General features: G+C 45.1%; 1 protein-coding gene across 1 annotated transcript; it reads left to right on the forward strand.

The window, feature by feature from the left end:
• Nucleotides 1-26,413: 26,413 nt before the first annotated feature.
• Nucleotides 26,414-86,471, forward strand: LOC134610520 (uncharacterized). Its single transcript, XM_063453487.1, has 8 exons — nucleotides 26,414-26,771; nucleotides 38,982-39,047; nucleotides 53,366-53,476; nucleotides 58,790-58,900; nucleotides 66,181-66,285; nucleotides 78,864-78,917; nucleotides 86,212-86,366; nucleotides 86,451-86,471. The coding sequence occupies exons 1-8, from the start codon at nucleotides 26,414-26,416 to the stop codon at nucleotides 86,469-86,471; spliced, it is 981 nt and encodes a 326-aa protein (XP_063309557.1).
• Nucleotides 86,472-144,179: the final 57,708 nt, after the last annotated feature.

Consider the following 144,179-nt stretch of genomic DNA (forward strand, 5'->3'; position numbering starts at 1 on the left):
TACTGCAGGACCTCAACCTTTTGCATAAATGTTGTAGTTTTGTTATATTTACGTTTTTTTGTTTTTTTTAACTGTTATGTTTTAGCGAAATATTGAAAAAAATACATGTAATGTGCTGAACATCAAAGCTGAAATTTTAATTTGTCTCAGTAAGTTGAAAGCCATACTTTCTATGGGAGTTTCAAATGTTCAATAATTGTTTTCTGAAGAAAGCATAACTGTCTGTTTTTAGCAAGCAACAACCCCATATTAAGCTGTTTATTCACTGAACATCTATTTGTACTGAATTGAAAACTGAATGACAAAATGTAGGCAGAAAACGAATGATTTGAATATATTCTTCAAATACCAGAATTTTTTAATTTGTTTTTTAGTTCACTACTATTCTGTGTTTAGTAATGTATAAGTGTGCCAGATGTGACAAGTTTACATAGGTTAATTATAGCCACTGTTATATCTGGGCTACAAATACATGCATTTTGGCAAACACCTCAAAGCCCATGTAAGCTTTGTGTTGTTGAATTTCAGTGATTTCTTTTATGTTGCATGTGTACAGTTGTACTGTAAAATGGGTAAAGCATGGGATATGTTTTTACATTTGTATACTAAAAATTTTAATATACGTTGAAAAAAAAAAAAAAAAAAGGACGCATGAGCCTACAGGCATTGCGCATGAGCGTCCAGTAACGTGGCAAAAAAATTCCCAGCTCCCCAGAGGCTGTCCTAGCACCCCGGTCACACAAATATTCATTAACAGCTTTTTCTTGTTGGAGCAGGCGGTCGAACATAAGGAGTGTTGAATTCCAACGTGTAGGGCTGTCGCAAATCAAGCGCCTCACTGGCATGTTGTTTCGCCGCTGGATATCGGCAAAGTGAGCCATGGCCGTGTATGAACGCCTGAAATGGCCACACACCTTCCTGGCCTGCTTCAGGACGTCCTGTAAGCCTGTGTACTTATGCACAAAGCGTTGTACGATCAGATTACACACATGTGCCCTGCACGGCACATGTGTCAACTTGCCCAACTTCAATGCCGCTATCAAATTTTTTCCGTTGTCACACACCACTTTGCCGATATCCAGTTGCTGCGGAGTCAGCCACTTTTCCACCTGTGCGTTCAGGGCGGACAGGAGTGCTTGTCCGGTGTGACTCTCTGCTTTCAAGCAAGTCAAACCCAAGACGGCGTGACACTGCCGTATCCGGGATGTGGAATAGTACCTGGGAGCTGGGGGGGTGCCGTTGATGTGGAGCAAGACGCAGCAGCACAAGAGGACTCAGCCGAGAAGGTTATGGAAGAGGATGGAGTAGGAGGAGTAGAGGAGGTGGCAGCAGGACTGCCTGCAATTCGTGGCGGTGTCACCAACTCCTCTGCAATGCCACGCATTCCTTGCTTGTCAGCCGTCAGCAGGTTTACCCAATGCGCAGTGTAGGTGATATACCTGCCCTGACCATGCTTTGCAGACCAGGTATCAGTGGTCAGATGGACCCTTGCCCCAACACTGTGTGCCAGACATGCCATGACTTCCTTTTGCACAATCGAGTGCAAGTTGGGGATTGCCTTTTGTGAAAAGAAATTCCGGCCGGGTACCTTCCACTGCGGTGTCCCAATAGCTACAAATTTTTTGAATGCCTCAGACTCAACCAGATTGTATGGTAAAAGCTGGCGGGCTAATAGTTCGGACAAGCCAGCTGTCAGACGCTGGGCAAGGGGGTGACTTGGTGACATTGGCTTCTTACGCTCAAACATGTCCTTGACAGAAACACAGGACTGTGGGCAGATGAGCGGGAACTGGTCAAGGCGGGAGACGGAGTGGCGGATGGTTGAGAGGGGGCAAGAAGGACAGCAGTGGTTGACGTGGCTGAAGATGCTGGACCAGGAGGAGGATGGCGGCTTAGAGTAGGCGTGCTGCTTGTACTCATGTGTTGATCCCATAGGCGTTTGTGATGTGAGATCATGTGCCTACGCAAAGCAGTTGTACCTAGGTGGGTGTTGGACCTCCCACGACTCAGTTTCCTTTGGCACAGGTTGCAAATGGCATCGCTGTTGTCAGAGGCAGACACACAAAAAAAATGCCACACTGCTGAGCTCTGCAATGACGGCATTCTGGTGGTGGACACAGCATGCGTTGATTGGCGTGCTGTCGGGCTGACCCCGGGTGCCAATGCATGCTGTCTGACTGTGCCACTAGCTCCTTGCGACGACCCCCCCCTGCTTCCAACTCGTCTCCTCCTCCTCTCTGTCTCCCCATCTGAACTTTCGCCCTGTTCTTCTTCTTGCCGAGCGGGCACCCACGTGACATCCATGGACGCATCGTCATCATCAACCGCTTCGCTTGTATCTGACAACTCAGAAAAGGAAGCAGCAGCGGGTACAACATCATCATCATCACACCGTACCTCCATGTGTTTAATGCTGCCTGCCTGAGACATATCCCTGTTATCTACATCCTCTAGCAATAATGGTTGCGCATCACTCATTTCTTCAAACGGGTGTGTGAATAACTCCTCTGACATACCAAGTAAAGCGGCTGTGGTGCTAGTTTTGGTGGTGGCGGCAGGCGGGTGAGTGCTATCTTGAGAGGTGCCTGAAGCTAAGCTGGAGGAGGATGGTGCGTCAAGGTTCCGAGCGGAGGCTGTACAAGATTGGGTGTCCTGTGTTAGCCAGTCAACTATGTCCTCAGAACTTTTCAAGTTCAGGGTACGTGGCTTCTGAAAACTGGGCATTATTCTAGGGCAAAAGGGAATCACAGCACCACGACCACGACGGCCCCTGCGGGCACGCTGGAACAGGTCTACAGAGCACACGCTGAAGTAGGCCTGACACCCAGACGCTTGCAGACAACTAACTGATCTTCTATTACAGTGAAAAAAAATGATTTCTTTAAAATCTAAAGCTTAAGCTATTGTTAAAACAGATATGAGTGGTGGCACTGACTGTGCAAATGGGCAAGGCATCCAACCTGACACAGAAGCTGGCAGGCAGGCAACTGCTCTTCTATTACAGTGAAAAAAAAATATTTATTTTAAATGTAAAGCTTAACCAATTGTTAAAACAGATATGAGTGGTGGCACTGGGCAAGTAGGCACAGTATCCAATGTGAACCTCACACAGAAGCTGGCAGGCAGGCAACTGCTCTTCTATTACAGTGGAAACAAAATTTTGGTTGTAAAAGCACGCTATAGAGACACCAGATATGAGTGGCAACTGTCAAAGTACGCTGGCAGGGTTGTGCAGGGCACACGCTGAAGGAAGGCCTGACACCCAGACGCTTGCAGACAACTAACTGATCTTCTATTACAGTGGAAAAAAATGATTTCTTTAAAATCTAAAGCTTAAGCTATTGTTAAAGCAGCTATGAGTGGTGGCACTGACTGTGCAAATGGGCAAGGCATCCAACCTGACACAGAAGCTGGCAGGCAGGCAACTGCTCTTCTATTACAGTGAAAACAAATTATTTATTTTAAATCTAAAACTTAACCAATTGTTAAAACAGATATGAGTGGTGGCACTGGGCAAGTGGGCACAGTATCCAATGTGAACCTCACACAGAAGCTGGCAGGCAGGCAACTGCTCTTCTATTACAGTGAAAACAAATGATTTATTTTAAATGTAAAGCTTAACCAATTGTTAAAACAGATATGAGTGGTGGCACTGGGCAAGTGGGCACAGTATCCAATGTGAACCTCACACAGAAGCTGGCAGGCAGGCAACTGCTCTTCTATTACAGTGAAAAAAATTATTTATTTAAAATCTAAAGCTTAACCAATTGTTAAAACAGATATGAGTGGTGGCACTGACTGTGCAAATGGGCAAGGCATCCAACCTGACACAGAAGCTGGCAGGCAGGCAACTGCTCTTCTATTACAGTGAAAACAAATTATTTATTTTAAATCTAAAGCTTAACCAATTGTTAAAACAGATATGAGTGGTGGCACTGGGCAAGTGGGCACAGTATCCAATGTGAACCTCACACAGAAGCTGGCAGGCAGGCAACTGCTCTTCTATTACAGTGAAAAAAAATATTTATTTAAAATCTAAAGCTTAACCAATTGTTAAAACAGATATGAGTGGTGGCACTGACTGTGCAAATGGGCAAGGCATCCAACCTGACACAGAAGCTGGCAGGCAGGCAACTGCTCTTCTATTACAGTGAAAACAAATTATTTATTTTAAATCTAAAGCTTAACCAATTGTTAAAACAGATATGAGTGGTGGCACTGGGCAAGTGGGCACAGTATCCAATGTGAACCTCACACAGAAGCTGGCAGGCAGGCAACTGCTCTTCTATTACAGTGAAAAAAAATATTTATTTTAAATGTAAAGCTTAACCTATTGTTAAAACAGATATGAGTGGTGGCACTGGGCAAGTGGGCACAGTATCCAATGTGAACCTCACACAGAAGCTGGCAGGCAGGCACCTGCAATTACATTACACAGGAAAAAAAAAAAAAGCAGCCTGATGTTATAGCCCTAAAAAGGGCTTTTTGGGGTACTGTCCTTACAGCAGAGATCAGATGAGTCCTTCAGGATTGTAGTGGACACTGAATACCCTAGCCTAGCTATCAATTTCCCTATCTAATCAGCAGCAGCTAAACTTTCCCTCCTCTCACTAAGCATGCAGCTTCCGAATGAATCGAAAATGGATGCTGGGAGGGAGGTTGGAGGGTGTGGAAGGGAGGGAGTGCTGCTGATTGGCTGGAATGTGTCTGCTGACCGAGAGGCACAGGGTCAAAGTTTGCCCAATGATGACAAATAGGGGGCGGATCGAACTGCGCATGTGTCCGCCCGCCCGCCGTGGCGAACGCGAACACGCTAATTTCGCCGGGAACTGTTCGCCAGCGGACAGTTCGGTACATCACTAACAATAAGTAAGAACTTGCTCTTAGGCATGCAAGCACCACGACAGGGCAAGGAGTTGGTGTAAACCCAAGGGCTTTATACCCGTCAATAAAAGGCTTTTGATCAACGTTACAAATGAAATGCCACAATGTCCAAGACAGAATATCCCGGTTATAAGACACGACCAGAATAAAGCGGCCCACATCAGAAGGAACGTCCAAATCACGTACTGTGTCAATAAGCAGAGCAGAATGGTGCAGAGACAGAGCATACTCCGCAGATACCGTGATAGTGCGTGAATGAAGAGGCCTGTTTATTTGAATTGGCAGAGTGTGTAAATGCAGGGTTATGTTTGTGTTGACTGTTTGTGGTTGTGTAGAGTATCAGTGTATGAAGTGGATATATTGTGAGAATATAGCGGTGTATGGTTACAATGATGTAGCCTGTTTGTAGGGAATCTGTAACATGGATGCTCCAAATATTTAACACTCTATTATACCATAAATTAAACACTGCCAGTAATATAAACTAGTTCTTTTGGTTTCCACCGACATGCCCCTGGACCCGACCCTGGCAAGCACAGGTGGGCTAATAAATTCATGGCATGAGCAGAATGTTATTATGGGAAGTTATGGTCAGAGATGGTTTGCCTTCTCTTTTTAGAAAAATAAAAATAGATTTCCATTTCGTTAGACAGAGCTTCCTGTACAGGTTTCATTTCTTGCCGGTGTCTGCGATTTCCAGCAGCTCACATTGACCGCCATGGAAAACTCTTTGATGTACGCACAAGTGAAATGTACCAATAAAACAAAGGAAAATGCCAAGTCTGTACAAACACTGCAACCAGGTGAGATCATTTATATCATTATATTCCATTAATGTCACACAGTTGAAATAAAATAAAATGAGAGAGCAGTAATGGCCCTGCCTTAACTAGTCCATGTCTAGTAAGTCCTTACCATGTGTAGTATGAATCCTAGCTAGTCCTTACCCTGTCTAGTGTAACTCTGAAGCAGTCCCTACCATGTCTATTATAACTCTTAGCTAGTTTTTATTATGTATCGTATATCTATTAGCTAGTCCTTATTACCTCTCGAATAACTCTTAGCTAGTCCTTATTATGTATACTATAATTCTTAGCAAGCTCCTACTATGTATACTATAACTCAAGCTAGTTCTTCATATGTCTACTATAACTCTTAACTCTCTAAACCCCCATCATGTCAAATAAAACCCTAAGCTATTATTTATGTCTAATATATCTCCAAGCTAGTCCTTACCATGCCTAGTCCTTAACCAATCCATACAATGTCTATTATAATTTGTAATTAGCCATTCATATGTCAATTTTAACTCTTATATCATCCTTATCATGTCTGCCACAACCCTTAGATAGTCCTTATCATATTTACTATATCTCTTAATTAGTGATTGCCATGTCTACTGTAAATCTTAATTAGTATTTACCATGTGTAGTATATCTCTTAGATAGTTCTTACTATGTGCACTATGAATCTTAGCTGGTCTGTACCATGTCTATTTACCATGTCTTAGCTACTTCTTACCGTGACTAGAATAAGGTCTGACCATGTATACCATAACTCTTAGTATAAATCTTAGCTAGTCATTACCATGTCTATTGTATCACTTAACTAGTAATTACCATGTCTAGTTACCATGTATTAACTACTTCTTACCGTGACTAGAATAATGTTTAGTTAGGGCTGACCATGTGCAGTATGACTCTTAGCTAGTCCTTACCATGTTCACACACATGAGTTCTTCGTTTAGTAATGTGTGCTGCAGAGTTAGTCCAAGTTGTGCACACGCCATTCACATAACATTGATAGTAATGCGGCTCTGTCATGGGCAATCTTTTGAGTTTTTTATTTCTCCCCTCCCAGAAACTATTAATTTTCCTTTTCCTCCCAGCATAATTTGTTTGCACTTGTCCCCCCAATCTTATTTATAAAAAGCCCTTCGTTTTAGATGCCAGATCTTTTTCCCATCCGACACCATCTTAAAAATCCTGGCACTGATTGCCTTCTGAAACCAACGATGGTCGTACATGCACAGTAAGCCAACTACACTGGGCACCGCTCGGGAACGCAGAGAGCTTGTGAGACTCAATGGAGCAGTAAGTAGTGTAGGTGAATTATACTTGACAAAGGAAGTGGCCCTTCCTTAAACTCCACCCTTTGTCAAGATTTGTCAAGTGTAGTGTTTTTAAAGAAAAATGGGAAAAAAGAACATATTCGTAAAGAGGAAGAGGAAATGATTGGAGAATGGTACGTTTTGGGTGACACAGTCTAATCATGTGGCTCCCTGACAGCTGGAGGGGGTCGAAGGGGGGGGGGCTCATGCATTATTGGAAGATGATGAGCTATGAAAATTGAGTGCACCAACAAGATCCTTACACCATAACAACTTCAGCATTCTGAAGTGTTTTTGGTGGCTGTAGGGACGTTGTATATGATATTTTATTCTAGTAAGAAAAGCTTTCAATTTTCAGTGTGAAGTATGCAGGCCAACCAAGACGCTAAGAATTACTTAGTGCTTTTTGCAGTGAGAGAATCTTTGTTACGATACGTAATCATTTGGACCCACTAGGTCTTTTCTACTGTCTAAAATGGGGGTCTCTCATAGCAATAAACAGACTATGTACCCAGAAGATTTACCCTGGTGACTAACTTCTCCAATGTGATATACTTACTGTCTTGGAATCATTTTCACAAATATAATACGTTTTCTTATTTTTCTAATTCATTAGTAATTCTTACAAATATAAATATGTAATATTTGAAGAATGGGTTTGTTTACTAAATTCTATCACTTCTTGCTATAAATTATATTTTATTAACTAGCTGTACTCCATTTAACTCAATGTATGTAATATGAGGGTAAGTCCATTATTCCTATCTCTGATTATAAAAAATGATTGCCTGATTTACCGGCAGATTAGTTTGTCATGAATGCATGCCAGGCTGTCTGTCAATTAAGCAGGCCAGCCCTCCGAGGGCAGACTATACAGCAAGCAATGTTTCAATCTGTCTAATGATGCGCTCACTCATCTTTTGGGGACACCAGGTTACAAGTCAGCGGCGGCTAGACAGGACCCAAAAGAGAAGACCATGTGCATTGTGGGTAAATTGACAATCCTACTAAAATGGTAGGACTACTTACTAGGGACGACACCAGAACATCTTTGGCACCATAACCATGAGTGATCTGGTGTCAGCTATAATACAGCCGCTGTAGTGGTTATGGTGATTGGAGTGTTCCTTTAAACAGCAGTATTATTTGCAGACCTCGATGGTTCGTGATAAAGGGTGGACAAACACCTGGCAATGTGCAGTGATCCGTCTAACCTAGAACTTTCATTTTTTTGGAACCTTAGTAGCTCTTTTGATTCTCATGCTGTTTAGTTGCGCTATGTGAATGATTTAGCATCTCTGAAAAACCACAAAAGCTGAAAAAATAGTTGGAGCGAGGCCATACATTCTTAGTTTATTTTCTACATGATTTCATTCTAAATATAGAAAACTTGTAATTTAAAGTACGGTACTAAGCACACACTCTGTATCCATTGACATGTCTGACAATTTCCATAGTAACTCCTGGGCGCCTCTTACTGGTTTTGTGCTATTTTGATGTCGACTCGGCTTTTCCCTGACTACGCTGTCTTATGGTCCCCTTGACTCGTCTCTGGTATTCGTTTTTGTGGTTTTCTAGTTACCTTTGACTTTGGCTTGTTAGACTATTCTGTTCTTATTTAGCCCGGCCATTGTATGTGGGGTTTGGTTATTTTCTTTACATTTAGGAGGGTTGTCATTCTGCGTGTTGGGTTACTTATCGTGACAGTAACCTTTTGTAAAATTGCAAAATCAACAGAAGTCATTAAATCATAACTGGTACAGTATAAAAGTTACAGATGTTGCAATGCCGCATTGTACATGAATGCGTGAAGTATAGTGATGTCCCAAACGGTTCACTGGCGAATAGTTCCTGGCAAACATAGCGCGTTCGCCACGGACGCCGAACATATGCGATGTTCGGTCCGCCCCCTATTTTGTTTTTTTTTGTGGTCTTTCAGCCAAATTTACTAATACTAAGTAAAAATTACTTAGTATTAGTAAATTGTGCCCCTACTCGCAATACCGCGAGTAGGGGCATGTCTATTAAACAGTGAGCAGCCTGTGGCTGCTCACTGTTAAAAAAAAAAAAAAAAAGGACATATTGTCCTCCCCCCGGCCACCAACCCTGAGCGGCGGGTGGGGGCCCTAAATACCAATAGGGGGGGACCTATTGTCCTCCCCCCGGCCCCCACCCCTGAGCGGCGGGTGGGGGCCCTAAATACCAATAGGGGGGGACCTATTGTCGTCCCCCCGGCCCCCACCCCTGAGTGGAGGGTGGGGGCCCTAAATACCAATGGGGGGACCTATTGTCCTCCCCCCGGCCCCCACCCCTGAGCGGCGGGTGGGGGCCCTAAAAAAAACAATAAGGGGGACCTACTGTCCCCCCACCGGCCCCCACCCCTGAGCGGTGGGTGGGGGCCCTAAAAATAAAAATAAGGGGGGGACCTATTGTCCCCCCCGGCCCCCACCCCTGAGCGGTGGGTGGGGGCCCTAAAAATAACAATAAGGGAGTGACCTATTGTCCCACCCCTGAGCGGTGGGTGGGGTCTCTAAATACCAATGGGGGTCCTATTGTCCTCCCCCCCGGCCCCCACCCCTGAGCGGCGGGTGGGGGTCCTAAATACCAATGGGGGGACCTATTGTCCGCCCCCACGGCCCCCACCCCTGAGCGGCGGGTGGGTGCCCTAAAAAAAACAATAAGGGTGGACCTACTGTCCCCCCCCGGCCCCCACCCCGAGCGGTGGGTGGTGGCCCTAAAAATAACAAGGGGGGGAACCTACTGTCCCCCCTGGTCCCAAACCCTGAGCGGTGGGTGGGGCCCTAAAAATGACAATAAGGGGGGGACCTACTGTCCCCCCCGGCCCCCACCCTTGAGCGGTGGGTGGGGGCCCTCAAAATAAAATAAGGGGGTGACCTATTGTCCCCCCCGGCCCCCACCCCTGAGTGGTGGGTGGGGGCCCTAAATATGAAGGGGGGGCCCTAGTCACCCCCCCCCCAAAAAAAAATTATCTCCCTACCTACCCCCCTCACCCTAAAAATAATGAGAGGGGATGGGGTGGGGGCCGGGGAGGGACAATAGGTCCCCCTTATTGGTATCTTTATGGCCCCCACCCGCCGCCCAGGGGTGGGGGCCGGGGGGGGGGGAGGAGAGTAGGTATCCTCCCCCCCCTTAATCACTATTGTGGCCAGAAAGAGTCCCTGTGGGTTTTAAAATTCGCCTACCTATTGAAGTCTATGGCGGTTCGCCCGGTTCGCCCGGTTCGCGAACATTTGCGGAAGTTTGCGTTCGCGGTATGCGAACCGAAAATTGTATGTTCGCGACATTACTAGTGAAGTAGATACAAAAGGTTCATAAAGGGTACATTGTGGTGAGCAGAGTCTGAATATTGAATATTGCCTTATTGCCTAGTACAATGTTAGATGCACATGTTGTGAATTCTCTCATATGCAAATGGAAAACTGAGGTGTAAACTAATGGCATATTGAATAGACTGGTAACATAAATAATAATAACATAAACAGAATGGGGATAATCCTTTGCTGCCTAAGGGATTGTTTCCCTCTGCAAAGTGTGGTATCACTGGAAATTGAGAGTACCTTAAAAGAGGTAGCGTCAATTCTACAATAGAGATATCTAGTCAGGATTTTGGTCTGACTCAAGTGGGTCGGCATCAGTCCAACATATGGGGTAGTAAGGGGGTGGGGAGGGGAGTTAGGTATGTGAATGAGTGTGCTGGCCATTCTAGGGTGTTCAATAATGAAAGTTTAACAATGGAGTCCAGATGGCTGTATGTGACGGACCCCTGGCACCTCGACCGGATACCTCTGCCAATCGATGCTCCTAGTTCTTGCCGAGGACTCCAAGCACTTCCAGCGATGCAGCTATGCCGGGGTCTCACCATCCTTCATCCACCCTGGACGCAAGACCAGGATCCAGATTTCAGTGGGCAGACCTCTCCTACTCCAGATAGCGTAGCAGGAACAAGCTCTTACAAGAACTTATACTCAGGGGAGTATTGTGATTATAGAAATCCCCAAGAGTGTAGTTATCCCATCCCCCAAACATGAGCCAATACTTCATGCAGGGGTCTGTTTAATGCAAGCCAGCACTCACAATTTATACAGTTTTTCAGTTACAGAGAAATAGGCTGTGCGTCCGGTCTACTTTCAATGTTAAAAGTTCACTTAGATTGCACGGGTCCATGGCACGGGTCGGATTGTCAAACGGCGTTCAACTCCAGTCGAAGATTCAAAGTCCAGAGAAGGTAAAGTTTCAGTGGTGTTCGTGCCGTCGCATGTCCGATTTGAGTTCCATGAACTCGACGACAAAACACAGCTGAACTCGTTTGACTGAATAAAATAGCTGCCGCCAAGTGTTTGAATGTCGAATGGCGGCCACTTCGAATACTTCAACACTTCGGCTGTATCCGAAGTGCGACTTCGACTAGTTCAAAATTTAAAGTACATTGTGCCAAGTCCCGATAGGCACAATTAGGGTCTTTCGGGCAAAATAAATTAAAGGGGCCATAGTCACTTGGCAAAAGGGTGGCAAGTAGTCCCCTCCAAGTACAAGTAGCAAGGTAACTTTTGCCACACTGTATATTTATCATTCTCATTGTTTCTACTCTTTCAATCCATTCTTTTATTGATGGAGCAGTGGGTTTTTCCAATTGATGGGAATTAGCAAATTTGCTGCTGTAAGTAGATGATTTAGTAGGATGCGGACAGGTAGGAGAATGGAGTGGGGGTATAAGAGGAATAGAATGCCTCTGGTGTTTTGGGTACCTGTCGCCTTTGATGATCTGTAGGTAGGATGCTATTCTACCCCAATAGGTCTGGGTGCCCGGAGAGGACTACTTACCAGCCTCCTGCCATGTGACTACGGCCCCTGGGATGTATTGCCCTTTAAGAACGTATTTGGGCATAATGGATTTTTATTGTGCTGCTGCTGGCCCTTTAACTCCTAGGAAAAGGATCTGTACTTTTAAACTGAAGAGCCGAAGTGTGCGCCATTTGAAAACCGAACACGTGGCGGCGGCAATTTTAATTCATTCGAACGTGGTCAGCGGTATGTGCTGTCAAATTCATGGAACTGAAATTGGCTACAAAACGGCACGAAGGAAGTTTTACCTTCCCTGGAACTAATGCATTCGACAATTTGAATGGCGTTTGACAGTTCATTCGACAATTCAAGTGGTTGTCGTTCGTCTGTTTGAACTGACTTTTACATGTGAAATATACCGGCAGCACAGCCTGATTCTCTGGAACTCTGTTTGGGCATGAAAACGTGCGTGCGGTCGGTCAAAAATGACTTTCAGCTAACTTTTTAACTACTGGAGGGAATTGTATGATTTTTTGGGTATGTTTGTATTTGAAGTATGCTGATTCTGAAAATTTAAGTTTTTTTGTGAATGTGATGTATACTTTGAAAGTTATGAATATTGTGTAAAACTGTATTTTTCCTGCCTGTGATAATTACATTAACCCATTGTGTTTGATTGGATGTCCTACAAAACCCTGTGGGTGGTTCTGTATGTGTAAAACTTGTATAAAAGAAAGCCCTTTGCTGCCATTAAACATAACTACTTGACCTTTTCTTGAAGGGATTGCTATATTCACACTGTACTCCCCAGGGTAAGCTCTTGTAAGAGCTGTTCTTGTTCCTGCTACACTCTCTGGAGGAAGAGAGGCCTGCCCACTGGACGCTGGATCCTGGCCTTGGGTCTAGGGTGGGTGAAGGACGGCGAGACCCCAGCGCAGCTGCATCACTGGAAGTGGGGTCTGCAGTGCAGTGGTGTCGGTTGGAGGGCTTGGAGTCCTCAGCAAGCACTAGGAGCATTGATTGGAGGGAGGTACTTGGTCGGAGTGCCAGCGTTCTGTCACAGTGTTTTTTCAGGACAACCACATGTGACATGGGGAGCCTTGGGGTTGGTTAAACCTCAAGCAGGTGTCTGGGTCATTTGGGAAGAAGGGATGTATCGGGGTTGGCGTATAATGCAATCTGGGTATCGGTTTATAATTGCCTTCAAGTGTGGTTTTGCAGATGGAGGAATGAAATATGTTTGAGAATATACATTTATAATTCTCTTTAGTCAGGGAGATTGGTAGATCGTCCTCCCATAGGTTTGTGTATCTAGGTAGGTTGTGTGTTGCCCCTTGTTGGAATACCTTTATAGAAGGTAAATAGTTGTTTAGTTTTCAATTATCTAGTGTCGCACATTCATTCTAATGTTGAAGGATTCCTATATCCACTGAGTAGGTTCGGGGTGGAAGTAACAAAATGGGAGAGTTGGGAGGAACTGAATAATTAGAGGGGTGTGGGTGATATACTTGAGATAAGGCTGGAGCATGATTTGATTCCCTGCTCATTCAATACAGACCCCAGTGTAAGGTAAGAAAAGGTGTGAAACTCTCAAACAATTTGGTGTTGAGGCTTGGTGGGAGTTGGGGGTTATACGTTAATGGATATAGAGGAGATGGCTAGGGAAAGATATCCAAAATGTATTTGATGTGAGACTAAGTTCTCAGAGTTGGTATTATAGTGGGATGAGTGTTGTGGTGAGGTTTCATGTTAGCCCGACCAGATTTGTACCAGGGAATTGTGTGTATTGAGTTCTCAATGTGGACCCATTTCTTCTGGTTGTGGGGTTTGGACCATTTGTAGATTCTTGTCAGAGTGATCTAAGGGAGGACCCTGTATTAGAAAGATAAGTTACCCAGTCTAAAGATCATATGAAGCTGGATTAGAATTGTTTAATCAATAAAAAAAGGAGGTGGGAATAGTGATAGGTAGAATTTGCAGCAGATACAACACTTTTGGGACGGTGTTCATTTTTCATATGTAAATTCTACAAAGCCAGCCAAAATAGGCTTATTCCACATTGTAAGATCTTTGGAGATGACTTGTATGAGGGGTGGGAAGTTTAGTTTGTAAAGCTTGTTTAGTTGGTGCGGGAGGTTGACTCCCAGATATGTAAACGTGGTGGATGCCCATGGTAAATAATATTGCAACACGCTTCAGAATAAGTTGTCATTATATAAATACTACTAAAAATAATAATAATAATAATAATAATCATGAACTCTACACTCACCATGTTTTCTAAAACACCCATCATTGTAGCGAGTTACATGACCCTACAGCTCACTATCCCGCCGCTGTTATAGAGCAGGACAACCCGGCAAACCAACCAGGGAGGGAGGGACCAACTCAGCTAGGTACGAAAGTTAAATGTGATGTTTCTAAGATGGCTGCCTATTTATATAGCTCAGCCCCTAACCTTCTAACTTACCAATCCCTACATGCTTCCTCCTATGCCCCGCCTCCTAGCCCTATCAAGGCCCGCCTCCACTAAGCTGTGCTTTTGTTACATGGGGCTACATGAGAAGCACTGCCGTTCGGTATGTAAAATCAATGCATTAAATTACCATCGCGTTTTGACCTATAATACATAAAGCTGGGCGCCACGCTACAAAATGGTGGGACGTTGTGAGTCAAGGAACATTCTGATGATGATGACATAACTATAGAAACACTGGAAATGGGAACGATGAATCTTTCACTTCTTGCATGAGTTTCACTATGTCCTCTATGTCTATGGTATACTATATCCTCATTGTTACAGCCACAATGAGTCATTTACTCACAAGAACAAACATATACTCATATTAAATGTATAACTTGCATTAAGTGGAAATGCAACAATTCTAAGATGCATTTTCAGTTTGAAATTGGGGATAACCACAAGCATTGATTGTGTTGAGCTTTTTCAATTGAATTGTTTGATTAGTTCATTGCAAACAGCTGCACGTCGTCTGTACATGTTTACATTAAACCTGATTTTCAGTGGGGGCTGAATAATTTTGATTACAGCTGTATCTAATAGTATTTACAACTGCAGAGTTATTCAGTAAACACTGGATTTTGTAAGAAATTGATCAAATACAGTGAAAATGCCTAAATTCTGACCGCAATTCGCTGATTTAGTAACGCCAAGTGCGGCCAGGATTCGCTTAGTCTGATCAATTCTGTAAAATTATTTGGATACATTTGGAAAATCATTCATATCCAAATCTGAACCAACTTACAGCACCGGAATCAACGACCGCATGGAGACTGAAGATAAACTGAATGCGTCTGGCAGGATGCATGTTTGCAAATTATCATTCATCTGCTTTTTGCTAGTGCGGCCTCGGCTACCTAATGGGTAATCTGGCCTCTTATCTCTCTAGTGAAACACTTTTCTAATCCATCTCAGAATCTTTGTAACAGCCACACATCACGGGGGGCAGGGCCTGGCAGCCAAGATGGCCGGACGCACTTTATACAAGCTCCCACAAAGATGAGCAAAATTAAGCGAATACCGTGCGACCTACCAGAGCTGGCGGCACACAGGGGTCGGGGACCGACTCAGCAGACTGTGAGCAACAAATCGACACCGGTCCGGCACCTGTGCGCGTCGGAAAACTCATTGCCGGCCACGTGGCAGTCTAAAATAGAGCGAGGAAAAAGAGAAGGGAGGAAACCGCGCCCTAGATATATACAAATGTGGATATATATATATATATATACGTACACAGAAGTAGTAGTTATGGTCTCTTATGTAGTTGACCTCAAAGAAAACAAAACATAAAATGATAATAGTGCAGTATGTCAAGTATAGTAGGTGCGTGGATAGATAACGGGAATAATCCACACTCACATTGCCCAGAGCTAACTTAGAGCTCAGCTGTTTAAACGCCTGGACGGAACAATCCCCGTCTAAGGATATGTAGATGTCTTGACAATCTCAGGTAGGCGATATGTAGAAAAATAAGAAAATCCAGATGGTGCAGTATGTAGTGATAAAATATATAAATAAATAATAAAATATCGTACTCACATTTGCTAGAGCAGAACTTGCTCTAGTTTCAATAGCATAGGTGGTATAGTCCCCACCAAGGAACAAGATGGTGACCAGGAGCAAAAAATAATAAAACCCAAGTATAGTACAATGGATAAAGACAATGTATTTAATACAAATATATTTAAAGAATTAAAAGTCTATGTATAAAGTCAACGAACCACCGGCCAAAGAGAACTCTGGCAGGAAGTGAAAGGGTTACAGGGGTAGTAAAGGGCATAACCCTAAATATATAGAGAGAACAGAGAAAGTAATGAGGAGAGCTCCTCGTGCAACCTCGATACTTCTCCTCACCACTGCTACCCCCAGATGAATATCAAGCAATAGTAGCTTAAAAACTGACAACCTTTATTGAAACAAATAATAATAATAGTTTAAACCTCCCACACACACACGGAAAAACACACACTTTCACCCTAAATAGTGAAGATTAAAACATAAAGACTAGAGACTACAGATCTAGCTGGTAGAGTATTCAGGCATATTCCTTGTATAGACAAGTATATAACAATGTATCAGAGCAGTGCAACTATTGTATAATTATATGAGACAGCTGAACACATTTGCAAAAAGTATATACCAAGGAAATCCAGCCTGTTAATAGTTAATTACAGTCAAACGAACAGCAGGAGGCCTTCCCCTAATGAAAAATAGGGAAAAATAAACTTAAGTAACTGTAAGGAAACCAAGTCTAGCCAAACCGCTTTCGGTAGTTTCCTCCCGAAAGGTCAGAGTCTAAGGTAGTGAGAGTTCTGTTCGGTAGTTACAGGAAATGAAATCCATACAAAATATAACAGCTTCACAAGATAATTCCCTTGGTAAAGCATACGAATTCCAAATAACAGTCAGAGTCCAGGATCAGGATACAAGTAGAACTAACTTTTATTCACATACATGACTTTTTATGCAGGTCCCCATGCAAGGGGACATCCCACAGGGAGGAGTAACATTTATCCAATCCTGAACAGTAAAAATATAAAGCACACCCAATACAAACAGGCAGTTCCCTCCCCTAGTCCTGGAGATAATCAGGTCTGATATAGTAACAACCTAATTATCTTCAGGCTGAAAATTCACTGTTTTCCCCAATTTCTGGAACACCCCTTTATACCTGGGGTATCCCCATAAATCCTACGTCCCCTGATAGCCCCGATCTGGGTGACCAACATATCCAAATTTCACCCACATCGGTTCAGGGGTTCGCAAAAACTATGGAAGTCCTTTGTGACCGGTTCACTGTGGGTGGGCTGCCCAAAATAGTTCCAGAGATTCGTGGGGTTTTGCCGGTCACTTTAGAAAAAGGGAAAAAACGAATAAAAGTACCGAATGAATTCCCCTGGCTCCTAGCAGCGATTGTTCCCCTCATTCGTGTGCATATTTGTACTGAATAGCGCTCTTCTAGCTAATCGGTATCAATAGTTCCAGCGTTCGTATGATTGAGACCGGTGTTCGGGAAGTCGAGTGTCCGATTTTAGTTCCAGACACTCGACGACCAAGTCCCACTGCCTTTGTTCGACGAAAAAAAGATGGCCGCGGTTTTCTCTGCCACGTGGCGTTCGGCAGTAGGAACGCTGACCGCACACATAGAGGGTGAAAGTGATGCAGGCTTTGAAGTTAAGTGAGCCAGGGGTGGTCTTTGTTCGGCAGTCCCATTTGCCGAATGAAAATACACAGAAAAGCAAGAAATATGCAAAAAAATACCGAACAAATAGTAATTTCTTCACACTGCTCCCCCCTAAGTCCATAGGTCGGCATACCCGCCTAGACCCTGTCGGGTTGGCTTGGGGATGTCCGAGAAAAGTAGATGTTTAGGAGTCCAGTTCGGTCTGGCGTGACAGGCCATCCGCATTACCATTTTGTTTGCCGGGCCGGTACTGCATAGTAAAATTATAAGGTTGAAGAGCCAGGCTCCACCGTAATAGCCTGGGATTGTCTCCAGCTACCCGGTTAAGCCATACCAGGGGGTTGTGGTCAGTCATAAGGGTAAATGCCCGCCCATACAAATAGGGCTGAAGCTTCTGGAGTGCCAACACGAGGGCCAAGCATTCTTTTTCTACGGTGGCATAGCTGACTTCTCGGGGTAAAAGTTTACGGCTGAGGTATGCCACCGGGTGTTCCATGCCGTCTGTTCCCACTTGGCTTAGCACGGCTCCCAGCCCAAACATGGAGGCATCTGTGTGTACAAGAAATTGTTTAGTGTAGTCGGGTGCTGCCAACACAGGAGCCTCACTCAATGCCGCTTTAAGCTTCTGGAAACCGTCCGTGCACTCTGGGGTCCAGGAGACCTGTTTGGGAAGGGCCTTTTTGGTAAGGTCGGTGAGGGGTTTGGCCAGGGCGCTGTATTCTGGGACAAACTTTCTATAATAACCGGCCGTCCCTAAGAAGGCTAATACCTGGGTTTTGGTCCGAGGCTGGGGCCAGTTAGCTATGGCCTCTACCTTAGCTGGCTCTGGACGCTGTCTACCGGAGCCCACCCGGTGGCCGAGATACTGTACCTCGGCCAGGCCTACGTGACATTTGTCGGGTTTCAATGTGAGCCCTGCGAGGTGGATTCGTTTGAGTACCCTGGACACATGACCCAGATGGTCTCCCCATGTGCAGCTGTAGATGGCAATATCATCTAGATACGCGCATGCGAAGTCCTGAAACCCCTCCAGGAGCCTCTCGGCCATCCTCTGAAACGTAGCCGGGGCATTCTTCATCCCAAAGGGCATAACCTTGAATTGGTATAGCCCGAAAGGGGTGACGAATGCCGACTTGGGGATGGCCGCAGGCTCCAAGGGGATCTGCCAATAACCTTTGCACAGGTCCAGGGTAGTCAAGTAGTTCCCCCCCGCCATACGGTCTAAGAGCTCATCTATTCTGGGCATGGGGTAGGCGTCTGTTATGGTACGATCGTTAAGCCTCCGATAGTCTACACAGAAGCGCGTGGTGCCGTCGCGCTTCGGTACTAGTACTACCGGGGAGGCCCAAGGACTTTGAGAGGGTTCTATTACCCCTAGCTGTAACATATCCCTTAACTCGGTGAGCATACTCTCACGCGCTGCTTCCGGGATCCGATATGGTTGTTGCCGCAGTGGCGTCTCTCCCTGGGTTTCCACGCGGTGTACCGCAGCGGAGGTATAGCCTGGGGTGGCTGAAAACATCTCTCGGTATCCCTGCAGCAGTTGAGTGGCCTCACCCTTCTCTATGGGGTTTAAATTTTGACCCAAGCTTACTTGGTCAATAGTACAGGGGGCGGTGTCTAGTAAATCAGGGAGGGGTAGTCCTTCACTATCCTCTGTGGCGGGGGCACACACGGCGCCCACATCCTCTGTTCTCTCAAAATATGGTTTGAGCATGTTCACATGGAAGGCTTTGGTCAGCCTTTCATCTGAGCATTTGCTCACGATGTAGGTAGTCTCGCTAACCCGTTCTACTACCTTAAATGGTCCCTGCCAGGCTGCTTGCAGCTTATCCTTTTTAACTGGTCTCAGAGCTAATACCTTCTGCCCTAAGTCCAGTACTCTATCTTGGGCTCCCCTATCGTACCATTTCCTCTGGTCCTCCTGGGCCGTCTGCAGGTTCTCCCTAACCGATTCGGTGAGAGCCCGCAGACAGTCCCGGAACTCCAGGACATACTGGACGATAGGGACTCCCCCCTCATCTGTATTGCCCTCCCAGTGTTCCCGTACGAGCTCCAGTGGGCCCCGAACTTTTCTCCCGTACAGGAGTTCGAAGGGGGAAAACCCAGTGGAGGCCTGGGGCACCTCACGGTAGGCAAACAGAAGGTGGGGAAGGAATTTTTCCCAATTCTTGTGGGACTCTGTAAAGGTTTTTAGCATCTGTTTTAGAGTGCCATTGAAACGTTCACAGAGCCCGTTAGTCTGGGGATGATACGGGGCGCTGAACAGGGGTTTCACTCCACAGCTCTGCCACAATTGTTGTGTCAGGGTAGCCGTGAACTGGGTTCCCCGATCGGAAAGGATCTCCTGCGGGAAACCTACTCGGGTGAATATCTGAATAAGGGCCTCTGCCACGGTCTCTGCCTCTATATTGGTGAGGGCGACTGCCTCCCGGTATCTAGTGGCGTAGTCGACTACCGTTAGTATGAACTTTTTGCCCGACTGGCTGGGTCGGCTGAGGGGTCCTATTAAATCCACCGCTAGTCGGTGAAAGGGCTGTTCTATAATGGGCAAGGGGTGAAGTTTGGCCTTCCGAAGGTCTCCCCTTTTCCCTACCCTTTGGCAGACGTCGCACGTCCTGCAATAATACTTGAGGTCCTGAGTGACCCTGGGCCAGAAGAATGTTTGGGTTAACCTGTCCCTTGTCTTTTTAACCCCTAAATGTCCTGCTAGGGGAATGTCATGACTGAGTTTTAACAACTCAGCCCGGAATTTACGGGGTACAATTAACTGTCTTTTGATGACCTGGGTGGCCCCCTGTCCCACCCCCTCGGTCACTCTATACAGCAACCCCTTATACCACTCAAACTTTTCGTGCGGGTTGTTCCCTGGGGTAACGGCCGCTGCCTTCCTATAACCCTCTAATGTGGGGTCGGTGCGCTGCTCTTGTTCAAACCCCTGGGGGGTATCCCAGAAAGGAAAGGGAGGATCGAGTAAGGGGGGTATGTCGACTCTCACCTGGTTTTCCTCAGAGTGCAGCAGAGCTTCCAGTCTGGCTTGAGCTCGGGTGGTAACCGGGTATGCCTCGGCAGGGGTGTCTCGGGCTAGTTGAGAGGTTAAGCATCCCACATCATTTCCCAACAAAACCTCGGCGGGCAGTTCTTGCATAATCCCAACCTCCAGCTGTTTGGACCCGGAACCCCAATCGACAAGGATATTAGCGGTGGGCAGTTTGTGGATAGCGCCCCCAGCCACCCTCACAGCGACTGTGCGTCCGGTGCGAGCTTGTGCTCTGATCGTGTGAGGTTGCACCACAGTCAAAGTAGCCCCAGAGTCTCTCAGCGCCCGGGCCCCCACGCCATCCACGGTAATCCATTGGCGGTGGTGGTCCCGGTTGTCACCCCCAGCTTGAACTGGGTTGACCTCGTGTAACACACTCCACTGTTCTTCTTGGTTAGGGACATGGGTTGTGCCTTCTTGTTGCACACAATGAGCAGCTGCCCTGGGTTGTTGTGGGGGTTGCCGTTCCCAGCTTCCCCGGTTTAAACGAGGGCACTGATTCTTATAATGTCCTGGTTGCTTGCAATAATGGCACACTGCAGGGGGTCGAGGTGTGTTTGCTGGGTTCGGTGAGGGGTTACTCATGTAGGGTCTAGGAGGGGTAGGGGTTGTTGGAGCCGTGTAATTAGGCTTAAAAGGTGGTCTGCTCACCCCTTGCTCCTTCCTCCTGTTATCCTGGTACTCATCCGCTAGCCTGGCGGCTTCCTCCACAGTTTTTGGTTTTCTATCTTTAACCCAGTCCTTTATGTCCTCTGCAGAGTGATTAAAAAATTGCTCCAGTAACATTAGTTGCAAAGCATCCTCCAGGGTGGTTGCTTGGCAGCCCTTCATCCAATTGCAGGCCGCCCGTTGTAGCCGAAAAGCCCATTCCGTATGGGAATCTTTCCCAGTCTTCCTCAGCTCTCTAAACTTTTTCCGGTATGCCTCCAGAGTTACAGCATATCTGGCCAACAAAATGTCTTTTACTTTTTCATAATTGTGTATGTCCCCCTCAGGTACTGCTCGCAGCGCCTCGGCTGCTCTACCTGACAATTTACTGCTAATGACTGCAGCCCATTTCGTGGAGTCTAATCCCTCCAGTGCACATTGACGTTCAAAGTCTTGCAAGTAACTGTCAATTTCCATCTCATTGTCATTAAAAGATTTAAAGGCTGCATAATTTACCTTCTTTGGTATCTCCCCAGTACTTCCCGGGGAGTGCAGTAAATCTCCCTGTGACGGCCTGTCCCGGTCCTCTCGCTCTTTTTGCGCTTGTCTGGCTTGTGCCATGACCTGCAAAAGCGCCTCTGCAGTTGGGCAGGGTCCCAATAGACTGATCATCCATCGGATGTCCTTTTGCATCACGGTTTCTTCCTCTTGATCCATCTCTGTATTACTGGTATTATCGCTCTGTATTAATTCTGCAATTAACGTGGCTTTTGTCTTGTTACTTGCCACTCTGCCTCGAGCTTCCAGTAAATCCTTTAGTGTGGTTCTTTTAAGTAGCTGGTACTGCTGAGCCATTCATTCCCTTGCTTGGTTTGCAATGTCCATTCGGGATTCGAATCCCTCTGCTTGCCACCAGTTGTAAGGAAACCAAGTCTAGCCAAACCGCTTTCGGTAGTTTCCTCCCGAAAGGTCAGAGTCTAAGGTAGTGAGAGTTCGGTTCGGTAGTTACAGGAAACGAAATCCATACGAAATATAACAGCTTCACAAGATAATTCCCTTGGCAAAGCATACGAATTCCAAATAACAGTCAGAGTCCAGGATCAGGATACAAGTAGAACTAACTTTTATTCACATACATGGCTTTTTATGCAGGTCCCCATGCAAGGGGACATCCCACAGGGAGGAGTAACATTTATCCAATCCTGAACAGTAAAAATATAAAACACACCCAATACAAACAGGCAGTTCCCTCCCCTAGTCCTGGAGATAATCAGGTCTGATATAGTAACAACCTAATTATCTCCAGGCTGAAAATTCACTGTTTTCCCCAATTTCTGGAACACCCCTTTATACCTGGGGTATCCCCACAAATCCTATGTCCCCTGATAGCCCCGATCTGGGTGACCAACATATCCAAATTTCACCCAGATCGGTTCAGGGGTTCGCAAAAACTATGGAAGTCCTTTGTGACCGGTTCACTGTGGGTGGGCTGCCCAAAATAGTTCCAGAGATTCGTGGGGTTTTGCCGGTCACTTTAGAAAAAGGGAAAAAACGAATAAAAGTACCGAATGAATTCCCCTGGCTCCTAGCAGCGATTGTTCCCCTCATTCGTGTGCATATTTGTACCGAATAGCGCTCTTCTAGCTAATCGGTATCAATAGTTCCAGCGTTCGTATGATTGAGACCGGTGTTCGGGAAGTCGAGTGTCCGATTTTAGTTCCAGACACTCGACGACCAAGTCCCGCTGCCTTTGTTCGACGAAAAAAAGATGGCCGCGGTTTTCTCTGCCACGTGGCGTTCGGCAGTACGAACGCTGACCGCACACATAGAGGGTGAAAGTGATGCAGGCTTTGAAGTTAAGTGAGCCAGGGGTGGTCTTTGTTCGGCAGTCCCATCTGCCGAATGAAAATACACAGAAAAGCAAGAAATATGCAAAAAAAAACGAACAAATAGTCATTTCTTCACACTGCTCCCCTCTAAGTCCATAGGTCGGCATACCCGCCTAGACCCTGTCGGGTTGGCTTGGGGATGTCCGAGAAAAGTAGATGTTTAGGAGTCCAGTTCGGTCTGGCGTGACAGGCCATCCGCATTACCATTTTGTTTGCCGGGCCGGTACTGCATAGTAAAATTATAAGGTTGAAGAGCCAGGCTCCACCGTAATAGCCTGGGATTGTCTCCAGCTACCCGGTTAAGCCATACACAGAAGCCATACATGAAAATACACAGAAAAGCAAGAAATATGCAAAAAAATACCGAACAAATAGTCATTTCTTCACAGTAACCTCTTCCAGAAAATCCCTGATTTAAGTATCGGCTTCCAACAGTGAAAAAAAACCCTTGTATTTAGTTAGTCTAGCAGAAGTTAAATCAAAAGGATAGGGAGATAAGAGATAGAGGAAACAAATTTGTTAGAAAAAGTGCTGTCTAAACAGGGTCCAGTGTAGAGAAACGGACTCTGTCACCACACAGACATATATCATAAATCCCTTTAGTATATACACAGAGACCACAAAATAGAGGATCTCTCATTAGGGGATATCCTGCAGGCTGTAATCTCAGTCGATAGAAACCATGACCAAAATCATCAAGTCATAACTAGGTAATAGTTAGTATATGCACAAGTCGCCCAACGCGCGTTTCGGCGGTCTAACCGCCTTTCTCAAGGGCAGGCAAATGGCAATGCAGCTCCCTCCCTTCACTCCTTAAATACCATAGATCCCTCCTACCTGTCCACGGGAGGAGGGATTCGAATGCGTCCGCCAGATGGCTGTTCTCAGCCGGACAAGGAATATGTAATCACCGCCCACAAGTGAAGTGCGCATGACCGCATCAAATTGCGAGCGCATGCGCAAGCACTTAGAGTTTAAACTTAAATACAGATCATCATAAAAACAGGAAAAACTTCACTGTATAGAGAAATTATTCAAGTAGGCTAAGTGTAGAATTGTAGAATAAACCTTCCTGATCAGGTATCCATAGATAGGTATATATATATATATATATATATATATATATATATCATCCCTATTTAAATAGGATAGCTTATACACCTGATTACAAATTTAAAGAAACATAGCTTCCTATATATAAGAGAATAGACTTCACTCTATGATTGTATCAAAAATGAGGCTTACATATAAGATAGATTAGAAATAGAATTATTGTATTGTAAACAGGTATATACCCCCTATTACAGTGTAATAACCCATATGCATAAGCACCTTCATCCATGGATATATTGCTAGAGGGAAATATCCCTCATCCATTTAGATGTTAATGTGAAGGGCCAAAGTATATATTCACGTCTACACTGTCTATAGATGTCCATTAGTGGCATATCTAAGGAGGGGGAGGGAGGGGGGGGAGGGGAAAAAAGTAAATAAGATTGTTTCGTCTATCAGAAAAAATTATTATAGCAACCAAATCAATAGATTAAAAACAGAGTGGTCTATACATAAAATAAAGGCATGGCTCAAAAAAAGGGGGGTGTTAAAGGCAAGACCCTCGTATAAACAAAACAGAGCAAAATGAAGCAAAATAACCCAACGTAGGACACTCAAAAGTAGTACGGTCAAATAAATGGGGCAAAAGAAAAGCCCTCATTCAGACCCCGGGGTTGAAGTGTCTTTAATTTGTATATCCATTTCGACTCTCTCTGTCTCAAGACCCTATCAAAGTCTCCACGTCTTTGGTTCCTTTTTTACTAATTACCCCTAATTTGTGGTTACAAAACCTAAGGTTATTGGAGTCACCGTGATGGTGTTCTTTGAGATGTCTTGAGACAGGTGTTTCAAGGCGGTTCCTTGGAGACCTTATATGTTCCATAATTCTCTCTTTGAAGGCCCTAAATGTCTTGCCCATTGACTGTAATTAACTATTAACAGGCTGGATTTCCTTGGTATATACTTTTTGCAAATGTGTTCAGCTGTCTCATATAATTATACGATAGTTGCACTGCTCTGATACATTGTTATATACTTGTCTATACAAGGAATATGCCTGAATACTCTACCAGCTAGATCTGTAGTCTCTAGTCTTTATGTTTTAATCTTCACTATTTAGGGTGAAAGTGTGTGTTTTTTCGTGTGTGTGTGGGAGGTTTAAACTATTATTATTATTATTATTTGTTTCAATAAAGGTTGTCAGTTTTTAAGCTACTATTACTTGATATTCATCTGGGGGTAGCAGTGGTGAGGAGAAGTATCGAGGTTGCACGAGGAGCTCTCCTCATTACTATGTATAAAGTCTATAAAGTCTATAAAGTCTATAAGTTTATTAAATACATAGACTTTTAATTCTTTAAATATATTTGAATTAAATACATTGTCTTTATCCATTGTACTATACTTGGGTTTTATTATTTTTTGCTCCTGGTCACCATCTTGTTCCTTGGTGGGGACTATACCACCTATGCTATTGAAACTAGAGCAAGTTCTGCTCTAGCAAATGTGAGTACGATATTTTATTATTTATTTATATATTTTATCAGTACATACTGCACTATCTGGATTTTCTTATTTTTCTACATATCGCCTACCTGAGATTGTCAAGACATCTATATATCCTTAGACGGGGATTGTTCCGTCCAGGCATGTAAACAGCTGAGCTCTAAGTTAGCTCTGGGCAATGTGAGTGTGGATTATTCCCGTTATCTATCCACGCACCTAATATACTTGACATACTGCACTATTATCATTTTATGTTTTGTTTTCTTTGAGGTCAACTACATAAGAGACCATAACTACTACTTCTGTGTGCGTATATGTATATATATATCCACATTTGTATATATCTAGGGCGCGGTTTCCTCCCTTCTCTTTTTCCACACTTATTTATGACAAGGTTGGGGTTCCTTGTATTGGTTACTGCTGCCATATCAACATTAAGTATATAGTGAGCACCTAATTGACCTAAGTTCTCAGAATATAGAGCGAGGCCTGAGGGCAGAAGGAAGCGTCCGACAGCCCGACATGGGACATGCCCACAAGCGTGATACCACAGCAGCCCTGCTACCCCCCCTCTGGACCTGCGTGGGATATCCAGGTCCTCGCGGGGGACGAATACCCCTGCACCACAGCTTAACCAAGCGACCAAACGTAAGGCAACTCGGACCCGCCAACGCCAGATCAAGATGGCATGCCAGGCAAAACTCACAACACAGAGCACACTCATCAAACCTCCCAAACACACAAGGGAGTTCTATGATCAGCTCTGCGACAACCTATGGACAAAGATGAAAGTCCGGGGGAAGCTCTACAGGCTACAGGCAGTGAGAAAGATAATGGCATGGATCCGCCTGGTAACTCGGCGCCAACTAGATGGGAACCCCCCCGTACATCCAATATGGCCCCCAATCAGAACCAGAGGCGAAACGCAGCACAGCTGGAAAAAGAACCGCACTTCGCAGGAGCCAGAATTTACGCTCCCACACTGCAGAGCAAGACCAACAGGAGCGCCCGACCCGCTTGTCTCTCAGCAACCCCAACACTCCTCACCCAGCAAAGCACAAGAACCCACGGGACCAGCCGTGACGCCAGCGAGGAGGCAGCGGATCGGCTTGCCGGAGGAAGCAGCGGACAGGGTACCCTCTGCGGCCCACTGGCGGGGAAACCTCCACCCTCCACCGTCCATTAACATCCACCCGGCTCTTTCAGACTCACCACACAGATAAGAGACATACCCCTGCCAGTGGCATAGGTTGAAGGACTCACTACCCTCTCAGTGCACCTACTATAATGTGGCACACTAACTCAGAAATATGCTGTCTCTATATATGTCATGTTTTGCTCCCTATTGCATACGCAGTATATTCCACACTAATTAACTGTTAAACTCTTAGCAGGCACAGATACATTAACCAAGTGTCGTTACAAGCGTGTTAAAAATGCATTATTTCTAAGCTGGTTATATGAGCCTACTATTAGATAACTGATTAGTTGCTCTCCCCACTCATACTACAGCTAAGTTTATATGTACTAATTTTCATAAAAGGTACCACCTTGCATTTGCAGTTGCGGTTTAAATGTCCTTGCTACGTAAAGCATAACCGCGATAACGCAATATTACTCATAGTTAGCTAAGACCATAAGCTGTGAAATGTAATGTACGGCCTGTTTATCCACAGGTGTCTTATGATCAGCTTGGCTGTATGGGCATGTGACGAAGTGCCCTTCGCCACTTTGTCCTGGAGAGGCCTGCTTGCCTGCCTCCTCCCCTGTGACTATGGCCCCAGGACATATTGCACGTTAAAAACTATATCTGGGCTTAATGAATTTTCAGTATGCTGTCTGTGGCTCTTTAAATGGGCTGTACAGAGACTATGGACACATAAAATATGTTTAAATGCCTTGTGGGGATTCGGTAGTAAAACCGTTCGTATGATTCTATACGAATCCTTTGTGTGCCGAATAGGTGGCCGCCATTTCGGGACTTTACACGTGTTCGCGGCCATCTTACGCACGAACAGCGGTGTTTGCCTGTGAACGCATGGAACTAAAATCGGATACGCAAACAGGCAAACACCGCTGAGACCTCCATGCACCCAGAACTTCGTACGGAAACTACCGAACGACCGGCCATTCGGTAGTTATACTTAACTTGATATGGGGATTCTAGCGATCACGGAGATGCAAATGGATGGCAAGAATTTCGTATCTTTTGTTCATGCGAACGGAGACCGACCGCAAGGCCAAAACTCATGGAACTATTTTCGGCTAGTAGGTCTGTGCGGTCGGTCAAAACTTTGGAACTCTGTATCTCCCGAACCATTCATCCGAATTGACTGATTTTTAGGTATGTTGGTCCCCTGAACAAGGGCTATCTGGGGAACATCATGTTCATGAAACAACATGTTTTTGGGGTACATCCAGACTTTGGGTAAAATAATGTACGTTTTAATTGTGTTATGTGTTTATCTGAGGGGAGGAGACGTGGGGGTGTTACCATGTAGGTGATTGGTTAATTTCATCCTCCCCCTGGGAGTGTCCTGTGTGTACCTTATCCTAATAAAAAGCAGGCTGGGTGTTCCAGTCCTCAGACTTCTTCTGACCCTCAATACGTAGCCTTGTCTCGTTATTGGAGGGAACTGCTATATCACACTGGGGATTGCTATGCGCTGCATATTCCCCTGAGCTCTTAATCACTTAGCTCTTTTAAGAGCTTGTTCCGGATACGCTCTCCTGGAGGAGAGGTCTTCCCCACATGGTCCTGGAGGACAGAAGCCGATCCAGGGTGGAAGGAAGACGCCGCGGCTCCAGTTAAGCTACGGCGGTTGTGGAGTCTGCGGTGGTTGTGGTGTCGTCTGCAGTGCTTGGAGTCCTCTGAGAGCGCTAGGAGCATCCATCAATGGAGGGTACTCGGTCGGAGTACACGGAGCTCCGTTACAGGGCAAATCAAGCTAACATGTTTTGCAATATCTAGTTCAAGGACCTGACACCAGTGGCATTAGCATGTCTTACCAGAGCGACTGACAATTCAGCATGTATTCCGGAAGCGACTGATATTTCAGCATGTAATACCGAAGCGACTGAAAATTCAGCATGTATTGCCGAAGTGACTGATAATTTAGCATGTATTACCGAGGCCCCTATCGGTGTGCGTGCAGAGTAAAGCTAAACTGAAACTGTTAACAATTATGTCTAGTATAGATAGAAGGTAATAGATAAGATAACAGTTAAGCTAAACTGTGCCTTCGTGGGCACCCCTATTGATATGCATGCAAAGTAAAGCTAAACTGAAACTGTTAGCTATAAGGTCTAATATAGAGATAAACGAATGGCAGCGCTGCACTGTGCCTTCAAGGGCACTTAATCTCTAAATGTCTATACCCAGGTAAAGGTACGAGCTGATTGAGTGATCTATTTCATAAAGCTGATATGATAGTCAGCGAGAAGCAGGGCCGGTGCAAGGATTTTTGCCGCCCTAGGCAAAAGTAAAGTTTGCCCCCCCCCTGTGACATCACAATGCCCCACCCATATGACCTGCCATGTTAACTAACACAGTGCTGCAGTGCCGCCGTGTTTACATTAAAAGGCCTGCAGGGACAGGCTATAGACACCAGAACCACTACATTAAGCTGCAGTGGTTCTGAGGACTATAGTGTTTCTTTAATGTGAGGTAAATTAGAGATTAGTGCCACAAATAATATACTAGATTGCCTACTTACAACCAGATGAGGATGATGATGGGCTGTAGCTGCAGTCTGGCACCACTGGTCTGGTGTAGAACAGGATCTATGGAGTCACAAAAATCAATGTTCTGGGAGAATTGGAAGCAGCTCCATTTTTTGGGGGCCCTTTACACAGCTCAAGGTCTGGGTCCCAGGGTCCACCAATGAGTTTGTTCATAGGGGGTGGAGTGCAGGGGATGTCCTGATTTGTATGTAAGGAATGCATTGTGTGAATTTGTGTTTGTAAGGGCTGCAAGGTGTGTATGTAAGGGATGAAGTGTGTGAGTCTGTAAGGGGTGCTTTGAGTGTGTGTAAGGGGTGCATTGAGTGTGTGTAAGGAATGGGTTGTATGTTTCTGTGTGTGTAAGGGATGCATTGTGTGTAAGGGGTGTAATGCATTGTGTGTTTTTCTGTGTGCAAGGGGTGCATTGGTTGTGATTCTTTCTCCCCCCCCCCCGACAGTTTCTTTCTCCACCCTCCGTCCCTGACAGTTTCTTTCTCCCCCCCTCCCTCCCTGTTTCTTTCTCCCCCCCCGTTTCTTTCTCTCCTCCCCCTCCCTGTTTCTTTCACTCCCCTCCCTGTTTATTTCTCTCCCCTCCCTGTTTCTTTCTTTACCCTCCCTGTTTCTTTCTCTGGTCCAGGCGCGCGACCCAGTTGAAGACTCAGCCCGGGCTGCAGATCCTGTACCGGGCCCGAGGAGGAGAGTTGGGGTGCATAGAGCCCAGGAAGGGTGCCCAGGGATGGAGACACAGGGAGGGAGACACAGGCAGGGTGCCCACAGGGCCGGCGCCACCTGTAAGGCGACCTAGGCAGCCTCCTAGGGCGCAACTTAGCAGGGGGCGCCGGATCTCTGCACCCGGTCATCAACGGTGCGTCTCCTCATGCTGCACCGCCTCAGCGCTTTAACAAGCCCCAGGCGGCGCAGCACTGCTGTGTGGGGGCGGCACTGCTGTGTGTGCTCACTTCCTTTCAGTCCGCCGGGGGCCGGGTACAGGAAACAAAGGTTCCTGTCCCGCTTTCCGCGCCACCAGGCCACGCTACATTGGCAGGAGGGTAAGGACCACTGGGGGAGGAGGAAGGCGGGACACTTTGGACCACTGGGGGGGGGGGGGGCAGGGCCGGTGCAAGGATTTTTGCCGCTCCCTCCATGGGCACCCTCCCTGGGCTCCCGCCCTGTGTCTCCCTCCCTGTGTCGCTCTCCCTGGACACCCTCCATGGGTCTCCCTCCCAGTGGCTCCCTCCATGGGCACCCAGGGCCGGTGCAATGATTTTTGCCACCTTAGGCAAAAAAAAATTGCGCCCCCCCCATATGTCCTGCCCACCATGTGACATCACAATGCCCCGCTCATATGCTCTGCCATATGGGCCAACGTCAGTCTGCACAAAGTGTCTTTTATCTGAAAAGACAGTGTGTTTACATTAAAAAGCCTACGGGCACAGGCTATAGACACTAGAACCACTATATTAAGCTGTAGTACTTCTGGTAACTATAGTATCAATTTAATGTGAAGTAAATTAGAGATTAGTGCCACTAATAATATATTGGATTGCCTACTTACCACCAGATGAGGACAATAGGCTGATGATGGGCTCAGTCTGGCTCCACAGGTCTGGTGTAGAAAAGGAAGCAGCGCCATTTTTTGGGGCCCCTTACACAGCTCAAGGTCTGGGCCCCCGGTGGGGAGGAGGAGGGGGGGGACCTAAGCTAAGGACCACAAGGGGGGTGGAGGGGACTAAGGACCACAAGGGGGGTGGAGGGGACACTAAGGATCACTGGGGGAGGAGGGGGGGCTAAGGATCACTGGGGGAGGAGGGGGGTCTAAGGACCACTGGGGGAGGAGGGAGGGGGGACACTAAGGACCACTGGGGGAGGAGGAGGGGGGACACTAAGGACCACTGGGGGAGGAGGGACACTAAGGACCACTGGGGGAGGAGGGGGGAACTAAGGACCACTGGGGGAGAAGGAGGGGGGACTAAGGACCACTGGGGGAGGAGGGGGGACTAAGGACCCCTGGGGGAGGAGGGGGAGGGGACACTAAGGATCACTGGGGATGAGGGGGGACTAAGGACCACTGGGGGAGAAGGAGGGGGGACTAAGGACCACTGGGGAAGAGGGGGGACTAAGGACCACTAAGGGGGGAGGGGACTAAGGACCACTAAGGGGGGAGGGGACTAAGGACCACTGGGGGAGGAGGGGGAGGGGACACTAAGGATCACTGGGGGAGGAGTGGGGCAGTAAGGACCACTGGGGAAGAGGGGGGAGTAAGGACCACTGAGGGAGGAGGGGGGAAGGTCCACTAGGGGTTTGCCAGAGGGGAAGGACCACCAAAGGGGGGAGGGAGGACCACTGAGGGAGGGAGGACCACTAAGAGGGGGAGGGGGGAGTCAGAACCACTAAACGGGGGAGGGGGGAGTGAGATGACCACCAAGGGGGGACTGCAGAGGGACAGGGGGCCAAGGGAGAACACTGAGGGACAGGAGGGAAGGGGAAATCACTAATTGACAGGAGGGGAGAGCACTATGACATTTTAAAAAAAAAAAATAAAGAGCTGCTCCCCTCTCAGTCCCTATCCTACCCCACAAACCCTCTCTTTTACACACATACACAATTCAACCCCACACACACACACACACAGAAACATACAACGCATCCTTACACACAGACACACCCGAAACACACAATGCATCCCTTACGCTCACACAAACACTCATTATCTTACACACAGAAACAAAATGCATCTCTTACACACTCAATGTACCCCTTATAGACACACACTGCATTCAATTATATACACAGAAACACACCCTGCATCCCTTACACACACACACACCCAGAAACATACAATGCATTCCTTACATGCAAACACAAACTGCATCCGCTATACACACACAACATCCCTTACACAAATTGGTATCCCTATACACTACATTCTATAAGAACACACACATTACATCCTCTACAATAACACATAAAACATCCCCTACACACATACACTCCACTACCTGTGAGAGAACTCATGGGTGGGCCATGTAGGTGGATTTATGTGTGGGCATTGTAGGCATACTCACGGTCAAGCCCTGGGAGCCCAGACCTTGAGCTGTGTAAGAGGCCGCAAAAAATTGTGCTGCTTCCTGTTCTACACCAGACCTGTGGAGCCAGACTGAGCCCATCATCAGCCTATTGTCCTCATCTGGTGGTAAGTAGGCAATCCAATATATTATTAGTGGCACTAATCTCTTATTTACCTCACATTAAATGGATACTATAGTTAGCAGAAGCACTACAGCTTAATGTAGTGGTTCTGGTGTCTATAGCCTGTGCCTGTAGGCTTTTTAATGTAAACACACTGTCTTTTCAGATAAAAGACACTTTGTGCAGACTGACGTTGGCCCCTATGGCAGAGCATATGAGCGGGGCATTGTGATGTCACATGGTGGGCAGGACATATGGGGGGGGGGGCAATTTTTTTTTTTGCCTAGGGCGGCAAAAATCCTTGCACCGGCCCTGGGTGCCCATGGAGGGAGCCACTGGGAGGGAGACCCATGGAGGGTGTCCAGGGAGAGAGACACAGGGAGGGAGACACAGGGTGGGAGCCCAGGGAGGGTGCCCATGGAGGGAGCCCTGGTTGCCCATGGAGGAAGACACAGGGGGAGCCAGACCGCTGGGGAGGGGAACCTCACCGCCAGGCTGCTGGGGAAGGAGGAGGCCACCATCTGCAGCAGCAGCACCATTACCAGCCCTGAGGGCACACAGGATGGCTGTAACAACCAGGATCAAGCATCCAGGGCCCCAGGCAGAAAATACAACAAGCCCAGCAACAGGAGACGCAGAGAAACTTGTTGCTGACCCGGCTCCTAAGTGGCACTGAGGTCAGTCTGATCTGTCACCACCCACTTCCTCACATCTCACACTCCCACATGTAGCATATAGCCACTCATGCATTATCCATCCCACACTCATACATGTAGCATATAGCCAATCATGCAGCATCCATCCCACACTCATACATGTAGCATATAGCCAATCATGCACCATCCATCCCACACTCATACATGTAGCATATAGCCAATCATGCACCATCCATCCCACACTCATACATGTAGCATATAGCCAATCATGCACCATCCACCCACACTCATACATGTAGCATATAGCCAATCATGCACCATCCATCCCACACTCATACATGTAGCATATAGCCAATCATGCACCATCCATCCCACACTCATACATGTAGCATATAGCCAATCATGCACCATCCATCCCACAGTCATACATGTAGCATATAGCCAATCATGCACCATCCATCCCACACTCATACATGTAGCATATAGCCAATCATGCACCATCCATCCCACAGTCATACATGTAGCATATAGCCAATCATGCACCATCCATCCCACACTCATACATGTAGCATATAGCCAATCATGCACCATCCATCCCACACTCATACATGTAGCATATAGCCAATCATGCACCATCCATCCCACACTCATACATGTAGCATATAGCCAATCATGCACCATCCATCCCACACTCATACATGTAGCATATAGCCAATCATGCACCATCCATCCCACACTCATACATGTAGCATATAGCCAATCATGCACCATCCACCCACACTCATACATGTAGCATATAGCCAATCATGCACCATCCATCCCACACTCATACATGTAGCATATAGCCAATCATGCACCATCCATCCCACACTCATACATGTAGCATATAGCCAATCATGCACCATCCATCCCACACTCATACATGTAGCATATAGCCAATCATGCACCATCCATCCCACACTCATACATGTAGCATATAGCCAATCATGCACCATCCATCCCACACTCATACATGTAGCATATAGCCAATCATGCACCATCCATCCCACACTCATACATGTAGCATATAGCCAATCATGCACCATCCACCCACACTCATACATGTAGCATATAGCCAATCATGCACCATCCATCCCACACTCATACATGTAGCATATAGCCAATCATGCACCATCCATCCCACACTCATACATGTAGCATATAGCCAATCATGCACCATCCATCCCACACTCATACATGTAGCATATAGCCAATCATGCACCATCCATCCCACACTCATACATGTAGCATATAGCCAATCATGCACCATCCATCCCACAGTCATACATGTAGCATATAGCCAATCATGCACCATCCATCCCACACTCATACATGTAGCATATAGCCAATCATGCACCATCCATCCCACAGTCATACATGTAGCATATAGCCAATCATGCACCATCCATCCCACAGTCATACATGTAGCATATAGCCAATCATGCACCATCCATCCCACAGTCATACGTGCGCCCCTGCCCGCTAAGCTGCACAATCTCCCTGGGGCCTTCACACCTTTCATACATCACCTATACAATACTCACACATTCATATAGTGCCCACTAAACACTCATATAACACACAGCGTATAACGATATAACGATATTAGACACACCGTCTCCAATTACTAAAACAACTGGATTGTTACAGCAACATCAGAGCATTTGGCAACAACTGGACTTTATAGAAGTACCAAACTCATGAGGCTAATTGTATTTGTAATGAGTTATTCTATGTTTGTGACCTCTGAAAATATCATATCAATGTGGGTGAATGAGAGTATATACAACTCCATTAACAAGGGACGCGGTCCGTCTGCTGCTTCTTACTTTTTTTTTTGGGGGGGGGTTTTAATTTTTTTATTTTTTTATTATATAATATTTATTATAACTAGAAAAGCTACAATTTCTGGGGAAATTGTGTGAAGTGTTCTTGCCTCCACCAGTAGTCTACAACTGGAGTGGGCGGAGTAACTGTTATCATTTATATAGCACATTTAATTGCAACGTTGTTGCCCAAAGTGCTTCACAGTTACATTAAAACATACAGTTATAAAAACATTAGCAGGTGCAAAAGGCCCTGTCTATGACATCACTTGCTGCTGCAGCCTGGCACAGGTCGGAGTATTTTGGCGGTTGCCATCTTCAAACAGTCGTATTTTAAAAACTATAAATGCTACAGTGAAGAGCTTTATATTGTGAGAATCACAAGACCCAGACCTACATTTTGATGTATAGTATGTCTCTGAGATATTAACAATGAAGGCACAGTCGCAGTTTAGAAATTTCCCTTCAAATGTGAACTTTGCAGAGTGGAGTTTCAATGAATGTCAATGGACGGCATGAGTTACAAACAAATGGTCATATTGTGAAAACTATCAGGACTATGGCTTAGAACAACGATATTCCGTGAACCTTTCGGCGAAACGTTCCACAAAGTAATAGCACACCAATCGGGAACAATCCGCACGTTTCGGTATATTACTGTCTATGTAGTGTAAAAACTGTGGGAGGAGTTAGGGTGGTAAATTTGGCTATAATAAGAATAATAATATATATGTGAGATAACATTAAGTGGTCTTGCTATGCAAGAACACTTAATTATAATATAATATTTATATAATAAAAAAAACAAAAAACAAGGGACGTGGTCATTACCCTGACTATCTTTATTACAGCGACAGACTCAGCAATGAACAGACATATCTAACAGACATTGCCAGAGTCTACAACCACTGCAATGCACATTATGAGTTTAATAAATGTTCACTAAATTCATTTTTGATAAAAAAAAATTGAACTAATTTATTTATAGAGCAAAAGGGTTTAAAGACATTCCGTGTCTGGCATTGGATACATTCTCTATATTCCTCGATGTGTATAGAATTTGTAATACTTTGTTTTTCTGTCCATCTGTGTCTCCATTCCAGTTGTAGCCAAGAAATTCCTTAAGCTTTTCAGCAGAGCACAGCCAATGGCCGGCTTGAGGGACATCCTACTAACCTGGCACACTGGGATGACATCCTTATTTTTCCTCAGTGGCCTGGCTGGCTGGGCTCAGAGGACAGGCCTCTGATAGCAGCACCCGACTTGATGGCACTGGGAAGTGATATGATTATTGTTAAATGGATTGTGATATGAATAAACATTGTAATCTGTATCAATATGCATCTGTGTTGTTCAATAAAACAGTTCTTCATCCGGTCTCAGCTGATATTCGGGGAAACTACTAATCAGGCTATACTCGCTCTGGACATTCGAGGGGGAGGGAGGGAGAATAGCATTGGTGCTCCGTCTGAGTACGGTAGCTCTGTTACAATAACTCTAGCAGGGCACACTTTTTTACTCTGTGTTCATACAACATGGAAGGATTTCATGTCAAAACACTTGGAAGTTAGTTTTATTGTATTTCAATGAAATATTCTTTACCTTTTTTTTTTTTTCCTTTTCAGTAATTAGTTTTTATTGAAATTATTTAAAGTAAGAGTTGCAGTCAATACGTAATGGGAGCTATCCAAGTGATGGTTACATAACACATGCAGTGAGTCTGATCTGAAAATGTCCAGCCAGAGATGGGGGTCACTAATACAAAGTAAAAGTCTCTGATCAGTGATGGAAGGAGAGTAAGGAACCTGTGATATAAAACTATTGTAAGACTCAAATCCCAGCTGGGAGGAATGGGGGGAGGGGGCAGCACCATTAGAGTCTGTTTAACAATATATATTGTGATTTTGGACTAGTTAGTACTTAGCTCTCCATGAATGTGAGCGTAATGTCAATCCACACGTGTATCTGTGTGTACCTGTGTCTCAGTATCAGTAGAAAGACACGTTTCACTGATTTTTGGAAGAACATATCCCACATGCATTAAAACAGTAACTCACCTATTACCCAACAATTTTCATGGAGAGTCAATAACTGAGGGGGATAGGAGACAGCTTAGCCCACGGACGGTGCCAGTCAATCCTTCATCTTCTCGGCAAGCCACATGGATTTCCATCTATTACACGATCACCAAGAGGACAGTAGGCCACATAACCAATAGCTCTATAGCCCGGTCTATGACCTGACCATGTGTTTGATCTTTATATGACAATGTGTTGACCACACAAATTGATACATACAGGTGTAATGGACCCTCTGGCACCCCGACTGGGTACCTCCGTTGATGGATGCTCCTAGTGCTTCCTGAGGGCTCCAAGCACTCCACTTGACACCATACGCACTGCAGACCACACGAACCACCACAGCTTGGTTGGGGTCTCGCCGTCTCCTACCCACCCTGGACCTAAGACAAGGCTCCAGGCTCCAGTGGATGAACCTCTCTTCCTTCAGAGAGCGAAGCAGGAACAAGCTCTTAAAATAGCTTAGTGATTATAGCCAGGGGAGTATACAGCATATAGCAATCCCCAGTGTAGATGCAGCCTTTTCCCCCACACATGACATGAGGCTCTATGTTGAGGGTACAACAGGAACTCAGCAGTCTGAGGGCTTATTGTGTCTTTTATACAGGTTTTCCCACAAGGTTACCACCCACCTTGTGGACCTTGTGGAACACAGGATACAAAGTTGCAAAACCAATCAGGACAGACTTGTACAGTTAGACACTCCCAGCTAATGTACACAAACCCTCCCCTCTGCCTGTGATACAATTAACAAACACAATGGGCTAACTTAATTACTCACAGGCAGAAAACACACATTTTTCCCAAAAGACAGAAAACACCCCAAAACACCACACATCCCCATAAATACATCCCTGGATAGCCATGATCTGGGTGAACAATATATCCAAAAATCACCCAGATCAGAGCAGGGGTTCACGAATTCCATGGAAGTTGCATTTAACCGACCGCAAGCATGGTTTTCATGCCCAAAATATTTCCACAGATTTAGGCTGTGCGGCCGGTCTATCTTCTCCTCTATCCTGTAGATAATTGGCTTAAATGGCTGTGGTAACTTAATTATCTCCAGGTACAGGACATATCAGTCAATATCATTCAAATTACAATGTTTAACCTACATGTCCAACATATCCCCAGATAGCTTGGATCTGAGTGCTCAATATATCCGAGAAGCGCTCAGATCTCACAAATACAGTTGAATCGCCATGTGGTTAAACAATAGCAAGGGCTGATGAGAGATTGAGGAGGGACAAAGCAGCCAGTTTCATCTGGTCTGGCAATGTCCCTGGGACAACCCCATGCTGGAGAACAATAGGACAGGAAAAAGGGGGAGGGGAAGAGGCACATTTTCCCATGGTTTGAAAGGGGCAGAAAAAGTGTTTTAAAATCCAATAAGCCCAAATAGACTTTTTAAATGGCAATACACCCCAGGGGCCATAGTCACAGGGCAAGAGGCTGGGAAGCAGGCCTCTCCAAAACCCAGTGGCAAGGTTATTTTTGCCACAACAGGGTTATTTACTAAACTGAGAATTCAAAGTGAATTTCAAACTCAAGGTAAAAATAGCAACACTGCTTCCAATTCAGACACTTTGGCCTTAAAGCTGACATTTACTTTGAATTCACACCTTATTGAATCATCGTGATAATCATAGTAATTCTCAGACCCGCACCTCTCTCTATGAAATGTGTAACTTTACAGTTTAAATAGTGATTACAGGGAATGATAACCGCTTTCACACTGATGATATCACTGTATTTTATTATTATTATTATTATTATTATTATTATATTACTGACTTTCTTTCCTGCTAATCACATTTCTGATATTTTAGGTCATACACAGCTGGAGGAGCCCGGTGTCATGTATGCCGCCATTAAAAAGCCCAAGAAAAATGAAGGTATTATCAGCACTGGGATTTTCTGCCTTTGCTGTATAGAGGTTTTATGAGTCAGAGACTCTGGGAAGAAAACGTCCTAAAAGCGGACCCTGGTAACCCGACTGGTTACCTCTTCATATTCATTCCTTCAGCCACTCTAGAACCACTCAAAGTATCAAGAGACCCATTCCCCAGTAACTAGATGAGACACAGTTCTGGGAGTACAACACGATTTTATTATGCCATACACTACTTTTATGCATAATACCTTGCAAGGGGTCTACCACACAGACACACAGAGGTTTCTATCCCAGGATCCTTTGTACCTGGGAGCCCGGGCGCGGGAAAAAGTCTATTTGTCTCCCAGGTACAGGAAGCCTGCCCCACATACAAGGGGTCTCCCTCTCCAAATGACAGGGATCCTTATGCCAGGATCCCCTGTGCCTGGGAGGCCAGGAGCGGGAAAAGTTTATTTGTCTCCCAGGCACAGAAAGCCCTCCAAACTAGACACTGCCCCAAAAGCGTCCCCCACCCCCCACACTATGAACTCCCACACCATACATTTCCTGACTGGTCTCCGTTTGTGAGGCTCCTGTGCGAACCCCAGGCAAGGGAAGCGTCTCCTTTTGGGATACGAATGCTCCCCCTGGTTGGCGTTCGTCTATACGAAATGGCAGCCATCCAGGGGAGCACTCATTAAACTTCCTTTGTGGTTTTGCACTTATGTTATGGGTGTCAATGTTTTTAATAATTACATAGTTACATAGTTACATAGCTGAAAAGAGTCTTGTGTCCATCAAGTTCAGCCTTCCTCACATATGCTTTTGCTGTTGATCCAAAAGAAGGCAAAAAACCCAGTCTGAAGCGCCTCCAATTTTGCAACAAACTAGGAAAAAATTCCTTCTTGACCCCAAAATAGCAGTCAGATGTCTCCTTAGATCAAGCAGCTATACCCCCACTAATTAGAAATTAAATCCCTGTATGTTATGTTTTAGCAAGTATTTATCCAATTGTAGTTTAAACATCTGTATAGACTCTGACAAAACCACCTCTTCTGGCAAAGAATTTCATATCTTTAACGGACCGTTTTGCACAAGAGGATAAAAACCTTTTAGGCGATATCCCCCTTTCCGGATAGACCAGCAGCTACTGTAAGCACCAATCTCCCGAACTGCAAACTACACGAACCTGGAAACAGCCGAACAGGAAAAACCATCCGAAAGGTTTACACTCCTGGCAGTCAGCATACAATCCAATTCCCCCAATAACGAGACGACACTTTGTTTTGAGGGTCAAGCTGAATCTGACTGTACTGGCACATAGAGTCTCTTTTATTCCCAATCCACAAACATAATACAGCCCACAGGGTTTTACAGAACAACCAATCAATCCGTACAATACACACAGACACTCCCACACAAAATCCTCCCCTCTGCCTGTAATATGATTACTGAACACAATGGGTAATCTCATTATCACAGGCAGAGGAATACAGTTTTATAAAACACATCACATGGACCCCAAAACATGCAATAACCCCATATAAAGTATATCATCAGAACCGGGGGATCTGGGTGAACCACATATCCAAAATTCACTGAGATTCGTTCAGTAGTTTGGAAGATACAGTTTAATGCAGATTCCGCAGAACATATACAGATTATATAAAAAATAATTACTGTATAATGTGTCACCTGTTGTATAGTTTAAAACTACTGCACGATGTCTTTGTGCACCAAATACCGGCGAGATGGCACCGTGTAGAAAAGTCACAGCAGTGTCTGTGAGTTAAAATGGCCGCCATCCATTGTTCTCACCATGTGCTTCATCCATTGTTCTCACCATGTGCCTCTGATACATGAAATGGTGGCAACCCAATAACTCCACAGTATGTCCGCAGATGGTTCTTAAAGGGCCAGTAGCAGCATAATACAATACAACATGCCCAACTATTGCATTCCAAAAGTACAAGTTTACCAGGGGCCATAGTCAGCAGGTAGGAGGCAGGCAACCAGGCTTCTCCAGTGGACAGTGGCGAGGTTGGTTTCGCCACAATATCCTTATTGCTCTTACTGTAAAAAACCTTTTCTTTGCCTTAGATGAAATCTCCTTTCTTCAAGCCTAAATGTGTGACCTTGTGTCCTATGTATAGCCCTGTTTATGAATAGATTTCCAGATAATGGTTTGTACTGGCCCCGAATATATTTGTATAATGTTATCATATCCCCTCTCAGGCACCGTTTTTCCAAACTAAAGAGATTTACATTTTTTAACCTTTCTTCATAACTAAAATGCTCCATTCCTTTTATCAATTTTGTAGCTCGTCTCTGCACTTTTTCTAGTGCCATGATATCTTTCTTTAGAACAGGTGCCCAAAATTGCACAGCATATTCAAGGTGTGGTCTTACCAGCAATTTATAAAGAGGCAAAATTATATTTTCATCTCGAGAATTTATGCCCCTATTTATACATGACAAAACCTTACTGGCTTTAGCAACGGCAGATTGACATTGCCTATTGCTGCCTAATTTGTTGTCTATAACAATTCCCAAATCCCCTGAGGGACACCACTTACCACTTTTGTCCAGCTTGAAAATTTACTATTTATGACAACTCGTTGTACTATATCCTTAAGCCAATGTTCTACCCAAGAACAAGAATATTCATCTAGACCAATTTCTTTTAGTTTGAAGACTAACCTATTGTGAGGAACCGTATCAAATGCCTTGGCAATATCCAAGTAGATGGTGCATATGTTTGGAGCCTGCTTGTGGGATTGCGTGTGTGTAGAGTGTGGTGTGGTATTGTGTAAATAGGTCAATTTAATTTGTGTTTGTGGTGTAATACGTGTGGCTAGGTGCTGTAGAGAGTGTGTGTATAGGGGGCATAGTTTTATAGGGGATGTAGCGAGTGTGTGCATACGGGTTGTAGTGTGTGTGTATAGGTGACGTAGTGTGTGTAGGGATTGTAGAGAGGGTGTGTTTAGAGAATGTTGTATGTGTTTGCTGACAAGGAATGTAGTGTGTGTAGGTGGTGCAGTGTGTGTGTGTAGGAGATCTACTGTGTATAGGACCCAGAGTGTGTATAGGAGATTGTGTGTGTGTGTGTGTGTGTGTGTGTAGAGGATTACGAGTGCATATAGGGTAAGGGATCTGGAGCGTAATGTGTGTAGTGGTGCAGTGTGAGGGGTGCTGTAGTGTGTGTGTGTGTGTGTGTCTATATAATATATATATATTTGGACGTATTGTATGTCTGAGGGGCGCAGTGTGTGTATGTATGTAAGAGGGCTGCTGTGTGTGAGGGTGTTTTTATGTGCCGTCACATTCTAGGTTTCTAATTTTCTTTGTCTGTTAACTCACTGAGGGTTATTTTATTTATATATATATAACTATATATATATATATATATATATATATATATATATATATATATATATATATATATGTATATATATATATATATATATGTATATATATATATATATATATTTATATGTATGTGTGGGAGTGTGCTGTATATGTGTGAGCAAGGGTGTTGTGTGTGTGTCTGAGGGTGCTGTGTGTGTGTCTGAGGGTGATGTGTGTGTCTGAGGGTGCTGTGTGTCTTTGGGTGCTGTGTGTGTCTGAGGGTGCTGTGTGTGTCTGAGGGTGCTGTGTGTGTTTGGGTGCTGTGTGTGTTTGGATGCTGTGTGTGTCTGGGGGTGCTGTGTGTGTCTGGGGGTGCTGTGTGTGTCTGGGTGCTGTGTGTGTCTGGGGGTGCTGTGTGTGTCTGGGGGTGCTGTGTGTGTCTGGGTGCTGTGTGTGTCTGGGTGCAGTGTGTGTCTGGGTGCTGTGTGTGTTTGGGTGCTGTGTGTGTTTGGGGGTGCTGTGTGTGTTTGGGGATGCTGTGTGTGTTTGGTGGTGCTGTGTGTGTCTGGGTGATGTGTGTGTCTGGGTGCTGTGTGTGTCTGGGGGTGCTGTGTGTGTTTGGGGGTGCTGTGTGTGTTTGGGGATGCTGTGTGTGTTTGGGGGTGCTGTGTGTCTGGGGATGCTGTGTGTGTGTGGGTGCTGTGTGTGTCTGGGGGTGCTGTGTGTGTCTGGGGGTGCTGTGTGTGTTTGGGGGTGCTGTGTGTTTGGGGGTGCTGTGTGTGTTTGGGGGTGCTGTGTGTGTCAGGGTGCTGTGTGTGTCTGGGGGTGCTGTGTGTGTCTGAGGGTGCTGTGTGTGTCTGGGGGTGCTGTGTGTGTGAGTGTGAATGTATATTTTATTTAAATTAAATAAAAATAATAATAAAATATTAATAATAATAATAAAAAAGTTATATCCCCCCTCCTCCCTTCTTGCCTTTAGCCTGGAAGGAGGGGGGGATCCGTTCTGCCTGGGAGGAGGGGGGGTCCATTCTGCCTGGGGGGTGTGGGGGTTCCGTGCTGCCATCCTTCCCTGGTCGTCCAGTGGTGAGAGTGAACTTTAGCCTGTAAGCTAGAGTTCACTCTCGCGAGATCTGAGCGAGAGGACCCGGCAGAGCTGCTGGATAGAGCTCCGCCGCTCCTCTCTCCTGCCTCCCTCCCTCTCACACCTTCTCCTGCCGGCGGCCGCCTGTAACTGCCTCTGGGCCGGTGAGGGAGATCTTTGATCTCCCCACCGGCCCATGGAGGCACTATGCAGGGCCGGTGCTCGGGTAGCGCTGGCCCTGCAGGGGCTGGCAGGGGAGATCCTGTGATCTCCCCTGCCGGCCTCGGCCCCACGGCTATCGCGGCCCTACCGATGGCCAGTCCGGGCCTGATCGATTCTACCGGTGTGTGAGACACCATAGTGCTTGTAGCAGTCACGGCTAAATACCGCTGCGGACCATTTGTGGGTTTGGTTAATGCGAACAGCCGCCAGGGAGCTACAGTTCAGTTCCATTTGAATGAAGGGAAAGTGACAATCCAGGGGCACTGAGGGAAAGCTGCTAATGGCAGCTGGGCAGGGTAACAGGGTCTCCGACCTGGAACATAGTCGAAGCTTTCACACTCTTCCAGAGGTTCATGGCAAGCATTCATGGGAAGGAGCGTATCTCACATATCTTTCCCCTCCCAGGGAGACTAACCAGACCCCAGACCTCCAATCGGTCTGGGTCTGTGTTAATCTGGTGATTTTTTCCAAAAGGTTCAGTTATCCAAATGGCCTTCTGCCACAAGCTTAGGTTTCTACATCTAGGGTCCTTCTGGGAAGGGAGAATGCTATAATCCACTCCTGATGCACAATCTTGTCACTGGGGAGGGAGGACGCAATTCTCCTCTCTCGGGAAAACACCAGGGTCACTGGGAAGGGAGGAAGAGACGATCCACTACCTGCTGTATGTACTGCCGCTGGGGAGTGAGACTGGTTGTCTCGCCTCTGTGGAACATACTTTGCCACTGGGGAGTGAGACTGACCATCTCTCCTCCCTGGAACTCACACTGCTGCTGGGGATGGAGGATGATACTCTCCTCTCCCTGGGTTGCCAAGTTCATGAGCTCTATCACTTCAGAGAATGAAGGCGTTATCTGGTGAAACAGGCGTACGTAGTCCTGTTCAAGCTTACACTCCAGGTCAGCCAAAAAAGACAGATCCGGCTGCATTTCTGCTATGGCCCAAGCTGTCTTGCTGCTCATATTGGATGCACCAGAAGTGAGAACCATTTGGGTCTCCTAATGCCATACCATCCTCAAAAACCACACACAAAAGACCAGGGCCATGGTAGTCCTCTCCCTCTACGCATTTATGCTCGACCACCCACAGGTAGAGGTAGGATGCATGCCACAGCAAGCCTTGGTATGATTCATCTAACCACACTTCATTCATGACAAGCTTCTCTAATTCTATTACCCATCCTCTAATGGCTATTCTCCCAGGAATGGAATCCGCAGCTCTAGTTGTTCCCATCGTCGCTGGTCGGTGGTCGGGAGGCATTCGCTCTGCAAGGGTTGAATTTTGTCGAGGTCCTCCTTCCAGAGATCAGTTCAGACAGCCACCCTCCATTACGTTTCTTTCTCTGCCGGGATAGGGTCATCCGTACCACACATAACTTCCTGTAACTGCCGCTGGAGCTTTCTGTTGAAGTTGAATACTACAACTATGTGCCTTCCATATCCCCACTTCCCATAGGTGGGTATCCCAGAAGCTGCACTGGTTTCCTCGCAGCTAGGAAGCCATTCCACCACTTGCAACCAATTGTCAAGTACCGCTGAGGACCATTTGTGGGTTTGGTTCACACGAACGGCTGACGAACCAGGGGCACAGAGTGAAAGCTGCTAATGGTGGCTAAGCAGGGTAACTCCCAAACAGGGTCTCTGACTTGGACTATAGTCAGTGGGCAGGAGGCTAGCTTCCACACTCCTCCAGGAGTTTGTGGCAATCATTCGTGGAAAGGAGCCTTTTTCACAGTGTGGAAATCAACTCTTTCTGCAAAATAGCAGAGGGCGGCTCAATAAGCTTCTCTCTTCTGTGAACTGAAAGGGAACACATTAACAAAGCCTCTCCATGCCAAGCATTAACAGAGCCCCTCAAGGTTAAGCATTAACAGAGCCCCTCAATGCCAAGCATTAACAGAGCCCCTCAAAGTTAAGCATTAACAGAGACCCTCAATTCCAAGCGTTAACAGAGCCCCTCAATGCCAAGCGTTAACAGAGCCCCTCAATGCCAAGCATCAACAAAGCCCCTCAATGCCAAGCATTAACAGAGCCGCTCAATTCCAAGCGGTAACTGAGCCCCTCAATGCCAAGCATTAACAGAGCCCCTCAATGCCAAGCGTTAACAGAGCCCCTCAATGCCAAGCATTAACAGAGCCCCTCAAAGTTAAGCATTAACAGAGCCCCTCAATGCCAAGCGTTAACAGAACCCCTCAAAGTTAAGCATTAACAGAGCCGCTCAAAGTTAAGCATTAACAGAGCCCCTCAATGCCAAGCATTAACAGAGCCCCTCAAAGTTAAGCATTAACAGAGCCCCTCAATGCCAAGCGTTAACAGAGCCCCTCAATGCCAAGCATCAACAAAGCCCCTCAATGCCAAGCATTAACAGAGCCCCTCAATGCCAAGCATTAACAGAGCCCCTCAATGCCAAGCGTTAACAGAGCCCCTCAATGCCAAGCATTAACAAAGCCCCTCAATGCCAAGCATTAACAGAGCCCCTCAAAGTTAAGCATTAACAGAGCCCCTCAATGCCAAGCATTAACAGAGCCCCTCAATGCCAAGCATTAACAGAGCCCCTCAAAGTTAAGCATTAACAGAGCCCCTCAATGCCAAGCGTTAACAGAGCCCCTCAATGCCAAGCGTTAACAGAGCCCCTCAATGCCAAGCATCAACAAAGCCCCTCAATGCCAAGCATTAACAGAGCCCCTCAATGCCAAGCATTAACAGAGCCCCTCAATGCCAAGCATTAACAGAGCCGCTCAATGCCAAGCATTAACAGAGCCCCTCAATGCCAAGCATTAACAGAGCCCCTCAATGCCAAGCGTTAACAGAACCCCTCAATGCCAAGCATTAACAAAGCCCCTCAATGCCAAGCTTTAAAAGAGCCCCTCAAAGTTAAGCATTAACAGAGCCCCTCAATGCCAAGCAACAACAAAGCCCCTCAATGCCAAGCATTAACAGAGCCGCTCAATGCCAAGCATTAACAGAGCCCCTCAATGCCAGGCATTAACAGAGCCCCTCAAAGTTAAGCATTAACAGAGCCCCTCAATGCCAAGCAACAACAAAGCCCCTCAATGCCAAGCATTAACAGAGCCCCTCAATGCCAAGCGTTAACAGAGCCCCTCAATGCCAAGCATTAACAGAGCCCCTCAATGCCAAGCATTAACAGAGCCCCTCAATGCCAAGCATTGACAAAGCCCCTCAATGCCAAGCATTAACAGAGCCCCTCAAAGTTAAGCATTAACAGAGCCCCTCAATGGCAAGCATTAACAGAGCCCCTCAAAGTTAAGCATTAACAGAGCCCCTCAATGCCAAGCATTAACAGAGCCCCTCAATGCCAAGCATTAACAGAGCCCCTCAATGCCAAGCATTAACAGAGCCCCTCAATGCCAAGCATTAACAAAGCCCCTCAATGCCAAGCATTAACAGAGCCCCTCAAAGTTAAGCATTAACAGAGCCGCTCAATGCCAAGCGTTAACAGAGCCCCTCAATGCCAAGCATTAACAGAGCCCCTAAATGCCAAGCGTTAACAGAGCCCCTCAATGCCAAGCATTAACAGAGCCCCTCAAAGTTAAGCATTAACAGAGCCCCTCAATGCCAAGCGTTAACAGAGCCCCTCAATGCCAAGCATTAACAGAGCCCCTCAATGCCAAGCATCAACAAAGCCCCTCAATGCCAAGCGTTAACAGAGCACCTCAATGCCAAGCGTTAACAGAGCCCCTCAATGCCAAGCATTAACAGAGCCCCTCAATGCCAAGCATTAACAGAGCCGCTCAATGCCAAGCGTTAACAGAGCCCCTCAATGCCAAGCATTAACAGAGCCCCTCAAAGTTAAGCATTAACAGAGCCCCTCAATGCCAAGCGTTAACAGAGCCCCTCAATGCCAAGCATTAACAGAGCCCCTAAATGCCAAGCGTTAACAGAGCCCCTCAATGCCAAGCATTAACAGAGCCCCTCAATGCCAAGCATTAACAGAGCCCCTCAATGCCAAGCGTTAACAGAGCCCCTCAATGCCAAGCATTAACAGAGCCCCTCAATGCCAAGCATTAACAGAGCCCCTCAATGCCAAGCATTAACAGAGCCCCTCAATGCCAAGCATTAACAGAGCCCCTCAATGCCAAGCATTAACAGAGCCCCTCAATGCCAAGCGTTAACAGAGCCCCTCAATGCCAAGCATTAACAGAGCCCCTCAATGCCAAGCGTTAACAGAGCCTCTCAATGCCAAGCATTAACAGAGCCCCTCAATGCCAAGCGTTAACAGAGCCCCTCAATGCCAAGCATTAACAGAGCCCCTCAATGCCAAGCATTAACAGAGCCCCTCAATGCCAAGTATTAACAGAGCCCCTCAATGCCAAGCATTAACAGAGCCCCTCAATGCCAAGTATTAACAGAGCCCCTCAATGCCAAGCATTAACAGAGCCCCTAAATGCCAAGCGTTAACAGAGCCCCTCAGTGCCAAGCATTAACAGAGCCCCTCAATGCCAAGCATTAACAGAGCCCCTCAATGCCAAGCATTAACAGAACCCCTCAATGCCAAGCATCAACAAAGCCCCTCAATGCCAAGCATTAACAGAGCCCCTCAATGCCAAGCATTAACAGATCCCCTCAATGCCAAGCATTAACAGAGCCCCTCAATGCCAAGCGTTAACAGAGCCCCTCAATGCCAAGCATTAACAGAGCCCCTCAAAGTTAAGCATTAACAGAGCCCCTCAATGCCAAGCGTTAACAGAGCCCTCAATGCCAAGCGTTAACAGAGCCCCTCAATGCCAAGCATTAACAGAGCCCCTCAATGCCAAGCATTAACAGAGCCCCTCAATGCCAAGCATTAACAGAGCCCCTCAATGCCAAGCATCAACAAAGCCCCTCAATGCCAAGCATTAACAGAGCCCCTCAATGCCAAGCATTAACAGAGCCCCTCAATGCCAAGCATCAACAAAGCCCCTCAATGCCAAGCATTAACAGAGCCCCTCAATGCCAAGCATCAACAAAGCCCCTCAATGCCAAGCATTAACAGAGCCCCTCAATGCCAAGCATTAACAGAGCCCCTCAATGCCAAGCATCAACAAAGCCCCTCAATGCCAAGCATTAACAGAGCCCCTCAAAGTTAAGCATTAACAGAGCCCCTCAATGCCAAGCATTAACAGAGCCCCTTAATGCCAAGCATTAACAGAGCCCCTCAAAGTTAAGCATTAACAGAGCCCCTCAATGCCAAGCGTTAACAGAGCCCCTCAATGCCAAGCATTAACAGAGCCCCTCAATGCCAAGCATTAACAGAGCCCCTCAAAGTTAAGCATTAACAGAGCCCCTCAATGCCAAGTGTTAACAGAGCCCCTCAATTCCAAGCATTAACAGAGCCCCTCAATGCCAAGCGTTAACAGAGCCCCTCAATGCCAAGCGTTAACAGAGCCCCTCAATGCCAAGCATTAACAGAGCCCCTCAAAGTTAAGCATTAACAGAGCCCCTCAATGCCAAGCATTAACAGAGCCCCTTAATGCCAAGCATTAACAGAGCCCCTCAAAGTTAAGCATTAACAGAGCCCCTCAATGCCAAGCGTTAACAGAGCCCCTCAATGCCAAGCATTAACAGAGCCCCTCAATGCCAAGCATTAACAGAGCCCCTCAAAGTTAAGCATTAACAGAGCCCCTCAATGCCAAGTGTTAACAGAGCCCCTCAATTCCAAGCATTAACAGAGCCCCTCAATGCCAAGCGTTAACAGAGCCCCTCAATTCCAAGCATTAACAGAGCCGCTCAATTCCAAGTGTTAACAGAGCTCCTCAATGCCAATCGTTAACAGAGCCCCTCAATGCCAAGCATTAACAGAGCCCCTCAATGCCAAGCATTAACAGAGACCCTCAATGCCAAGCATCAACAAAGCCCCTCAATGCCAAGCATTAACAGAGCCGCTCAATTCCAAGCGTTAACAGAGCCCCTCAATGCCAAGCATTAACAGAGCCCCTTAATGCCAAGCATTAACAGAGCCCCTCAATGCCAAGCAATAACAGAGCCCCTCAATGCCAAGCATTAACAGAGCCCCTCAAAGTTAAGCATTAACAGAGCCCCTCAATGCCAAGCATTAACAGAGCCCCTCAATGCCAAGCATTAACAGAGCCCCTCAAAGTTAAGCATTAACAGAGCCCCTCAATGCCAAGCGTTAACAGAGCCCCTCAATGCCAAGCGTTAACAGAGCCCCTCAATGCCAAGCATTAACAGAGCCGCTCAATGCCAAGCATTAACAGAGCCGCTCAATGCCAAGCATTAACAGAGCCCCTCAATGCCAAGCATTAACAAAGCCCCTCAATGCCAAGCATTAACAAAGCCCCTCAATGCCAAGCATTAACAGAGCCCCTCAATGCCAAGCATCAACAAAGCCCCTCAAAGTTAAGCATTAACAGAGCCCCTCAATGCCAAGCAACAACAAAGCCCCTCAATGCCAAGCATTAAAAGAGCCGCTCAATGCCAAGCATTAACAGAGCCCCTCAATGACAAGCGTTAACAGAGCCCCTCAATGCCAAGCATTAACAGAGCCCCTCAATGCCAACCATTAACAGAGCCGCTCAATGCCAAGCATTAACAGAGCCCCTCAATGCCAAGCATTAACAGAGCCCCTCAATGCCAAGCATTAACAGAGCCCCTCAATGCCAAGCATTAACAGAGCCCCTCAATGCCAAGCATTAACAAAGCCCCTCAATGCCAAGCATTAACAGAGCCCCTCAAAGTTAAGCATTAACAGAGCCCCTCAATGCCAACCATTAACAGAGCCGCTCAATGCCAAGCATTAACAGAGCCCCTCAATGCCAAGCATTAACAGAGCCCCTCAATGCCAAGCATTAACAGAGCCCCTCAATGCCAAGCATTAACAAAGCCCCTCAATGCCAAGCATTAACAGAGCCCCTTAATGCCAAGCATTAACAGAGCCCCTCAAAGTTAAGCATTAACAGAGCCCCTCAATGCCAAGCGTTAACAGAGCCCCTCAATGCCAAGCATTAACAGAGCCCCTCAAAGTTAAGCATTAACAGAGCCCCTCAATGCCAAGTGTTAACAGAGCCCCTCAATTCCAAGCATTAACAGAGCCCCTCAATGCCAAGCGTTAACAGAGCCCCTCAATTCCAAGCATTAACAGAGCCGCTCAATTCCAAGTGTTAACAGAGCTCCTCAATGCCAATCGTTAACAGAGCCCCTCAATGCCAAGCATTAACAGAGCCCCTCAATGCCAGGCATTAACAGAGCCACTCAATGCCAAGCATTAACAGAGCCCCTTAATGCCAAGCATTAACAGAGCCCCTCAAAGTTAAGCATTAACAGAGCCCCTCAATGCCAAGCGTTAACAGAGCCCCTCAATGCCAAGCATTAACAGAGCCCCTCAATGCCAAGCATTAACAGAGCCCCTCAAAGTTAAGCATTAACAGAGCCCCTCAATGCCAAGTGTTAACAGAGCCCCTCAATTCCAAGCATTAACAGAGCCCCTCAATGCCAAGCGTTAACAGAGCCCCTCAATTCCAAGCATTAACAGAGCCGCTCAATTCCAAGTGTTAACAGAGCTCCTCAATGCCAATCGTTAACAGAGCCCCTCAATGCCAAGCATTAACAGAGCCCCTCAATGCCAAGCATCAACAAAGCCCCTCAATGCCAAGCATTAACAGAGCCGCTCAATTCCAAGCGTTAACAGAGCCCCTCAATGCCAAGCATTAACAGAGCCCCTTAATGCCAAGCATTAACAGAGCCCCTCAATGCCAAGCAATAACAGAGCCCCTCAATGCCAAGCAACAACAAAGCCCCTCAATGCCAAGCATTAACAGAGCCGCTCAATTCCAAGCGGTAACAGAGCCCCTCAATGCCAGGCATTAACAGAGCCCCTCAATGCCAAGCATTAACAGAGCCCCTTAATGCCAAGCATTAACAGAGCCCCTCAAAGTTAAGCATTAACAGAGCCCCTCAATGCCAAGCGTTAACAGAGCCCCTCAATGCCAAGCATTAACAGAGCCCCTCAATGCCAAGCATTAACAGAGCCCCTCAAAGTTAAGCATTAACAGAGCCCCTCAATGCCAAGTGTTAACAGAGCCCCTCAATTCCAAGCATTAACAGAGCCCCTCAATGCCAAGCGTTAACAGAGCCCCTCAATTCCAAGCATTAACAGAGCCGCTCAATTCCAAGTGTTAACAGAGCTCCTCAATGCCAATCGTTAACAGAGCCCCTCAATGCCAAGCAATAATAGAGCCCCTCAATGCCAAGCAACAACAAAGCCCCTCAATGCCAAGCATTAACAGAGCCGCTCAATTCCAAGCGGTAACCGAGCCCCTCAATGCCAGGCATTAACAGAACCCTTCAATGCCAATCGTTAACAGAGCCCCTCAATTCCAAATATTAACTGAGCCACTCATTTCCAAGTATTAACAGAACCCCTCAATGCCAATCGTTAACAGAGCCCCTCAATGCCAAATATTAACTGAGCCACTCATTTCCAAGTGTTAACAGAGCCCCTCAATGCCAAGCATTAACAGAGCCCCTCAATGCCAGGCATTAACAGAGCCCCTCAATGCCAGGCATTAACAGAACCCCTCAATGCCAGGCATTAACAGAGCCCCTCAATGCCAAGCATTAATCCTGACCTGGCTCGCAAACTAAAACCCACTGCCCTTGTGGGTTTCCAATCATCAGATTGGTATAGGACAAAAAAAAATAAAAACACGTAGGAAGCGGGTACTATAAGTGAAAGAATCAAGGATAGACACTAAGGGATAACCCTTTGGAGTAATTGTAATAGACAAAAAGGAGAAGAGAAACGTGATCTGTCCTGGTATACCACTGTTATAGGAATAAAACCTTTATTGTGTATAAGTAAAAGGATTAGGAGAAACCTAAAACAAGGCAAGGGGAGAAGGTATAAAACATACAATATATAATATATAAGAGTACACAATGGTAGAATGTCTAAGTGGTGGCGATTGTTATGCACAGCCACTAAGAGTTTCTATATCGAATTACTATTATGTCACAATACTGTTATTAAGTAAGCTAGACCCGTGTGAATGTTATAACAATAAATAGTGACAGATTATATACAAGTCCCACTTTGGGAAGTGCAACTAAATAACAAGAAGTAGCGATGTGTAGCTATAAGTAGTGTTAGAATGGCATAGCTTGTGTTTAGCAAGCATAGAGACCACCTTAGGGATGGGGATCATTACCTAAATGAAGACAGTATCCTGATACATCGTCATACAGAAAATAAATAAATGGATAATAAGGCAATAAACTCCAAATATCAAAATAAGGAAAAATGATAGTTCAAGAAAAGATATGGAATTCTCTGCCAGAAGAGGTGGTTTTATCAGAGTCCATACAGAGGTTTAAACTGCAATTGGATAAATACTTCCCAAACCATAACATACAGGGATATAATTTCTAATTAGTGGGGTAATAGCTGCTTGATCCAAGGAGACATCTGACTGCTATTTTGGGGTCAAGAAGGATTTTTTTCCTAGTTTGTTGCAAAATTGGAAGCGCTTCAGACTGGGTTTTTTTTTACCTTCTTTTGGATCAACAGCGAAAACATATGTGAGGATGGCTGAACTTGATGGACCAAGTCTCTTTTCAGCTATGTAACTATGTAACTATGTAACTATGTAACTTTTACTCTTTGTTCTGAGTTGAAAGTAAACCAGGCAACACATGGGATTTGCGTATAATTGCATGTCTGTTCTCTTACTCTAGTTCCTACACAACATGAAACGTCCGATCTGTTATACACAGATATTAAAAAGCCAAAGAAAAAAAACGAAAAGATGATATCGAAGCTTTCTGGGAGACAAAGTGCGCATGAAGGTATGAGACAAGTTGTATGTGGCTTCTGGTAAAAACTGCTATTGGGATCTCACTGATTCCATCTCATTAATCTCACATAAACCCCGACACTCTCCCTGATCAGCTGTCTTTATGACTATCCTCGAACTGCTTTCCATTCTATACACACAGATAACATGTCCTTCATAAAATATCTACTGACCTGCTGTAAATCCAGGGTTAACGCTCCCTGTTTAACCCCCTCCATCTTTCCGCTGATTTAACATTTAATTTATCACCCAGAGTATAATATAAACTGGATACTGGACCAGGAGCTGGTATTGGAAGTGGCAATAATAATATGATAATGTCTATAATTATTCAAATAAATATATTCTAAAACAAGCTCACTATCCCTGTATTAATCTATTCTAAATCTGTAAAGTCTGTTTGTATTATTCACAATATCCAGAAATAACTGCATGAATAATGGAACGTTGACCAACGCAGTCTCTGTTACATTAAATGTGAAAACGCAGCAATGTTTGGGCGCAATTTGCTGATTGATGTAATGTTTTCAGAATTAACTCCCAGTATATAATTCCAGGGGAAGAATCAAACAGTAATAATTCTATAAATCATGAAATCGGTAGTGAACTAGGCAAATAATTATCTATAATAAGCGCTAACAATAATGGGGGGGGACCTAATGTCCTCCCTCCCGGCCCCCACCCCTGAGCGGTGGGTGGGGGCCATAAATAAACATTTTAACCCCTAGCTGACTAGGGGTCCCCAAACTACCCCTAACTACCACCCTCATCCTAAAAATAATGAGGGGGACCCTTGTCTTAATACCTGTAAAAAAAATAGACTTACCATTTGATGTCTTCTTTCTTCTAAAATCTTATTTTTTTCAGCCCGAAAAAGGCCAAATAAAAATCCAGAATAACCGACGCACTTAAAAAAAAAAAACGAGCGCAAATAAATAATAATCCTTATTCGCCCATGGAGGGCTCCGCGCAGACTGAGCTCTGCAGGGCGGGGAAGGCTTATAAAGCCTTGACCCGCACTGCAATTAGGCTCAGAGCACTCTGATTGGTGGGTTTAAGACATCCAATCAGAGTGCTCTGACAGGTAAATGAAGAGACTGACAGGTAAGTCCTGTCACAGCACTCTGATTGGTTGGCTTGAAATCCACCAATCAGAGTGCTCTGTGTCATTTTACACAGCGTAGGAAAGTTCTTTGAAATTTTCCCACACTGTGTAAAATGACACAGAGCACTCTGATTGGTGGATTTTAAACCAACCAGAGTGCTGTGACAGGTAAATGTAGAGTCTCTTCATTTACCTGTCAGAGCACTCTGATTGGATGGCTTAAACCCACCAATCAGAGTGCTCTGAGCCTAATTGCAGGTCGGGGGAAGGCTTTATAAGCCTTCCCCTGCCCTGCAGAGCTCAGTCTGTGCGGAGCCCTCACCGGGTGAAGATGGATTATTATTTTTTTTTGCGCTCAGGTTTTTTTTTTTATTGCTTCGGTTATTGGTGGATTAAGTAACCAATCAGAGTGCTCTGTGTCATTTAACACAGCGTGGGAAAATTCCAAAGAACTTTCCCACACTGTGTAAAATTACACAGAGCACTCTGATTGGCTGGATTTCAAGCTAACCAATCAGAGTGCTCTGTGTCATTTTACACCGCGTGGGAAAATTCAAAGAACTTTCCCACGCGTGTAAAATGACACAGAGCACTCTGATTGGCTGAATTTCAAGCTAACCAATCAGAGTGCTCTGTGTCATTTTACACAGCGTGGGAAAATTCAAAAAACTTCCCCACACTGTGTAAAATGACACAGAGCACTCTGATTGGTTAGCTTGAAATCCACCAATCAGAGTGTTCTGTGTCATTTTACACAGCGTGGGAAAATTCCAAAGAACTTTCCCACGCTGTGTAAAATGACACAGAGCACTCTGATTGGTGGATTTCAAGCCAACCAATCAGAGTGCTTTGACAGGTAAATGTAGAGACTTGCCTGTCAGTCTCTTCAATTTCCTGTCAGAGCACTCTGATTGGATGGCTTAAACCCACCAATCAGAGTGCTCTGAGCCTAATTGTAGGGCGAGCAAGGCTTTATAAGCCTTCCCCGCCCTGCAGAGCTCAGTCTGTGTCGGTTATTCTGGATTTTTATTTGCCCTTTTTGGGGGCTGAAAAAATAAGATTTTAGAAGAAAGAAGACATCAAATGGTAAGTCTATGTTTTTTTTTACAGGTATTTAGACAGGGGTCCCCCCTCATTATTTTTAGGATGAGGGGGGTAGGTAGGGGTAATTTGTTTGGGAGGAGGGGGGTGACTACGGGTTTGGGGACCCCTAGTCAACGGGGGGGGGTTTATTTATGGTCCCCACCCGCCGCTCAGGGGTGGGGGCTGGGTGGGAGGACATTAGGTCCCCCACTTATTGTTGTTTAGGGCCCCCACCTGCTGTGCAGGGGTGGGGGCCAGGGGCGAGGACCTTAGTTCCCCCCCTTATTGTTATGTAGGGTCCCCACCCACCGCGCAGGGGAAGGGGCGGGGGGAGGACATTAGGTCCCCCCTAATTTTTATTTATTGCCCCCACCCACCGCTGAGTGGTGGGGGCCAGGGGGTGGACATTAGGTCCCCCCTATTGTTATTTAGGGCCCCCACTCACCGCGCAGGAGTGGGGGCTGAGGGGGAGACAACAGGCTGCTCACTGTTTCATAGACACACCCCTACTTGTGGTATAGTTTAATAATACTAAGTGACCAGCTTCTATAGTAGGCATGGCTGTGATGGCTTCTAAGGGCACACGAGTCAAACGCTTGTTGATTGGCTGCCCTGCAGCCTTTCAAAACGTATCATTAAATCGCTGAACTGCAAACTCCAACCCGAACATACAGTGATATGTGCATGTTCGGGTCCGGGGTCCAAAAAAGGTAATGTTCGGTACAAACCCAAACTTTTCAGTTCAGGTTCGCTCAACTCTAATTACCACCTCTAATATCAGCTCCCGGCCCCGTAACCAGCTTGTATTATACTCTGGGTTATTCTTTGTTATAATGGGATATATCTATGTGAATATTTACAGATATCATTGTATTAGTACCACCTCTAATATCAGCTCCCGGTCCAGAATCCAGCTTGTATTATACTCTGGGTTATTCTTTCTGCTATTATAACGGTTTGATATGACAACACTGAGACTAGTTTGTAATGCGATATTTAGTTTATGAAAGCCCACTATTTTAGAGGAAATTACCTGCGTATTTGCACTGTTTTTTGGATGATCACAAGCTACTTCTTTAACCCATCATTATGTCAGTTTTCACAACACTGTCCTTTCCTGGTTCTCATTCTCTCTCCAAGAGCTCCATTAATGCTTCTCTGCTGTCACTCCCTTGGACCCAGGTGATGTCCCCTCTGGTGTCTTTCTTGCCTTCCTTTTAGTCTCTATCCGTCCTGCTGCTTCTGGTAATTATAATTGTTACGGTTGACCTCAGGCTGGCTGAGGGTTGGACCGCTTAGATGTCCTGTTTCTCAATCCTGGAGAGCAGTAGCGAGATTCCAACAGCATTCAATGATAATTCTGTAAGTGTAAAACATCCAGCTAGCTATGGGTAGAGCTAGTAGAAAGCATTTCCCTGCGAGTTGAGGGTAAGAACACTGGTTTATTGATCACTCATGCACTGCTTAAATACATATTTTCAGGTCAGAGGCACATCCCTCTGGACCTGATGGTACACAGGGGGACAAAGGGCAACAACCAATGGGGACAAAGTGCATTCTTTCAAATCCTCCCCTCTAGCCTGGAGATAATTAGTTCCAACGGTTACAGTAATTCAATTATCTCCAGTCACATGCAACATTATTACTTTTATGGATACATGAAAACTGAATAAAAATACATAACTTATACACTATAGTCTTTAATTGTCACATTCAACCTGTACTCAGACAGCTTGGATCTGAGCGCACAAGATATATGAAAAGCGCTCAGATCTCACGAATGGCATGAGAACGCCATGGAGATAAAGATTGTATTGAGGGCTGTTCGGCAGTTATCAGCCCAGGGATCCTCGGCCATAGTATCCTGCAAGGGTTCGGTGTACCCTACGTAGTCTTAAAATGCCGAACGGCACGATTGTTGGTATTTTATACACGAATGGATGGGGCATGATAAATTCCAGTGGGGTTCGTATGAAATGGTATCCGAAAAGAGTACCAGGCATTTGCCGACCAGGTCCCGCTGTGCGTTCGGTAGTTAAAAATGGCCGCCGCCACGTGTTCGTGAATACGAACGGCGACTACCCTGTTGACGGTCAATTAGGCTGCGGTTAACCACAAAACCGGAACTCCTGGGTGGTTAATCAGGGGCACACTTCTCAGGTAGGGTGGTCAGTTGTTCGAATGTTTGTTCGGTATTGTAGAGGTGAACAAGGTTAATTAGCGGCACATGCCAGGGCCGGGTGGTCGGTCATTTGTACATACGAATGACCCGAGACAGTTCTTTTGTGAAATTAAACAACAATGTAACAAGATAGTAGCAGACAGAGGGGACTTTGTAACAATAATATCTCACTTTTATTTATACAAATTACTCATCTCCTGGCACTTTACAATGGAGAATAAAGCAGCAGCTACAGCGCTAATGTGGGTTTTTCCTAATACACAACACACATTCAACAATACAAACAATACAAGTGGTCAGAGAACAAGACGCGCAAATATAATGCTCCGGTAACATGTTTTGGTTTCTGACCACTTCGTGTTGTTTGTATAATATCTCAATTGTTTCATTATCATCTATCTACCAGTAACCCAGCAATTTTTTACTCCCCTACCGCTTTTCTACCCTCCAGGAACGTGTCAATAACTACTCTCCTCTGTCTGATTTCCCATTTCTTACAACTAATTCTTTCCAAAACTGAGTTTCTAAGATTCCCAAGAGGGGGTAAAGGTTCTAGTGAGACCCTGCAGTGAGTGAGCAAGGAGTCTAGACATTGAACCAGAGTGACCATGGTCAACCCATGAAGGTTCAGGTTTTGTCCTTCTATTCTACATCCCTTTTCCTATGAGAAATGTCCCTCCCCAGTAATGTGTTAGATCTCTTGAGGTATTTGAAGTTTAGTCACAATTCCTGTTTTTCTCCAAGATTAGAATATTTAGGGCTTCTTTCTCTCTTGAAATGTTTGTAGAATTAAGTTACACAATTTTGTCTTTAACATGGATAGCGCCCCCCTGCTGGTCATCTGTCTGCATACCTTATCATCAAATCACAAATCATTAATAAGTGTACTGAGATATCTACATCTATCAGATAATCAAAATGTCCTATTTCCCTAGACATTCCAGTCCATGAAGAGCTTCCCATTACGTATGCAGATATTAACACAGCAAACAGACCGCATGAGATTCCACATTCTATGGCTTTATGTTTTTCCGGTGGAAAGCAAGGTAAGGTGTCCTTTTCTCTGGAGATCCCATGATGTAGGAAGTGTCCAGCGGGCAATCAGACACTCAGGATAACCAAGCAGTCGATCTGCTTTATGGGGAAATTGTACTTTTTAATTCAAACAGTATAGTATAAATGGTATAACCCAGGGGTTTACCTCCAGATATCAGGGAACCTTTTCATATCAGTTTTTCTTTGTTACTAAGAAATTTACTATTTACTTTACGAATACCCGCGAGCAGAAAATTGGGAGATTTTACTTCAGCACCGACTCGGGTTCATTTCCAATCTAATCATTAAATAGCCAGAAGCTTGCTGCAACTACTAATTACCAACAGACGTCCAACCATGTCCCTATTTTTTACTGGCTGCCTGCCTATAGTGCCATTTGTACGTTTGAGTTTGACTTTTTTATTATTATTATTATTATTTATTATTATGTATATATTTTGCCCTATACTGAACTATCAGCTGACAATGTATCGTCTTGTTACAGCAGTGCTAACATCACTGCCTTACAACTGGGAAACTCAGATTCTAATCCCAGTCTGCCACCTCAACAGTAAGAGCTAGACACCTAATATAAATGTTAATAATAATAATAATAATAATAATAATAAAATGAACTAGTGTCGCAGGTCCCTAATTAAAGTTAATTTTCTGAAAAAATGTTCTGCTGAACCAAAGCATTCCTCTGTGGGATATTTGACAACATGAAATGAATATAACAGAATATATTATTATAATATATATATTATATTCATACAACATTGTAACGGACCGTTTCAGCAGACAAGGGGTTAAAATCGTTTAGGCGATAATCCCCTTTTCACAGACAGGCACAGCTACTGTAGAAACACCAAAACTCACGAATTGGACATAAGTGAATGCACCAAACTCCCGAACTGCATACAAGGGAATAAGGTAGCACTCCAAACTCCCAAACTGGAACCTCACGAATAGCTGCTAGCAGACGAACAGGAAAAGCTCCCAAGCGGCTTACACTCCTGGCAGTCAGTCCCTATCAGCATACAGTAAATCCCCCCAAGAACGAGACAAGGCTCCGTGTTGAGGGTCAAGCAGTGGTCTGTTTATTAAGGGCTACCTGCCCCTGTATTTATGCAGGTCTCCCACCTGGTGGACACTCCCCTAGGGGACCAGATGGAAGACTGTAACAAAAGACAGACATTTAGCATTTCAGGACAAACAGAAGTAAAACATCCCCACAATGCATCGTATACCCTTAATGGAAGCAAATTAGGGATAACAACACACGAAAAGGACTTGGGAATTGTTATAGACAACAAACTATGCAACAATGTGCAATGTCAATCAGCAGTGGCCAAGGCCAGTAGGGTATTGTCATGCATGAAAAAGGGCATTCATTCTCGGGACGAGAATATCATTTTGCCTCTTTATAAATCACTGGTAAGACCACACATTGAATATGCTGTGCAATTTTGGGCACCTGTTCTAAAGAAGGATATTATGGCACTAGAAAAAGTGCAGAGGCGGGCTACAAAATTAATAAAAGGAATGGAACATATCAGCTATGAAGAAAGGTTAACAAATTTAAACCTATTTAGTTTAGAAAAACGTCGCCTGAGAGGGGATATGATAACATTATACAAATATATTCGAGGCCAATACAAACCATTGTGTGGAAATCTATTCACAAACCGGACTTTACATAGGACACGAGGTCATGCGTTTAGACTAGAAGAAAGAAGATTTCGTCTAAGGCAAAGGAAAGGTTTTTTTACTGTAATAACAATCAGGATGTGGAATTCTCTGCCTGAAGAAGTGGTTTTATCAGAGTCCATACAGATGTTCAAACAGCTACTAGATGCATACTTGCAAAAACAGAATATTCAAGGATATAATCTTTCAATGCCATTCTGGGGTCAAGAATGATTTTTTTTCCTAGCTTGTTGCAAAATTGGAAGTGCTTCAAACTGGGTTTTTTTGCCTTCTTTTGGATCAACAGCAAAAAACAAATGTGAGGAAGGCTGAACTTGATGGACGCAAGTCTCTTTTCAGCTATGTAACTATGTAACTATGTAACTATGCATCCTGGCTTCCTCCCCTCTGCCCTGGAGAAGTAATTCAATTATCTCCCAGGACAAAGGCAAAACTCCATTACACACGTGGGGACACAAAGACAGACTATCACTTTAAAATACATAATGTCACTTTTTACACATAAAACATAGACATGTCACATATCCCCAGATAGCTCAGGTCTGAGTGCACATTATTAGGTGAATGGCACTCAGACCACACGAATACAGTTTAATCGCCATGGAGCCAAAGTCTTTAATCACACGAATAGGCTCCATGGCATGGCTATCTGGGTTAACACATATTCACATAGAACAAAATACCGAATGAACGGCTGTTCGGCTACATCCCCACGAATAGGAACCAGGAGACGGACTGCTCAGCGTTGTTCGTGCAACTAAGTGTCCGTTTTTAGTTCCATAGAATCTTTGCCGAACACCGCTGGTCATTCGCACAATTAAAATGGCCGCCGCCTCGTGGTCGGCAACCGAACAAAGACCACCCTGGATTCGTCAATTAAGCTGCGGTTAACCGCAGTTTCAGGGGGGGTAAATTGACAGCACACTCCAGCTCCCAGGTGGTCGCGCATTCGCTAGTTTGTTCGGTAGATAAAATCTACCGAACACCCCGGCAGAAAAGGCACGAATAAGCCTTTCTGCAGGGAAAATAAGTATTTTACAGTCTGGTCCATAGTCCAAAGGTAGCAGGCAGGGCAACCAGGCTCCTCCAATGCAATGTGGCGAGATTGGTCTCGTCACAAACATGAATATAACAGACAAGAGGTAGAGAAAGCCCTGCTCTAACTACGATCTACAAGGAAGGGATAAAGAGAAGAGATATAACTGCATGTCAGAGTGCATAGGGATTGATGGATCAGATGCCTGGGTTGAAATAAACCAGTAAAGGTGGTAAGTGAAACAATTGAACAGAGAGAGAGTGAACTGAGCTATGGAGGCAAGGGAAGTGATGATGGCAGTGACATGAGCGAAGCGTCACTCAGGAAGATGGTAAACTTTCATAATGTGGTGAGTTTTAAGTGACTTTTTAAGGTACTGGAGACTGATGGCACAGGGTAGCAAATTCCAAAGGAACAGGCAGCCCTTTGAAAAGTTCTGCAAATGAGTGTTGGCAATGCGGTAATCAACATGTGTCAGAAGAAGGTAAATTGCAGTGCGAGGGTAACAAAAAGGAGTATATTTGTTGAGTAATGTAGTGAGGAGTTGAGTTAGTGAGGGCTTTGTAGGTTAGTGTCAGTAGTTTGAATTGAATTCGGAAGGGTACAAGAAGCCTTTTAATATCTCTGAACTTTAGGTGGTAGGCCTCTGAGGTAATCGCATACCTAGCTAGAATGGACTGTTTCACCTTGGCATAGTCTGTACTGTCCTCGTCTGGTACGGCACGGGATGCCTCTGCTGCGCGACCAGATCATTTCCCTGCCAGTAGGGGTACCCGATCCTCCGCACTGATATTGTGCAAATGGCATAACCTCTCAAAATCTTGCAGGTAGTCATCTACCTCACCATCCACTTCCGAATAACTCTTAAAAGCTTGGTAGGGAATTTTAGCTTTCCCTGGAAGGATGTTAACAGGCGTCGTGGCTCTTTCTCCTGTTTGCTGGTTCATCTGCGACCTCCGAAGCATGATGTATTCCTGCACATCTGCAAAAATCCTGTCAGCCATCTGTTCAGATGGTGCTGTTGGAAGTAGAGCCACCCTGCTCCTATATTCCTTTGCAAATTAAGTTGGCTCCTCCTCCCTTAGAGGTGCTGCAGCAGCTGCGGCTCTGTCTCCTTCCATTAGCTCTGCGATTAATATAGCCCTTGTCTTGTTGCTGGCTGTAACGGACCGTTTCACTTACAAGAGGATAAAACCCAGTTTAGGCGATAATCCCCTTTCCAGATGCACAGGCAGCTACTGCAAACACCATTCTCCCGACTGGAGACACACGAACACTGAATCCGAGAAACCTTTAAATTCTCCCAAGCATATGAATACTGTAGACAGTTGAATAGGAACCATACGAATAGGTTTGCACTCCTAGCAGTCAAACTGGAACAGCATGCAATAAATCCTCCCCCAATAATGAGACGACACTTCACTTTGAGGGTTAAACAGGAACTCTGGACTGGCTCATCCAGCCTGGCTTTTATTTCCAACTCACACATACAGGCCACACCCAGGGGGAGGCATAAAAGAACCAATGACATAGATGTTACCTCCCACACATCCCCTCCCCTTAGTGTGACACATAATCCCATTATGCATACAGTGTAAAATATACTTTTACACAACTTTCATAACTTTAAAACCATACATCACATTCACATAAAAATACATATCCACAATCAATCCATTCAGGGGAACAACATATTAAAAAATGGATGAATCCGACCAGGGGTTCAAAAGTTACTAAAAGTATCTTTTGTTCCTTTCTGGCTGGCAGAAAAACATCCCCACAATGCACCCTGGTTTCCTCCCTTCTGCCCTGGAGTTAATTGGAGAAGTAATCCAATTACCCAGGACTAAAGGCAGACTCCATTAACCACATGGTTGCAAAACAACATAAAACACTTTAAAATACATAGTCACATTTACACATAACACACAGACATTTCACCTATCCCCAGATAGCTGGGATCTGCGCGCACAAAACTACCAAATAGCGCGCAGATCCTACTCACACAGTACAATTGCCATGGAGCTAAAGTCTTTCCCATAGTCTTTCATTATATGAATAGGCTCCATGGTATGGCTATCTGGGGTATCACATTCCCATAAAGTCTGGTCCATAGTCCAAAGGCAAGAGGCGGGCAATCAGCCCCCTCCAAGGACACGTGGCGAGGTCGGTTTCGCCACACTGGCTATTGCTCCCCTTGCCTCCAGTAACTCCTTCAAAGTACTTTGCTTTAAAAGTGCATAATTCGTGCCCATTCACCGGCCGTTCGTGAGTTTCCACATGTTCCCGGGTTCCGGTTTCAACCGAATGAGTAACCTCACAAATTGCTGCTTCTTTTGCTCTATTCGTTAGAATTTCTGCCGAAAGTTGCTTTGCTGGGTAGTTGAAATCCTGTCGCTTGCCACCAATTATAGCGGAGAGGTAGTATAATCCACAAGGTCTCCGCTGGTAGACAGGAAAAGCAGGCAATAATCCAGGTAGCGTTATAGAATCCTTCCCTCCCAAGAACTAGACGACACATAGGCTGGGAGTCAACTGAGCTTTATTCACAGGCTTCCAGTATTTATGGGATTCCCCATGCAAGGGGTTTCCCTACAGACATTCCAGGGGTTGTACAGTAGGGGACTACATGGGGAACTGAATAACCTGGGCATTTCTCCCATCAGGCACCGCTGCACGAGAGGGATACTTCCACTAGATTATACAGTTAAGTGGATTATCCCCTCGTGCAGCAAAACCGACAATTTACATTAAAAATCATAACTCTTACATTATTCAGTACATCTAAACGAATAGACGATCGGTAGATAGCTGGGGTCTGAGCACACCTTTCGTGAGAGTACCGCTCAGATCCCAGCTGAAATAACCGAATGCCGTACCAAATATACTTTACACTTAAGTTCCCTTCAAACTACCGATTGAACCGAGGGAACCACATTACCGAAAGACCGGGCTCCTGAACGGTATGGAAGTCCAGCAGTATTCGTGCCATCGAGTAGCCGATTTTAGTTCCAGGCGCTCGACGACCAAATACCGCTGGACGAACAAAGGATCCAAAATGGCCGACCGCCGCGTGGTCGGTAGTCAAACGACGGCCACCCTAAATCCTCTTAAATACCGATTGCAACATTGTTGCAATCCTTAATGAGGGCCACACGACCTCCTGTGTGTGGTCTCCCTTCGGTAGTTTGGTTGTTTCACGAACAGTGATGAAATTCACTGTTCGTGAAACGATTTGCAGGGAGGCTGGCGGCTTTTCTTGCCGCCAGCATACGAATACCAGCATATGAATACTATTACTTATTTGAACCACATTACAACCACTTGGTTCTTAAAGGCATACATATGCAATAACATAATACATACACGAAGGACAATATACAGTGGCTGTGTTTGCCACAGTCACCATTCGATAAGATGAGCCTGATATGCAATAATTTTACTCAGCAGCTCTTTGCCACCACTAGCAACCAGCACGATAACAAGCAGCCACTGCTACGTAAAGAGTAGTGATGAGACTGCAACCGAGCCCTGAGGTAACTTTCCACTGTTTAATAAGTTTAGTTCTGGAATAATAAATAATAACTAGAAATGCTACAATTTTTGGGGAAACTGTGTGAAGTGTTCTTGCTTCCACCAGTAGTCTACAACTGGAGTGGGCGGAGTAACTGTTATTATTTATTTATATAGCACATTTAATTGCAACATTGTTGCCCAAAGTGCTTCACAGTAACATTAAAACATACATTTATAAAAACATTAGCAGGTGTACAAAAGGCCCTGTCTATGACATCACTTGCTGCTCCAGCCTGGCACAGGTCAGAGTATTTTGACGGTTGCCATCTTTAAACTGTCATATTTTAAAAACTATAAATCCTACAGCGAAGAGCTTTATATTGTGAGAATCACAAGGCCCAGATCTACATTTGGATGCATAGTATATCTCTGAAATATTAAAAATGAAGGCACAGTCGCAGTTTAGAAATTGCCCTTCAAATTTGAGCTGGCTAGAGTGGAATTTCAATGAAGGTCAATGGACGGCGTGAGTTGCAAACAAATTGTCATATTGTGAAAACTATCAGGACTATGGCTTAGCCGTGGACATTGCTAGTGGCAGCAGACCGAACGTTTTGATATACGATTTGTGTAGGTGGGCTTGAAAATGAGGGAGTTGGCAGTTTAGAAATTATGTCCTGATTTTTCAGCTTTTGTCAGCTCCCACTCTAATTTTGAACATTCTGCCATTCATTCCTATGGGATCAATTTCGCCACAATAATGACGATATTTCGTGAACCATTCGGCGAAACGTTCCACAAAGTAATAGCACACCGATCAGGAACAATCCGCACGTTTCGGTATATTACTGTCTATGTAGTGTAAAAATTGTGGGAGGAGTTAGGGTGGTAAATTTGGCTATAATAAGAATAATAATATATATGTGAGATAATAGTAAGTGGTCTTGCAATGCAAGAACACTTAATAATTGCGGTCTGTCATTTCCTCACATCGCAGCACGTTTAGTAATTCTCGTTTTACTCCTGCAGACGCAGTTCAGAAGTTGCAGAACTGGCTGGTTCCTGGACTTTTCACAATCTGTCTGATTCTCCTCGTTACGATAATCTCCATCAGCGTGACGTGCGCACCCAATGGTAAGACGTCCATCATAATATTATGTTTAATGCGGCATTCATTATTTTCACCAACCTTTTAGCACCAGTTTAACATGAGAGACCTGTTATTTAATATAAAGGGAACCTGTCACTTCTGGAAACTGGTCCATTGAATATCCCCTATAATTAGTGTGAAACTTTATAACTAACCCTAATATTACTCCATTTGTCTTTAAAATTTGGATTACAAATGAAGCCAATGACATCACAACCCAGTCCAGTCCTGGCACCACCAGGGCACACACTGCATTGTGGGAGAGAAACAGAAGCAGTAATGTATAAAGAACGTGGTATTCACTAACCCCGGTTTGTGTGAATGTGTCATTTTCTGTTTCAAACTGTTACTCTGCTTTTTCCATAATGCACCAAAATAACCTGTTTTTCCTCACACTTTTTATTCATATTTTGTATTTTTTAACTTAATTTTTTTTCTGGTGATTTTACCATTCTTTTAATTTAAAATAAGATTAATGGGGGGGCGGAGCCTGACTGGGAACTGTAATGGCCGCTGTAACGGCTACCCAGGTAGTGAGAGGGTATCAGCCGTTGGAGACGTCCTTTGCCCTGCAAGCTGCTGTGGAGAAGTAAAGCTGGCGTAATCCCATCCACGATATCCAAAGCGAGAGTCAGGTTCAGCTGTAAAAAGGAGCAGAATAATATTCCCAAATAATCCCCTTCCAAGAATGAGACAAGGCTACGTTTTGAAGGGTCAAGAAGAACTGAGGACTGGAATACCCAGCCTGCTTTTTATTACAGTTGCATACAATAAGAACACACCCAGGGGGAGGCATTAAATCACCAATCATGTACAGGTTACAACCCACACATCCCCTCCCCTCAGATAAACAGTTAACATAATTAACGTGTACAGTAATTTACACAAGTTTTGGATGTACCCCAAAAACAGCTTTAAGTCCAGATAGCCCTCGTCCAGGGGACCAACATATCTAAAAATCAGTCTATTGGGACAAATGGTTCGGGAGTTATAAGGTTCCAAAGTTTTGACCGACCGCACAGACCAACTAGCCGAAAATAGTTCCATAAGTTTTGGCCTTGCGGTCGGTCTCCGTTCGTACGGTGAAAAGACATGAAATTCGTGCCATCCAGTCGAATCTCAGTGGTCGCTTGAATCCCCATAGTTTGTTAAGTCTTTCTACCGAACAGCAGGGCGTTCGGTAGTTGTGGCACGAATCCCTGGTGCTATGGAGGTCTCAGCGGTGTTCGCCTAGTAGCGTAGCCGATTTTAGTTCCAGACGATGGCTGGCAAACACCGCTGTTCGTGCGCAAGATGGCCGCGAACACGTGCAAAGTCCCAAAATGGCGGCCACCTATACTTTACACAGTGGATTCGTGCAAACCATATGAATGGAGGAAATGGAACGAATAGAGGATATAAACTGCAATTCCCTTGATTATTTCAACAGACACCAGGAACTTGTAAGGATCCGTTACAGCCGCATATCGCGCTAGCTCCCACCGCCGGGCACAACAAACAGCCACGATACCAGCCACAAATGGTGCACGGAACCCCCAGTGACACAGCACACATCCTGGAACCCCACAGCCATCCGCGGACATGTGGGGGCCGGAAAAAGCACGAACAGACGCCACCTGTGGCCCCTCTGTTCCGGCAACCACGAGGTCAGACGCCATCTTCCCCACAACGGCAGGAAGACTCTGCCTCCGACTCAGACCGCAGTGAGGCAGCAGGCTCATCCTCCATGCCGATCACTAAGAGGGATCTTCAAATACTGCTGTGTGAAGCTGCAGCTGACATAAAGAAGCACATGGCAGCAGAACTTGAAAAACAGCTACACAGCCTGAAAACCGAATTAGCTGATCTGGGAGAGAGAACAGGACAGGTGAAGCAGAGGGCTGATGAGCTCCTAGAAAACCTCAACACACACCAAGCTGAGCTCACCACACTGAGAAACAAAGTGGAGGAACTAGAGACAGGTATGGAAGACCTAAATAATCGCTCTAGGCGCAACAACATAAGAATCAGGGGCCTCCCTGAAACTGTCACACCTGATATGCTGCTCTCCACGCTGCGAGAATTGTTCCTCACAATCCTCCCAGACGCAACGCCACAAGACCTAGCCATGGACCGAGCGCACAGAGCCCTAAATCCCCCTAGCCAAAACCAAATGGCGCCCCGAGATGTAATAGTACGCCTTCACTACTTTACCATTAAAGAAGCCATCATGGCGGCCACACGCAAAACCCCGCCAAAATTTGACGCCATCACTCTCCAGTTTTACCAAGATGTCTCACCCATCACATTAACGAAACGCAGGGAGCTCAAACCCATCACCAGCGCACTGGCACAGGCAAACATACCATACCGGTGGGGACACCCATTCAAGCTACTAGTCCGCAAGCATGACAGTACCCACGTCCTTCAAGACACCTCAAAAATGGCGCACTTTGCACTAGGCATCAGCCTACCCGAAGCACAAGCACACTCCAGAAATCCAGTGGACAACGCCAGACCACAAAGGTTGCCCCTCTGGGAAAAACTACGGACACCCCGGAACCGACCACCCAAGCGCCAGCAGCAAACATCGTCGCAGACTCGCGACCGGGACACCTGAACAGCATGGGACCAGTACATTATGGACTCAACCACTCACAGGCAGAGACTTGAAGGGACTGACAATTTTGATCACCTTTGAGTGCTGGAACGCACACCACTATATCCTTTTACGATACGATTTTGGCGCTACTTAAGCCATGGCTTACTAAGGTTTAATGGGACACAAAACAGACACTGGGACACTAATACAGGGCGCTGAAAAGGAGGGAGGGGATACACGGGGTGGGAAGGGCGAGGGGGAGACAATAGGGGGGTATGCTCTACTGCAGATATGCACAAAATGAGAAAGGGACCCCCTAACGGTTTCCCCATGAAACACCAAACCCAAAGCAGCCACGCCCACAGCACATACCCACTGGACCCGACAGAGAGGGCCTAGAGCGAACCCAACCCGAGTATTAATGATACTCAGGACTTCAGGTGGGTAGTAGTAGAAAAAATATGCTTTTATTGATAAAAGGTGAATAATCACCATCAATAAAATATATTAAAATAAATAAAACAACGGTATGGTCCTACGCGTTTCGTTCTGTAAAGAACTTCCTCAGGGACCGTGTATAGAAATAAAACAATATACAATTATGACAGATTAGAAATACATCCTATTCCCACCCTCCCAAAAGTCCTCTTTAAATAGGGCTACTCCCTATGTCCATTGGTGGTTCCAGGGGTGGTACCCGGAGTCCATCGCTTGATTGGTCCTGTAGATGGATAGTACAGCTGTTTCCCATTCTCCTACTGTTGCTGGCAATCAAATTTGGCGCATTCGGTTAACCGAAACCGGAAGTGTAGATCGTATTGCACTTCCGCGTTCCATATGCGTTCCACGTGCGTTCCACGTGCGTTCCACCTGTGGTTAGTGTGCGTTCCACCTTCATTCTGTTGTATTTTCATAGTATAATCAAAGAAATCAACAGACAACAACGCATTCTATCTACTGAAAGGAAAAAAGATGTTAGTAACTTCATTTGCAGTCTATTCATTTTATAATTTGAATCATAATGAATTACCCTCCTTGGGCTGTCTATAACCAGTGAAGCAACATATTTAAAAAAGTGAAATGTGTATAGCAGACACATACCTTTATACTGTGGATAATACATTCTTTCAGAGACATGTATTGCATTAGTTCAATGTGTGATGTGCAAATTGTGATAGATATTATATATTATATATCACTAATGTGATGTGTATTGAAAAAATCTAAAATAAACATAAATGAATATGCAATGTTTCTATAAGTAATTTCCAATATTAAATGGAATAACATTTCCATTTAGTTAATTATGATATGAACATATTAAACCTTTTCTTTCATTAGTGGTTACAAAATATTAAGAGAGAATCAAATATTCCCAAGTAGTGTATTTAAATACTATAGAGCCTTCATATTCCATGGAAGTCCCACGGTTGTATATACTCAATATAATGAATATGTCAATTATATATAATTGCATAAAATCCCACTAATACGAAATTATATATATATAAATGAAAATAATTATGTGAAGACAGAAAATTATATAAACCATATAAACCCTAATCCAAAAAGCATACTAAATCAATCCCTATGTTGAGGCCTTGTGGCTCTAGGGTATTCAACTTATGTATCCAGAAGGTTTCCCTCTGTGATAATTTTTGAACTTATCTCCTCCTCGCCAGAATGGAGACACTCTTTCAATACCTATGAATTTAAACTCCTTAAAAGAAAATGATGGACAGTTAGAACAGTGAGCTGGAACTGAATGGGTTGTTAGTTTTTTCTTAATGTTATTTAGGTTTTCTAGTATTCTAACCTTCAGGATCCTTTTCGTGCGTCCCACATACTGTTTGCCACACGGACACTGTAGCAGATAAACCACAAAGTCCGTGTGGCAACTAATCTCAGATTTCACCTTAAAAACCTCCCCCGAGATATTGCTGTAAAAGACCTTAGTTTTGAACAGTGATGTGGTGGTGCAAGCCTTACACATTCCACATCCCTTGAATAAACCAGAAATGGAAGACAGATTGGTGTTCCTATGTTTAATAGCATAACTAGGGGCCAGTAGATTCTTAAGATTGTTATTATTTTTATAGATCACCAGCGGGCGGTCAGATATAGAACCTCTCAAAACTGGGTCCTGCAGCAGAATGGGCCAAAATTCTTGTAGGCTCTTTTTAATTTTATGGTGGTCAGTATTATACTGGGTTATGAAAGACGATTTAAAGTTGTATTTTTCTTGGTCGAATTATATCGATCCTCTAACAGGGAGTTACGTTTTAATGAACCAATGGAACGGATTTCTTTATCCAATGAGTTTTTATTGTAACCCCTATCGATGAGTTTTTTCTTTATGTGTAGTGATTGGGCCTTAAAATCCCCAAAGTTAGAACAATTTCGTCTTACACGTGTGAACTGGCTTCTAGCTATGCCCCGTAGCCATGGTTTATGATGGCAGCTTTGTTGGTGTACAAAACCATTGCCATCCGTCGGTTTGAAAAAACATCTTGTTTGTATTTGATCTTGGTCACAAAAAAGGACAAGGTCCAAAAAATGGATTTCGTGTTTGTTCCATTCTGGGGTGAAAACCAGATTGTACTGGTTCTCATTAAGATAACAAACAAAATTCTGAAAATCAACCGAAGACCCCTTCCAAATAATAATAACATCATCGATATATCGCCGCCATAGGACCAGGCTCTCCCTCCAGCCATGCCCAGACCACACAAATAGCTCTTCCCATCTTCTCATGTAGGTGTTGGCATAGCTGGGGGCGAACCTGGTACCCATGGCGATCCCCGTGATCTGTAAATGATAATCTCCATTAAAGAAAAAATAATTGTGATCCAAAATAAATTGAACCGAAGAAAAAATAAACTCCCTGTGATCTACCGATAATGTGCTGTCTTGAGACATGTAATAATCAACTTATTCCAGGCCCAAGGAATGGCTAATTATGGTATACAGAGAGGTCACATCTAGTGTGGCCCAACTGTATTCCGACTTCCATTCAATACTTTCAAGCTCCTGTAAGAAAGATTTTGTATCACGCACATAGGACGGTGCTCCCTGTGCATACTTCTGCAAGATAGAGTCCACATAAGCGGATAAATACCGTAATACCGTAATTAGCCATTCCTTGGGCCTGGAATAAGTTGATTATCACTGGTAAAAATAAATAATTGAAATGGGTATATATTTGTTTTTTGTTAAGTTGCCTAATAATTATGCACAGTAATAGTCACCTGCACACACAGATATCCCCCTAAAATAGCTATAACTAAAAACAAACTAAAAACTACTTCCAAAAATATTCAGCTTTGATATTAATGAGTTTTTTGGGTTCATTGAGAACATGGTTGTTGTTCAATAATAAAATTAATCCTCAAAAATACAACTTGCCTAATAATTCTGCACTCCCTGTACTGATGTCAAACATGTCACATCATGCAATAAATGTGTATACCACTGTTGCAAAATACTTCTGAAAAATAAAGAATGTTTAAAAAAATAAAATAAGATTAATGATTATTGTTAATGAGGAAAAAAGGACACATTCTCAATTTTAAGGATTTTTATCCATGAAAGCTGCTTAACAGTTACAGAAAACCAGCTGTGATGCAAGAGAAGCTGTAATAAATAATTCTGCACATTTTTTGTACATAACCTTTCGTTTTCGCATTGCTGACTGACAGGTGCACAGGGAGGGTTTATACAAATAACTGGCAGGGAGTAAAGATGGAGGGAGATTTATTTTGAGAAATAAATATGAATTTCAACAATTTTTGTTTTACATGACACATTTATTACATCTGAAGATAAGTAAACTGTGTATTAGAAATCCTGACATGTGACAGTAGCCTTTAATAAAACTGCAATAACTTTAATAATTGTTATAATAAGGACAGTGGGATGGTCGTCACCATCACCAAGAGCTTAAGATGGACAATTTGATTAGGTATCTGGGTGATTCCTATGTTTAGGTCCCCCTGTGTCCATTGTGGGTGCAGGGTGTGACAGATCCATCTGTCTTAATGTTATAATGCTGGTTCGTCTGTTTCTTTTATACATTCGTGGAATTACCTGCCCGTACGTCCCTGTTCGTTTATTTGAAAATACCAAATAAAACTACCGAACAGCCGGCCACCCAGAAGAGAAGTGTGCTGCTGGTTAACCTATTGGCCTCAATTAGAACATTGTGGTTAACCGCAGGCACCTCTTAATTGAACCGTATGCTGGGTGGTCATCATTCGTATGTCGACCACGAGGCGGCGGCCATTTTAAAAAATACGAATGAACAGCGGTGTTCGACGATGAACTTATGGAACTAAAAATGGACACTTTTTCTACCGAACACCGCTGAAACTGCCGACCTCCCTTCTTAGCATTGGGCATACGAACGCCGGTCCGTTCGGTACTTTGGATTATACAAATGGACGTAACTCAGATAGCCATCCAATGGAGTCATTCGTATACCGAAAGAACAGTGTGAAAGACTTTGACTCCATGGCGATTGAACTGTGTACATTGGATCTGAGCGCTATTCGGTATTAATGTGCGCTCAGATCTAGGCTATCTGGGGATACGTTGCACGAATGGAATGTATTCGGTAGTTTTATAGTTATAGATTTTATATGTAATTTCTATGCACCATGTAAAATGGCGGTTTGCCTCTATCCCTGGAGATAATCGGATTTCTTCCCAATTATCTCCAGGATAGAGAGGAGGGGTTACTTGTACAAAGGGGAGGGCTGAGCCACTATGATTGGCTAATGTATCATCCCTAGGGGAGTGTCCACCAGTTGGGAGACCTGCATAAATACCGGACAGGTAGCCCTCATTAAAGCCAGTTCTTGTTTTACCCTCAATACGGAGCTTGGTTTCGTGATTGGGGGGATTTACTACATGCGGCTAGAGACTGATCTCTGGGAACATAAGCTGCTTGGATGTTATATTGGTTTGCCTGTTAGCCGCGATTAGGGAGGATGCCGTTCGGGAGTTGGAGTATTACTAAGTATGTTGTTCGGGAGATAGACGCACTTCCATGGTTCTAATACAGGAGTTTGAGCTCTAATGTGGTCGTGCCTGCATGTCTGAAAGGGGGCAACTCTACTAAACTGCGATTTCACTCCGCTATGCGGGGAGTGTCTTAACACAGGGTGTGTGTATAAAATGTTATTGTGCTCTGCTGTATTGCTTGCTTGAAATCAACTAGAGCGCCCTCTGTTGGTATCAGGGATCTAGCAACCACTGTATGTACTACCTGGGAAAACGAAGAGGAGCAGTAACAAAATCTATATTTTTATGTTTCCTGCAGTCTCACTGCTATATTCTCTTCTATTTAGGAGTTAAATCATTTTGTTTATACAACCCTAGCAAGGATCAATAATTTGCATATTCGGGTATGTGACGAGACCAGTCTCGCCGCTGTGCATTGGAGGAGCCTGGTTGCCCACCTGCTGCCTTTAGACTATGGCCCCACATTGAAACGCTTGATTTTCCCCTGCAAAGACACGAAAACCGGGTAATTTAGTACTTGCCCTATTTGAACAGTGAACATAGCTATGCCATGGAGCCCATTCGTATAACGAAAGACTATATGAAAGACTTTGGCTCCATGGCAATTGAACTGTATGTATGTGATCTGAGCATCATTCAGTAATAATGTGCGCTCAGATCTAAGCTATCTGGGGATATGTTGAATGTACCTGTTTTATGCAATGGCTGCACAGTTATATATTTTTATGTATTTTATTGTCTTTTGCTGCCATGTGTTTAATGGGGTTTTTCCTCTCTCCTTGGAGATAATTGGATTACTTCCCAATTATCTCCAGGATAGAGGACTCTGTGGAACTGGTTTTGGGCAGAAAAGCCATGCTTCATTTGGTCACAAAGGACTTTTATCTAACGTTTGACCCACTGGACCAATTTGTTTGACATATGTTTGTATATGGAGTATGCGGATTCTGAAAATGTAAGTTTTATGTGCATGTGATGCATACTTTTAAAGTTATAATTAATGTGGGAAAACTGTAATTCTCTGCCTGTGATAATTACATTACCTATTGTGTAAGGTAATTGTATCACAGGCAGAGGGGATGATTTTGTGTGGGAGTGTCTGAGTGTATTGTACGTGTTTATTGGTTGTTTTACAAAACCCTGTAGGTGGTACTTAAAGCCCTCCTGCAGAGAGTATAGCTGTTTAGCTGGTACAAACAAACACAAGTCGAGACTGAGGGAAGGGTGTGTGACGGTATAATCCTGTGTCCCGTCAATCATTCCCTTATTCCCAGAAATTAAAATCGGCAAGTAATCCACAGAGTAAAATATCACTGGTATCGCTGAATAATCCACACATGATCCAAAGCTTAATGCTGGAACAAGAGTGGTTTAATGGGAACAAGGGTGCTCAATTTATGCACCACAAAACTCCTCCTCTAGGCCAGGCTAGATAATTGAGTTTAAGCAACATACTAAACTCAATTATCTACTGGTCAGAAAAGTTAACCACTTTCACAATTTTTTTAAATATATACTTTATACATAATAAAATATAACCATATCCCTGGGTAGTTGAGGATGATGTGAGCAACATATCCAAATTTCGTGAAAATTCGTTCGGTAGTTTTTGAGTAACACCGTGTGGAAGTTTTGACTGGCTCGCTACGAGGTTGTATCCGACTCAGAGTCCCATAGAATCAGTAACCAGAGCCGGTCTCCGTTCAGATGGATTTGCACAAAAACCGCCATAGATACAGTAAAGGTGATTCATGGAGAATGCACCTCTCGTTTGGACGGTTTGAAACTCCCAAACGCCGTTCTTCTGCTGTATGTGTTAGTAGTTCATACGGGACTTCCATGGGGACCGGGTGTTCGTACGAGTGCCATGCCGAAAACAGTTTCAGGCACTCGACGACCAAGTCCCGCTGGCCGCGTTCGGGAGTTTAAGATGGCCGCCGTCCATTGTTCTCACCACGTGTTCGTATGCCGAAATGGTGGCCACCTAGGAGCATTCAATTAACTTGCGGTTTTCGTGAGTTACACATAGTTCCATGTTCTTAATTGATACCCAGGGTGGTCTTCGTTTGGTAAAACAAATATTTTACCGAACAACAGAAATTAACAAACTGAATCCAGCGAACAAAATAGCAGAGAAAATAGCAGGGAGTGGAAATAGCCGAACGGGCTGAGGGAAATTCTTCACAGGGTGTAAAGGAACTGGTATATTATGGCCAGGTTGCCTGCTTATATACACAGTCCCCCCCCCAGCAGGGGTCTCCCATAAATATCTGTGCCTGGGAGATAATTGCGTTAAATACCGGTGAGTTAATTATCTCCCAGGAACAGAAAGGCATAAAACATACCCCAAAACATCATAAAAATATATCATATCCCTACAAAAAAAAACATCTTCAAATAGCCCTGATCTGAGCAACCATGTTCTCCAAATAGCGCTCAGATCCATGCAGTGTGGGGGAAACACCACCGTGTTAAGGTTCTGACCAGCTGCACACATGGTCCTATGCCCAAAATAGTTTCTGGCCATTTGGTGCTTTTGCCGGTCAACTTTCGGGAGCTCCTGCAGCCGCAATACAGGGCTCTCCATCTGAATCTCAGGTAGCGTTTGAGCCCCTTAGTCTCAGACACCTTCCCTCCAAAAAGCGTTCTCCTGGTGGGTTAAAAGTTGTTCAAAATCCCGGACCATGTTGTCCCGAATTTGCACAGTCACCTCACGTCAAAAATAGTTCCATAACATTCGTGGCTAAGTCCCACTGAGGTGACAAGTCCTCATGCCGAATTTAGATCCATGACAATTGCAGCTAAGTAGCGCTGAGGACAATTTGTGGGTTTCTTCGTATGAATGGCTGCCAGGGAGCTAGTGTTCAGTTCCATTTGAATGAAGAGAAAGTGACCAGGGGCACACAAGTAGAGTTGCTAATGGTGGCTGGGGAGATTTAACTCCCCAACAGGGATATAGTAGTATACGGCCCATAGTCCTTGGGTAGGAGGCTAGCTAGCATGTGGCAGAGGCACGTTTGCCACACTGGCCAATCAGCATATCCAAATACAGATGCATTAAATTAATGCATCTCTATGGGGAATGTTCAGCACCTCCATGCAAAGAATGTTGTGCTGCACTGACCCAGGAAGCACCTCTAGTGGCTGAGTCACTGCCACTGGAGGTGTCCCTATAGAGCAATGTAAACACTGCCTTTTCTGAACAGAATATTGAATTATTAAAAAGGACACTGCAGGGATATATTAAAAGCTTGCAGGGATATATTATAGTCACCACAACAACTACATTACGCTGTAGTCGTTTTGGTGACTATAGTATCCTTTTAATAATTCAATCTTCCATTTTTCACCCATGTTCTAACACCAGTAACCTCTATCACAATTTGTCTATATTCATAAGATATTGAACCATACATGGGAGGTTTGGCAAAGTGGGCAGGGAACAATTGACCAAACAAACAAATGGCAAGGGGGATGTGGGTTGCAACCTCGTAGCTCTCTTTTGTTGATGATTAATATTGTTTTTGTCTTTTGTTGATTAATAAGGAGGTGTAGGTGCAAATCGGATATCTGCTGGCAAGGTTCTGCATGAGTGAGGCAGCTAGCAGGAATTGTGTAGGTCTTTTAATCCCACCACTGTGTAGGCTTGTCCAGGGGCTGGTGGCCTGCAGTGTCAATGGTCTCTTGACCTGGAGTGGTGGGCTGGGATATTCCCTAGGACCATGCAAGTATCTGAGGCAGTATAGGGTGACAGACTACAATATGATTACAAATTACAGGTTTATAAAACAATCTGACTGTCACTAGTGACAATGGAATAAAATCAGTCTGTGTCATTGGTCAGTTATACTGCTCTGGTCAAACATATGACAGTTGCGATAAGTGATGTCACATCTGTCCACTCCCTCTTACTGTAGCACTGTCCCTGTTATTCATCAATGTCAAATGCCCTCTGCAAGTCTGCATAGATTTGCAAAAACCACCTGGATCCATCTGGATGCATTCGGACTACTAAATCCGGACCTTTTCACAAGATTTAACATTCTTTAGATTTAGCAATGCTGACTCAGAGCCAGAATATGGTGCCAATTACAGCCTTGTCCATATCCGAATGATATAATAATCTGAAAACGTAAAATACAGATTGTTAGAATCCAGACTTTTATTTTACATTTCTGAGCTATTTGTCTGCAGACAAAGCTAGCAGGCAGGAATAACAACACTTGGCAATGTGGAGGTTAATTATGTGGACCCTTGACAGTGCTTGCTAGCCAATCACCACCATAATAATATTAAATTAATACATATTGCCCCAATATAAGGTCTTATCCTCCTTACTAAATGATGACTAGTATAACTGAATATTATAAGTTGCTCACTCTGACAGGACATACTGGAATGGTAACAGAATGTAAAAATAATGTCTGCATTAAGCATAATGTCCACACACAGTAAGCACAGTTAGACATCTATACTGCAGCTATAGTAATCTCCGTAAGGCTAATATCATGCTAAATTAGATATGAGATTATTAATTGACTCCTTGCCCTGCCTAGCTGTAGGAATGGTATGATCCTTTGAATTTCCTTTACTGTTTGGAAGGAGGGAGAAGCTGTAATTTTCAGTCCGTTTGTAGACCTTAAATAGGTCGAATAAGTTTCTGACAGAGAAATTAATTCCTCTATAAGCCAATAATAATTCCTGGAGTAGAAATATAGCTAAAAGAAGCTTTATAGGCAAAGTAAAATTATGTATGCCTGCTTTGATGCAATAACAGGGTAAATGACAGGAGAAATATTTAATATTGAGAGAAATCATTATTAATAATTGCACAAAATGCTATAAAAACACTAAATAAAAGTAAAAATCACCATTAATGACATTGAAAGTAAAATAATGTGAATAATGTAAATGCTAGGACATGGATGTTTCTCATTTCTCATTTGTCATTGTTTCAAGGTGGAAATTACACAACATCAAATAGTGGCAGTTCAGGTTCTGGAGACCAATCAGGTACGGTATACATGGCTTTCTGCTAATACTGACTGCATGATCAATACTAGATACTTGTCATAAAGCACCTGGCCGATAATGCCAGCACTGGGTCTGTGTAGCAAATGTCACAGGTGGAGGGGAAAACACAACAAAACATGAGATTATTTCTCATCGACTGGAGCAGGTCAGTATGGTGGGACTCGATCTTTACACGTCACCTTTATCATCACTGGTTGGTTGACAGCTTTTATTGAGAGAATACCAGTGTATTTAGATTTGCAAATGGGATATTATAAATTGTAACGGACCGTTTCACTCACAAGGGGATAAAAAACGTTTAGGCGATAATCCCCTTTCCCATAGACCCACAGCTACTGCAAGCACCAATCTCCCGAACTGTAAACTGTACAAATCTTCCAACTCCCGAAATGGAAACACACGAACCCTGGAATAGCTGAACAGGAAAAGCATATAATCCGCTTACACTCCTGGCAGTCAGCATACAATCCAATTCCCCCAATAACGAGACGACACATCGTTTTGAGGGTCAAGCAGAATCTGAGGTGCTGGCACACCCAGCCTGTTTTTTATTGCAGTTGTTACAAATACAGGTCCGCCCACAGGGAGGCATAAAACAACCAATCACATCACAGTTACATCCCACATATTCCCTCCCCTTATCCTGAGAGGAAACTCAATTATACATACAGTTAAAACATACTTTTTACCCAACTTTCATAACTCTAAAACCATACATCACATTCACATAAAAATACATATCCACAATCAATCCATTCAGGGGAACAACATATTAAAAAATTGCATGAATCAGACCAGGGTTTCAAAAGTTATTAAAGTATATTTTAAAACCCCTGCCAGCATGGCTTTCCGGCTCAGACCGGTTTCACAGAGCCCTCTCTCCTGGAGACAAGGTAGAAGTAATTTAATTACCTCCCAGGACAGAGACAGACTCCATTGAGCACATGGGGACACAAAGACAGTAAAACACTTTAAAATACATAAAGTCACCTTTTACACATAACACACAGACATTTCACATATCCCAAGATAGCTGGGATCTGAGCGCACAAAACTACCGAATAGCGCGCAGATCCTATTCACACAGTTCAATTGCCATGGAGCCGAAGTATTTAACTACACGAATGGGCTCCATGGCATAGCTATCTGGGTTAACACATTCACATAAAGTCGGGTCCATAGTCCAAAGGCAAGAGGCGGGCAAGCAGCCCCCTCCAAGAACACGTGGCGAGGTCGGTTTCGCCACATAAATATTTATGGATTCATTTATCATTCTGTGCATGATTATAGATATGATATTGTGGCAGACCACCGTAGTATCGCTGCCAAAGATTCCCTTACCCATAGTATTATAGCTCCTTCCAGACAAAATAGTGATTATACGGGATGTGCATGGGCAAAAAATTTGGTTCGGAAATTGGGGTAAGTAAAAAAATTTGTCTGCTTCGGCAATTCGGACCAATGGCACTCGGTTCGGCACTTCTGAACTCTGGTAATTCGGATTTCTGCAATTCAGACATTCGTAAGAATCCAAATGTCCGAATTGCATGAAACGAATTGCACATGTCTAAAAATTACGTGAATGATGACAGGAATCTTGACCACTAAGCTAATTCATTCTGTGCAATGACGTAATATCCTGTACACCTCACATCGTGATTGCCAGCGGACCCTGAAGGACATGTGAGGGAGCTGTGATGCAAGAGCACAGTATGTACTTTGCTCCCTCGCTGGCCGGCATGGGATGTTTGTCCTATGCAGTCTCACGCAGTCTCTACTGCTCATGACTGCATCAGACCAACATCCTTAGCCAATTATATGAATATAAATATCCTGTACGCGTCACATCGTGGCTGCCAGCGGACCCTGAAGGACATGTGAGGGAGCTGTGCTGCAAGAGCACAGTAAGTACTTTGCTCCCTCGCTGGCTGGCATGGGATGTTTGTCCCATGCAGTCTCACGCAGTCTCTATTGCTCATGACTGCATCAGACCAACAATTCTTATTATATAGGAGGTTTTGGTGGCAGTCCAGGCACTGGTAGCCCTACAGATGTGTAAGTGGTTGAAGTGGCAATCCTGGCACTAGGAGTCCTATAGATGTCTAAGTGGTTGTGGTGGCAGTCCTGGCATTAGGATCACTACAGATGTGCAAGTTGTTGTGGTGGCAAACCTGGCACTGGGAGCCCTACAGATGTGTAAGTGGTTGTGTTGGCAGTCCGAGCAGTGGGAGGCAGGAGCCCTATAGATGTGCAAGTAGTTGTGGTTGCAATTCTGGCACTGGGAGCCCTATAGACGTGTAAGTGGTTGTGGTGGCAATTATCTCCCGAATCCAGAGAGTACAACACATAAACACCCCAAAAACAAGATAAAAACATACAGAAGGGGGGCGGAGCTAACCAGCAACCTGAACGGTCGCACGCTGCATGAGCTCCTGTAATGCAGGGCCAAAAATTTACAATTCTAAAGAAATTGCCTGCTGGAAACTACCCACAAGTAAGCTACCTGCACGGGTGAAGCAATCGAAGTCATGTCGACACTAAGCATGCCACCCAACTCAACCGGGTACCGCGGCAACTACATGAGGCCTAGCGGAGGCACGGGGGTAGGACGGCCTCCTTCCCGCCAGATGCTTCCCGCACTGTACAAGCGACATACACTCACCCCCCCCGAGGACCGATGGGGGTTATCAGGGTCTCCGCCGGACGGGGTACCCCGAGCACCGCAACAAGCGACAGGCAAGATAGACTCCCAACATGAAGCAGGGCAAAGGGCCACCAAGATGGCGGATCACTCTGACACGAGGGTGTCGGACAAGCGATGGCAACAGCATGCTAAAATGGAAACTATAGACCACGCAAAAGACTCGATCACATTAATTTTCGACGACTTTTGGGCCAAGTTAGAGGCACACTTACAGCCCGACACACCGAACCGAAACCCGCCCGCAAAGGTCAGAGCCGTCGGCAGAAAGAAGATGGGGGATACTCACCAGGGCAACTCGATGGTCCCTACTCTAAACCCCCACGTCACGGACCCCCCCGGACCGGGAACAACACTGGGCATGACCCAGAGGTGCCAGCCACACCGGCGGAGAGTGATAAGGCGACTACGTAAGCAACCGGACAAACACCGCCGTTCCACCCCAATAGGGGCGACCCTGGGCCGCATAGGCTCCCAGGCTCGTGGCCTACGAGCACCAGCTCCCACAAGGTTTCAGGGCAAGGGAGGACCCCCATCCGCGACACAGCAAAGCGCTACTTGGCGGAGACAGACCCCAGGCGCAATACCCGAGCCAAGGCTGCATCCGACACTCAGCAGCCACCAGGCCCGCTGCAGCAGCACAGCACTCTGGACGCACACCAAAGGAGGGCATCCTACCGAGCACGGCATCTGCAGAGCCAACCACCCGCATGGACCGAGCATACAGAGGAGCCTCAGCCCAACGACGCCTCACCTGATCATGCTGGACCAGACTGGAGAAAGGTACTTGGCACAGGCCAGCAGGAGGGAGACAGGGGACACCTGTGCGGGACTCACATGGCAAATCTCAGTCTGGCCCCAACGGGGAATTGGCTGACTATACAGAACAGCGGAGGACTCTCCCATCCCTTACAGGCAGCTCCAAGGGCACCCGTAATGGACTTAATACGTTTTTTTTTTTAACCTTCCTTTATTACTACCACGCCACCGCGTCTATAGATGATAGACTTACCACTACATACTGAACGAGGTGCATCGCACTTGCCTACTCATGTGACTTTACTTAGGTTTTACGTTAATCCTTAAGCTCTTGCTTTCCTTTTATTTTCTTCTATTTGAATTTGCTAGATTTCATCAATACTAATTCACAGTACAAAGAGTACACAATCATATCACCTACTTTGTCATTCGGATTGTACAGTGTACATCTCACCCTATTATTTGTTATGCATTATTATCTGCTATAGCTTATTGCGACTAGTCAGGCTAGTAAGATTTATTTACTTTCATTACACCCTTCTCGTATGCATTAGAAAATCGTTATTGTTATAAACAGTATTTGTGCACCCCATACATCAGCTACACACTGAGATGCAGGACCATAATGTTCTCAGCAAATCGAACAGCAATGTCACAAATATGCTAAAGCAACGCTTAGTTAATTCTGACGCTACAACGCTAACACACTGTAGCTCCAGACTACAGTAGCTTCCCAAAGTAAATGTAGCCTGCTTAGACTAAACCTGCAGCAAGACGAGTCTTGTATAATCAATAGAAATGTCGTTGTATCTTTAAGCGATATAACCTGCAAGATACCCCTAAAACCTTTAACCCCTTAAGGACACATGACATGTGTGACATGTCATGATTCCATTTTATTCCAGAAGTTTGGTCCTTAAGGGGTTAAAGAGTGCATGTTCCTACATATGTATAACTAGTCTAAGAATATATTACTATTTTGTTTTAACATGACTTAGCTCCTACCTAGCATATATCATGCTTCAAGCGATACATTACTTTTCTTTAAACTCGTAATCACTCAGATCATATTTTAAGATCCACAGTTAAGATTGTTTTATCGTACCTATACAAGGTGCAAGCTACCGTTAAACCTGTTTTATCATGCCTATACAAGGTGCAAGCTACCGCCATGCGACATTTACAACACACAAGCCTTGATTCTCCTGACTTATAACTGTCAGAATCCAAATGATCTGGTACTCAACATTATCATAAGTCTTATCGTATGCTTAAAAAATATAAAAAGAGGCAGTCCCTCATGGGAGATGTTGTACTGTATAGATGTGACCCTAAGCTGTATGAAAATCGTACCTCCTATCTTTGTTCTGTACCCCATTTAACAATTGCCTCAATAAAAGAAAGATTCACAAAAAACAAAAACAAAAAACATACAGAAACCCCACACATTATATATCCCCGGATAGCTCTGATCCAAGTGCCCATGTTGACAAAACAGCACCCGGATCCATGAAGTGATTACAAAACGCCACAGGAGTAAAATCATCTGTGTGTGTATCATGGATCCTTAGGATAGGTGTCAATCCATATCTGCCAAGTGACCCTATGTAGGAGGAACAGTCCCTATTCTGCTCTGTGTCAGTGTGTATCAGGCTCCCTGAGGACAGGTGTCAACCCATATCTGCCAAGTGACCCTATGTAGGGGGAACAGTCTCTATTCTGATCTGTGTAAATGTGTATCATGGTCTCTGAGGACAGGTGTCAATCCATATCTGCCAAGTGACCATATGTAGGGGGAACAGTCCCTATTCTACTCTGTGTGAGGAGGAGGAACGGGAAATGAGTAGCTCGGCATCCAACCTTGTGCAAATGGGGTCTTTCATGCTGTCGTGCCTGTTGAGGGACCCTCGTATAAAAAGGCTGAAGGAGAACGACCTGTACTGGGTGTCCACGCTACTAGACCCCCGGTATAAGCAAAAAGTGGTGGAGATGTTACCGAATTACAACAAGTCGGAAAGGATGCAGCATTTGAAAATTAAATTAAAAAGTATGCTTTACACAGCGTATAAGGGTGATGTCACAGCACAACGGGAATCTAACAGGGGAAGAGGTGAAAGTCATCCTCCTCCTCCCACGACCACGCTATATCTGCCATGTGACCCTATGTAGGGGGAACAGTCTCTATTCTGCTCTGTGTCAGTGTGTATCAGGGATCCTTAGGATAGGTGTCAATCCATATCTGCCAAGTGACCCTGTGTAGGAGGAACAGTCCCTATTCTGCTTTGTGTCAGTGTGTATCAGGGTCCCTGAGGACAGGTGTCAATCCATATATGCCAAGTGACCCTATGTAGGGGGAACAGTCCCTATTCTGCTCTGTGTCAGTGTGTATCAGGGTCTCTGAGGACAGGTGTCAATCCATATGTCAAGGTGTCAATATGTCATGTCAGGTGTCAATCCATATCCATTGTGATTTAGGAATGTTAGGTGATTTCTGCCCTTTATGGATTAAAAGCAGACTCTGCATCCACTGTGTAATTTTCCATGGGAGTTTTGCCATGGATCCCCCTCCGGCATGCCACAGTCAAGGTGTTAGTCCCCTTGAAACAACTTTTCCATAACTTTTGTGGCCAGAAAGAGTCCCTGTGGGTTTTAAAATCCGCCTGCCCATTAAAGTCAATGGCGGTTCGCGAACGTTTGCGGAAGTTCCCGTTCGCCATTCGCGAACCGAAAAATGTGTGTTTGCGACATCACTACACAGGAGGTTTGTACTGGACACCCTGAGACTGGTGGGGACATTCCTTGGAGACAATGGTGGTCTGGTGGGCTTTCTGTGGCTGAGAGTCACAGAGGTGGGAAGCTTTCCCGCGCTGGGACTCCCAGGTACAGAGGCTCATGAGATAACAACCCTTGGTAACCGGAGGTGGGAAACCCTGAGGATGGGTAGTGGAAATTGGGGACAACGGATCTAGCAACATGCACAGCCCCCTGGGAGGGGGAGGACCCTGGTGTAACGGATCAGCTGGCACCCCGACTGGGTACCTCCGTTATTGGATGCTCCTAGCGCTTCCTGAGGGCTCCAAGCACTCCAGCCGACACCATAATCACTGTAGACTTGCTCTGAGAGCAAGACAGAAACAAGCTCTTAAAAGAGCTTAGAAGTGATTATCCAAGGGAGCATGCAGAGCATAGTAATCCCTTGTAGTGCTATAGCAATTCCCCCAATAAGAGACAGGACTCTAGATTGAGGGTGAAGAAGAACTCAGTTTACTTGGCACCAAAGGGCCTTCTTTTAAAAGGGTTTAACACATACAGGACCGCCCACAGGGGTTTACAGAACAACCAATAAACATGTAGTATACAGTACAAACACTCCCATACATCTCCTCCCCTCTGCTTGGGAGATAATTGAGTTGCTTACTGTATCTACTCAATTATCTCCAAGCTGAAAAATGGGAGGTAATGGGTCTGTTCTTTCTGTATTAATGGAAGTAACCAGTCGGGTTACCCTTGGCCCACTACAGCACTCTTATAACTGGTGTGGAAGTAGGGTAAAACCGTAGTAGAAATTAACCAGGAGTTGGGACTAGTCGTGACCGGACTGGAGTTCCAGACGAATTGTACACAAGTCACGAGTCCTACTATAGTCTTTGCGGCTCCCTGGACTCTGGTTATGATCAGAAGTAATGTGGTGAGATCAGTTTATATATAATATTTGAGACTGAGAGAGTGACACAGTAATAAAGACTGAGAGATGAGAGAATTCATTGTGCTATTAGTAATTCTGGATTTAATATTCTCCGTATTATATTTCAGACCCCTCTCCTCGGTGTCCCCCATACTGGGTTGAAGTGGACAAAAAATGCTATTATTTCTCAGAAGACAAGAAGCCTATGAACAATAGTAATAAAAACTGCTCAGACAGCGGCTCCAGACTGGCTACGGTGACAAACAGTGAGGACAGTTTACAGGTCTGTGTTTGGGGGTTGAGGGGGACCCCCTAATACTCTATGGGGGTCCTCTGAACCCCGTAATGCTTTTATTTCTTAAAACAGTGGGTTTTACCTAAATGCTGAGATATTCACAGTTATTTACTTGAAAGGCAGGAAATTCAAAGTGAATTCGAAATTGAAAGCCAAAGTAGCCATACTAAAGGCATAGCTGGCTGGGAGAATTTTGGTCTTAAAATTCACTTTGAATTCCCTGCAAATCTAACAGAGAATAAGCCTGCTTCTGTTGGTTGCCATGGTGATTACTCCTTATTTAGCTCCTTGTCACAAAAAAAGCAATTAGTTTTCTCTCAGTTCTCCCCCTCATGGTGAGGAACTCCATGTCTAATGCTGTCACTGAATATTAAAAATATTTAAACGCATTACAAGGGCCAAAGAAACTAACAGCGGAGCCCATAATACCAGGCAGATTGGGGTGTTCTCAAAGTATATATTATTAATAATATTTATATATATATATATATATATATATATATATATATTTATATATATATTTATATATATATTTATATATATATTTATATATATATTTATTGTAACGGCACCCCGGTGTAGTAGGGGGTTTACGCCGCTGAGAAGGTGTCCTTTCCCCCAAGATGAAGTCAGCTATAACAAAACATGTTCCCAGAGAATACGAATCAGCATCATAAAATATCCCCTCCAAGCACGAGACGAGACTCTGTGTTGAGGGTCAAAGTAGGAATATGTCAGGATCGGGACAGGGATCCAACACGCAGAGTACAAACAGTAGCCAGATACGTATACCGGACCTTAGAATGGCCGGACTAACGTAAGTAGTACAGTATAGAATGGTCAAAGACAAGCCGAGGTCGAGGGTAACAGAAGACAGGTAAGCGAGAGACAAGCCGAATCAAGGGTAACAGAGATAAGCAGAGTAAGGTAAACAAGCCGGGTCAAAACCAAAAGGGATAATAGAATACACAAGCACTGAGTGACTAGAACAAGCTAGAACCACGACAGGGCAATGAGCTAATGAAAGAAGCTCTGTTAAATACCCTGTTCAGAGCAGTAACCCCGCCTCCGAGGCGTCCTGATTGGTCCTGCAGCAATTGAGTGACAGGTCGTTCCGGAGGAGTGTCCTGATGACAACTTCCTGCCTAGATGCTGTAAAAGGCAGTCACTCCCTCGCGGCCGGCCTTGCATGACCGGATAGACCGTGGGGAAGGGAGCCATCAGGCCGTCTGGATGGAGGAACAGCTAAGTCTCTACCTCTTTCGGAGGTAGAGACCACAGGTACCCTGACAGAATAATCTTTATTCTGCAGCTCGGGCTTTTATGCCGTACAACAACTCCTCCCCGTATCCGGAGGAGATAATACATTTACAGTGGGAGTTACTCCCACTGTACCGGGCAGAATATTTTACGATTATTACAACGTTTAATAACACACAATATATAATGAAAATGCAATGTACTACGTGTATTAGGGAACGGAGATCTACGGGAACAATATACGTGAAAATCTCCTAGATCGGTTGGGCCGTTCGCTAGATACACGTTTGCACCATTTACTCAGGAACCACATAACAAACGAAAACTCTCTCTTGGATCTGGTGTCTCTAGTTCGGTACTCTGGATCTGTCGACCAGCATGGGCGTACGTTACCGGTAAGGTTGAAATTCGTCGTGTGGAAAGTTCGTGAGTGTTCGGTCATTAGTTCGTGCGGTCAAAATGGCCGCGACCCATTGTTCTCTCCACGTGGCTGCGTATACCGTACAGATCCAGAAGTACCCGAAATCCACAATAATCCAAGTAAAACGGCAATTCTCCGAGATGGTATCTGTTACTCCAAAGGGGTCTGTCACACACAATATATATATATATATATATATATATATATATATATATATATATATATATATATATATATAATGGCAACTGATAGTAGTAGAAACATAGTAGTAGATTTAGTCGCTGTGTTACTGAGACATGGTATAATGAGAAAAATGACTGGGACATAGCAATACCAGGGTACTCTTTATATAGAAAAGACAGGGATGGCAAAAAAGGGGGAGGGGTGGCCCTGTATGTGAAGGATAGCATAAAATCTAGCCTAATAAAGGTTAGTGAGGCGAACATAGAGTCCATTTGGGTTACGTTAGAATTTGGTAATCACACAGTAACTCGTGTAGGTGTGATTTATAGGCCCCCAGGACCAATTGAAGAGTTAGATAATCTACTAGTTGAGGAAATAGCTAAAATGACCATGAAGGGGGAAGTTATCATCATGGGTGACTTTAATCTTCCTGATGTGAATTGGAAAACAAAAATAGCTGGTTGTGCCAGGAGCACACATATTCTAAACTCCCTACTGGGATTGTCTCTAAAACAACTTGTTGAGGAGCCAACTCGTAAAGAGGCCATACTAGATTTAGTGTTAACAAATGGAGATTTGGTATCAGATATTACTGTAGGTGAAAGTTTAGGATCCAGTGATCATCAGTCAGTGTGGTTTAATATAAGAACAGTGACTGAGTAAAACCACACAAAAACAAATGTTTTAGACAGACTTTTCTAAAATTAGAATATGTGTGTAAAGTCATTATCCCAAGAGAAATGGGATTATTTAAAAGTTGCACTACTGAAGGCAACAGAAAATTGCATTAGGCTTGTCAGTAAAAGCAAAAAATTCAAGAAACCACTGTGGTACTCCGCAGATATGGCCAAAATAGTAAAAAACAAAGTTAGCATTTAGTAATTATAAAAAAACCCAGAGTGAGGAAGACAGAACGACCTATAAGATTAGGCAGAAAGAGGCTAAGCAAGTTATAAGAGCTTCCAAATCACCGTTTCAGCAGACAAGGGGTTAAAATCCGCTTAGGCGATAATCCCCTTTTCAGAGACAGGCACAGCTACTGTAGAATCACCAAAACTCACGAATTGAAAATAAGTGAATGCACCAAACTCCCGAACTGCATACAAGGGAATAAGGTAGCACTCCAAACTCCCGAACTGGAACCTCACGAATAGCTGTTAGCAGACGAACAGGAAAAGCTCCCAAGCGGCTTACACTCCTGGCAATCAGTCTCTATCAGCATACAGTGAATCCCCCCAATAACGAGACAAGGCTGGTCTGGTTTACTCAGTGTCACGTTTCTGGGAACCAAACATGCTAACACACACACAGAAAAGGTGCAGTACCGGACCTTAGAGTGGCCGGGCTAAGCACACAAAGAAAAGTCAGGAGACAAGCCGAGGTCAAAGGGTAGGAGAAAGTCGCAAAGTAGGATAAACAAGCCAAAGAGTACGTAACCAGAGAGAAAAGATGAACAGCAATACTAGAAAGCAAAGACCACAACAGGGCAGAGAGAGAAAGGAAAGGTAAGTATTTAAACCAATTGATTAACTCTGATTGGATAATTTCCAATCAGAATTAACAATCACACGTGGGAGATATCTATATCTCCCACTGTGATTGAGGCACTGTGCCTTTAACGCTGGGCCAGGTGGCTGACCCCAGCATTTACAAAAATGGGCGGTAAACCGTGCAGCGTCATGCATGCTGCTGCTGGGAGAAGAAGAGGAAGACGTGGGCATCATACGAGGCTGGAAGGATGCCGCCCGCCGAGCGTACGACGAGAACGGGACTGCGGACGGCTGGAGGCTACCCGCCCAGTATTTATGCAGGTCTCCCACCTGGTGGACACTCACCTAGGGGACCAGATGGAAGACTGTGATAAAAGACAGACATACACCAATTACAGACATACAGCAGTAAAACATCCCCGCAATGCATCCTGATCTCCTCCCTCTATCCTGGAGATAATTGGGAAGTAATCCAATTGTTACGGTTGCCTCCAGGCTGGCTGGAAGTTGGACCGTAGAAAAGGATGCTCCTAGCACTCACCAAAGGACCATCAGCACCGTAGACACCATATCTACTGCATAGCCACCACAAGTACTGCAGACTCCACGAACCACCACTGCTGGGCTGGTATCTCGCTGTCTGCTGTGCGCCCTGGACCTACGACCAGGTTCCAGGTTCCAGTGGATGAACCTCTTCCTTCTGTAGAGCGAAGCAGGATCAGGAACAAGAGCTCTTACAAGAGCTCAGTAGCTAAGGGAGTATGAAGAGCATAGCAATCCCTGTAGTGATTATAGCTGTCCCCTACAAACATGAGTCAAGGCTGCAAGTTAGAGGGTCAGCAGAGGTCTGACTGTACTGGCACAAACAGTCTCTTTTATTCCCAATCCACAAACATAGTACAGCCCACAGGGTTTACAGAACAACCAATCAATCCGTACAATACACACAGACACTCCCACACAAAATCCTCCCCTCTGCCTGTGATATGATTACTGAACACAATGGGTAATCTCATTATCACAGGCAGAGGAATACAGTTTTATAAAACACATCACAGGGACCCCAAAACATGCAGTAACCCCATATAAAGTATATCCTCAGAACCGGGGGATCTGGGTGAACCACATATCCAAAATTCACCCAGATCCGTTCAGTAGTTTGGAAGATACAGTTTAATGCAGATTCCGCAGAACATATGTAGATTATGTAAAACATAATTACTGTATAATGTGTCCCCTGTTGTATAGTTTAAAACTACTGCATGATGTCTTTGTGCACCAAATACCGGCGAGATGGCACCGTGTAGAAAAGTCACAACAGTGTCTGTGAGTTAAAATGGCCGCCATCCATTGTTCTCATCATGTGCCTCTGATACATGAAATGGTGGCCATCCAGTAACTCCACAGTATGTCCCCAGATGGTTCTTAAAGGGCCAGTAGCAGCATAATTCAGTACAACATGCCCAAATATTGCATACCAAAAGTACAAATTTACCAGGGGCCATAGTCATGAGGAAGGAGGCTGGCAAGCAGGCTTCTCCACAATCCAGGGAAGCAGGGAAATTTATCATTTAAAGGGCCAGTTACAAACAGCAGTTTGTAACACCAATTATCTCCCAGGACAGAGGCAAAACTCAATTACACACATGGGGACACAAAAGACAGTAAAAAACTTTAAAATACATAAAGACACATTTTACACACTAAACACAGACATGTCACATATCCCCATATAGCTGGGATCTGAGCACACAAAACTACCGAATAGCGCTCAGATCCTATTAACACAGTTCAATTGCCATGGAGCCAAATTCTTTAATTACACGAATAGGCTCCATGGCATAGCTATCTGGGTTCACATATTCACATCTACAAAAGTACCGAATGAACAGGTGTTCGGTCAAATCAGCATGAATAGGAACCAGGAGACGGACGGCTCAGCGGTGTTCGTGCAAATAAGTGTTCGTTTTTAGTTCCATAGAATCTTCGCCGAACACCGCTGGTCTTTTGCACGATTAAAATGGCCGCCACCTCGTGGTCGGCAACCGAAGAAAGACCACCCTGGATTCGTCAATTAAGCTGCGGTTAACCGCAGCATCAGGGAGGTAAATTGACGGCACACTCCAGCTCCCAGGTGGTCGCGCATTCGTTAGTTTGTTCGGTAGATAAAATCTACCGAACACCCTGGCAGAACCGTACGAATAAGCCTTTCTGCAGGGAAAATAAAGTCAATTAAAAGTCTGGTCCATAGTCCAAAGGGAGCAAGCGGGCAACCAGGCCTCTCCAATGCCATGTGGCGAGATTGGTTTCGTCACAAGCAGTCAGTAAAAAAGGGGGACAAAACCTTTTTTAGATACATAAATGAGAAAAGAAAAGTAAAACAAGGATTAGTTAGATTAAAAACAAAAGGAAGGTATGTAGAAGAAGATAAAGGTCTAGCTGACTGCCTCAATGAATATTTTTGTTCGGTATTTATAGATGAAAATGAAGGAAAGGGACCTCAGTTAAGAAAAAGGATAAATTAGTCATTTATTACACGTGAGTTTAAAGAGGAAGAGGTTCTATTTCAACTGTCAAAAGTAAAGACAAATAAGTCAATGGGATCTGATGGAATTCACCCAAAGCTACTAAAAGAGCTTAGTGGTGTACTAGCAAAACCATTAACAGATTTATTTTACCAATCATTGTTAACAGGAGTAGTCCCAGAAGATTGGAAGTTAGCGAATGTTGTGCCCATTCACAAGAAAGGTAATAGGGAGGAGTCGGGCAACTATAGGCCAGTAAGCCTTACTTCAGTAGTGGGGAAAGTGATGGAAACCATGTTAAAGGATAGGATTGTTGAACATCTAAAAACTCATGGATTTCAAGATCAGAGACAACATGGGTTTACTTCAGGGAGATCATGCTAAACTAATCTTAGATTTTTTTGATTGGGTTACTAAAATTATAGATCATAGGGTGGTGCAGTAGACATTGCTTACCTAGATTTCAGTAAGGCTTTTGACACTGTTGCACATAGAAGGCTTATCAATAAACTGCAATCTTTAAGTTTGGATTCCAATATTGTTGAATGGGTAGGGCAGTGGCTGAGTGACAGGCAACATAGGGTTGTAGTCAATGGAGTATATTCGAAGCATGGGCTTGTCACCAGTGGGGTACCTCAGGGATTTTTGCTGATGATACTAAGATATGTAACAGGGTTGATGTTCTAGGAGGGATAAGCCAAATGGCAAATTATTTAGGTAAACTAGAAAAATGGTCAGAGTTGTGGCAACTGACATTTAATGTGGATAAGTGCAAGATAATGCATCTTGGACGTAAAAACCCAAGGGCAGAGTACAGAATATTTGATAGAGTCTAACCTCAACATCTGAGGAAAGGGATTTAGGGGTGATTATTTCTGATGACTTAAAGGTAGGCAGACAATGTAATAGAGCAGCAGGAAATGCTAGCAGAATGCTTGGTTGTATAGGGAGGGGTATTAGCAGTAGAAATAAGGAAGTGCTCATGCCATTGTACAGAATACTGGTCAGACCTCACTTGGAGTATTGTACACAGTACTGGAGACTGTATCTTCAGAAGGATATTGATACCTTAGAGAGAGTTCAGAGAAAGGCTACTAAACTGGTTCATGGATTGCAGGATAAAACTTACAAGGAAAGGTTAAAGGAACTTAATATGTATGGCTTAGAGGAAAGACGAGACAGGGGGGATATGATAGAAACATTTAAATACATAAAGCAAATCAACAGTCAGGGGCGGACTGAGAGCCTTTGGGGCCCCCGGGAAAAATTAGATCCCAGGACCTTTGGAGGCCAAATATATGTGCATTAAATAAATGTTAAATATAACTCTCATATAATACAGCATTCCTTTGGATGTGTATATTGTGAATAATTGTGTATCAATGCATGTTTGTATCGGAGTCTGTGTGAATGCACTTGTGCATGTCTGGATGACTACATGTGCTATTTTGTATATAGTGGCAGTGTGAATGTATATGTGTATTGAGCGTTAGTGTGTGTCTGCATGTGCAGGGGTGTGGAAGTGTGTGTGAGGGAAGGGGTGACAGGTGGAAGAGTGTGGGAGGTGGTGACAGGTGGCAGAGTGGCACCTGGTGGCAGAGTGAGGGGGAGACACAGTGAGGGGGTGGTGACTGGTGACTGAGTTAGGGAGGGGGTGGTTAGTGACTGAGGGAGGGGTGACTAGTGACAGAGAGAGGGAGGGGGTGACTAGTGGCCGTGAGGGAGGGGGTGACATTGAAGGAGGGAGGGTTGACAGTGAGTGGGGAGACTAGTAACAGAGTAAGGGAGGGGGTGACACAGTGACAAAGTGAGGGAAGTGGTGACACAGTGACAGTGAGGGAGGTGGTGACTGGTGACATAGTGAGGGGTGTCAAGTGACAGAGGGAAGGATGTTGTGTCTAGTGAGAGTAAGGAAGGGGGGTAACTAGTGACAGAGTTAGTGGGTAACTAGTGACAGAGTGAGGGAGGGGGTGACTGGTGACAGAGTAAGGGGTGACAAGTGTCAGAGGGTGGGGTGAGTAGTGAGAGTAAGGGAGGGGTGACTGGTGAGGGAGAGGTGACAGTGAGGGGGTGACAAGTGACAGAGGGAGGAGTGACAAGTGACAGAGGGAGGGGTGACAAGTGACAGAGGGAGGGGTGACAAGTGACAGAGGGAGGGGTGACAAGTGACAGAGGGAGGGGTGACAAGTGACAGTGGGAGGGAGGGGATGACTAGTGACAGTGAGGGGTGACAGAGGGAGGGAGGGGGTGACTAGTAACAGAGTGAGGGTGACAAGTGACAGTTAAGGGATGGGGTGACTAGGGAGGGAGAGGGTGACTAGTGACAGTGAGGGGTGACAAGTGACAGAGGGAGGGGTGAGGGGTGACAGTTAAAGGATGGGGTGACTAGGTAGGGAGGGGCTGACTGGTGACAGATGGAGGGGTGACAAGCGAGAGTAAAGGAGGAAGGGGGTGACTAGTGACAGTGAGGGGTGACAAGTGAGAGTGAGGGAGGGTGTGACTAGTGAGAGTGAGGGAGGGGTGGCACAGTGACAGAGGGAGGGGTGACACAGTGACAGAGTGAGTGACAGAGGGAGGGTGACTAGTGACAGAGGGAGGGTGTGACTAGTGACAGTGGGAGGGGTGACACAGTGACAGAGTGAGAGGGAGGGTGACAGTGACAGAGTGAGAGGGAGGGTGACTAGTGACAGAGGGAGGGTGTGACTAGTGACAGTGGGAGGGGTGACACAGTGACAGAGTGAGAGGGAGGGTGACAGTGACAGAGTGAGAGGGAGGGTGACTAGTGACAGAGGGAGGGTGACTAGTGACAGAGGGAGGGTGACTAGTGACAGAGGGAGGGTGACTAGTGACAGAGGGAGGGTGTAACTAGTGACAGTGAGGGAGGGGTGACACAGTGACAGAGTGAGTGACAGAGGGAAGGTGACTAGTGACAGAGGGAGGGTGTGACTAGTGACAGTGAGGGAGGGGTGACACAGTGACAGAGTGATAGGGAGGGTGACTAGTGACAGAGGGAGGGTGTGACTAGTGACAGAGGGAGGGTGTGACTAGTGACAGTGAGGGAGGGGTGACACAGTGACAGAGTGATAGGGAGGGTGACTAGTGACAGAGGGAGGGTGTAACTAGTGACAGAGGGAGGGTGTAACTAGTGACAGTGAGGGAGGGGTGACACAGTGACAGAGGGAGGGTGTGAATAGTGACAGTGAGGGAGGGGTGACATGGTGACAGAGTGAGTGACAGAGGGAGGGTGTGACTGAGTGCCTATATCCTAGCTTTCTCTCTGCTCCCTCTGGTCTCCCCGGCTGCTGCTGCTCCTTCCCCTGCTGATCGGGCTCTGTGTGAGAGGAGCGTAAACAGGAAGTGATGTCAGCTCCTGGCCCCGCCTCTCCAGCACACAGAGCGCTGCTTGGGACAGGGAGAAGGAGAGCTGGCAGAGAGCTGGGGAAGCTGCCGGTGTTCTATCAAAAAAGCATACCCCGTGAAAAAGACATACCCTCATCACTTCCGGTGATGCGGCCGCACCGGAAGGGACATTCGGACGGGGGTGTGCGCTGCCGCGCAAGCACACAACAACTGGGTAGGCAATTTTAACAGCGAGCAGGGAAAATTAACGCAACAGTGCGCACGCACGTCATAGTACTCCCGTCGGAGGTACAGCGCGCGTGCGCACTACAGGGCACAATTAAAATGGCTGCCGCCTTGTGGTCGGCAACCGAACAAAGACCACCCTGGATTCGTCAATTAAGCTGCAGTTAACCGCAGCTTCAGGGAGGTAAATTGACGGCACACCCCAGCTCCCAGGTGGTCGCGCATTCGTTAGTTTGTTCGGTAGATAAAATCTACCGAACACCCCGGCAGAAAAGGCCCGAATAAGCCTTTCTGCAGGGAAAATAAGTATTTTAAAGTCTGGTCCATAGTCCAAAGGCAGCAGGCGGGCAACCAGGCTCCTCCAATGCAATGTGGCGAGATTGGTCTCGTCACAAACACTATGGGACAGGGGGGGGGGGGGGGGAAGAACAGGGGGCAGGGGAGGGGGAAAGAACACTACCATGGGACAGGGGAGCGGGACACTAAGGTACAGGGGAGGGAAGGGAAAAGGAACATGGGTAGGGGGGAACCACTAAAGAGAAGGGAGGGGGGGGAACATTAAGAGGAGTGGGGGGCACTAAGACAGGTAAGGGGGGGAGAGGAACTCTAAGGGACAGGGAAGATGACCACTAATGGACAGGACTGGGAGGGGAGAGGACCATTAAGGGATGGGTAGGTTAGAGGACAACTAATGGACATGGAGGGGAGGATAGAGGAAATACTAAGGAAAACTAAGAGACATGGAAGGGAGATTGGCACATAGGGGGGCCTGAGTGGAAAGAAACACAAAGGGACATTAGGGGGGAGAAAGACACACAGATAGGCCTGGAGCTGAGAAAGATGCACAGAGGAGCTGGGGATGAAAGCAGTGCACAGGATGGCCTGGGGGTCGAAATACAAAGGGGCTGAGGGTGAAAGAGACACAGAGGGGCTGGAGAAGAGGAAAAAGAGACAAAGAGCTGAGAGAGGAGACACACACAGGGGCTGGGGGAGTAAGACACACAAAGGGGGGTGTTACACTGTTACTGTTTATAACATAACTAACGTAATGCTGGATACTTTACAAAGAACTGTTGTCACACTGGAAATACAAAACTCACGAATGGATTTATACCGAGGTTCGGCAAACGATCGACGGACCCCTCAGTTCTTGGCGTGTGCCGCCACTTAACCCCGTCCACCTCTGGAAGTACCGAACGTCTGACCACCCGGCTGGGGAAGTGTGTCGCCAATTAATCACCCAGGGAGATGCGGTTTGCGGTTAACCGCAAGCTAATTGACAACTCTCAACGAGGCCCATATCCGTGTCGGACCTCCCGATATGGAAACTACCAATCAGGACACGAACATATATAATAATTATTATTTTTATAGCGCCAACAAATTCCATAGCGCTGTACAATGGGTGGACTAACAGACACATAATTGAGATCAGACCACTGGACGTACAGGAACAGAGGGGGTTGAGGGCCCTGCTCGATGAGCTTACATGCTAGAGGGAGTGGGGTATAGTGACACAAAGGGTTAAAGTAGGGGAATTAAATAGTTTGTTAGAGAAGGGTTTATTGAGTGCTTGGTAGGTCATTTTTGACAGTTGCAGGAAAGGAGTCATGGGGTGGGGGATGAGAAGCCTGCTGACAGTTTAATTGATACGCTTTAATGAAGAAGTGAGTTTTCAAAGATTTTTTGAAGGAATGGAGGCTGGGTAAGAATCTGATTGAGGAAGGAAGGGAGTTCCACAGAAGAGGTGCAGCCCTAGAGAAGTCTTGAAGGCGAGCGTCAGAGGTGGGGATCCGGGCAGAGGATAGGCGTAGGTCTTGGGCTGAGTGCAGGGGTCTCAACAGGACATACTTGTGTATGAGGGAGGATAGGTATGTTGAGCAGCATTATGTAGGGATTTGTAAGCAAGCGCCAGAATTTTGAATTGGGCCCTATATCTAACTGGAAGCCAATGCAGGGACTGACAGAGCGTGGAGGCGTGGGAGGTGCGACCAGACAGGAAAATAAGCCTCGCAGCCGCATTCATTATAGATTGCAGCGGTGCAAGCTGGGAACATGTAAGACCGGTGAGAAGGGGATTGCAGTAGTCGAGGCGAGAGAGAACAACAGCTTGAACCAGTATCTTAGCCGCGTCTGGTGTTAGATATGGGCGGATGCGCGCTATGTTCTTGAGTTGGAAGCGACAGGATTTGACTATCGATTGGACATGGGGAGTTAAAGAGAGGTCAGAATCGAAAAGAACCCCTAGGCAGCGAGCCTGCGAGGTAGAGGTGATAGTAGCGCCATTGACTTGGATGGAGACAACAGGAGTATCAGCACTTTAGGGAGGAAGAACTAGAAGTTCTGTTTTGGACAAGTTAAGTTTAAGGAAGTGAGCAGCCATCCAGTTGGAAATAGCAGAGAGGCTGTCAGAAACACGAGTCAAGGTGGGCGGAGAGAGATCAGGGGAGGACAGGTAGATTTGCGTGTCATCTGCATATAAATGATATTGGAAACCAAAGGAGCTGATGAGTTTACCAAAGGAGGCAGTATAGATAGAGAACAATAGGGGACAGAGGACAGAACCTTGGGGGACGCCGACAGAGAGGGGTTGGGGAGAAGAAGCAGAGCCAGAGAAAGAAACACTGAAAGAGCGCTGGGAGAGGTAGGAGGAGCACCAGGAGAGAGCAGTATCCCGTAGATTAAAGTTATGAAGATTGTGAAGAAACTGTTGATGATCAATAGTGTCAAATGCGGCAGAAAGATCAAGGAGGATTAGGATAGAGTATTGGCCGTGAGATTTAGCTGCAAGTAAATCGTTGGATACTTTGGTCACAGCAGTTTCGACAGAGTGACCAGCGCGGAATCCAGACTGAAGGGGGTCAAGCAGAGAGTTGGATTCGAGAAAGTCTGTCAGTCAATCTGGCGTACACAACTCTCTCGAGAATCTTGGAGGCAAATGGCAGTAGCAAGTGTAGCGGATTGGTACCGGGCTGTCCTACAACATGTATGGGAATAATTGTATTCGGTCATATTGCTAGTTTAATGTGTGTGAACATGCATAGAAATCATTGTATCCGGTTATATTGGCAGTTGAATGTGTGTAAAGTACTGTATTTCTCTGGTTGTTCGGTAGAATCATTCGAATGAAACAAGGGAATGAAACTACCGAACAACCAGACCACCCTGTGTAAAGTGTGCCTTCAATTACCGTTTGCAACAATGTTGCAAACGGGTAATTACCTATTCGTGCAGTGTGGTCTTTGTCCTCTGGGTGGCCGCCATTCGGGATACGAACACGTGGCGGCGGCCATCTTTAACTGCCGAACAGCGGTGTTTTGCCGTCGAGTGTCTGGAACCAAAATCGGACACTTGACTAGGCAACCACCGCTGAGACCTCCAGACTCCCAATACTTCGTGGGGAAACTACCGAACGGCCTGCCGTTCGGTAGAAAGAACCCCACGAACTAGGGGATTCATCCGAATCCCCGTCAGGCCACTTAACAGCAATAATTCACCTGTTTGTATTCGCCTGTTTGTGACCGACCGCAGGGCCAAAATGCATGGAACTGTTTTCGGATACTTTACCTCTGCGGTCGGTCACAAACAGGCGAATACAAACAGGTGAATTATTGCTGTTAAGTGGCCTGACGGGGATTCGGATGAATCCCCTAGTTCGTGGGTTTCTTTCTACTGAACGGCGGGCCGTTCGGTAGTTTCCCCACGAAGTATTGGGAGTCTGGAGGTCTCAGCGGTGGTTGCCTAGTCAAGTGTCCGATTTCGGTTCCAGACCCTCGACGGCAAAACACCGCTGTTCGGCAGTTTAAGATGGCCGCCGCCACGTGTTCGTATCCCGAATGGCGGCCACCCAGAGGACAAAGACCACACTGCACGAATAGGTAATTACCCGTTTGCAACATTGTTGCAAACGGTAATTGAAGGCACACTTTACACAGGGTGGTCTGGTTGTTCGGTAGTTTCATTCGAATGATTCTACCGAACAACCAGAGGAATACAGTACTTTACACTCAACTGCCAATATAACCGGATACAATGATTTCTATGCATGTTCACACACATTAAACTAGCAATATGACCGAATACAATTATTCCCATACATGTTGTAGGACAGCCCGGTACCAATCCGCTACAGCGAGATAGGGCGGTAGTTGGATGGGGAGTTGGGATCAAGGTTGGGCTTTTTCAGAATTGGGGTTACGGTTGCATGTTTGAAGGGTGAGGGAAATGTGCCAGAGGAAAGGGAGAAATTGAAAATGCTAGCGAGTGGAAGAGCAAGAGAGGGAGACAAAATGCGTATGAGATGCGAGGGAATAGGATCAAGGGAGCAGGTGGTGGGGCGGGAGGACAGGATCAGAGCAGAAACCTCTTGTGCTGTAGCAGGTGCAAATGTGCATAGGATGGCAGGGGGAGTGGGGTTGGGCGGTGTATTGATAGGGGTAGGAGAGAGATTAGAGATCTCTTTCCTGATTGTAGAGATCTTCTCAGTGAAATGAGATGCAAAGTTTGTGGCGGACAAGGTGGTGGAAGGAGGGGGAGTCACAGGGCGAAGAAGAGCATCAAAAGTGTGAAACAGGTGTTTGGGTTGATGGGACAGTGTGCTTATGAGGGTTTTGAAGTAGTTTACTTTTGCAGAGGAAAGAGCCATGCTGTAGGAGCGCAGCATAAATTTATAGTGGACAAAGTCAGATGCAAAGTGAGACTTTCTCCAGCAGCGTTCAGCAGTTCTGGAACATTTTTGGAGGTAACGGGTCAGCTTAGTGTGCCAGGGTTGTAGTTGGGGGCGCTTGCTGCGTTTAACTGTAGGAGGTGCCATGATGTCAAGTTGAGAGGAGAGAGTGGAGTTGTAGAGTGCGGTTGCAGAGTTAGGGCAGTTGAGATTTGAGATGGGTAAAAGGAGTGTTTGGAGTGTGGTGGAGAAGTGCTGGAGATCGAGGGAGTTGAGGTTTCTGCTAGGTTGGAGAGTTGATGGTGGTGAAATTTTGGTATGGGGTATGCAGATGTTAAATGTTAGCAGATGGTGGTCAGAAAAAGGAAATGGAACAGTGGAGAGATCAGAGGTGGTACAGAGATTGGTGAAGATGAGGTCAAGAGCGTTTCCTGCAGTGTGAGTTGCTGAGGAAGAAATCTGTGTGAGTCCAAAGGAGGAGGATACAGAGAGCAGACGAGAGGCATTGAGCAGTTGAGCTTGTTGATAGGGATATTGAAGTCCCCAAGTATGAGAGAGGGAGTGCTAGAGGAAAGAAAGTGGGGTAACCAGGAGGAAAAGTGTTCAATAAATAGTTTTGGGTGACCGGGCGGGCGATAGATGATGGCAATTCTTAAAGGAGTAGGCTTAAAAAGGCATACAGTGTGAACTTCAAAGGAAGCACTGTTCAGGTTTGTTAGAAGTGGTCTTTTAAAACTCAGACTGTGGAAGACAGATGATAGGGTCAAAACAGGACTGCAATAAAAGCTGTGGAATGGAGATGCACAGAAGAGGTGAGCATTGGTCAAGCAAGACATTTGGGTGGGTATCAATAAAATAAGGGGGGGGGGGGATAACAGAAAGTCTTTAGAGATAAGCAGAATGTTGAACAACATTTAAGTTAATAAACCAGTGATGAGCAGGGCAGGGAGCAACTAGCCTTAGCATGCAGGACAAGATAAACTGCAGAATATATGCAAACACACACACACACATACATATATACACACACACACATATATACACACACACATATATACACACACACACATATATATATTAAAGAACAAGCACACCCAGTTAAGATACAATGACAAAGAAATGGTGGTTAGAGATACATAGTTTAAAAATATGCAAGTGGTTAAAATTCAATACAATTATAGTGTCCAGTATTAAGGGTAGATTGTTTCCTCCATAGTCTACCTTGCAAAAACCCAGACATGCATAAGGCATTTTCCTTCCAGCTGTAGGTGATCTGAGCACTGTTCAGGTTTGTTAGAAGTGGTCTTTTAAAACTCAGACTTGCAGAAACTCATATACACACTACAGCATCCCTCACACACATACTGCACTCCTAAACACATTCCGTTCCAGACACACACTAGATCCCTTACCCAACTCTGAATCATATACACACACTCTCTACAACCCCTACAAACACTGAATTGCCTATATACACACACACACACGCTACATCCCCTATACACACATTCTCTACAGCCCCTAGCCACATATGCATTACATTACACCAAAAACACAACACGACTAAAACCGACCTTATTACACAATACCACACCACAATCAGTTCACTCTACACACACACACACACAATACCACAAGCAGGCTCCAAACACATGCACAATACTCTTTCCTGGCCCTTTTTGTCTCCTGGTATCCATTTATAGAGACACCAGAGACAAGTTGCAAGGAAACACAGTGCAAGCATGTTATTAAATTTGCTTGCACTGTGCAGAACAAATACAGGGCATTTTCCCCTCATGCTAGAGTTCTTTAGCAGAGTTCTGTGCATGGTCTGCCCTGGAAGAGCATTGAACCAACATGCTCACTTTGAGAGGGGGCGTGCTTGTCATTGGTGATGGCGAAACACACCCTCTCTGCCCCGCCCCCTTCTTAGTGGGCCGCTGTGATAAAAAAATGCCCGGGACAAATTTTTCTCCCAGTCCGGCCCTGCGTCTACCTGATTACATTTGTGACGAAACCAATCTCGCCACATTGTATTGGAGGAGCCTGGTTGCCCGCCTGCTACCTCTGGACTATGGACCGGCAGCTAAAGGGTTAATTTTACTGTGCAGAATGATTTATTTCTCCCTTTCTGCACAGCAGTTCGGTAGATTTCATCTACCGAACAAACAGCCGTTCACCAACCTCCCCAGAGCCGTGGGAAGCCGGCCGGCGTTGTTAATTGGCCACCCAGAAGCTGGAGTGTGCCCTCCATTTACCTCCCTGAAGCTGCGGTTAATTGCCTGTTAACTGTGTGGCCGCTGTTACACTTAGCGGCCGCTAGGTGGCGCTGTTCTGGAGCTCCCCGGGCAGCCAACACTTTTCTGCCCGGCTTTCATGCACCAAAATCGGACACTTTTACGTGCAGGCACCGCTGAACCTCCAGCCCCTGGTTCTAATTCGAATGGATTTGGTGAATGCAGGGAAATTCGGTAGTTTATGTTTTATGTGAACTGTAGTAACCCAGATAGCCTGCCATGGAGCCTGTTCGTATAATTAAAGACTTTAGCTCCATGGCAATTAAAATGTATTTGTGTGATCTGGGTGCCATTCACCTAATAATGTGCACCCAGACCTGAGCTATCTGGGGATATGTTACATGTCTGTGTTTTATGTATAAAATGTGTCTGTATGTATTTTAAAGTGATAGTCTGTTTCTGTGTCACCATGTGCATAATGGAGTCTGGCCTTTGTCTTAGGAGATAATTGAATTACTTCATTAATTATCTCCAGGGCAGGGAGGAGGAAACCAGGATGCATTGTGGGAAAGTATTGTGGCTGTGTGTACGAAAATGATACATGTCTGTCTGCTGTTTCAGTCTTCCATCTGGTCCCCTAGGGGAGTGTCCACCAGGTGGGAGACCTGCATAAATACAGGGGCAGGTAGCCCTGAATAAACAGACCACTGCTTGACCTTCAACACGGAGCCTTGTCTCGTTCTTGGGGGGATTCACTGTATGCTGTTGGAGATTGATTGCTAAGGAGTGTAAGCTGATGTCTGCTTTTCCCTATTCATCTGCTAGCAGCTATTCGTGAGGTTCCAGCTGGAGTGCTACCTTATTCCCTTGTATGCAGTTCGGGAGTTTGGTGCATTCATTTATATCCGAATTCGTGAGTTTTGGTGCTTTTATAGTAGCTGTGCCTTGTTTGGGAAAAGGGGATTATCGCCTAAACCGATTTATTCCCTTTTATGCTGAAACGGTCCGTTACAATTGGTGGCAAGCGGCGGGATCGTTCCTACAGCCAGAAGGACAGCTACAGAACACCATTGCTTTGGATTTTTACAATTTGAGGGCAACGCATGTCCCAGTACAGCGACCCTAAAAGCAACAGCATGGAACCAGCAGTGGAGTACGATGAGGGTGACATGGATGACCGGGAGGCGTTAAGGAAAGGCATCTGGTACCAGGCACTGGACATTGTGGAATACCAACGAGGTGAGAGACTTCCCAAGGAAGATCAGCGTTTGCAGGAGCGACTAGCCCTGCGGATGCCCTTCCTGGGAGAGCAGCCCAGGGAGGAATGGGTAAAAGAATTGGAGCTCCGGGTATGGCAGGAGATGTGGCTGGAGGATGCCTACCAGGCGCTTTGGTGGTATGTTGCACGGCACCTGCCCTGGACAGCCGAGCATGACAAGCCAGAGGGAGAGGAGTTTGATGGTCCTGGCTTGTTATGGGAGACTTTTGCAGAGCCTGAATTTGGGAGCCCCACACAAGCCCGGTTCAGTGATCTCTTTGAGTGGAGGGAGAGCAGGTATGACTGGGACGACACTCATGAAATTGAGCAAGACCTGGTCCACCTAGTAACCCGAGAGATGGAGCTGGAACAGGACTACCAAAATCTGTTCCACTCCAGTGAGAAGGCTCAACAGGGAAGCGCAGACCCAGATCCAGACCCCTTCAGCTGGGAAGATATTGTACAATTTTACTGGGAAGAACCCCAGGTGGCCAGTGGAGATGGGACCGAGGTCTCTCCACCGAGCCTGCAGGGAATTGGGAGCCCAGTCTCCATTCCCCAGCGGCAGGCTGAGTTACAGGGGGCAGAGGTAGTTGTTCCTGCCCCCCAGCAGCAGAGTGATATGCCAGGAGGGCAATGTGAAGTGCAGGGAGAGGAGAGCAGTGGCCTCCCTCCCCAGCGGCAGGCTGAGTTACAGGGGGCAGAGGTTGTTGTTCCTGCCCCCCAGCAGCAGAGTGATATGCCAGGAGGGCAATGTGAAGTGCAGGGAGAGGAGAGCAGCGTCCTCCCTCCCCAGCGGCAGGCTGAGTTACAGGGGGCAGAGGTAGTTGTTCCTGTCCCCCAGCAGCAGAGTGATATGCCAGGAGGGCAATGTGAAGTGCAGGGAGAGGAGAGCAGTGGCCTCCCTCCCCAGCGGCAGGCTGAGTTACAGGGGGCAGAGGTAGTTGTTCCTGCCCCCCAGCAGCAGAGTGATATGCCAGGAGGGCAATGTGGAATACAGGGAGAGGAGAGCAGCGTCCTCCCTCCCCAGCGGCAGCGTGAGTTTTCGGGAATTGGGGGCCCAGTCTCCATTCTCCAGCGGCAGAGTATCCAGCAGGGAATAGAGAGCCCTGTCTCCTTTCCCCAGCGGCAGGACTCTGTATTGGGAGGAGAGACAGTCGGTCTCCCTCCGCAAAGACTAGGAATATGTATGGGAGAGGAGCTTGTTACCACCTCTCCCCAGCGGCGGATCATTAATGTGCAGAGTGTTCTATCGGGAGAGGAACTTGTTACCCCCTCTCCCCAGCGGCAGCTTAATGTACCAGGGGGAGACTGTAAACCCCCCACCAGTGCAGATGGGACCGTGGTCTCTGCACTTACCACACAGGGGGTAGGGATGGTCGGTCCTACCCCCCCACGACAGAGCTGTGTATCCAAGGGGGAGACAACCGGTCTCCCCACTCAGCAGCAGAGCTATGCAACTAAGGGGGAGACAGTCCGTCTCCAGCAACCAGGCTCCAACCAGACTACTCCGGTGGTAGTGCTGGCACCAGGACAGAGTACCGCTGGTCTCTGCCCACTCAGCAACCCACCAAGGCAGCCTACCAGTCCCCTACACAGCCGTGGTGAGGCACCTGGACCGGGACAAACTTCTCCTCTACCCAGGTGTAGTAACTATTTATTGTGGGTGGGCTGTACTGTTTTTTTTTGCTTTGTGGGTGGGTTGCTGGACTAACAAGGGCACTGACCGGCAGGAGGTCAGGTACCCTGTTAGTCTTTTTGGAAAGGGGGAGAGATGTGACGAAACCAATCTCGCCACATTGTATTGGAGGAGCCTGGTTGCCCGCCTGCTACCTCTGGACTATGGACCGGCAGCTAAAGGGTTAATTTTACTGTGCAGAATGATTTATTTCTCCCTTTCTGCACAGCAGTTCGGTAGATTTCATCTACCGAACAAACAGCCGTTCACCAACCTCCCCAGAGCCGTGGGAAGCCGGCCGGCGTTGTTAATTGGCCACCCAGAAGCTGGAGTGTGCCCTCCATTTACCTCCCTGAAGCTGCGGTTAATTGCCTGTTAACTGTGTGGCCGCTGTTACACTTAGCGGCCGCTAGGTGGCGCTGTTCTGGAGCTCCCCGGGCAGCCAACACTTTTCTGCCCGGCTTTCATGCACCAAAATCGGACACTTTTACGTGCAGGCACCGCTGAACCTCCAGCCCCTGGTTCTAATTCGAATGGATTTGGTGAATGCAGGGAAATTCGGTAGTTTATGTTTTATGTGAACTGTAGTAACCCAGATAGCCTGCCATGGAGCCTGTTCGTATAATTAAAGACTTTAGCTCCATGGCAATTAAAATGTATTTGTGTGGTCTGGGTGCCATTCACCTAATAATGTGCACCCAGACCTGAGCTATCTGGGGATATGTTACATGTCTGTGTTTTATGTATAAAATGTGTCTGTATGTATTTTAAAGTGATAGTCTGTTTCTGTGTCACCATGTGCATAATGGAGTCTGGCCTTTGTCTTAGGAGATAATTGAATTACTTCATTAATTATCTCCAGGGCAGGGAGGAGGAAACCAGGATGCATTGTGGGAAAGTATTGTGGCTGTGTGTACGAAAATGATACATGTCTGTCTGCTGTTTCAGTCTTCCATCTGGTCCCCTAGGGGAGTGTCCACCAGGTGGGAGACCTGCATAAATACAGGGGCAGGTAGCCCTGAATAAACAGACCACTGCTTGACCTTCAACACGGAGCCTTGTCTCGTTCTTGGGGGGATTCACTGTATGCTGTTGGAGATTGATTGCTAAGGAGTGTAAGCTGATGTCTGCTTTTCCCTATTCATCTGCTAGCAGCTATTCGTGAGGTTCCAGCTGGAGTGCTACCTTATTCCCTTGTATGCAGTTCGGGAGTTTGGTGCATTCATTTATATCCGAATTCGTGAGTTTTGGTGCTTTTATAGTAGCTGTGCCTTGTTTGGGAAAAGGGGATTATCGCCTAAACCGATTTATTCCCTTTTATGCTGAAACGGTCCGTTACAACATTGTCTAATGTCTGCTTATTTTCTCAGTGGAACGCAAATCTGCGTTCCACTTCCATATTTTTAAACAGGCGGTATAGAAAGGAGATGCATCCAACCTTCCAGTAAGTTGCAGGTGAGGCTCCAAACATGCCCCTTATACCCCGCTAAACCCCCCTTTAGATTCCAGTCACCACCCTGAAAGCTTCCAAGCTCCGTCAGAGATCTGCTGCGGCTCGATTAGTGTCTGCAAGCCCAACAGAGGTACATCCAATATGGCGGATGCCACAAATGCCATTATTCCCGGAGGTGACTGAGACACATGGAGGGGCTGGGAGGGAATGAGACACATGGGGGAGGGCTCAACTGTTGCACCAGGGTCAGGTGGATTCTAGTTATGCCTCTGAATGTATCTTTAACAAAATAGAAGGAAAGTCGAGGCACTCCAAGGTACAAATCAGGCAATTTTATTGAACCCACTCCATCGCAACGTTTCGACCTACACGGTCTTTGTCAAGCTTGACAAAGACCGTGTAGGTCGAAACGTTGCGATGGAGTGCGTTCAATAAAATTGCCTGATTTGTATCTTGGAGTGCCTTGACTTTCCTTCTATTTTGTTATTCAGCATTTTGGTCTCTGGTACGGAGACTGTCTGAGTTGCACCCAGCTACATACTACTTAAAGGGACAGAGTGCCGTTCCACACCCTACCATAACTACTTCTGAATGTATCTTTGTGATATATGGTGTATTCAATGTATATTGGAATAATTTAAGGTAAGTTATTTTTTCCACAGGTCCATGTTAACAAATCTGGACCCAGGAGTACTATCTGTAAAGAAAACATGTTTTAAAAGCAAATCTAGTTTATTTTACTGAATAAGCCGTACTTTTATTTCATGTCTAGTACTTCTATACACACTGCATGTTATGCTTCCAGTGTAAAATAAATACTACATTTCTACTCTGCACAAATATCTAATATATGATCTTTATCTATCTCTATTTATATTTATATTGTGGCAGAGACTGATACGGATCACAGAGCAGGATTTCTGGATCGGATTATTTCGCACAGGATTAAATAAAGATGGAAAATGGGAAGGAAGATGGTCTGATGGTAACAAAGTGTACGTGATAAGCTGGCACAATATAAATCATATTACTATGATTTAATACTTTGTGTGTAATGGGAGGATCTGTCTGTTTAATGTCAGAACAGAGTGAATAATATGGGGCCAGAATCTAAAATTTTTACTGAGTCCTAAAAGTCTGGATGATGGGCTTTGGGGTTCGTTGGGGGTGGTTTCAAGGGGATACGATGATTCCCAACTCTAAAGATATAAGCTGTGCCCCCCCTCTACCAATAGGGAGCGAACCTTGTGAGAATATTTATAGGGCAATATATATTACAAATATTATTTTCATATCAATTATCAAAACATTTATAATTTGTATTAATATCTAATATCAATATTTTGGCGCTGTACCCCCTTGATTGGTTTAAAGCTAAGAGTTACTCACTATTTTAACTCTTATAGACCCTGGAGCATGTTTGTTAGAGGATTTATACTTCACACATTAATCACAACCGATTATAGAAATATGTAACATGCATGACAATAATAAGTAAATATTTGGTATAGCAATAGGCATTAAATGTGACAAATCTATGGCAACAATAACCGACAAAGCAGATTTCTAAATCACTTGGCTTAGGGTGGTGCATTATCAGTCCATGCATAAATTATCTACCAGTAGGGGTCAGCGACTCAGCTTAATTAGCAAGTAACTACAGATTTTAGTACACATGAATAATCAATGGACTATTAGTAACAGTATTCAACAATGTCAAAATCCATTTCCAAAGGAATTATACGGATGAAAATTCATATATCACCCCTAGAACTTAACTGACATTGTATCAACATAGATTAGAAAAATATCACACAGAAAGCAGAACAGAGCCATTAACTGATGCTACAGGTTAGGTAGATAGGATCAGCACAGTTAAGTTCACTGCTTTCCGAATTCTTCCAGAGTAAACCACTTTAACCCCTTAAGGACCAAACTTCTGGAATAAAAGGGAATCATGACATGTCACACATGTCACGTGTCCTTAAGGGGTTAAGCATTTCATAATAAAACACAAAGTTTAATCATCTCACACAGGAATCAATTAACCATTCTTTATCACCATCCAGTAACCACAAAAATTGTAAGCCTTACAATCACTTTAATTTAGTATTTAACAACTAAGATTACAACTCACTGCAATGTCTTAGTATATTCAAAACGTATCCCTGAATGAGTAAGGATGTGTCTAATATCTCAGGATAATACCTTGATATGCTAAACTTGGCAAATCAATATAATTCCTTCATGTCAGCTACAGTTTGAAATCCTTAAATATATTATTCTGTCTTGCTAATTATGATTCCACAATTCTGAAATCTCATCAGCATTAGTATACGAAGAAAATGAAAATAAATAACCTAGGGCCAAAATTTAGATATCACAAGGTAGAGGGCACAAAAAGGGGGGGTAACCCCTAAATAGTGAATATCATAGAGAATAAACAAAAAAAGAAAAAGAAAAAGAAAAAAAATGCCATTCTACCTGTGTATGATTTACTGAGAAGATTATAGACTTAAAAAGTAACTTTTAATAAATAAATCTAAAATAAAAATATGTTAAAGAAAAATCATATGAACAACAGGAGTGGGTGGAGACTATACAGTGAGTAAAACTCTGACTACTTATACAAGCTGTAAAAGTGTATACATAACACTAATGCTGAAGCAATACTGTTTTGCTATAATATAACATCAGTGTATTCCCAAGTAATAGAAGTGATACTATATTATATATCACTAATAGCTGTAACAAGAGGGGGGAGATAAGACGACTGCTAAACCAGTGCTGTCAATAGTTAAAAGATTTATGGATAGGTAAATCCCTGCATGATAGTACAACTAGCGACATGGGTTAGCTCCACATACAATAATTGATAATGTTCTATGGTGCTTACCCTCAGAAAGATCAAAGATAATGGTTCAGCTAAGACAGATTTCTGACAGACGGCGATTAGCCAGTTAAATATCACAAAAGCTGCCTAGATCATAGCAGCGTATTGATAATAAATTAAGGTTGCTGTCAAGCAGTAAAGTGTAAAATAAGGGGTTGCTGACCTGGCTTCGTTTTTTCTGCAAGATACCTGGCAGTATATTCTAGTATAACAACGGCTGCCTGCACTGAGTTATCTTTTGCTTTACCACAGTGGGGCACAAAGTAGTAGCTCACCTGTGAAGGACTGCTGACAGGCAGCAGGTAACCGGTTAAAAGTCACACAAGTAGCCTAAGTGCTAGCTGCATCTAAATAGTAGGTCAAAGTATAAAGAGAGGGTTTGCAAACAGTTTTGAACAGGTTGCCTAGGTAGTAGAAAATATACAGACAGTGACAGAGGAAGGCATATAGAATAAAGATTCCTGAGTCTTGTGCCTTCGAGGGCACCCCTTAATAAAATGCCTGGTCTTATCAATCTCCCCCCATGAACATAATAAAGGAAAAAGAAAGAGAAATAAAGTATGTACAGAGCACATAAAATTAGTGTTAAGAGTCTCCAATATGCACTCCTGAGATGCTGGACATGAATGAACTTGATGTCGGTAATTTAGCAATTGATAAGCAGAGAGTTAGGTGCCGACATCAATAATGTGTCAGTATGTGTCCAGAGCCCCTGACGTGCACCTTTCGCCAGTGAAGCTCATCAGAGGGGAACCAGATGCAGGCAAGTATAGGAGTATTTAAATCATAAGCTCTTAATTGATTGGGAGATTTTCAGGATTCTGACCAATGGTAGCTTGGGGAGGGAATCTCAACCATTAAGAAATAATTGACTAATTAACCCTATGTTTACCTGAATCTTATGGTTTTTTACTGAATATTAAAATGATTGATTATAAAAAAAAAGGTGGAAAAGTGTAAGTAACAGTGATTAGCAAAATGACTGTAATGTCATTGTTTTAACTTATAAGTGATTAACAATAGTGACATAGTTAGTTGAACGAACATAGCAACGTTTATCTGCTAAACTATTTACTGATTAGTGCAGATATATTAGTGGATTCCCAAACTTGTTGACTAAAATGTAACATTAATGAAAGTTTTTAGGATTTTAAGATTTTAGGAAAGAGAATGTTTGTAATAGACCTAAATTAATATTGATAATGAATAATTATGCATTTATTTGTGAATGAAGGGGGTAAAATAAAATTCTTCATTTAGTCCCAAGGGGGATAAGGTCTTACATTCATGTATCCATCTGGATTCTTTCCTTAATAGGGTGAGATTAAAATTACCCTTTCTAGTGTTCAGGTGGATACGTTCTAAAACCTGAAACGTAAGATGAGATGCATCCGAGTTATGGAAGTTCCTTATGTGATTGGAGACAGGAGTGGAAATGTTTAGGTTTGAGACGGAATTCACATGTTGTAGGATTCTCCTTCTCAGTTCTTGGAAGGTTTTTCCTATATATTGTAGTTTACAGCTACAAGTAATGATGTAAACTACTTTTGTGGTGCTGCAATTAACAAAATCATTAATCGGATGTGTTTTCTGCGTATTGGTGCATAAGACTGATTTTGATGGTTTGATAAACCTACATGCCTTACATTTCCCACATCTAAAAATTCCCTTTGTTTCTTGTAGCCATGTCTTAGGTGATGGTTTTGGTTCAAGATGACTATGAACTAGCAGGTCACGCAGATTGTTAGCTCGTCTAGCTCGTCTTGCTGTGATACTTGGGAATATAGAAAGATTAGTGGCCACCTCTTTGTTGTGGGTGAGTATCGGCCAATTGTCTGCATAGATTTTTCGAATGGGATTCCATAGTTGATCATAAGTGCCTGTAACGGATCACCTGTACTCCGACCGAGTACCCTCAATTGATGGATGCTCCTAGCGCTTCCAGAGGACTCCAAGCACTCCACCAGACACCATAAGCACTGCAGGCTGCAGCTATCTCCCTTCAGGACGAAGCAGGGACAAGCTCTTACAAGAGCTAAGTGATTAAGCTCAGGGGAATATGCAGAGCATAGCAATCCCCAGTGTGATACAGCAATTCCCTCCAATAACGAGACGAGGCTACGTTTTGAAGGGTCAAGAAGAACTGAAGACTGGGACACCCAGCCTGCTTTTTATTACAAAAAGGTACACACAGGACACTCCCAGGGGGAGGATGAAATTAACCAATCACATACATGGTACCACCCCCACGTCTCCTCCCCTCAGATAAACATATAACATAATTATAGCATACAGTAAAAATACAGTTTTCACACATACACTGTAACTTTAAAACTATACATTCAATCTCCATAAAAAATTTAATTTTTTCATATTCAGACTCAGCACACTTCAAACATAAACACTTCCAAAAATCAGCCAAATCCCTCCAGCGGATCAAAAGTTAGCTGGAGGTCCCTTTATGACCGACCGCAAGCACAATTTCCTGCCCAAAACAGTTCCATAGATTTGGGCTGTGCGGTCGGTCAATTTCATGCCGAAAAACGACTAAGTCCCATTTCGAACGGGAATTAGTCTCTGGAGCTGAAAAACGAATTGTAGGAGAAGGTAAGGGTCAGCGGTGTTCGGTAAAATGTGTAGCCGATTTTAGTTCCACAGAATCTTTAGCATACACCGCTGACCGCATACACAGCCTGGGAGGTAAATTGCCTGCACACTTTAACTTCTGGGTGGTCCGCCTGTGTGGTACTTGGTTCAGTAAGCCCTATTTACTGAACCAAGTAGGAGAGAGCCAGGGGCAAGTTATTTTACAGGTCTGGGGCATAGTCTTAAAGGGGCATTGTTCAGCAAAGTCACAATATGTCCCCAGACGGTTCTTAAAGGGCCATACACACCCAATAAAAGTTAATAAGTTTTCAGGGGCACAATCTTCCAGGGGCCATAGTCATGAGGCAGGAAGCTGGCAAATAGGCTTCTCCACAATCCAGGGAAGCAGGGCAATTTTCCATTTAAAGGGCCAGTTACAAATAGCGATTTGTAACACATCTCCCCTTTCGGGGGAAGACTAACCAGGCACCTGACCTTCTGTGGTCAGTGCCTCCGTTAGTCGATCCACCAACCCACAATAACCAAATGCCAGAGTAGCCCACCCACAACAAACAGGTACAAGGGTGACCCACCCACAAGACACAATTACTGCACCTAGGTATTTTGCTGTGGTGATGTGGTAACATGCTGTGGGGACTGGAAGGGCAGAGGCCAGCAGCGCTCTGCCCTGATGCCAGCTCTTCTGCTGGGATAGCCTGTAGGACATCAGGATCTGGATCAGGGACAAAGGTAGGGCAGAGGCCAACTGCACTCTGCCCAGCTGCCAGCTCTTCTGCTGGGGTGCTGGGAACATAGTCCGGCTCAGTAGCCAAGGGAACATGGACGTCAGTAGGGGTTAAAATCGCCTCTGTTAACCCTGGTGCCACGCTAGGAGTTAGCTGGGGAGGGGAGTTTGTACTTACCCCCTCCTCCTGTTGTCCCGGTGAGGGTAGTTGGGGATCTGGACAGGCTGTCCAGCATCCCTGTAGGTCAGGCACAGAGACCACGGTCCCATCTGCGCCGTCTGGGAGATTGGTGTCTCCCCTTGTTAGGGTAAGCTGCGGCTGGGGAGAGGGGTTGCTGTGCTCCTCTCCCTGAAACACAGGCTGCCGCTGGAGAGGGAGACCGCCTGTCTCCACTCCTGTAACATTGTCCTGCTGCTGGAGAGAGGGACCAACTGTCTCTGCTCTCTGTAGGACACACTGCTGCTGGGGGGGAAGGTCGACACCTTCGGCCCCCTGTAACTCACACTGCCGCTGGGGGGGAAGGACAACAACTTCAGCTCCCTGGGGTTCACACTGCCGCTGGGGGGGAAGGGCGACACCTTCGGCCCCCTGGGGTACACACTGCCGCTGGGGGGGAAGGACGACACCTTCGGCCCCCTGGGGTACATACTGCCGCTGGGGGGGAGGACGACACCTTCGGCCCCTTGGGGTACACACTGCCGCTGGGGGGGAAGGACGACACCTTCGGCCCCCTGGGGTACACACTGTCGCTGGGGAGGAAGGACTACACCTTCAGCTCCCTGTAACACACACTGCCGCTGGGGAGTGAGACCGACTGTCTCCCCTCCCTGTAAATCATACTGCCGCTGGGGATCTGGGCCGGGTGCCCAGCATCCCTGTAGGGCCGGTAGAGAGACCTCGGTCCCATCTCCACCGGCCACTTCGGTTTCGTCCTCGTCCCACTCTACCTGTGGCTGGAGTTTCTCCCAACGTGCCCACTGGCCTTCCCTCAACGCCCTGTGTTGTAGGTTCCGGGTCACCATGTCCCACACGAACCGCACGTATTTCTCCTCTGGATTGGGTCCGTAAAACTTCAGGCGCAACCCTACCATCGTGCCAAACTCTAGTACAGAGTAGCTATACGCCATGCTTGCTGTAGCCACTGCTGGTTCCATTATGTTGCTGAAGATAGGGACGCTGCACAACTCCACACGTTACCGGTGTCTCTGAGCTGCTTCTCCTCGCACTAGGACGCCATCCCACCGCTGCCACCAATGTAACGGATCACCTGTACTCCGACCGAGTACCCTCCGTTGATGGATGCTCCTAGCGCTTCCAGAGGACTCCAAGCACTCCACCAGACACCATAAGCACCGCAGGCTGCAGCATAGGCGTGCGCACGGGGTGTGCCGGGTGTGCCTGGGCACACCCTAATCCCCGCGGCACGCCTATGTATGGAAATCGGCAGGGGAGATCTCAGGATCTCCCCTGCCGGCTCATGCAGAGCCGGCGCTATCCGAGTGCCGGCTCTGCTCTCAGCCTCCCCTCACCGTCTCACAGGCAGTGAGGGAGGCAGGAGAGGACCCGGGGAGCTATTGCCAGCAGCTCCGCCGGGTTCCTCTCGCGAGATCTGAGCGTTGCCGCGGCAACGCTCAGATCTCGCGTGAGTGAACTCTAGCCCTGCGGGGCTAGAGTTCACTCTACACTGGACCACCAGGGATGGATGGCAGCAGCAGGATCCCCCCTCCCAGGCATGAGGTAAGAAGGGAGGGGGGATAACTGATCTGCCCCCACCTCCACTGGACCACCAGGGACAAGGAACAAGAATCCCCCCTCCCCACATAAAGTAAGAAGGGAGGGGGGATATTAAATAATGTACCCCCACCTCCACCCCCCACAATCACCCACACACACATATACACAGCACCAACACACATACACAGCACCCATAGACATACACAGCACACACACACATACACAGCACACACACACATACACAGCACCCACACACATACACAGCACCAACACAGCACCCACAGACATACACAGCACCCACACACATACACAGCACCCACAGACATACGCAGCACCTACACACATACAGCACCCACACACATACAGCACCCACACACATACAGCACCCACACACATACAGCACCCACACACATACAGCACCCACACACATACAGCACCCACACAAATACAGCACCCACACACATACAGCACCCACACACATACAGCACACACACATACACAGCACCCACACACATACACAGCACCCACACACATACACAGCACCCACACACATACACAGCACCCACACATACACAGCACCCACACACATACAGCACCCACACACATACACAGCACCCACACACATACACAGCACCCACACACATACAGCACCCACACACATACAGCACCCACACACATACAGCACCCACACACATACACAGCACCCACACACATACACAGCACCTATACACATACACAGCACCCACACACATACACAGCACCCACAAACATACACAGCACCCACACACATACACAGCACCCACACACATACACAGCACACACACACACACAGCACCCACACACATACACAGCACCTACACACATACACAGCACCTACACACATACAGCACCCACACACATACAGCACCCACACACATACAGTTAAGGTTTGTTTGATTTAAATTATTCACCTCATTGGAATGGCAGACTTAGTTCAGTGTAATAGTTGCTTTGCATTTGTTTCACGTTCCACTTTTTGGAGGTTTGGTTGTTGTCTAATCTGTAGACAGTTCTCTATTTTGCGGCAGGAGATTGTATTTTTGAAGTCTGAGATTTGTAAATTATCTGGTAAACAAACTCAGGCTGGAACTGCTGCAAAGCCACTGCCGCAGAGACATACTAGGAATGGCAGATGGATTACTGTAGGATCTGGTAGACTTGGAGTTGTGGATAAAAGGCATATTGCACAGTCTGTTGCTCTACATAATTCATTTTCTGCACTTTCAGAGTGTAGTGGTGTCGTGGAGAGAGGCACTGAGGCTAGTGGTGTTGTGCAGAGAGGCACTGAGGCTAGTGGTGTTGTGCAGAGAGGCACTGAGGCTAGTGGTGTTGTGCAGAGAGGCACTGAGGCTAGTGGTGTTGTGCAGAGAGGCACTGAGGCTAGTGGTGTTGTGCAGAGAGGCACTGAGGCTAGTGGTGTTGTGCAGAGAGGCACTGAGGCTAGTGGTGTTGTGCAGAGAGGCACTGAGGCTAGTGGTGTTGTGCAGAGAGGCACTGAGGCTAGTGGTGTTGTGCAGAGAGGCACTGAGGCTAGTGGTGTTGTGCAGAGAGGCACTGAGGCTAGTGGTGTTGTGAAGAGAGGCACTGAGGCTAGTGGTGTTGTGAAGAGAGGCACTGAGGCTAGTGGTGTTGTGCAGAGAGGCACTGAGGCTAGTGGTGTTGTGCAGAGAGGCTTGGTGAGGCCTAATAGAAAGCAGTTGTTGGTGGGGGATTCCATCATAAGAGGTGTGGAGATGGACAATGGTGGTCTTGTGAGGTGTCTTCCCGGAGCTACTGCTCACAGAGACAGGAGACGTATCGGTAATATTGTTAAGCAAGCAAAGCAGGAAGGGGAATTGGATGTACTTGTCCATTTAGGGACAAATGACTTGGCTTGCAATGAGGTTTCAGAGGTTAAGGAAGTTTTTAGTGTTTTTGCCAATGATATACGGCAGGTTGCTTCCACATTGTCATTCTCTGAAGTTCTGCCTGTGCATAACACTCAGAATGACAGGCGGATGCGTATTAGGGACTTTAACTTGTGGCTTGGTGAATGGTGTCGGGAGCAAGGATTTGGCTTTATTGCTCATGGTAGCTCTGTTTGGAATGGAAATAAACTGTACAAAAAAGATGGTTTGCATCTTTCTCAAAAGGGAACAAATGTTCTCAGTGAGCAGTTCAGAGGTTTTGCTAGGATGTATTTAAACTAGGAGGGGGGGGCAAAAGGGTGATAAAACATCAATCCAATTGTCCCCCAAAACAAGGACAGAAGGTGCCTGTAGCAAGTGTGTTAAAAAATGATAAGCTTAGAGTCATGTCTACAAATGCTCGCAGTTTAGGGAATAAGATCCATGAACTTGTGGCAATAATGGCAACTGATAGTGTAGATTTAGTCGCTGTTACTGAGACATGGTATAATGAGAAAAATGACTGGGACATAGCAATACCAGGGTACTCTTTATATAGAAAAGACAGGGAAGGCAAGAAAGGGGGAGGGGTGGCCCTGTATGTAAAGAATAGCATAAAATCTAGCCTAATAAAGGTTAGTGAGGCGAACATAGAGTCAGTTTGGGTTACGTTAGAATTTGGTAATCACACAGTAACTCGTGTAGGTGTGATTTATAGGCCCCCAGGACAAATTGAAGAGTTAGATAATCTACTAGTTGAAGAAATAGCTAAAATGACAATGAAGGGGGAAGTTATCATCATGGGTGACTTTAATCTTCCTGATATAAATTGGAAAACAAAAATAGCTACTTGTGCCAGGAGCACACATATTCTAAACTCCCTACTGGGATTGTCTCTAAAACAAGTCGTTGAGGAGCCAACTCGTAAAGAGGCCATACTAGATTTAGTGTTAACAAATGGAGATTTGGTATCAGATATTACTGTAGGTGAAAGTTTAGGATCCAGTGATCATCAGTCAGTGTGGTTTAATATAAGAACAGTGACTGAGTCACACCACACAAAAACAAAAGTTTTAGACTTTAGAAAAACAGACTTTTCCAAAATTAGAATATGTGTAAAGGAGTCATTATCAGACTGGAGCAATTTAAATGGAGTCCAAAAGAAATGGGATTATTTAAAAGTTGCACTACTGAAGGCAACAGAAAATTGCATTAGGCTTGTCAGTAAAAGCAAAAAATTCAAGAAACCACTGTGGTACTCCGCAGATGTAGCCAAAATAGTAAAAAACAAAAAGTTAGCATTTAGTAATTATAAAAAAACCCAGAGTGAGGAAGACAGAATGACCTATAAGATTAGGCAGAAAGAGGCTAAGCAAGTTATAAGAGCTTCCAAATCACACACAGAAGAGAAAATAGCACAGTCAGTAAAAAAGGGGGACAAAACCTTTTTTAGATACATAAATGAGAAAAGAAAAGTAAAACAAGGATTAGTTAGATTAAAAACAAAAGAAGGAAGGTATGTAGATGAGGATAAAGGTCTAGCTGACTGCCTCAATAAATATTTTTGTTCGATATTTACAGATGAAAATGAAGGAAAGGGACCTCAGTTAAGAAAAAGGATAAATGAGTCATTTATTACACGTGAGTTTACAGAGGAAGAGGTTCTATTTCAACTGTCAAAAGTAAAGACAAATAAGTCAATGGGACCTGATGGAATACACCCAAAGCTATTAAAAGAGCTTAGTGGTGTACTAGCAAAACCATTAACAGATTTATTTAACCAATCATTGATAACAGGAGTAGTCCCAGAAGATTGGAAGTTAGCGAATGTTGTGCCCATTCACAAGAAAGGTAATAGGGAGGAGTCGGGCAACTATAGGCCAGTAAGCCTAACTTCAGTAGTGGGGAAAGTGATGGAAACCATGTTAAAGGATAGGATTGTTGAACATCTAAAAACACATGGATTTCAAGATCAGAGACAACATGGGTTTACTTCAGGGAGATCATGCCAAACTAATCTTATTGATTTTTTTGATTGGGTAACTAAAATTATAGATCAGGGTGGTGCAGTAGACATTGCTTACCTCGATTTCAGTAAGGCTTTTGACACTGTTGCACATAGAAGGCTTATCAACAAACTACAATCTTTGAGTTTGGATTCCAATATTGTTGAATGGGTAAGGCAGTGGCTGAGTGACAGGCAACAGAGGGTTGTAGTCAATGGAGTATATTCGAAGCTTGGGCTTGTCACCAGTGGGGTACCTCAGGGATCTGTACTTGGACCCATTCTCTTTAATATTTTTATTAGTGATATTGCAGAAGGTCTTGATGGTAAGGTGTGTCTTTTTGCGGATGATACTAAGATATGTAACAGGGTTGATGTTCCAGGAGGGATAAGCCAAATGGAAAATGATTTAGGTAGACTAGAAAAATGGTCAGAGTTGTGGCAACTGACATTTAATGTGGATAAGTGCAAGATAATGCATCTTGGACGTAAAAACCCAAGGGCAGAGTACAGAATATTTGATAGAGTCCTAACCTCAACATCTGAGGAAAGGGATTTAGGGGTGATTATTTCTGATGACTTAAAGGTAGGCAGACAATGTAATAGAGCAGCAGGAAATGCTAGCAGAATGCTTGGTTGTATAGGGAGAGGTATTAGCAGTAGAAAGAGGGAAGTGCTCATGCCATTGTACAGAACACTGGTGAGACCTCACTTGGAGTACTGTACACAGTACTGGAGACCCTATCTTCAGAAGGATATTGATACCTTAGAGAGAGTTCAAAGAAGGGCTACTAAACTGGTTCATGGATTGCAGGATAAAACTTACCAGGAAAGGTTAAAGGATCTTAACATGTATAGCATGGAGGAAAGACGAGACAGGGGGGATATGATAGAAACATTTAAATACATAAAGGGAATCAACACAGTAAAGGAGGAGACTATATTTAAAAGAAGAAAAACTACCACAACAAGAGGACATAGTCTTAAATTAGAGGGACAAAGGTTTAAAAATAATATCAGGAAGTATTACTTTACTGAGAGGGTAGTGGATGCATGGAATAGCCTTCCAGCTGAAGTGGTAGAGGTTAACACAGTAAAGGAGTTTAAGCATGCGTGGGATAGGCATAAGGCTATCCTAACTATAAGATAAGGCCAGGGACTAATGAAAGTATTTAGAAAACTGGGCAGACTAGATGGGCCGAATGGTTCTTATCTGCCGTCACATTCTATGTTTCTATGTTTCTATGTTTCTACAGCACCCACACACATACACAGCACCAACACACATTCAGCACCCACACACATACACAGCACCAACACACATTCAGCACCCACATACATACACAGCACCTACACACATACAGCACCCACAGACATACACAGCACCTACACACATACAGCACCCACAGACATACATACACAGCACCCACACACATACACATCACCCACACACATACACAGCACCCACACACATACAGCACCTACACACATACACAGTACCCACACACATACACAGCACTTACACACATACAGCACCTACACACATACAGCACCTACACACATACACAGCACCAACACAGCACCCACAGACATACACAGCACCCACACACATACACAGCACCCACACACATACACAGCACCCACAGACATACACAGCACCTACACACATACAGCACCCACACACATACAGCACCCACACACATGAAGCACCCACACACATACAGCACCCACACACATACAGCACCCACACATACACAGCACCAACACACATACAGCACCCACACACACAGCACCCACACACACAGCACCCACAGACATACACAGCACCTACACACATACAGCACCCACACACATACAGCACCCACACACATACAGCACCCACACACATACAGCACCCACACATACACAGCACCAACACACATACAGCACCCACACACACAGCACTCTCACACACATTACACAAACAGCACTCTCACACTCACACAGCACACTAACAGTACCCTCACAAACACAAAAAGAACCCTAACAAACACACACAGCACACTACCAGTACTCTCACACACAAACATAAACCTCACACACAGTACATTCACAGAACCCTCACAAGTGCACACACACAAACAGCACCCTGACACACAGTACATTCACAGCACCCTCACAAGCACGCACACACACATACAGCACCCACACACATACACAGCACCCACACACATACACAGCACCCACACACATACACAGCACCTACACACATACAGCACCTACACACATACACAGCACCCACACACATACACAGCACCTACACACATACAGCACCCACACACATACACAGCACCAACACACATTCAGCACCCACATACATTCAGCACCCACATACATACAGCACCCACACACATACACAGCACCCACACACATACACAGCACCCACACACACACAGCACCCACACACATACACAGCTCCCACACACATACAGCACCCACACACATACACAGCACCCACACACATACACAGCACCCACACACATACACAGCACCCACACACATACACAGCACCTACACACATACACAGCACCCACACACATACACAGCACCCACACACATACACAGCACCCACACACATACACAGCACCCACACACATACAGCACCCACACACATACACAGCACCCACACACATACACAGCACCCACACACATACACAGCACCCACACACATACACAGCACCTACACACATACACAGCACCTACACACATACACAGCACCCACACACATACACAGCACCTACACACATACACAGCACCCACACACATACACAGCACCAACACACATTCAGCACCCACACACATACAGCACCCACAGACATACACAGCACCTACACACATACAGCACCCACACACATACAGCACCCACATACATACATACACAGCACCCACACACATACACAGCACCCACACACATACACATCACCCACACACATACACAGCACCCACACACATGCACAGCACCCACACACATACACAGCACCCACACACATACACAGCACCTACACACATACAGCACCTACACACATACAGCACCCACACACATACAGCACCCACACACATACACAGCACCAACACACATTCAGCACCCACAGACATACACAGCACCTACACACATACAGCACCCACAGACATACACAGCACCTACACACATACAGCACACACACATACAGCACCCACAGACATACATACACAGCACCCACACACATACACAGCACCAACACACATACACATCACCAACACACATACACAGCACCCACACACACATACAGCACCCACACACACAGCACTCTCACACAAATTTCACAAACAGCACTCTCACACTCACACAGCACACTAACAGTACCCTCACAAACACAAAAAGAACCCTAACAAACACACACAGCACACTACCAGTACCCTCACACACAAACATAACCCTCACACACAGTACATTTACAGAACCCTCACAAGTGCACACACACAAACAGCACCCTGACACACAGTACATTCACAGCACCCTCACAAGCACGCACACACAAACACCCTCACCCACATAGTACACTACCAGCACCCTCACACACACATCACACTAACAGCACCCTCACACAGCTTTGTGTCTGTGTGTGTATTTATGTGTATATATATATATATATATATATATATATATATATATATATACGCCGCGTGTGCTTGTGCTTTAGGGTGCACACCCTAATGCAATAGGCTGCGCACGCCTATGGGCTGCAGCTATCTCCCTTCAGGACGAAGCAGGGACAAGCTCTTACAAGAGCTAAGTGATTAAGCTCAGGGGAATATGCAGAGCATAGCAATCCCCAGTGTGATACACCAATTCCCTCCAATAACGAGACAAGGCTACGTTTTGAAGGGTCAAGAAGAACTCAGGACTGGGACACCCAGCCTGCTTTTTATTACAAAAAGGTACATACAGGACACTCCCAGGGGGAGGATGAAATTAACCAATCACATACATGGTACCACCCCCACGTCTCCTCCCCTCAGATAAACACATAACATAATTATAGCATAGAGTAAAAATACAGTTTTCACACATACACTGTAACTTTAAAACTATACATTCAATCTCCATAACAATTACATATTCATACAGCACCCACACACATACACAGCACCCACACACATACAGCACCCACACACATACACAGCACCCACACACATACACAGCACCCACACACATACACAGCACCCACACACATACACAGCACCCACACACATACACAGCACCCACACACATACAGCACCCACACACATACACAGCACCCACACACATACACAGCACCCACACACATACACAGCACCCACACACATACACAGCACCCACACACAGCACCCACACACATACACAGCACCTACACACATACACAGCACCCACACACATACACAGCACCAACACACATTCAGCACCCACACACATACAGCACCCACAGACATACACAGCACCTACACACATACAGCACCCACACACATACAGCACCCACATACATACATACACAGCACCCACACACATACACAGCACCCACACACATACACATCACCCACACACATACACAGCACCCACACACATGCACAGCACCCACACACATACACAGCACCCACACACATACACAGCACCTACACACATACAGCACCTACACACATACAGCACCCACACACATACAGCACCCACACATACACAGCACCAACACACATTCAGCACCCACAGACATACACAGCACCTACACACATACAGCACCCACAGACATACACAGCACCTACACACATACAGCACCCACAGACATACATACACAGCACCCACACACATACACAGCACCAACACACATACACATCACCAACACACATACACAGCACCCACACACACATACAGCACCCACACACACAGCACTCTCACACAAATTTCACAAACAGCACTCTCACACTCACACAGCACACTAACAGTACCCTCACAAACACAAAAAGAACCCTAACAAACACACACAGCACACTACCAGTACCCTCACACACAAACATAACCCTCACACACAGTACATTTACAGAACCCTCACAAGTGCACACACACAAACAGCACCCTGACACACAGTACATTCACAGCACCCTCACAAGCACGCACACACAAACACCCTCACCCACATAGTACACTACCAGCACCCTCACACACACATCACACTAACAGCACCCTCACACAGCTTTGTGTCTGTGTGTGTATTTATGTGTATATATATATATATATATATATATATATATATATATATATATATATATATACGCCGCGTGTGCTTGTGCTTTAGGGTGCACACCCTAATGCAATAGGCTGCGCACGCCTATGGGCTGCAGCTATCTCCCTTCAGGACGAAGCAGGGACAAGCTCTTACAAGAGCTAAGTGATTAAGCTCAGGGGAATATGCAGAGCATAGCAATCCCCAGTGTGATACACCAATTCCCTCCAATAACGAGACAAGGCTACGTTTTGAAGGGTCAAGAAGAACTCAGGACTGGGACACCCAGCCTGCTTTTTATTACAAAAAGGTACATACAGGACACTCCCAGGGGGAGGATGAAATTAACCAATCACATACATGGTACCACCCCCACGTCTCCTCCCCTCAGATAAACACATAACATAATTATAGCATAGAGTAAAAATACAGTTTTCACACATACACTGTAACTTTAAAACTATACATTCAATCTCCATAACAATTACATATTCAGACTCAGCATACATCAAACATAAACACTTCCAAAAATCAGGCAAATCCCTCCAGTGGATCAAAAGTTAGCTGGAGGTCCCTTTATGACCGACCTCAAGCACAATTTCCTTCCCAAAACAGTTCCATAGATTTGGGCTGTGCGGTCGGTCAATTTCATGCCGAAAAACGACTTTTCGAACGGGACTCAGTCTCTGGAGCTGAAAAACGAAGTGTAGGAGAAGGTAAGGGTCAGCGGTGTTCGGCAAAATGTGTAGCCGATTTCAGTTCCACAGAATCTTTAGCATACACCGCTGACCGCGTTCGACTGAACCAAGATGGCCGCCGCCACGTGCAATGAACCTGCAGTAACCTCACAACCTGGGAGGTAAATTGCCTGCACACTTTAACTTCTGGGTGGTCCGCCTGTGTGGTACCTGGTTCAGTAAGCCCTATTTACTGAACCAAGAGGCGGAAGGCCAGGGGCAAGTTATTTTACAGGTCTGGGGACATAGTCTTAAAGGGGTATTGTTCAGCAAAGTCACAATATGTCCCCAGACGGTTCTTAAAGGGCCATACACACCCAATAAAAGTTAATAAGTTTTCAGGGGCACAATCTTCCAGGGGCCATAGTCATGAGGCAGGAGGCTGGCAAATAGGCTTCTCCACAATCCAGGGAAGCAGGGCAATGTTCCATTTAAAGGGCCAGTTACAAATAGTGATTTGTAACAGTGCCTATGCATCTAATTGTAGGTTTAGTATCCTTCACTTTGTAATTTCTGAGACTAGTTGATCTGTCCATACTAGAGACTCGTTGGAATGCCCTTTTAAGGATTTTGTTTGGATAGCCTTGCTGTTTGAAGCAAAGCCTTAGGTTCTTAGCTTCTTTTATAAAGGTTTCTTCTTTCGAGCAGTTTCTTTTTGCCCTCAGGTATTGCCCGTAGGGAATACCTGCCTTGAGTTTGTAAGGGTGATGGCTGTTCCAATGTAAGAAATTGTTGCATGAAGTAGGTTTTCTGTAAAGTTCGGTATCTACTTCACCCCCTTGGGATAGATTAATAACCAAATCCAGAAATTCTAGTCTGTCCTCACTGATGACATGAGTTAATTGTAGGCCAATAGTGTTGATGTTCAGTATCGAGACTAGTTCCTCGAACTGTGTTACTGAGCCAGTCCAAAATATCAGGACATCATCTATGTAACGATGCCAACTAATGATGAATTTATCAAATCCTGTCTGTAACGTATTTTTCAAAATTGTGGCTTCCCACCACCCTAAATACAGATTAGCGTAACTAGGGGCACAAGCACTTCCCATGGCCGTGCCCCTAGTTTGCAGGTAGTAGGTACCGTTGAACACAAAATAATTGTGAGTTAGTATAAAACTCAATAGTTCCATAAGGAAAACCTTTTGGGATGCTGTGATTTTGGATGATTTTTCTAAGAAATATTGGGTGGCTTCAAGGCCTACTTTGTGAGGGATGTTATTGTATAAAGAGACTACATCCATGCTGGCTAGAAGAGTGTATGGGGGGACAGTGAGATTCTCAAGAGTGAGTAATGTCTGTTTAGTGTCCTGAATATAGGATGGGAGATCACTTACAAATGGGTGGAGTATTTTCTCCATGAATTTGCTCGCTTGTTCAGTGAGTGAGTTATTACCCGAAATTATTGGTCTTCCTGGTGGATTATTTTTGTTTTTGTGAATTTTAGGTAAGCAATAAAAAGTCGCTACCATAGGTGTGTTATTTGGACAAATAAACTTGAACTCATCTTGAGAGATTATCTCACTATCTCTTGCTTCATTAAGTAGTAACTTGAGAGTTTTCAGGTATGAAGCAGTAGGGTCATTTGGAAGCTTCTCATAGCATGAGGTGTCAAAAAGGTGGGCCATACACATTTCAATGTATTTTTCTTTTGCCATTAGTACAATATTACCTCCTTTGTCAGATTGTTTAATTACGAGGTTGGGGTTTGATCTCAATTCTTTTAAAGCACGTGTCTCTTCATGTGATAGATTATTAGTTTGTATAGGTTTGTCAGGAGGTAGTTGTTCAATTTCATTACATGTCATTTGAATAAAAAGGTCAATGTTTGTCACCTCTTTAAAGTTTGGAGTGTACCAACTTTGTGGTTTTAGATTTGTGAGAGGTGGGTCTTTGTCTTGATCGTCCAGTAACGTGACTAGTGTTCTCAAATGTGGGTAGTCTTCTGGTGCTACACCCATGTCCCTGGCAAGTAGAGTTTCTTTTCTCTTATGTAGAGCACTCAATGCCAACTTTCTACCAAATAGGTTAGTATCTTTTAACCAGTTAGATTTGTCAGTATTAGGTGTGGGTACAAAGGAGAGCCCTTTGTTTAGAAGGGACAGATGTGTAGTATTTAGTTGAAATTTGGATAGATTTATGACTTTGTTTTCTGTGGGAACCATTAGACCTGCTGCTTTTAACGATCCCTGTTTCCCCTGTAACCCCATTTTTTCTGTCTCTTAAATTATGGCTTTTGAGAGTTTTGCCAAGTTTGGTCCAAAAAAGGAGAGGGAGAGGAGGAAGAGGACCCTGATCTAGATTCCAATTCTGTAGCAGTCAAGGGGGGTTTATTCAGAAATGATACTGATTTATCCTGATTTCGTAAAATACCTTTAGGTGTTTGATTCTAATTCCTTGATCTGTAGGAGTTGGAGCTGTTACTATTACTGTTTGCAGACTTTGAGTCTGACCAATCAGTGTAATCAGAAGTAGAGGAGTTTCTACTGTTAGTTCTTTTTCTTGATTTGGGTATAGCTTTAAAAATGTTACCCTCACAGAAGTCTTTATGGTCCCTCTGGAATTTAAAATGTTTTTTCTCCCTAATAAGTTTAGTGAAGCTTTCCAGATTTTTTTGGAGTTGTGCCTCCATGGGTTTGTAGTCAGGTTTTGATTGAAATTCTTTAGTTAACGTGATTTGATCATTAAGGTTTTTGTTAATAGTCTCAAAATGATTTTGCTCTAGCTGGATTAAGCATAGCATTAATTTAAAGGAACAGTCAAGAAGAATGTTGTTCCAACCTGTCAGTTTCTCTTCTGTGTTTACTTTGTCTGGTGTGGAGATATTTAGTCTTAACCCACGGGCTACCAGCTTTTTTTCAACATACTGCTTCAGACTTGCCAACTCCCAAAAACCTTTAATTTGATCTTCATAAAGATTCTGGGTCGAGAAAAATATCTCATTTATATCAGTTGGATTAGGGTTAGGGAGTGGGTTCAATGAGAAAACATCTATTATCTCATTTGAACCAAAATCTAAGTTTGGGATCTGTGTTAAATAGAATGCCATCCCTCAGGATGTTCGTTCTTATTTACTTATAAGGTGGCTCTTTGGTTATGGTATTAAAACCTGGGTCCTAGGACCCTAAAAATGTTATACGAAGAAAATGAAAAGAAATAACCTAGGGCCAAAATTTAGATATCACAAGGTAGAGGGCACAAAAAGGGGGGGGGGCGGGGGTAACTCCTAAATAGTGAATATCATAGAGAATAAACAAAAAAAGAAAAAGAAAAAGAAAAAAATGCCATTCTACCTGTGTATGATTTACTGAGAAGAGTATAGGCTTAAAAAGTAACTTTTAATAAATAAATCTAAAATAAAAATATGTTAAAGAAAAATCATATGAACAACAGGAGTGGGTGGAGACTATACAGTGAGTAAAACTCTGACTACTTATACAAGCTGTGAAAGTGTATACATAATAACACTAATGCTGAAGCAATACTGTTTTGCTATAATATAACATCGGTGTATTCCCAAGTAATAGAAGTGATACTATATTATATATCACTAATAGCTGTAACAAGAGGGGGGAGATAGGACGACTGCTAAACCAGTGCTGTCAATAGTTAAAAGATTTATGGATAAGTAAATCCCTGCATGATAGTACAACTAGCGACATGGGTTAACTCCACATACAATAATTGATAATGTTCTATGGTGCTTAACCTCAGAAAGATCCAAGATAATGGTTCAGCTCAGACAGACGGCGATTAGCCAGTTAAATATCACAAAAGCTGCCTAGATCATAGCAGCGTATTGATAATAAATAAAGGTTGCTGTCAAGCAGTAAAGTGTAAAATAAGGGGTTGCTGACCTGGCTCCGTTTTTTCTCCAAGATACCTAGCAGTATATTCTAGTGTAACAACGGCTGCCTGCACTGAGTTATCTTATGCTTTACCACAGTGGAGCACAAAGTAGTAGCTCACCTGTGAAGGACTGCTGACCGGCAGCAGGTAACCGGTTAAAAGTCACACAAGTTGCCTAAGTGCTAGCTGCATCTAAATAGTAGGTCAAAGTATAAAGAGGGTTTGCAAACAGTTTTGAACAGGTTGCCTAGGTAGTAGAAAATATACAGACAGTGACAGAGGAAGGCGTATAGAATAAAGATTCCCGAGTCTTGTGCCTTCGAGGGCACCCCTTAATAAAATGCCTGGTCTTATCAATCTCCCCCCATGAACATAATAAAGGAAAAAGAAAGAGAAATAAAGTATGTACAGAGCACATAAATTAGTGTTAAGAGTCTCCAATATGCACTTCTGAGATGCTGGACATGAAAGAACTTGATGTCGGTAATTTAGCAATTGATAAGCAGAGAGTTAGGTGCCGACATCAATAATGTGTCAGTATGTGTCCAGAGCCCCTGACGTGCACGTTTCGCCAGTGAAGCTCATCAGAGGGGACTCCCCTCTGATGAGCTTCACTGGCGAAACGTGCACGTCAGGGGCTCTGGATTAAGGGGTGCCCTCGAAGGCACAAGACTCGGGAATCTTTATTCTATACGCCTTCCTCTGTCACTGTCTGTATATTTTCTACTACCTAGGCAACCTGTTCAAAACTGTTTGCAAACCCTCTCTTTATACTTTGACCTATTATTTAGATGCAGCTAGCACTTAGGCTACTTGTGTGACTTTTAACCGGTTACCTGCTGCCTGTCAGCAGTCCTTCACAGGTGAGCTACTACTTTGTGCTCCACTGTGGTAAAGCATAAGATAACTCAGTGCAGGCAGCCGTTGTTACACTAGATATACTGCTAGGTATCTTGGAGAAAAAACGAAGCCAGGTCAGCAACCCCTTATTTTACACTTTACTGCTTGACAGCAACCTTAATTTATTATCAATACGCTGCTATGATCTAGGCAGCTTTTGTGATATTTAACTGGCTAATCGCCGTCTGTCAGAAATCTGTCTGAGCTGAACCATTATCTTGGATCTTTCTGAGGTTAAGCACCATAGAACATTATCAATTATTGTATGTGGAGCTAACCCATGTTGTTAGTTGTACTATCATGTAGGGACTTACTTATCCATAAATCTTTTAACTATTGACAGCACTGGTGTAACGGAGAGAGCCCTTAATTACCGATTGCAACAATGTTGCAATCGGTTAATTGGTGCCACACGACCTGTGAATGTGTGGTCTACCTGGGGAGTCCACATTCGTACGGCGAACGGCCCGGATAGCCATGTTTCGTCGTACGAATGCTTTGTATGCTGGCGGCATACGGCTGCCAGCATGCGAACGGTCACAGTACAATACACATACAGTCAACGGAACACGTTATACATTCAGCCTACGGACAACCTGCAACAAATATAGTTCAGAAGTGGCTAGGTTTGCCACAATGCTCCCCCAGAACCAAGCCGGCATACACAGTCTGATCCCAACGGATCGGCTTGGGGATGTCCGGGAGAGTACTCACAGATCACTTCTCGAGTTCAGTCTGTCTGGATAACCCGTCAGCGTTACCGTTTTGTTTTCCTGGCCGGTAATGGATAGTAAAGTCAAAGGGCTGCAGCGCCAAACTCCAGCGCAGCAGCCGGGCATTGTCTCCAGACACACGGTTTAGCCACACTAACGGGTTGTGATCTGTGAGTAAGGAAAAAGGTTGTCCGTACAGATATGGCTGCAACTTTTTAAGGGCCCACACCACGGCCAGGCATTCTTTCTCAATGGCGGCGTAGCTCACTTCCCGGGGTAGTAGCTTGCGGCTTAGATAGGCTACGGGGTGTTCTCCGCCATCGGCTCCCACTTGGCTCAGTACTGCCCCCAATCCAAACATGGAAGCGTCTGTGTGAACAAGAAATCTTTTAGTTGGATCAGGAGCAGTTAACACAGGAGCATTGGTGAGAGCTGTTTTGAGTTGTTGGAATGCCTGCTCACACTCTGGGGCCCAGACAACCAGTCGGGGAAGGTTCTTTTTGGTCAGGTCCGTTAGGGGTTTGGCCAGGGTGCTATAGTCGGGGACGAACTTCCTGTAATAGCCTGCCGTCCCTAAGAACGCCAGCACCTGGGTCTTAGTCCTGGGGGTAGGCCACTTTGCTACGGCCTCAATCTTGGCTGGCTCAGGCCTCTGCTGCCCACATCCTACACGGTGGCCCAGATACTGTACCTCGGCCATACCTATGTGGCACTTGCTAGGTTTTAGTGTTAACCCAGCCTCCCCAATGCGATCTAGGATCGCCCCTATGTGGTGTAGGTGGTCTTCCCAGGTCTGGCTAAAGATGGCTATATCATCTAGATAAGCACAGGCATACTCCTGAAAACCGTCCAGTAGCCGATCTACCATCCGCTGAAAGGTAGCCGGAGCGTTTTTCATCCCGAAAGGCATGACCTTGAATTGGTACAAGCCAAACGGGGTGACAAACGCCGACTTGGGGATGGCGTCATCGGCTAGAGGAATCTGCCAGTACCCCTTACACAAATCAATGGTAGTGAGGTACTGGCCCCGTGCCATCTTATCTAACAGCTCGTCTATCCGGGGCATCGGGTAGGCATCAGACACCGTTTTGTCATTTAGCCTCCGGTAGTCGACACAGAATCGGGTGGTGCCATCCTTTTTAGGTACCAGGACTACCGGCGATGCCCAGGGGCTATCGGAGGGTTCGATAACCCCTAGCTGCAGCATTTCGTCTAGTTCGGCTTTCATATGGGTACGGACTGATTCCGGAACCCTATATGGAGCTTGGCGCATAGGTAGCTGTCCCGGGGTCTCTACTCGGTGGGTGGCTAACGGAGTGTACCCAGGTAAATTGGAGAAGGTAGTCCCTTTGGCTACAATCAGCGCCTGTACCTGGGCACGCTCCTGGGTGCTTAGCCGCTCCCCCAGCTGGACTCCCCGGGAAGGCTCTATCTGTTCCTCGGGTTCTAGTAGGTCAGGTAAGGGTAGGTTCTCCTGATCCTCTAAGGAGGAGGCACAGATTGCCGTCACATCCTCGATCCTCTCATGGTAGGGTTTGAGCATGTTCACGTGGAGCATGCGTCTCTTCCCTACCCCTGAGCAGGGGCCGATCACATAGGTAGTGTCGCATCGCTGCTCCACTACCTGGTATGGGCCTTGCCAGATGGCCTGCAGCTTATCGGTGCGGACGGGCTTTAAGATCAAGACCTTCTGTCCCACCTGAAAGCTGCGGTCCCTGGCTCCTCTATCGTACCAGCGTCGCTGGCGTTGTTGGGCCGCCTGGAGGTTGGTGTGTACAGCCTGAGTTAGCGCCTCCAGACGGTCCCTGAACTCCAGGACGTATGATATGATAGGGGTTTCGTTAGTGGGACTCTCTCCCTCCCAGTGTTCCCTAATCAAATTCAAGGGTCCCCGCACCCTCCTCCCAAATAGTAGCTCAAACGGGGAGAATCCTGTTGACTCCTGGGGAACCTCTCTATAAGCAAAGAGTAGGTGAGGCAGAAACCTCTCCCAGTCTTTGTGGGTCTCCCCGAACGTCCGAAGCATCTGCTTCAGCGTCCCGTTGAACCGCTCACATAGCCCATTGGACTGGGGGTGGTAGGCGGAATTAACTATTGGCTTAATGCCACACACCTTCCACAGATGTTGGGTAACTTCGGCCGTAAATTGGGTACCTCGGTCTGAGATGATCTCTTGGGGAAACCCTACTCGGGAAAATACCTTCATTAAGGCTTCCGCTACGGTCTCAGCGTGGATATTAGAGAGAGCTACAGCTTCGGGGTACCTGGTGGCGTAGTCCACTATAGTTAGGATATATCTTTTGCCAGAGGGACTGGGTTTTGGCAAGGGCCCTACGATATCCACCGCTACTCGGCTGAAGGGTTCTGCAATGATGGGTAGGGGACATAGCCTGGCCTTGTGGCGATCCCCTCGTTTACCTACACGCTGGCAGACGTCGCAGGAGGTGCAATACTGGCGCACATCCTGAGAGATCCCGGGCCAGAAGAAGGCATGGGTCAAACGGTATCGGGTACGGGTCATCCCTAGGTGTCCTGACAAGGGAATGTCATGCGCAATTCTCAGCAGCTCCTGTCTATATTTCTGGGGTACCACTAGCTGTTTATTAGTTAAGGTGACAGACCCCCCCACATCTTTTGCCGTGACACGGTATAGCAACTCTTTCTCCCAGATGAACCGCTCCCCCTCTAGCCCTGCTTGGTCTGTTTGTGCCCTGTCCCTATATACTTGGAGGGTGGGATCGGTCTGGACTACGGTCGCAAAAGTCGTCGGGGTATCCCAGGACATGGGGGTCAGTTGGGGAACAGGGTCTCTTACCTGAGCCTCAGAGTGTATCGGTGTAGCCGTGGTGCGAGCCTGTTGTCGGGTGGTTACGGGGTGTGCCTCCTGGTACGGAGCCTGGGGAATAAAAGCGGAAGTCATTTGGCCCAAGTCATTCCCCAGCACAACATCTGCAGGTAAATTCTGCATCAGCCCCACTTCCACAGTTCCCTCTCCCACACCCCAATCCAAATGAACCTTGGCAGTAGGTAGCCGGTATACTGCTCCCCCTGCCACCCGTACTGCCACTGAGCCGCCAGTGTGGGTTGCGCCTGGTACCAAATGTGGTGCAACCAAAGTTAGAGTGGCTCCTGAATCCCGGAGCCCTTGTACCTCCTTCCCCTCCAGGGTTACTAGCTGCCGGTGATGTTGTCGGTTGTCGGTGGCCCGGACCGACATTACCTCATGCAGCACCCCTAGAGGCTCCTCAATTTGAGCACTCAGCAATTCTTGGGTGGCGGGGGCTACCTGATAATGGTGCGCAGCAGCCCTGGGTGCCAAATTTTGTCGCACTTGATTCCAAGCTTGCCGGCTCCTGTTTTGGGTGCACTCTCGAGAAATGTGCCCCCACTGTTTGCATGTGTGACACTGAATGTTAGCCCGGCCGTTGTATCGGGAGGGGGGTGGCGGAGTATTCAGTGCTGGCCGGTGTAGGGGTACGGTGGGGCTGGTAGGGATAAAATTATTGGGTGTCCCTGTAATCCGAGGGAGAGTCTTATTTTGGGCACCGTGATGCCTCCTGGCATCAAAATGCTGATCCGCCAATTTAGCGGCTTCGGGTAGGGTGAGTGGTTTACGGTCTCTCACCCATTCTTGTGCTTCCGGGGACAAACCATTAAAAAACTGTTCCAGCAGCATTAACTGCCTCAACTCCTCCATGTTTGTAGCGTTGCTGGCCTGTATCCAGCCTAGTGATGCTTGGTCCAGCTTGTGCGCCCATTCTGCATGTGAATCTTTCTCAGGCTTGCGCAAGCCCCGGAATTTCCGCCGGTACGCCTCTGGGGTAATAGCATATCTCTCTAAGATCGCCCTCTTTACCTTAGGGTAATCTTTGCTGTCCTCTCGGGGTACAGCACGGTAGGCTTCCGCTGCCCTACCCGATAATTTGCCTGCCAGCAGCGGCACCCATGTTGCGGGTTCCAAATCGTGCAAATCGCACAGCCGCTCAAAATCCTGTAAATACCCATCAATTTCGTCCTTTTCTTCACAAAACGCTTTAAATGCGTGATGTGGGACTTTGGGCTTTACCTGTCCGTAGGTGGAGGCAGTAACAGACTCTGCCCTAGGCGGTGTTGCTGATGTGCTGGTTGCCATCAGATAATCCTGTACATCCGATATCATCACGGTCATTATTTCCAGCGGTAATGGTTGTGGTAGGAACGCCAACCTGGTTCGTAGCTCTTTTTGGAATGGGGTCTCTTCCATGGCTGGTGGGGGTGTAGCGCTGCGGGCTTGGTCTCCCTCCATCAGTTCTGCGATCAGCACAGCCTTAGATTTGTTGCTGGCTATCTTACCCCTGGCTTCCAATAGTTCTTTTAAAGTCTGTCGTTTCAGTATGGTATAATCAATCTCCATACGAATTGCCCTTGCTTTCCTTGTTCGGTAGTTCCAGTTTACACGAACGCTGCTTTTCGGCTGTAAGGTTCGGATCCCGTCGCTTGCCACCAATTGTAACGGAATGCAGTATATTAGTCCACGATATCCGTTGGTATCTTCAGGAAATCCACAGTCAGAGTAGAAAGCAAGGCAATATCCCCAATCCTCCCAATAACCGGACGAAACACAGTTTGGGAGTCAACTAACTCGGTTTATTCACAAGCAGCGTATTTATGCAGTTCCCCATGCAAGGGGTTTCCATACAGATATTCCAGGGGATTTCTCCCAACATGCATTGTGGCTTTCCCAACAGGCATCGCTGCACGAGAAGGATACTCCCACTAAAATGGACGATTAAGTGGATTATCCCCTCGTGCAGCAAAACCGACAATTGACATTAAAATACATAATTCCCGTAATATTCGGTACTTTAGAATAACCGAACGTTCGGTAGATAGCTGGGGTCGGGGCGCACACTTTGTGAGAATACCGCTCCGATCCCAGCTGAATTGACCAAACGCCGCACATAATACATTTAAATATCAAGGTGAGTTTAAAAGTACCGAATAAGTACGGGACACACAATGTACCGAACGCGGTACTCCCGAACGCTCTGGAAGTCCAGCGGTGTTCGGATCACTGAGTAGCCGTTTTCAGTTCCAGGCTCTCGACGACCGAACACCGCTGCAGAGACAAAGGATCCAAGATGGCCGACCGCCGCATGGTCGGTAGTGGATCGACGGCCACCTAGGAGAGCCCTTAATTACCGATTGCAACAATGTTGCAATCGGTTAATTGGTGCCACACGACCTGTGAATGTGTGGTCTACCTGGGGAGTCCACATTCGTACGGCGAACGGCCCGGATAGCCATGTTTCGTCGTACGAATGCTTTGTATGCTGGCGGCATACGGCTGCCAGCATGCGAACGGTCACAGTACAATACACATACAGTCAACGGAACACGTTATACATTCAGCCTACGGACAACCTGCAACGAATATAGTTCAGAAGTGGCTAGGTTTGCCACAACTGGTTTAGCAGTCGTCTTATCTCCCCCCTCTTGTTACAGCTATTAGTGATATATAATATAGTATCACTTTTATTACTTGGGAATACACCGATGTTATATTGTAGCAAAACAGTATTGCTTCAGCATTAGTGTTATTATGTATACACTTTCACAGCTTGTATAAGTAGTCAGAGTTTTACTCGCTGTATAGTCTCCACCCACTCCTGTTGTTCATATGATTTTTCTTTAACATATTTTTATTTTAGATTTATTTATTAAAAGTTACTTTTTAAGTCTATAATCTTCTCATCAGCATTATCCAGGTATATTTCTGTTTTTAGAAATAATTAAATTAAACCAGTATATTTACCCATCAGGTAGAAAATTATTTTGATTTTCTGGAGAGGTAATCCAATGGATCTATGAGTATGAGGTAAGTGTTTAAAGATAGATCATTTAGAATAACAAGTCAGAAGTTTCTGTAAACATTTCTAAGTCAATAATTGCTTTTGCTAAAAAATACATTTTCAGTGTCCCAAAAATTACAGAGGGAAAGAGATATGTATGAGAGTATTACCAAGTGTGTCCATTGTGTCTACTTTTTTTTTTGTGTTCTTACATTTTTGTTCATTGTGTTCTTACTTTTAAGGAATTCTCTTATCTCTATTTCTCATGTAACTTTTTAAAGTGATCGATTGAAACCATATGGGTGTGTACTATTATAATGAGTTCTGATGTCATCTCAGTGGTCAACTTATCAAATTTCACCAGCTTGTGGCGTAATTTTTCCATGATTGTTTTCATCATTAATTCCAATTGTCACTGGTTCTTAAGGAGTTATTTAAATCCACGACAAAGTCACAGCTAGTATTTTTACAGCTATCTAAATCACGGACACAATGTCATATCAAAGTCGTTTGGTAGATTTTAACAAACAGAGAGGCGTCAACTTTGCCATCACTTAAGTGGTTGGCAGATTTGCACTCTGGTTCAACTCATGTCTTACTATGGGGTCTTATATAAGCCTCCATTAAACATAGATTTCCTTATGATTTAATTAAATGCTGGTGTGAGCAATTTTCCATCTTATCGGATTCTGGATTTCAGTCACACTGACCATCCATTGTGTTAGACTACGAGTGTTAATGTTAATAATATATGCTTAACATATAATGTGTATATCTTTATTATTATTATTATTGTTATGATATTTATATGGCGCCATCAAATTCCGCAGCGCTTTACAATGGGTGGACGAACAGACATGTAGTTGTAACCAGACAAGTTGGACACACAGGAACAGAGGGGTTGAGGGCCCTGCTCAATGAGCTTACATCCTAGAGGGAGTGGGGTAAAATGACACAAAAGGTAAGGATAGTATTAGACTAGTGACAGTTGCAGAAGAGGAATCGGTTAGGAGCTATTAACAGTTTAATTGATACGCTTTTATGAAGAAATGGGTTTTTAACGATTTTTTGAAGGAGTGGAGACTGGGTGAGCATCTAATCTTTAATACACACATCTAGTGTTAGAATGTAATAATAAAAAAACAACCCATTCAAATTACTTTTTTTTATATATATATATATATATATAAAAAAATATTTAAATAAGAGTATTATTATAGTATATAATTAAACTTAATTATATTGTCAGCCTGGGCTTTTTCTCAAACCCCCCTTCTTTCTTTCTAACATTATTTTATAGTATACCCTGTAAGATGATATCTTATCTCTTGAGTATTTTACAACCTGGGCTGTGAATAATAGAGACACAGGCCTTATCTCTTTTCACTAATTGAATAGTGCTTAAGAGAAAAAAAAAAATTCTGTTTCTCTGTTACTATGTCTCTGTGTATCTAAAGGAACACTATAGTCACCTAAATTACTTCAGCTAAATAAAGCAGTTTTAGTGTATAGATCATTCCCCTGCAATTTCACTGCTCAATTCACTGTCATTTAGGAGTTAAATCACTTTGATTCTGTTTTTGCAGCCCTAGCCCTGGCTATGATTGACAGAGCCTGCATGAAAAAAAACAAACACTGGTTTCACTTTCAAACTGATGTTATTTACCTTAAATAATTGGATCTCGATCTCTAAATTGAACTTTAATCATATACAGGAGGCTCTTGCAGGGTCTAGCAAGCTATTAACATAGCAGGGGATAAGAAAATCTTAATTAAACAGAACTTGCAATAAAAGCCTAAATAGGGCTCTCTTTACGGGAAGTGTTTATGGAAGGTTGTGCAAGTCACATGCAGGGAGGTGTGACTAGGGTTCATAAACAAAGTGATTTAACTCCTAAATGGCAGAGGATTGAGCAGTGAGGCTGCAGGGGCATGTTCTATACACCAAAACTGCTTCATTAAGCTAAAGTTGTTCAGGTGACTATAGTGTCCCTTTAACATTTTACTGATACAAAATGGAGTCACCATTGCTAAACAGTTATTTTATTTTATCTATAAAATGTCTGACAACCTGCCAGTCTGAGTGCAGGACACACATATTGTGTGTTATGTTTATTCTGTTTGTGTTTTAAACAATTATTTATTTACGGTGTTGGTTTTAGGCTGACTTTATATTTTGTACATTGATTGGGTTGTGTATTGAAACATTAAATCAAATCCCGAAATAGTGTTAGTTAAATCACTCAAGGTGGTAACTAACTTGTCAGTATACAGCTTAATGCGTAGTATACAACTTAATGTATTTGTTCTGGTGCATGTAGCCTGTCCCTGCAGGTATTTTCATGTAAACACTGTCTTTTAATAGAAAAGGCAGTGTTTACATTGCTCCCTTGGGACACCTCCAGTGGCAGTTACTCAGACGGCCACTAGAGGTACTTCCTGGTTCAGTACTGCACAATGTCTCTGTCTGGAGACTCTGAACATTCCTTATAGAGATGCATTGATTTGGCTGTGCATGCACATTAGTCTCCCAATGCTTTCCTATGGCTTTCCTATGGGAAAGCATTTGTTTGGCTTAGAACTGCAATTCTGATGATCTCAGCCAAGGGAGCAGCGCCAGTGCTGCGGATCCACATGGTGCTGGAATAAAGGGGAGTTTTTAACTAGATTTAAGGGGGGGAGGGGGGGATGAGGGGGCTGCCACCTAAAATGGGTTATTAACTCTTTAGGGTCATGAACACGTTTGTGTTATATTTAATACATATTTGTGTTCCTGACCCTATAGTATTCCTTTAATTATTTGGAAATAAATTTAGTGAAAGGGTCAGCACAGCAAAAAAAGTAATAATAAAAATGTAATTTATTTATAATGTATCAGCTTATTAATCAGAAAAGAAGAAAAAAGACATACATGTAACACAAGGGTGAGGTGATCATGACACATATACTCACAGAGGGAAAACCATCTAATGAATAACTTAGAAATGATGCATGGACAGTATAGTTTAGAGATAATAGTGGCTTTGTGAGATGTCTTCCCGGAGCTACTGCTCACAGAGACAGGAGACGTATCTGTAATATTGTTAAGCGAGCAAAGCAGGAAGGGGAATTGGATGTACTTGTCCATCTATAGACACATGACTTTTAGCAATGAGGTTTCAGAGGTTAAGAAAGTTTTTTGTGTTTTTGCCAATGATATACGGCAGGTTGCTTCCACACTGTCATTCTCTGAAGTTCTGCCTGTGCATAGCACTCTGAATGACAGGCGGATGCGTATTAGGGACTTTAACTTGTGGCTTGGTGAATGGTGTCGGGAGCAAGGATTTGGCTTTATTGCTCATGGTAGCTCTGTTTGGAATGGAAATAAACTGTACAAAGAAGATGATAGAAAGATACAGAGAAGGTGAGGCTATAAGGTGCTTAACACTTATTTGGTGCAGATTATTTGGTATAGCTGCTATATGCACTTTTAGCTGATACTCCAAAACCACTATAATAGTGAAACCAAAAAGAAAACAGAATACCAAGCAGTGAGTTAGAGTGTAAACAACATCAAACCAAACTTGATATAGGTGCAGCGCTAGAAGTATAATATAAATATTCCTTATGCACTTACCCCTTACAATAGGCACGGGGTGTACATGAAAAATAAACACAAAAGATATATAGAGTAGTATTGTCAGATAACTTAGTATAGAGTATATGATATAAAAGGGGAAACTCACATTGTAAACAGCCTTTTATAAGGATATAGGCTCTAAACACATCAGCCAACGTGCCCTTTAAGGTAGGCAGTAACACCTAGGGATAGAGGATGCTCCTTTCTTCCCTCTGTCTGTGGATTATATCTCCAAAATAAAGCACAAAAGAAGATTCCTGGTGCATCTTTATCTTAAATCAAGTGGTGCAGAACACAAATATAAATTTGGTGCTCACCTTTTATAGCCTTTTGGGGACTGGCTCTAAGTACTGCAGGCATCAGTGTCAAATTAGAGGTGACACTTCCTTCAAACGGATACCAAATATATGGAGGAGATGGAATATAGGCACTAAAATTTACATTTATTATATCAAAAAAATAATAATAAAATACATACAAAGTAGCATGCATAAATATAGTAATAGTAAAGTGTCCACTCTCCTCTTCTCTCAGAAACGCGTTTCGACGTCCTTTTCGGCTTCCTCAGTCTGAGTTTGTAAGTCTACTGGTATCCGGTTTTAAATCTTCTACTCACGCTTTTTTTCGCCGTCCTGCAGCTGAATTTAATTTCCGGTTAGATGACGTCGCGTCACTTCCGGTTCGGCTTGTATTGCCGATACGTCATTTCCGGGCTCTAGTTGTTCCTACAACTCCCAGCATGCTTTAATTTCTACCTCCGATTTCGTGAAATCTATATTTAGGAAATGAGCTATGCAGACAAAGTCCTTTACCATTGCTCAAGGAGTGAAACATAATTAGTATATTGCATGAATCTCTATTTAGAACAATAAATTCAATAACAGCCATAAATAAGGTATCAGGATGCATTGAGATATAAATATAGTATAGCCATTCATATTTAAACAGGAGTAACAAATACTCTTAAGTGTGGGGGAGAAAAAAAACAGATATAAAACAGATATAAAAATGCTGATTACTTCTTAGACATGCAGTGGTCAATATCTTTAAAATTTACATAAAAAATAGAAAATAAATAGAAATAAATATTATAAAAAATATATTGTAAAAAGCATATATTATAAAAAATGACACAACTCAAAATCAACATTAAGACCAAAAGGGACAAGGGTATTGAGGTTACAAGTCCATTTCATTTCTGTTTGGCCAAGTTTTTTAATTACATCTTCCCCTCTCCAATTTATCTCCACCTGTACAAAGAAGATGGTTTGCATCTTTCTCAAAAGGGAACAAATGTTCTCAGTGAGCAGTTCAGAAGTTTTGCTAGGATGTATTTAAACTAGGAGGGGGGGGGGGCAAAAGGGTGATAAAACATCAATCCAATTGTCCCCAAAAACAAGGGCAGAAGGTGCCTGTAGCAAGTGTGTTAAAAAATGATACGCTTAGAGTCATGTCTACAAATGCTCGCAGTTTAGGGAATAAGATCCATGAACTTGTGGCAATAATGGCAACTGATAGTGTAGATTTAGTCGCTGTTACTGAGACATGGTATAATGAGAAAAATGACTGGGACATAGCAATACCAGGGTACTCTTTATATAGAAAAGACAGGGAAGGCAAGAAAGGGGGAGGGGTGGCCCTGTATGTAAAGGATAGCATAAAATCTAGCCTAATAAAGGTTAGTGAGGCGAACATAGAGTCCGTTTGGGTTACGTTAGAATTTGGTAATCACACAGTAACTCGTGTAGGTGTGATTTATAGGCCCCCAGGACAAATAGAAGAGTTAGATAATCTAATAGTTGAGGAAATAGCTAAAATGACAATTGTTATGGACCGTTTCCGCATAAAAGGGGAAAAAAAATTTGTTTAGGCGATAATCCCCTTTTCACAAAAAGGCACAGCTACTGTAAAAGCACCAAAACTCACAAATTCGGATATAAATTAATGCACCAAATTCCCGAACTGCATACAAGGGAATGAGGTAGCACTCCAGCTGGAACCTCACGAATAGCTGCTAGCAGACGAACAGGAAAAGCAGACATCAGCTTATACTCCTAGCAGTCAATCTCCAGCAGCATACAGTGAATCCCCCCAAGAACGAGACAAGGCTCCGTGTTGAAGGTCAAGCAGTGGTCTGTTTATTCAGGGCTACCTGCCCCTGTATTTATGCAGGTCTCCCACCTGGTGGACACTCCCCTAGGGGACCAGATGGAAGACTGAAACAGCAGACAGACATGTATCACTTTCGTACACACAGCCACAATACTTTCCCACCAGGCATCTTGGTTTCCTCCTCCCTGCCCTGGAGATAATTAATGAAGTAATTCAATTATCTCCCAGGACAAAGGCCAGACTCCATTATGCACATGGTGACACAGAAACAGACTATCACTTTAAAATACATACAGACACATTTTATACATAAAACACAGACATGTAACATATCCCCAGATAGCTCAGGTCTGGGTGCACATTATTAGGTGAATGGCACCCAGATCACACAAATACATTTTAATTGCCATGGAGCTAAAGTCTTTAATTATACGAACAGGCTCCATGGCAGGCTATCTGGGTTACTACAGTTCACATAAAACAAACACCGAATTTCCCTGCATTCACCAAATTCATACGAATGAGAACCAGGGGCTGGAGGTTCAGCGGTGCCTGCACGGAAAAGTGTCAGATTTTGGTGCATGAAAGCCAGGCAGAAAAGTGCTGGCTGCCCGGGGAGCTCCAGAACAGCGCCACCTAGCAGCCGCTAAGTGTAACAGCGGCCACACAGTTAACAGGCAATTAAGCTGCGGTTAACCGCAGCTTCAGGGAGGTAAATTGGCAGCACACTCTAGCTTCTGGGTGTCCAATTAACAACGCCGGCCGGCTTCCCACGGCTCTGGGGAGGTTGGTGAACGGCTGTTTGTTCGGTAGATGAAATCTACTGAACTGCTGTGCAGAAAGGGAGAAATAAATCCTTCTGCACAGTAAAATTAACCCTTTAGCTGCCGGTCCATAGTCCAGAGGCAGCAGGCGGGCAACCAGGCTCCTCCAATACAATGTGGCGAGATTGGTTTAGTCACAACAATGAAGGGGGAAGTTATTAACCATCACAGAGGTCCATACCTCTGTGATGGTTGTGTGCGAGTGGCTTCTCTGGAAGCTCAGATTGGAGATCTTGAGAAGCAAATCGCAACTTTGAGGGAGATCGACAATCTTGAGAGGAGTCTGCTGCTGACTGAGCAGAGTTTAGTGGGGACAGGTAGTGGAGAGGGAGGAGATATGACAGATGGGGAACAGGCATGTAGCTGGGTGACAGTGGGGCGAGGAAGCAGGGGGGGAGGGAAGAGGAAAGGGCTAGCTAGTCCTGATTTGGTGCAACCTAGCAGATTTGCCCGTTTGAGGGAAGATGTTGGGAGCATCAGCTCAGGAGTAGCTGTATTAGAGGAAGCTGTTACTTCTAACAGCCGAGGTGACAGCCCCTCTAGTACGGGTGGGGATCAAAATGTAAGGAAGGCAAGACAGGTTGTGGTGGTAGGGGACTCTATCATTAGGAGAGCAGATAGGGCAATCTGCCACTCTGATCGGCTCAACCGGACAGTTTGCTGTCTCCCGGGTGCTCGGGTCCGGCATGTTGCTGACAGAGTGGATGGATTATTGGGAGGAGCTGGGGATGACCCAGCGGTCATGGTCCATGTTGGTACCAATGACAAAGTAAGAGGAAGATGGAAGGTCCTAAAGAATGATTTCAGGGAATTAGGTAGCAAACTCAAGAAAAGGACCTCCAAGGTGGTATTCTCTGAGATATTACCTGTGCCACGTGCTACAGTGGAAAGGCAGCGGGAGATTAGAGAGGTTAATGCGTGGCTGAAGTCTTGGTGCAGGAAGGAGGGTTTTGGGTTTTTAGAGCACTGGGCCGACTTTGCGATTGGGTATATAGTATAGTATGGTATATATACCTATATAGTAGTGATGGATTGCACCTAGACGGAAGGGGGTCTGCAGTGCTGGGGGATAGGATGGCTAGAAGGTTGGAGGAGATTTTAAACTAGTAGTAGGGGGGGAGGGTCATAGCAATCTACAAAATGGAGATAGGACAGAAAGGAGATGGGCTTTAGAACAGTATAAGGAGGGTGGAGACGGGGGGAGGGGCAAGCTCAGAACAGAGAAGCTATGTAATGTTGGTAATTCACAAAATAAACAAGAGACGCATGATATTAAATGTATGCTTACTAATGCAAGGAGC

The sequence above is a fragment of the Pelobates fuscus genome, chromosome 5 (assembly GCF_036172605.1).
Source record: "Pelobates fuscus isolate aPelFus1 chromosome 5, aPelFus1.pri, whole genome shotgun sequence".
NCBI lineage: Eukaryota > Metazoa > Chordata > Amphibia > Anura > Pelobatidae > Pelobates > Pelobates fuscus.

Bases quoted from the DNA above. Each gene is read 5' to 3' on its own strand.
- LOC134610520 (XM_063453487.1), top strand. From the start codon at position 26,414: ATGGACAAAGATGAAAGTCCGGGGGAAGCTCTACAGGCTACAGGCAGT. The intron at 66,286-78,863 runs GTAAGACGTCCA...CATTGTTTCAAG, and splicing joins CGTGACGTGCGCACCCAATG to GTGGAAATTACACAACATCA. The intron at 86,367-86,450 runs GTCTGTGTTTGG...TTCTTAAAACAG, and splicing joins ACAGTGAGGACAGTTTACAG to TGGGTTTTACCTAAATGCTG.